Genomic DNA, 144,179 nt, shown 5'->3' with positions numbered 1-144,179 from the left:
AGAACTAGCTAGTACTCCAGATTAGCAGAACATTATATCATACATGGCAAACATTCTAATAACCTTTAAGAACTTTGGCAGCGTTAACCCAAATCCAAGGTTATAAATAACCACAAAACCTTGAATGAAGGCATCAGTGATTAAAAAAAAAAAAAAGCAGTAAGGAAAAAATGGGCCAGAGACAAGTGTTTCAGATAATGAGGGATGGTTGTTTGTTTCCTGTTCAAACCTTGACATTTTAATGATGTGTTTTCTATTCCTCTCTCTTCAGTCATGTTGCCTGTTGGTTGAATTTTAGCACTGTAAATATTTCTGCATGTTAATCGTCACGTGGGCAGATTAAGACAAGGAAGTTTTCAGAGTAGCAGCCATGTTAGTCTGTATCCACAAAAAGAAGAGGAGTACTTGTGGCACCTTAGAGACTAACAAATTTATTTGAGCGTAAGGAAGGTGGGGGATGCCATGTTGATTCAGGCTGGGAGTGAGATGCAGTCTGCCTCAGCTGGTGTTGAAGAAGGAAGTAATATGAAAAGAAAGTAAAAACCCCAATAAAGGAAACCCATAGAGATTTCAAGCCTTCGAAAACTAGCACAATCAGAAAAATCCCCATGTAAATCAAGTGGTCCATGATATTATGAGAGTGCTCTGTCTGTAGGGAAGGAGATAGCTATTAGATAAAGTGCCAGTAGATGGCACTCAATTATATATAGCATAGTGTCTGGGTTTTTGTAGGACATATAAAACTTCTGTGCTGTAAATTACTGCTTTTGTGAAGCTCTTAAAATGTGATGAGTCATTGTAGATAACTGCTAGGCTTTTCTAATGCAACAGAATAGGGGATGTAGCCAAGAACATCAGTGTGACTTCTAGCCTTTTCCTCTTATCCTCTTTAGCCATTCTCCTTGGAGCATCTCTCTCTGCCCCCAGGCTCAACCCTCTTGCCCACTATCCTTTCCCTAAGACTTCTTCCTTTCCTTCATTCTCTTTAGTCCACCTTCTTCCTACTTGTTTCATCTTGTTTCTCTCCCCTACCATCCCTCTCTGTTTCTTGCTATTGGTGCCTAGCGCGTGCATCAGAAAGATCTTCCCCGCTGTGTGTGCTTCAGACAGTTGTATGGGAGTGCAGACACCTACCCACCCTGATCAGTGTAAAGCCTCCTCAGAGGTGCTTTGCTCCTGTGTGGGGAGGTGGCTCTCATGTTTGGCCGTTGCCACCCTTGGCATCCTACTGGAGAGTGCAGCTACCAGAGCAGGTGTGTTCCTGGAAGGGATGGGGGAGCGTGACCAAGGACAGCACGGCTGGGCAGCGTGGATATCATAGGGAGCAGAGAATGCACATCCACAGCAGGATCACTGCCAGCTGGGGAGCTATAGAACAGGAGTGGAAGGGCATGGAGGACACCATGGCTGGAAGCCATTTCTGGGGAAGAGTGCCTAGTCACAGGCATGGTGGGGCAGCAAAGAGGCCCATTGACTGGTGGGGGGGCGGGGAAGAGGCAGTGTTGCTAGAAGAGACCTGAAAGGGAGAATGGGCTCGGAAGCTGGGAATCTCTGTACCCCCCCATCCCTCCCTTTCGTGTCTGAAGGATGTGCTGTCACTTTCCTCTTCTGTTCCACCTCTCTCACAGCCCAGTGGGGGCTGCCTTCGACTAAACACTGGAGGCTGGAGCAGGCACCAGGAGAGTCAGACCCACTCAAGCTTGTACTTCTTTACATCAGGCTTGGGGTGTGGTTTGCTCCTTCAGACATTACATACGTTTTACACTCCCCACCTCATTAATGTCCTTGGAACAGGCTCTGTGCGCCAGCCCCGGAAAGCCGCTGAGGTCAGCAAGAACCACCCCCCAGCTGCTGTGAGAATCAGCCCTTGACCTCTGTGGGGCTGCTGCTGCCGCATCAGCATGCAGGCGCGTTCCTTCCCTGAGCAAATCACAAATGAGTGCTGGCAGAGTGTGCGCAATAGTTTCTCTACAGTACGGGCCACAAGTGAGTCCCACGTGCGACGCTCAAGTAACCACCCTCTGCGAAGAGGCCCCACTCTCCCAAGCTGGAGGCAGGGCACAGGATAGTCATCTAGCCACTCCACAGTTGTTCTTACAGGCCATGAGCTGTAACAGCTTCTGCTCTTACAGGGAGACTCTGACTGCTGGATTCATTTAGCCTGTGGATTAAATAGGCCCACCCCCACACACACACCAGTCCCTTAGCGCATCTCTTCTCTGCCCTCATCCATACCTGCCCTGTGGGCCCAAGGAGAGGCACAGAGGTGGACTGAATTTGCTACCAAGCCTGGATCAGCCCATTTCTCCTGTGTTTGGGGTCTTGTGCACCCAGGGAGGGGCACGAGACATCATTTGGCCCAAAGCAAAGTAGGTTACAAAGATAGGTGCTGAGACAGGGACCCCTAAACAGACACCTTCTGAAACTCCCATTATGTCCCAAAGGCCTCTTTACTCTCATCTGTGAGTTCCCCAGGGCTGGGGCCGGTGGCTGCCTCTGTTGGCAGAGAGCCAAGGACCTGGCTGGCACTCAGTGAAGAATACCAATAGTGAGAGTCAACAACCCATCTCCACAAGGCCTGGGTGGGACCTGCGTGCTTCATGGGGCTTCGCACCAACCACTGCCCCTGCCTCAGTTGGTTGACCTGGCCTCCCTTGTCAAATCAGCGAGGCACCTTCTATTGCCCTCTAGTGGTAGGTTGTGACAGCAGCCCAGCAAAACCATGAGAACCACGCACTGGCTCTCGCCCCTGCGATGATTTAGTGCTGTTTTACTCACTTACCAGAAAAAAAAGACTCAGGTAAGTATAACATTTTCCAGACTGCATTAAAATGGGCTTAAAAAAAGTTTGTTTTAATTTAGAAGCAGCTGGCAAGGTTTTTGCCTGACAGCTTGGCCTCACATTGCAACTTCAGATCGTTGGGGGAGACGATGCTGGATAATTTTTCCTTAACCTTTATCCACTTCCCACTACCTCAAGCAGCCTCAGTTGACCTGGGCCGTGGAGGGTGACCTGCTAGAACAGGGATGGGCAAACTTTTTGGGCCAAGGGCTACATCTGGGTGGGGAAATTGTATGCAGGACCAGGGCAGGGGATTGGGGTGCGGGAAGGGGCATGGGGGGGTGCAGAGTGCAGTAGGGGCTCAGGGCAAGGGATTGGGGCAGAGGAGGGGTGTGAGGTATATGAGGGGGCTCAGGAAAGGGGGTTGGGGTGCAGGAGGGGTGCAGGGTGTAGGAAGGGGCTCAGGGCAGGGAGATGAGGTGCAGGAGGTGTGTGAGTTGCAGGCAGGGGGCTCAGGGCAGGGAGTTGAGGGGGTTGAGGCAGGCGGGGTTCAGGCTCCAGCCCGGCACTGCTTACCTAAAGCAGCTCCGGGGTGGCAGCGGCAGGCACCGGGGCCAGGGCAGGCTCCCTGCATACCTGCCCTGTCCCCAGCCCCACGCTGCTCTAGGAAGTGCTGTGGCCCCTGAGGAAGGGTGAGCAGAGGGCTCCGTATTCGCTGCCTTTGCCGCGCCTGCAGATACCTCCCTCTAAGCTCCCATTGGCTGCGGTTCCCCATTCCTGGCCTATAGGAGCTGCGGGGGGCGGTGCCTGGAGACAAGGGCAACGCACAGAGCCCTCTGCTCCCCCGCCCGGGGGCTGTAGGGACGTGGTGCCGGCTGCTTCTGAGAGCAGCGCGGGACCCATGGCGCCAGAGGGGGCAATCCCGCAGGCCAGATTCAAAGCCCTGAGGGGCCACATCTGGCCCACGGGCCGTAGTTTGCCAACCCCTGTGCTAGAAGCAGCGGTATGTGAAGTGGTTTACTCTCAATTTTGCTCTGTGACTCGACCATATTCCAACTTTCCTGAAGAAGGGGAGTGTGCTCCTGGCTCGCATCATTACAACAGCAGCACTAAAGGACAATCCGTTTCAAGAGCTAAAACTCTTTTTAGGGGCTGATTTCCTTAAAGGCCCATAAAAATGTAATCACATGAATACTGACCGAGTGTTCTTCTGTTTTCGTGTAGTAGCTCTTGGAACATTTCCCAGAAACTCTTTAAACCTGTTCCTTACAGATGTGTGTTAAAATAAAAGAACCATGTTTCTTTGCTTTGAGAGATTACTGCAGAATTGATAGATTTCTAACTTTTTAACTGAATCTCTGCAAAGACCTCCATTGCCTTAGTGAAATCGTTTTCCAGCAAGGTGTTCATTGCTGTGTCCGTGCAGAGGTCTGCAAACTCAATTATTTATACACTAGGGAGAGAGACAGGTGTTGACGGTAACTGTTCAGTGTGGTGTTCTGCCCGGATATTTGTATAGATCCCTGCTTCATATGACTGTTTGTTGTTTTTTTTAACCCTCTTTGAAATGTAACCAATCTGATTTTCTCAGCAATGAAATCGGACTCTTCTCTGTTTTCTGAAATAAACCGTGTGGATAATTTTTTAAACCAAAATTAGCCTTTCGCAAACATGGCTTTATTTGCCTAAATACCAGTGATTCAGCTAGTGTTTTCTGCAATAAAATACACATACAGGAATTAACATACCTAATTACTACCAAACTTGTTTTAACATTACACCGAGAACATGTTTACACAGCAAGCATAGATCTTAACGTGTGTCATCTTTTGATATCTAGATGTGCAGGAAGGTCTTCCTATTAGCCTTGAGCACCTCGTTACAGGTGCTGAGCACCCTCAACCAGACAATGAGAGCAGAGGGTGCTTGGCAGCTTGCAGAACTGGACCCTAGACCCATATAGAGGGGAACTTTTAGGGCCTAATCCAAAGCCAGTTTAGTTAATGGGAGTGTTTCCATTGACTTCAGGGGACGTTCGACCAGATCCTCACTGTCTTCAGGATTTGGCCCTGTGGAAGCGAGGGACTTGAATAAGGCATTTGCAAGACAAGTGCTGGACAAGTTTCCCTAGGCTGGTCTGCCAGCATAGCCACCGCATTCCTGACATGCTGTTTCACCCAATTTATTTGCACTTGTTATCTCAGGTGAGCTAGAACCCGAACTCAAGTTTCCAGAGGTGAATGATTCAGGCAGCTGTCTGCCTGCTGTGCCACATTAGCCTTCTGTACAATATTTCCCAGCTGGACTTTATGAATAAAGCCGATTCCTTATATAGGTGAAGCACCGTGTGTGAGCGGCAACCCTCAGATTGCAATGACACAGAGCAGCTGTCATTTTGCTACACCTGCCACGTCCAAAGAAGCTGATTGCAGCTGTCATGTGAATGGGGCAAGTACCCTGCCAAACCCCTCGTGGTCCTAGCTTAGAGCTCCCACTGACGTACACTTTGGGGGGTTCTTTCTAAAGAGCCAAACTGTCCGATTACAAACCACCCACAAGAAGTATTGTTTGAAGATATGGCCCCGAGAGCTTCCAAACAAACTGATGTGCCTTTGTGGCACAAAGGAGAGCGATAGCGCCACAGCTGATGTCCATGGGCGTAGTTCCATTAGTGTCACTGGAGCTAGGACAGCTGCCACCCGCTGAGGATCTGCCCCAGTGAATTTAGACCCCACAGGATCAGCTGGTCAGAGTGCTACATTCTAGCATTTATGACAGACCATTTTTGAAAACCTAGCCCTTAAAATATAGGGCTAAATCATGACTTTGCTACTAGCCCTGAGCACATGGCAGTGTGTTCTTGCACTGTCCTAGAACTGGGAAGCCTATTCTAACTCTGAGTCACCATATACTTTCTAGTTTCACCCTTGCTGCAGCAGAGAAGTTCCTGAACCAAGTCTATACCCGATGCGATGTATGTTCCTCCAGCACAGCTATGCTGGCTGGTATATTGGAGGGGGTGGGGAAAGAGAGCCCCTTCTCCTGCTTCCTACTCCCGTCTACTCCCATTCAGATAGCTACTCTGTGGAGGTCACATCTCCCTCTGCATTGCTACCTTGGCTTGGGTAGCCCACACTTTGCCTTATTTCCTGCTGCTCCCCTGCACAGCTTTGAAAGCCAGACCAACCTCCCTCCTCCTAAAATATAACCTGCTGAGTAGTCCCAAACTATCACCATTGCTAAAGATTACCTCCCTTCTCATGCACAAGAAGAGGGAAGGAGTCCAGTTCAGCTTTAAAAGCTTATCCTGCTTGGTGCTTGGAACTCCCACAGAAGGCTGAGGAAATCTGAGGATCTTGTCCTTGGAAGACATCGCATAAAGCTACTGCTTCCTCCACAACATTACCTCCTCGTTCACCGAAAGAGAGTCTCACTGGTGAATTTCAGAAGTGATTTCCCTCTTTTTAGACCTCAGTTCAGCACGTGACTAGTTCCATTGATTGAGACACTGATGTCAATGAGACCTCTCTCATGCTTAAAGTTAGGCACCTGCTTTAGTATCATGATGAATCAGGATCTTAAATATTTATTGGCTAATGTGTACCACCCCGTTCTGTTACAGCAGTGGTCTAGTCCAGTGGTTTTCAACCTGTGATCCACAGACCCCTGGGGGTCTACAGTCAATGTCTAAGATTTCCAAAGGAGTCTGCACCTCCGTTTGAAATATTTTAGGGGTCCACAAATGAAAAAGATTGAAACTCCTGCTTTAGTGCATATGGAAATATTTACCTAAGAGGTAGGTTGCCAGTAGATGGCGCTCAAGACTATGTTGCATAGCTTCTGGGTTTGAATGTCCAATTATCACTTGGGGTTATGCACTGCAAATGGCTTCTTTTGCTCAGCTCTTTCCATTCTGCCTGTGTGGCAGTTTAACAAGGGTGGCCACTGACACATTCCTGGAACACCAGACTTTCCGGCACTCCTGGGAATGACATGGGCCTGCCCCAGCCGACGTGACTCCATCCCCACCACCAGGTCAGTCACATGGGAGGCACCATTTTGAAGACCACGTTGTGTGGCTTCAAGCCCACCAGAGTGCAAGGTCAGAGCAGTGGAGAGGTACGCTCTTCAAAATGGTGTTCCCTGTTTGATACCGGACAAAGACTTTCTCTGAGTATCAGACAGGGACAAACCCTAGGAAAGCAGGACTGTCTGGTTTAATACTGAACGAGTGGCCAGGCTAATTTTAACAGTTGGGGGCTGGGGTTATATTTTATATTTTCTGATGTCTTTAACTCATGTTGTCCTGCTGTGGTCTGTGCAGTGGCCTAGGTGGGGTATTAGATGTTATTGTTTGCTGCTTGTATTCCAGCCCAAATGGAGCTCCCAAATGAGAGTGGGCCCAAGTTGCTAGCTGCCACTAGACACACAGAAAGCGACAGTCCTTGCTCCAAATTCTTACAATTTAGGGCCCCGATTGACAAGGTACATAAGTGCCTGATATTACACTCTTGAATAGTCCCACTGAAGTCCAAGCACGCATTTAAGTAACTTATGAATGAGGGCTTAATTAGCCAAAGGAAGTATTATCATCCACAGTTTAGAGATGGTGAACAAAGGCACAGGTAGATTAAATGATTTACCCAAGGGGACACAGAGCTAGTAATTGAAAGTGCAACTCAATGTGAGTAAGGGTCACTGCTCTGGCTTTTAGGTAATAGCAAATAGAATTGTATCGTGTCAGATGTTCACACTTCACTGTCATGAGAACAGTAATGTGATAGCTTTGGGGGATGGGGTGGGATCTCTAGAGAACCATGAGATTTCCGATTGTTTGGGGGTTTGCAGCCACAGGGCCCCCTTCAACTGCTGAACATTAGAGAGAGAACTTGAATACCACATTATCATTATTTTTAATCTTAAATTGTGTATTTTATTTAAGATCTGTTCATCAGTTAAACTGAAAACCAGGTTTAACATAGTGGCTATTGTAATGACAAAGAGTTTGTTTGCCAACAGGTATTTTTATTTTCTTTTGAAAGAAAATATAATTGAAATGGAATTTTTACGAAAGGATTTAAAGACCCCATTAAGACGAAGAGCCTTTTTAAAATAAGACATTACGCACATGACTTCATATGACTTTATTCTTTAATATGGAAATATATTTCTTTTGTGCTTATGTGTTTGACACTCAGCAAGGTTTCCTGGCTCCTTTGTCCTCTGTAGTTTTTCCCCAAGTAATTTTCTTTGGATGAATTAGGCAGTTTGGAGTATTTTGGGGACGAGCCAAGGATTAGAATGGGGGGTGGGCAAGGATCAGCACATTTCATTGCCACCTGGAAGATTCAAGTTCAGCTTCTGGGCTACGTTCTTCATTCTTCGAGCTACCGGATCTGGGAGTCCTCCCAAAACAGCATGTTCAGCTTCTGCAGGGGGAGATCCTCTGTAGCTGATGTTGGAAGATGCCATCGATGGGTTTTGAAGAGAGACACAAACAATCCTTCTTCGGAGGGACTTAGGCCATGAGCCTGAAAATGCTTACTCACCCACTTAAGCATATGCACATGAATAGATCCATTGACTCTGATGCAGGTGTAAAAGTTCGCAGGGCTGGGGCCATGGATCCCTGAGACAGGAAATGAAAGAGGGAGAAAGAGGAGTATGAAAGAATCCCTCATGGATCAACTCCTACAGAAGACAGGTGCCCCATTCACTGCCATGGAGGCGACATGGGTTTCATTCCTGTAAATGGGCCTCTTGTCTATCTAAATTGTCTATGGCCCCCATCTGAGCATCTCAGTCTTCAGTGTATTTACACTCACAACACCTCAGTCCAGTAGGGATGTGTTTTCATTCCCATTACAGCTAGAATAAGGAGAGGTTAAGTGATGTAAGAAGTCCATGGCAGAACAGGGAAGTGAACGCAGGCTCCTGAGCCCTAGGCTACTGCCCCAGCCACTGAGCGATCTTTCCTCTTGTTCCCTAGAAGAACAAGCCTTGCCCAAAACATCAAGGGAGGGAGATCTGCTGTTTTGCCTTATTGATAAATTCTACAGTAACTTTTAATAGGGATGAAATTGACAGGGCTCTATAGAAATATACTAGCATGCTATACACGTTCTTAAAGCTCGTTGGAAAACTGGGAAACAATTTTGCAAGCAAAATTCAAAATTTCCATGTTGGTTTTTGTTTTGCTGGGTTCAGATATGGCCCATTTCCCCCACTAAATTTTCTGCCGTATTTTTTACCAAAATTTCACTGAAAACTTTTTTCAATTTTTTTTTGTTTGTTTAACATGTTTGTTTGTTCACTACATTAATAATTTTGATTTCAGAAATGATTTTGGGGAAACATTGTGGTCCAATCGATCACAAAAGCATTGCCAAAATAGATAATTTTCAATAATGTTGAAAATTTTGGGCAAAAAGTTTCATTTTTTGAAAACAGGCCATTTTTCCATGAAAAATCTTCTTGAATGAAACATTTTGACCAGCTCCAATAATTACCTGCAGAACTTAGTAGAGAATGAGCTGAGTGCTACAGGGTTGTTTGAACCATCCAATAGAATTGGTGAACGGTAATAAAATTGTCTATTAAATTCTATAGGATGACCCAAGAAATCAGTAGAAAAATTATCATTTTCTATTAAATTCTACAGGAACTTCCAAAAAAGGGTTATTTTGAGACCATCTCTTCTCATATCTCTCATGAATTATTCTATTGCTATTTGGTCCTTTGAAAATGTTTGTAAATACTGTTGTTCTGCCAAAAATATTCAAGAAGCAATGTCCGGAGGTTTACTGTGCAGATCATTTGGTTGCACAGTAATAAGGAGTGCATGCTGTGCTTCAGAGTGAAAAAGAACAAGGTGCAAGCATCGAAGAACATTAGTAAATTAAATTACCTGACTTGGAAATCTGGCATTACACCACTAAAAATAGCTCATCTCACAAGAAGGTGGCACTGTTGGAGAAAAACTGTAGCCAAGACATTCAAAAGAGTCTAGTGACTTTGGGCGTCCAACAGAAGACATTTAAGATTTTTTTTGGAGGATGAATAGTCAACGTTTTCTGAAAATTAGGCCTCTTTTTGTATGTTTCATGTTGGGCATTCACAATCACTATTCATTTAGGCCTCTAGTTTTGTGTGTGCTAACAACTTCGAGTGCAGCATGATTGACACAAACCAGTGTTTGTACTTGATCTAACTGGTAGTTGGATACTGATCTGCCCTTTGATGGGCACTCAAAGGAGGGGTTTTATATGTGCAGTTTTACACTCAATGTTTATCCTTCTCCTTTAATTATAAACTCAGATTAGAATCCTCTAATGTTTCATTCAGTGGGGGATATCCTTCCTCTCCTCCTTAACTATAAACTCATACTTGAACTTTTTATTTTGCTTCTGCATTTCTGCACTCATGAATTAGTTAGAAACAATCTGCATAACATTTAAAATAAAACAAAGCTTGCACCCATGCTGAACAAATAAATAATATAAAATTTGTGAAAAGCCAAACCTTGCGCAACCACCACAAGTGCTTTGCTAGCCAGGGATGGACTTAGTGCTTGGCAGAATTGAGACCTATATGACTTGCTTGAGGCCACATGGCCAGTGGCAGAGCTGGCCTTAGAATTTAGCAGATCCTGGTCTCCAGTCATCTGATAATCTAGTAAATACACCATGTTGTCACTCAAAGTGAAAAATCAAATGGATGAATTCACCAGTATTAAAATATTGTTGACTACAGCACTGCGAAGGTATCGGTCGTGAGGTACCAGAGGACGGTGCTATAGAAACAGATGATAATATCAGTGTCTGGAAATTGAACTGAAACATACCACAGTGCCTATTAGAAAGAAAGGCATAATAAACTCTACCTTTGTTGAATGTAATCAAATATGATGTGCAGCAGATTTGCTTCCCATCAAGTTTATTTCTCTTTTCCTTACCAGTAAATTGATGGGAATGTTTCTGTCTTCCCTAAGCAATAAGGAAATTGGCAAGGAGATCATTTAAAAAGTGAAACCTGGAGCAATATAATGTCCATTAAAAGTTACGGCTGTGCATGCTCTTTATTTCTGCACGTCACAAGATCTAACTGGCCATCTGAAAGCACTTTTGCCAGAGCGATGTTTGGAAAGTTTAGAAATCTGTGTTGTATAAAACAAACAAATAAAAAAAAAGTTCCCTAAAGTAATGCAAAGAGACACCCTGCAACTTTTTCAGTAAGGTCCATATAATTGGTATGGTTCTTGTAAGTCATGATGAGAAATAATGTGTTATAAAACCTTCCTTTTCAGAGAACATTGTTGGGGTCTGAGAATATCTCCCCCACAAAATAATTAAAACTGCATTTATTTATTTATTAGACCTTCATCTATGCAAATTCAGCCATTCCAAATCTAACCCACACTGGGGCTAAGAGGCTTCTTCCGCATGGGAATGAAGGGTTAACAAGAGTCTGAGAGCTCAGTTAGCCCACCTGGCTGCACCTGGAGTGCTTGTCAAGCTTGATTTGTTATGAGACCCAGCTGGGGAGGATCTGGGTCATCTTCATAAAGGACGGAAGGGAAAGCTATAGGGAGAGCTTTAGGAGAAGGCCCTGGAATGGAGTGCCTTGCTCTGGGAAAGGAGCCAGTCACTGAAAAGTTATAGAAGTGTTAGCTATGTAGGTGGGCCCTGGGAAAGGAGCAAGGTTCCAGGGAAGCTGTCCAGGGAGAGGAGTGTTCCACACAGGGTGATCAGATAGCAAGAGTGAAAAATCAGGACAGAGGATGGGGGGTAATAGGCACCTATATAAGACAAAGCCCCAAATATTGGGACTGTCCCTATAAAATTAGGATATCTGGTCACCCTAGTTCCACAACAGGAACAGGGAGCTGGGGAGAGCCCAGCAGGAATAAAAGCTCACCCCTTGGAGCAGAGGTTGGTTTCTTCTGGAGTCTTCTGCGTTGTGTTGAGAGATGCCGGGGGAAGCTACTCCAAGCATAGGGGACTGCAGATGAGCCCGGGGTGGGCAGACTATGCTGGGTTGATTAGAACTGGGTGAGCCTTGTTTGTGCGGGACATTCACCACCTTGCAGGGGGTCAGACTTTAAAGTGACCTTGCCAGAGGGCTGAGGCAGGAGAAGAGGCAGTCCACCACAGGCTGAAGCAGCTGTCAGCAGGGAAGCAATAGAAGAGGAGATCCTGCGATGCCCCACCACAACAGGGTGCACCAACAGTGAGTCTCCTCTTCTATACTAGTCTTATTTGAAAAATAGCTTGTCCTAGAAACTTCAAGTAAGACTTGTTTGAAAGCTCTTAGTGAGATCCAGTGCATAGGACCAGCTCTGTGATGAGGCGAGGTGTATTTTGCAATTTATTCTCTAGCATGTCAAATTTACAGCGAATTTCTATACTTATAAAAAATCCTAAATATCTCTAGGTTTCACCTTCACTGCATTCCCATGGCTTCCAAGGTTGTGTTTTGAAAACTGCAACATCCTTGCAAGTTGTTGGCTTTAGGGGGAAAGGGTGGAGGAGGTTTAACCTTAATTGTATCAATGCTCAACCTTAGTGATGGTTATTGTTTGGGATACCGCTCTCCTACTGCCAGCATGATCCTGGCATAGCTGGCTTCCTACCATTCTGAGAAAACTTCAGGGCAGCATAAAGATCACTTTATGCCACTCTGGTGTAGCAAAGAGACCTCTCAGTGGACCAAGAGCAGGCCCAGAATGTGGAGTTTGAATAAAAAAATGCAGTTCATGTCTTAGGTGCTTTAGAAACCTCCCCCTCCTAATGTTCTTACTGGGTAGCTGAAATCAGCTGGGGGTTCAAATGGACAGATCCTAGATTTGGACAGCTAAGGGCTGGAGGCAGAGGGCTAGCAGCTGAAGGTCCTAAACTCCTTTCCTCCCACTTAATCTGATTGTCAGAATATTTTTTGCTTTCAGTGCATGTTGCCAAGCAAATATTTACTGAGTGGATGGAGGAGAGTTCTTATGGTTCTGTCGACATTATGTCAATACAGATTGATGTGTTTAAATGTTTAGTGGACACGATCGGTGCACTATATACACCCTGTAAAGTAAAAATAAATATGTTCAGCAGAACAGAAAAGTTCCACTGAACTCCTTATAGTGTACTCAGTAAAGGGTGGAATTCACCACTGTGCCAAGGGCTAGCACAAGATCTGTGCATCGCTTAACCCCTAGATGTCCTCAAAATAGAGCTGAGGGGAGATTTGAGTGGTGCACAGATCTCCTGCTGAGCCTTTAGACTTCGGGTGAATTTCAACCTAAAATGAATACAGTACAAATGAGAGAAACCAAGTGGGTTAGTCAATATCTTTTATTGGACCAGCTAATATCCTGGGACCAACACAGCTACAGCACTTCCCACTACAGTGCAAATGAACAGGTAGGCAGCAAATCAGACCGGAGGACCGAATGGTTCCTTCTGGCCTTACAATTTATGAGCCTATGAATGTAACATAAGAATGCCCATAGTGGGTCAGACCAAAGGTCCATCTAGCCCAGTATTCTGTCCTCCAACAGTGGCCAGTGCCAGGTGCTTCAGAGGCAATGACCAGAACAGATAATCCTCACATGATCCATCCTCTGTTGCCCATTCCCAGCTTTTGGCAAACAGAGACTAGAGACACTTCAGAGAATGGTTTTGCATCCCTGCCCCCACTTGCTAGTAGCCATTGATGGGCCTATCCTCCATGATGGAACTTATCCAGTTCTTTTCTTTTTGAACCCTGTTATAGTCTTGGCTTTCACAACATCCTCTAGCAAGGAGTTCCACAGGTTGACTGTGCATTGTATGAAGAAATACTTCCTTTTGTTTGTTTTTAAACCTGCTGCCTATTAATTTCATTGGGTGACCCCTAATTCTTGTGTTATGAGAAGGAGTAAGTAACACTTCCTTCGTTACTTTCTCCACACCAATCATGATTTTAAAGACCTCTGTCATATTCCCCCTTAGTCCTCTCTTTTCTAAGCTGAAAAGCCCCAGTCTTATTAATCTCTCCTCATATGAAAGCTGTTCCATACCCTTAATCATTTTTGTTGCCTTTTTCTGTGACTTTTCCATTTCTAAGACATCTTTTTTTGAGATTGGGTGACCAAATCTGCACACACTATTCAAGATGCGGGCATACCATGGATTTATATAGCGGCAATATGATATTTTCTGTCTTATTATCTATCCCTTTAATGTAGTGCAGAGCCCTGCTTGAAGAGCATTTCAGGTGCCCAATCAGACACCATTTTTCAGTTTTATTACCTTAACCAATGTTTATCAAAATTCCCCAAATGAACAAGATATTCTGAATATATTTTTAAAGCCCTTCCAGGCTGTGCACTTTCCTGCCAGCTGAGTTGTAAATCTCCACTTCAGGGGGTTTAATAATAGGAGTCCTGAGATAACCTTCGGTAGAGAAGCACAGATGGCAACCATATGAGAAGGCTACTGTGCCTGGGATGCCATCTGCATTCTAATCACCCCAGTAAAAGGGCCTCATTCAAACACTGGTATGTCATCCTGTGACATCTCCTAAGTGATGGTGATTCCCTGCCCTCCCCACTGGTGTGCATTGGGCCTGGACTTAGAAACCGAAATCCAGGCCCTGTTACACATTCCAATCCTGCAAACACGTGCGTTGCTTTAGGCAGATGAGTAAGGAGTTCCGTTGGCTTGAATGGAATTACTGGTGTGACCAAAGCAAAGTATGTGTGTGTTTGCAGGACCTGGGCCATAATATGGGGCAAGCATCTCATCTGGTGAATGTCTGTGCCCAAAGCTCCTACACAATGAAATCAGTATGTCTATCCTGCAGCCGGGAGCAAGATTTTTGCTGGTGGGGCTCATGCTCGGGCACTAAAAATAGCTGTGAGGACACTGCTGGACCGGTGGAGGCTTGGGCTAGCTATGGAAGCTCAAGCTCACCCTATTCCTTGGGTTCCAGCCCTGCCAGTGCCGCAATGTCCACACAGCGCTAGCTCAAGGCTGCCTACCTAGGCTGGGAGGCTTGCTTCCAGCTGCAGTGTAGATCTGCACTATTCTAATGTCCAAAACGCTCATCTCTACCCTGGGTGCCTTAATTGTCATATCATCTGTAATTAAAGAATGTCATCGTCTCTACTTCATGTGCTGTAGCAAGAGCTTTTGCCGCCTCTCAAATGGCTGAAGAGTCTCTTTTTTCACAAGGTGGATAGAAATATGCACAGTATTTGCTAGTTGCATTTGATTATGTAGTACCCTCTTCTCCTGCTGTGCATTGACTAATGGGTCTTGCTAGAAATCTTTCTACATCTGATGTAACCCCAAACTGATTTGTTGGCAGTAACCACACATTCTTTGTTACAGCTCTCACAATGCATCCTCTTTCTCTGGATATGTTCGTATGTCTCCCTTCATCTGCCTCATGACATTCTGTGCCTAGTGAAAGTTCATTTCTTTTTGGGAGGGGGACATATCTCTGGTATCCCGTGTGTTTTCATGACAATGACTTTATCATTGGCAAGATGCTAAAATTAGGTGGATTTCTGTACAAGTAATAGTTATAATTTGTTGGTGCATTTTTGGATAATCTAGTGTGGATTGGAATATTACAGCTTCGGAGAGCCAAGTTCTTCATTGTAATAAAGAAAGATGACTTTAAATGTTTATAATCCTATATCCTGTGCTGTACATAGGTCAAAAAGAGTGAAATGTTTCCAAATGATTTTAATCTTAGTGATGGTTTAAGGCTGTTAGCTGTAGAGTTGGTGAGGGGAGAGAATTTTCCCATTCTGTGAGAAGTTTTGAGATTCAAAGAATGGTCCTGTCCAACGAGGACAAAGTCAAAAATCTAAAACTTTTGCAAACTGAATTTTTTATTTAAAAAAAAAAAAGGCGTAGGTCAATCAACACTTCATTTTGACTGTGACCATTTTTTTTAACCACAATTTCATTTAAATTTCAAAGCAAAAAGTCTCTCGAAATCAGAAAACTAGATATTTTCATTTACAAGTTGAAATGAGACATGTCAACATCTTTGAAACTTTAAAAAAAAAAAGTCAAGAATTTGTCAAAACCAACCTTTTCCCATGAAAAGTTTTGGTTTTTGATGAGTTAACATTTTCCAACACAATATTTAATCAAATTTGTGATTAGGTCTAGTCAGTAGTTTACTTTACTGATTCTATTACCCTAGTTCCATTCAGTCTTCATCTTCCTTTCTTTCAAGGGACAATGGTTGTCATTAACTACTGCTTGCTGAGAATGTTCAAGGAGGCAGATGTATTTTGTAACCAAGCTTGGGTTTCCACATTCTCCAATTTTAACTTTCCTATCCAAAACGGCTTGCAAATTAGACCCAACAGTGCCAATCAAATTTCATCTGAAGTCAATGGAAGAGCTCCCAGTGATATCAGTGGGAGTTGGGTCAGGCCCTAATGCCCCAGTTAAAGAACTTAAGCGCATGCTTAACTTTAAGCAGTCCTGGACTTTTCACCTGCTTAAGTATTTTGTTGAATCAGAGCCTAAGAGGTTCTGTCTTGTCATAATACACAATGTCTTAATCTCGTCACTGTTTCCTGGCAATACTTAGTTTAGAATCTATACTGTGATCTAACTTCTGATCTTTCTCACCCATTGTTTGCTGTAGGACCATCAGCTGCCAAAATTTACATTTAGTTCCATACCACAAGAAATACTTAGAGTAGAGGATGATGTGAAAACAAGTCAACCTTCGTGATAGGAAATCCAGAAGACAAACCATTGACTCTCTCCCCAGTGTTAGGTGCCTGCACCATTTGTGAATAGTTTGTGTTCGACACTTGCTGTCTCATGCTGGTTGAATAGTGCCCACGAACCAGCTGGTATTCTTGTCCACAAATTGCTAAAACTATATTCAGGTACACTTTTGCTTAAAGTGTCTGGTTCTTTTCCTTTGAAAGATTTTCTTAATTTTACAACAGGATTCACCCTACAGCTCCTGTCCCTCCAGTGTCTGAGGAAACACTTTTAAAGCAGTCACACAGGTATTAGATACCTGAAATCCTTAGGAATAAATTCTTCCTTTGTTTACCCCCTCATTAGCCTGAATGAGGGGTTACAGGAGGAACTGAAAGCAGTGTGTGGCTGGATGTAGATAGGTCATGATCCCATTTCTGCAGAACCTCTGCTGAAGTCCAGTGCAATGATACTGAAAGTCAGAATGATACCCTAAACTGTCAGTTCCCCTCTCAAGTATTAGTCATGAGAAAGGATGGTTTTCACTTCTAGGTCACCGATTCCAATCCATCTCCCTAGCAGTGGTTCTATCCTCCAAGAAGGTCGGGGTGGGAGGCAGGTAGGGTCGGGGGTAACCTGTTATGTACATAAACGGAGGACTTTGGTGGGGCACAGCATAGGTGCTTAGGGTTGTCAGTGCAGCAGCTTTCTTTACATTTGTGCTAACAGTTCCTTGCATTCTTAATTACTTTAAAGACTGATCAGTATTATTGCCGAATAACCAGCTTCCATCAGACCTCACTGAGAGTCTGAGTGCAACTGGCCCAGAATGAACCTTCTGATAACCACCTTTACTCCAGGAAAAAACAGACCTCTGCCTGCCTTCCTTATTCCAGAACACCTCCCCTGGCCAGTCTGCAGAGAACACCATGGGGAACTGCATCAGTGATTCAGTTTTTGTGACAAGTTCAAACATTGCTGATTAGATCTCATGTTTTCCAGCAGGAGCTCTAAAACACTTGAGGTTACAAGCCACCCTTCATGTTCCTGTCTAGCATAAAAAGATTTTGTGGGCAGAATCGAGTGCATGATGACCACATCTCATCTAGCTCTTCCTAGCCAGACCCGCTATTTGGCTCTGAGAGGTTAAGTAAGAGGTGACGTTGCAGTCTGAGTTGGAGGTGGTTTTACTGTTACGTGGTGCTCAGAAAGTAGGTTACTGGGTCAGGAACAGTAAGTTCTGACTGTTTGCCAGCTAGTGCTTCTTCCCCCCCCCCCATGTTTATACTGCTGTGACCTGCCATGCTAAAATGAGTCTAAAATGAATGCGGGCAGTGCTTCGAAATGGTAAGATGTCTGATTGAACTTGTCCTTCTGTACTTGTGTCAGATTATCCGTTTGCAGCATGTTTGCGCTATGCTGGCTTCCTTTCTAGAAAGGAAAAGTTAAGCTCAGTGGAATCCTATTGCCATAAAAGGTACTGCTTTTTTTTTTTTTAACTACTAGCTTGAAGTCCATTTTAAAAAAGAAAGAAGGTGGGGAGCTAGTGTTTGAATCAATCCTTTTGATTCAGAGAGATGGGTTCAATCAGAATTCAAACCTGGATTTCCAGCACTCCTAAATCTGGGGGTGCTTTTGATCTAGGGCCTTTGTTAAGCATGTTGCAAGTGCCTCCAACCTTTACAAAGTTTAGATCCATACCTTGGTCTGGATTTTGAACTTCTTCAGAACTGTGGGGTTTGGAATAAGGAGGGTTTGAGTCAAACCCATTTCTATATGACACAAACATCAGTTGCCTATGTTGCTCAGAGTCCTGATTTGGAAGAAAGGAATAGAGGTTTTCCCTATCATAGGTGCACTGAGATGTAAAAATCCCTACAGCAATGACTGCTGGCTTTGTCCCGTCACGCGTGCAGCTCCCAACAGGATCAGATTTCCTAACGAGAGCCAAGTTTGGTGTGGAAAATCAAAGGGGAGCAATCATACAAACTTTTGAGCAAAAGAGAATGCTCACTTTGGCAATGCTTCTATTCAATTTTAAGGGTGAAGTTCACTCATGCTGCAGAGGGTTTTGTACCAGCCCATGGTCAGGCAACAAAGGACAAATTCCTATCCCTGCATCTTGCAATAGGGAGCAACATTCTGCTATTAAACAAGCTGGGTATAATTGAGAGAGGCTGGAAAAAAACAATGGGGCCATAGGCCTAACAAAGGGGAGATGGCGTGACAGCAGCCATTCTTCCTTCCTTTGGACTGGAGTCAGATCTTATAGGGATAATCCCGGTATTTGGGACTTTTTCTTATATAGGCTTCTGTGACACTCCCCCCCCACACAACCCGGTTTTTCACATTTGCTGTCTGGTCACCCACCTGCCTAGAGATGCAACCAGGCTGTCTGTGAGTTGGGAGGGTGAATTCTAGCACCCGATCCAACCCCTGTTGTTGTCAATGGGAGACTTTCCACTGATTTCAATGGAAGATGAAGCCATTTACTCAGACTCTGTGCAGGGAGGGGAACTTCACCCAAAATGAAATTCACAATTAGATCTTGGCAGCAAATCAAATCCAGCCCCGGGCATTGATCAGTGCCTTTCCTGCATGGTTTTGGGGGGGTGCGCCCAGCCCCACGCCGCAACTGCTTTAAATGCAGGGTTTGGGGCTCGCAAGAAATGCAGGATTGTTATAAATAGGCATGAATAATATAATCAATAAAATATTCTTTAAAATCCACTTCTAGTAATAGGTCCAGTGGCACTCTGCCAAAGATGAATGTAGGGGAAAGCATGTGGACCATTGGGCCAGATGAGTCGTCCAATTTTCTGTGCTTAAGAAAATGTGTCTAAATAAAACTTTATTAGCTCCCCTCTCCTGAAACCTTTCCCTTCAATCAAACATTCAGAGAGCTTTCTGAGATCAAGCCGGACATGTCAAGAAAGAGGACAGGCCGGTGTCAATTACCTGTCTTTGCTGAGCTCCGGTGCCATCTAATCACAATTCATCAGCACCGCATCGTGTCAATGCTCTGTGTGGCATATGATCTCAGCATTCTTTACATGCCTCTTCACATTTCCTGCTCTGGACCTGAAAATGTCTTGCTTTCAGTAACTAGGTTTTTTTTTTCATAATGTACCTGCCTTGCCCAAAGATGGGTGGGGTGAATAATTTGCTAGGAAAACATATGACTCTGTTTCAAAAGGCTGATCTAGCTTATGCCCTTTCACTTTTCTTTAAATAGTGTATCAAATTGCATCATCTATCAGAAGCAATGCTGTTAATGAAAGACTATCAAGTTGTCCCAGTAGCAAAGTTTCCCTGATGTCCGTGGCTCAGCAGGTACTGGTTATCCCTACTGACTTGGTTACCCCACTGCTGACAATCAGTACAGATACTGAGAGAGAATATGTCAAGTCTGACTCTACGGGCCTCATACTGCTGAGGTGCTGAGTATATTGGGCAAAGGACTGGATTGCAATAGGCAGTGAAGAAGCAAGCAACCGACAGGACCGGACCCCAGTTCATTATATTGGTTATAATGGTGGGCCACATCCTCAGCTGGTGCAAACTGGCATAGCTCCATTGAAGGCAGCAGAGCTCCACTGATTTATACAAGCAAAGGATCTGGCCCAACGTAGGCTTGGTCTACGCTGGGGGCGGGGTGTCGATCTAAGTTATGCAACTTCAGCTCTGTGAATAACGTAGCTGAAGTTGACGCACTTAGATGACACTGCTGATGAATAGTGGTTTTTAAATGGAAGTAAAGAATGGAAATAATCTCCAGTGTTTAGAGCAAAGGACTTAGTGTCAGGAGAATTGGATTCTCCACTGGCTTGTTAGTTCCTACCTGCTCTGTACCTTGATTTCCCTATCTGTGAAATGGAGGCAATAGTATATAGCCACTTCCACAAAGTATTTTTTAAATGGAAATCAATATACAAGAGCAGAGAATTATCATTGCTATTCATCCCTAGAACACTTAATCCTCTCTAGTGAGGGATTCTCAACATATCAATTTTAAAGGAAAAATATCAAACCCCAGTAGAAGCATGCTACCTGGGAACTCACAAAATATTATGATATGCAAACATCCTTTATTTTATTCTTTCTCCAGTCAAAGGAAAAATATATAGGAAAAGTATATAGGATTCTGTACCAAAAATTTGGCTACACTCTTAAGATGTAACCGTTGCTCGGGGGATTGATAATAGCATGTAGTCTTATCTCAGTCACTCACTGAAACCCAGACCAGTTCACTAGCAATCAAAAGATGTTACCAGCTGCTATCTCTTCAGTAGCCTATGCAAAATGAGTCTCAGTCCAGTAACCAATGGACAAGTGTTTATATCCCAAAGTCCTACCCCCATAATCAGCACTCCTTAGCAGTCTCTTTGGAGAGCTCAGGCAAGGAATTAGATGTGCGTAAAATCTGCATGAGAGTCTTCCCCCCAGAAGCTTCCCTCCAGATCAAGGTTGAAGCATATTAGTGGGGCAGTTGGTAGGGTTGCCAGCACCATCACTACTTTAGTTGTACCTATTTAGCAGCAAAATAGAAGACTTTGCGCTCCTGGGCTGATAATGCAGCATCTCCGAATAATATTAGGTAGTTCTTAGATGCATGACATAGGTGTGTGCACAGGTGCTCCGTCTCTCTCTCTCTCACACACACACAATATAAAATCATCAACTTCAAAAATTATGGGCGAGGACAAGAAATTGTTTAGTGCCATAATCTCATCCAGAGGCTACCGTGGTTTTTATTCAATTAATTATGCTTGATGTTTTATTTGCCATTTACTTTTAATGAAATCATCCCTCCCACCTCAATGACATAACTGCCAAGTCCTGTAGCCACCATCCACTCACTCAAAACCTGGATGGAAAGGGATTTTTTTTCCCCTATAGCTTAGGCCAGGCTTAGGTGATTAGGCCACATGGAGGCTTGGGTCCAAGACAGTTTAGCAGAGGCAATGACTGTTCCATCAGTGTTGGACTTCACCATGGGGGCAAGAGCCAATCTGCCCTGGAGTAGAGCAGTATTTAGATCCAGGCTCTTGTCTGAGGCCATCTCTAGTTTTCATTTTACCAGTTTTGCTTATTCATGCTGCTCGGCACCGTGAAAACACCAAGTGCCATAAAATAAAACTAGCCGGTTTCACAGCGTTCTGAGACCTACTGCCACTAAAAGGGGGGTGGGTGTTAATTCATGTCTATTATAGGGTGACCAGATGTCTCGATTTTATAGGGATGGTCCCGATTTTGGGGTCTTTTTCTTATATAGGCTCCTATTACCCTCCACCCCCGTCTCGATTTTCAGACTTGCTGTCCGGTCACTCTAGTCTATTAGTGTAGCAAGGGTTTAGCCTTTCTGCCTTCCCAGCCACCTGCTGATAGCCTACCACTGACCACCCGATATCCTCTGCTCTTTGGCACTGCTCTTCCAAACGGTCTCCCACTGGAGGAAACACTCACTGGTGTCCCCTTCATGGGCTCCTCTTGAAAGCATTTAAATGAGGGGGAAGCAAAATCATTACTTGAACTGGAAACCAAACAGAGGACACAGAATGCAAAGAGCTTGGGATCTGGGGTAAAGAGAAGCTGGAGAGGTTGTCAATCTCTCAAGCCTTTAGGGCAAGTTCCAGAATTCCTGAAAACCAGAGTAGAACTTAAGGGCTATTCTATTGAATTTATTTTATGCTTAAATCTAAATGGAATGAAAACACACTCTGTATGGCTCTAGAGTCTGAGTTATAAATGATGGGCCTGTTTTTTTATGGAAATGTTGCAATAGAGGAGGGTTGTCTCTTCCTTCCAGATGAATGGGGGGGAGGAAGGTTGCTGGATTCTTTTTCTTTAAAGAAGGCCCTACAGCTATAAGCAGGAGTTCTCTTGCGCTGTGCTAAATAAGTCCTACAAAGCTCGTGAGTTGCCGAAGGGCACACTGGAATAGTCCTGACTCCATTTGGATACTAGGAGTTCCTTGAGGGGACAGAAGCTTTTACAATTGGGGTGAACAAGAGTGAGGGGAAGGACTGTGGGCAAAGTAAAGTCTGTAGCCAATGCCAGGAAAATACGAAATAGAATTAAAGGGCCAGATCCTCAGCTGATGTAAATCATTGTAGCTCCAACATCAGTAGAGCTATGTAGATTTATATCAGTTGGCCCTTGGCATGTGTTTTAATGCACCGGTGTTGCAGGTAATATCTTTTATTAGATCAATTTCTGTTGGTGAAAGACAAGCTTCTGAGCTCCACAACGCTGGTCCAACAAAAGATATTACCTCACCCACTTTGTCTCTCTAACACGCAGTGACATTCAAAAACCTGGATAAGTAGCTTCTTTCTGTCTTTGTGGTTCTGAGAGAGACTCTCCTATAATAAAATGAGAAAGTAATACCTAACACAGAAGCTCCAGGTAGAAGGCAGCTTGTGGCAATGAGCTCTCTGATAGCTAGCTGAAGAACTGACTCCCCTCTGTCTTCCATGAATATTTTTGTTACAAAAAATGTGCTGGTTTTGTCCAAAATATTTTTGGCTGAGCTTTTCTGCTCTGCTCTAGAGCCTTCACTTTTGCAGTTCCTTGAGAAGCAAGGTCAAACACGTGTGAAGACTAATGCTCATATTCCTCACCAAAAGGTGAGGCTTCCTGTATGGCCCAGAAAGCTCTCTCCACTCTGAATAATGGCTGAGCATAAAACCCCTAGAGCGGAAACGCTGCAGGCTGCTTAATACAAGCAGTACGAGCCTCACTCACCAAAGGCCGGGAGGTTAGGAGCATGGAGCTCCATCCTTCCAAAGCCTAGAGAAAAGGACTTGGGTCTTCTGCGTCTTTCAGGCTCTGCATGTGTGTGAATGTGCTCACAAGCACTGCGATCTCTGTTTAGAATGGGACTATCAGCAAGGGCTTCTGAGTTTTCATGCTGAAGCCAATGGACAATTCTCCTGTTAACTGAGTGGGAACAAGAGTAGTCCCTCTGTCAGCTACTCATTGTGTGAGCCTGGGCAAGATGCTTAAACCCTCTAGGGAGGATTCATCTGTGTACCAGTGTAGAACCACTGTCCTTTCAGACGCAGGTGATGGCCTGTTTGGACCCTAGTACTGGTTATTGCAGCCCTGAGGGCTACCTTCAATTGCCATGCCCCCTATTAGCCTTGTCATCTCCTGCCACTACCCCTCACTGGAACACTCCTTGCATGCCCTTTATGCCAGGAGGGCAGTGCTGTCATGGGGCAGGTGGTCCCTTGCACCAGGGATAGTTTCGGGGGTGGGGGACAGGACTTGCAGCTCCTTTGTGCCTACATGTCTCACTGCCCCATCCGTGTATGTGGGATAACAAGTCTTCCTTGACTCTCAGGGGGTGTGAGGCTTCATTAATGTACCCGTAGAGCAGTGTGCGATCTATGGATAGAAGTAAATGTGTGGTTATTTATCAGTGGAGACCACAGGAGTTGTGCTAGTAATGAATGACAGCCCTGGTGCCACTAGTCCTCTGTCAATTATTCACAGCAAAGCAGCAGGAGGTCGCAAGGAGTCATGTCTTACTCCCGTGTTAGGTTAAAGAGCAGTGCTTATGCCAGATTTGCAGCCTGCTGCAGTACGTTTGGGGAGCCCTGTGTTACACTTATGAATAGCTTATGTATGATTGTTCTGCTCCATGGGTGAAGGTTACCAACTTACCACTGCTCCAAGAAGTATTTAAAAAAACAGGGTGGCGGAGTGATTGCCTCTCAGAGGTTCCACCTTGGGGCTGGCTTGCATATACTGGTTCAGGCTGGGTTTTCCAGAGAGCAGGGAACAAAGAAATGCCTCTTGGTGTAAAAGGATGAGCTTGATCTGATACATGATTTGATTCAACAAACTGACAGGATCTTGGGTCCAAGGGAGATCCCAACCCTTTCTGACGGGTTGGAAAGGGCTGACTCCTACCCGTGGTGGAGTTGGGGGTAACCTCTGGTAAGCTTTGAGTATGTGTGTAGGAACTCCTATTGGGGGGGTAGGGCAGGTCCTCCCTGTAGTGGCTTTTTAAAAAAAAAAATAGTTTAAGAGTAAATGTACTCTGCTGAGAGAGATCTGTATGGTCACTGGTAAAAACGCTCATGTGAGCTCAGTGTGAAAGCACACCCAGGTGCTGGCCTCTGGGCAGACAGGCTTGCTGGAGCTATCACCATTTATGGTAGCAGGTTAGGGGACTGGTGACCCAGCTTCCTGCCCAGAGACAGGCGGTGACTGGAGACCTGACTGGGGCCCGAGCCATAGAGGGGAAATATGGGTTCTTGAAACTGACAGGGTCCATTTAACAGTACTTTGTAAATGCTTATTAGTAATAAGCAAGATGGCACAGCTGAGGCCTGGTACATTTCCTCTGATTCCAAGATTGAGGGAAACCTGATCAAGTGAGGCAGTATGACTGAAAGGTCAGCTCTCCTAATAAATCACAGATGTGTGGCGAGCGGGGAAACAGCCCTAGTTACAAGAGAAGAGCTGTGCACCTGTTCAGATTCAAAGTAAACAGACTTATTTACAGATATGGGAATAAACCTGGCTTCCCCCAGCTCCTCAGGAGCATCAAAGCCCACAATGTCACTGCTGGTAAACTGCTGCCTGAGACAGGGCCTGTGATTCTGCTGCTTGTGTGTCGCTGCTTCAACAAAGCCACACTAATTGGATTAATATAGATGTGAGTCCGTCACTGCTCTTACCTGATTCTTTGCAGGTTCTATTGATCTGAAGCTCTGTTAGGGCCTGTTTTTTAAAGGACTGCATTGTAACTAGGGCTGGGTTTTCTCAAAGGAGCTTAAGAGTTTTGGGCACCCAAATCCCATTGACTTTTGTTACAAACCTAATTCCCTTGGGCTCACCAATGTCAAACACACATCCTGGGATTCGCCTGGAGTTCAATCTGAATGAAACCAATAGCTCTGCCACCCCTACTAAGCTTCACATGGCTTTGTCTGATGAGAATCCTGACCAGGTTAGCATGAGACTGGGCCCAGATTTATCCTGGAGGTTCAAGGTCCTTTGCAAGCTTCTCAGTGGACTTGGTCAGACTTCAAGTTTGTAACACAACTGAAGTTGACAGTTTTTTTTCCCCTATGGTTTTGGCCTCTGATGTGAACAGTTTTGAAGCTCTTGGTTAAACCCCAATTTAAATAGGAGGATGCTACTGGCAGGTGTTAGCCAGGAAGACTACTTGACTGTGATATGTGCTTTCTTTGGTCATTAGAATGCAGATAGGTGAGCTACATGCCCAGAACATATCTTCCCCCAGTTGTCTGAAGTGGGGATGAGTTGACAGATGGAATAGCTGGATATGTTGGTTCATTTTGAGGAGGCTCACAAGGAAATTCGGTTTTAATATGCTCATGATCAGAGTTGTTGACTGAATTATATCTACTTTGCCTTTTGAAAAGTGCCAGGGGAACGAGACTGAACTATACATTCTGAGTAAATTGTTGTACTGCTATCTCTTCTCATGTGCTCTACTTGCCCATCCATGTCAGACGCACCGCGAGTTGCTCCACTTCAACTCATTTTTTGTTTAATGGACTAATCTGGGCTAGTCAGATGGGCAGAGATGCCACAGGGTTAAGGAAACCATTGAAGGGCCGCATGCATTCACTTTGGAGAGCCTTGATAGAATGCTCTGCTCTGAGAGAGACTCTCAAAAGATAATGATGGAAGTGATCAGAATATTGGCAGCACCCAGAGAGGCCTCCTCTGAGCAACTCCCTCTGCACAGTTCTGTCTTTAGACTAGACCGTTAGCTGCTGCATCATATTAATTGCACCAAGGTATCCTCATTTGCCTGTTCCTTAGGTCTTCCAACCAACAGGAATAGAGCAACTCACATGAATTCCACACTCACCCCTAAGATTGTGCTGTGGGATCATTAACCCTTTAATTACCAGATTAGCACAGTCTGCCAAGTCCATTTCGGACAATCCCAGTGTTCGGATGGCTACAGCTGAAGCTCACCTGAATTTTTCGTTAAATCTGCAGTGCTAGTTGGAAATCTTGCCAGCCAGCCTTTCTGGGCATATTTGAGCACTCCGTTATGCTCCCTCTAGACTGGAATCATTGAGGGCCCAGCCTTGCAAGGTGAGGCGCCAATGGCAGGCACACAGCACCACATAGCATCCAACCCTGCAAGGTGCCAAAGTGCAGAGGGGTGTGGGAAATACTTAATGCTTGGGTAACTCCTTCCCCTTTATCTAACCTTAATAAAAGGTCAGGTTGAGATCTGAAGACTTGAGTCCTCTTTTTACATTGTCCAAAGAGGTTCGCCGATCTCTGGTTGGAATCGAGTCCAATGGACCTTCACTACAAGCACGTCTCAAGGAGCATGTGTAATAGCTTGATGAACATGGAGTGAGCTTTCAACATGCACATATTTGGGAGGGAGGATGCATGTGTAATGACTGCATGCCTGAATCTAGGGAGGTGTTTTCGCACATCCAGCTCATATGCATGAATTGGGGGATTTGCATATCTAAATCAGGCATGCACACCTTTGTGTAAGCCCCCATCTAAATATATGGACCTCAGCATCCTCTTCCATGAAAGGGTTACTCGGCATCATGCTTTATTGCTACTGATTTCATTGTACAGCCCATCCCTACAGTATATGAGATTCTTACTATGTGGTGATTCTAACAAGTAAGACATGAGAACCATTTTTATATGCCGGTAAATCTGTTTAGCCTAGAAGAGGCTTTGATAGCAGCGTATGGCATTTGCAGAATGTGTTTAACTGTGGCATTGTATATCATGTGAAATGTGCTAACTGGATTGGCAGTTTATTTATCAGGGTTATGATGACTTTTAAAGGTAGCAATTTCTTTTCTAATGAATCAAATCTAAGCCAAAAATTTGAGATTTTGTAAGATAAATACTAGACAGGACAGTCTGAGTTCCCCTCTTTTTCGCTAGGGTGTGAGTAGGTGTCAGCTTTGGGGGTTTAGTCCTCTGTGTCTAAGGCAACTCTTCATAGAAGGGCTAGCAATTCTCCAGCTTTCCAGCAGATCTTTACAAATTGGTCTGCATGCCTGTGCTCTCCTAGTTCGATGAGCAAGGCATTCAGGGGTTTATTATGATGAGGACACCTCAGAAGTGGCTGAAAAGCTCAGCAGCACCAGGTCTAGAAGAGAATTGGCAAGTGGTAGCTTTACCATGAGGACCAATCTTAATGACAGGGGAACTTAAGGAGCAGATGGTGATGCTCCTGCGGTTATGGGGGTGGGGAGCCTATTCAGATGGTGGATCTGAGAGGGTCCTTCTGCAGTACTGATGTCTCCTAAAACAGCAATTGGCTAGACCAGCTAACCCTGCTGGAGACAGATGGGTGGAGGATGACTTGTTTCTAGTGTTCTGATGGTGTTACTGCTGTGTATCTAGATGGGTTTTACTGGAACATTTGACTATCCTCTCTGCTAATTAGTTGCTGGAGGATTCTGAACTGAAGGGAACTTGTTACATCAATGAAATGTCTGCTTTCAAAAGGAATAAATGGGGAAATAAAAACACTTAATCTCCATTCCAGAACATCCACTAAGTTGAAAAGTGTGCGTATGCTACATCTTAAAACCTGTGGCAGAGTCTCAGAGCCCAGGTGGACAGAGCTTGAGATCTGAAGCCCAGGGGTTTCCAGAGCCTGAATTCCTGCCAAAACCCCCATGTCAACGCAGCATTTTATAGCACTGTGGCATGGGCCTGTGCATGTAGACCCAGGCTGTGCCATGGGTTTTCAAACACAGCATAAACATCCCTCCAGGGAGCAGTCACCAAGTTCTACTGCCGTCCCAGAGCCCTGCATCCGTGCACAGCTTCTTGCAGGGTCTGCACTCTTCACCAGATGCCATAAACCAATGTTATCAGACCATAGACTTGCAATGTACTGTAACTATTTAGGAGTCCAATCCAGCTCTCCCTGAAGTCCAATAAGAGTCTTTCCAGGGACTTGAGTGGGCATTGAGTCAGGCCCTTTCATTGCAACAATGATGTGGTAAGAACTGGCTTCATCCTATGGTACTAGAGGGAAGAGAGAGCAAGAGGTGTTTCTTGTGGGTTCCTCTCAAGCTAAGCAGGGGTGAACTGAGGTCTGTTCTTGGATGGGAAAACTTTCAAGGAACGCTTAGATGCTTTGGAAAATGGTGCTTGTGAACAACTTCTGAGTCATTACTGAACCAATTTCATGGTGTGGTGCAAGGCAGCTCTGTGGTGCTGGAAGTGCTCCCTTTTGAGCTGAGATGTAGAGTCACTTGCAGGATTTTATTTTTTTTTTGGCAGGACTAAGGGCATTAACAGGGTTTCATGGCCAAATCCCAATTTCAGTAACATTGCACTGCCTTCCTAAATATCCCTCTTCAATTTTAATTGGATCTTGTATTCATTTCCTGTCCTGAATTGTTGGGGCAATGTTGCTCTTAACTGAACTCACACCTTTCACCCCAGAGTTGGCTGCATTTTGTTCACAAATGAAGCCTTCTCTGTGTATGTGGGTTTATGTTTGCTTTGCCCTTTGGGTTCTTTGTGTTGAAAGGCACTATTTGAATGTATTTCTTACATTACTTTCTCCTTTGTGGCTTGGGGTTTCCAATAAGCATGACACTTGCTATCACTTCCCCAGCACAAGCAGCCAGTGGTTATTTAACTGCCCACATCTCTCTAAAAATAGAAATCTATGGCTCCAAAGTACTTACACGTTTTCATTACCATATGAACTGTCTTCTCCTGGTTACCCCATCCTATTAATATCCTCTCAAGCCTCTGGTTTCTCTAACTGTTTAGCAAAAGTCACTTTTTCCAGACCATGGCTGTTGATATTTCTGTACTCTGAGATCAGAGCTCCTATCCCATCCACCCAATAGACACAGGGAGTTGATCAGATACACACATACATCTTTCTATGGAAACTTATGGTCTGCTGTGGTTTGTGGGGTATGACTGATGAGGGAGGGATAGCTCAGTGGTTTGAGCATTGGCCTGCTAAACCCAGGGTTGTGAGTTCAATTCTTGAGGAGGCCATCCAGGGCAAAAATCTATCTGGGGATTGGTCCTGCTTTGAGCAGGGGGTTGGACTAGATGGCCTCCTGAGGTCCCTTCCAACCCTGAGATTCTATGATATGCTATTCCTTGGTTTGGATTGTTATAGATCCCTTGAGAAAAGACACTCAAGCAGAATCTGAAAGTTCAGGAAGATAGTGGGCTGGCTGAAGTATAGGAAACGGCAAAATAGATTAGAAGAGGCAAAGAGACTTTCTTTTCATCCAAAAGGAATTGGATCAAGAGTTGGCTTTCAGAAAACACAATACCCTCCTGCAAAGTAAGAATTCCAGTTATGAAACTCTTTGAAGATTTTGAGGTCAGAGCTTCTTCTGGCATGAGGAAAGAGGTAGTGGAGCAGTGATGCTCTTTGAAAATCACTTTTATTGCCAGGTGTGGGCTGTTGAATTAGAAATCCACTAACTAGATTGTATCTAATCTTGTACACAAGGAGTCTGTAGGCCTAAAAGTTGGGCATTGGAGATTGGATAATAGTTACCCTGCATTTTATCTAGAGAGGGACAGATCCTCAGCTGGTATAAGGCAGCATAGCCCCCTTTGTGTAGCCCAGTCACTGTACCTGGGGTGATGCTAGTCTTGCCACTGCAATTTGGCTGGGCCCTGGTGCCAAGGATTTTTGCTTTCACTCCATTTCCCCACCATGTTCTAGTGCAGTGGTTCTCAGCTGGGGTCTGGGGCCCAGGGCCACCAAGAGTGGGTTTGGGCCCTAGTGAAAAAAAATGTTGGGGCTCCCCAGCAAGGGTGGACCAGCTAAACAGGGCCAATGAAGCCGATGAAGCTGGGCCCCCTTCCAGACCACTGGGCCATGGTAATTTGTACTGGCTGCCCCCTCCCCCTGTCGGCCCTGCTGGGGACCCTTGAGGGAGAAACCATGAGCAGAGTTCAGGAGCCAGCATTAGACTTGCTGGGGCCCAGGACAGAAAGCCGAAGCCCCACTGCATGGGGCTGAAGCGCAGGCCCTGGAGCCCCACCACCCTGGGCTGAAGCCAAAGCCTGACCAGTGTAGCTTTGTTGGGCCCCCTATGGCATGGGGTCCTGTGCAGTTGCCCTGTTTGCTACCCCATAATGCCAGCCCTGGCAGTGAAGTTTTTATAACATGTTTTGGGGGACGGGGGTTAGAAAGAAAAAGGTTGAGAACCCCCATTCTAGTGCACCTTCCGCAGGGCATGCCACAGCATGGGCCCTATCGGTAGGAAATAAAACATTTCCTCATGAAATGTCTTGTCTCCTCTTGGGTCCCAGCTAGGAGAAGGAAGGGGTGGGCTGCCACAAAGGTTGGTTTCCTAATGAACTGTTAAAAGATGCTGTGTCCATTTGTGCTGGAATTACAATTCATACCGTGCTCTGGCTACGTGCACTCTTTCTATTTACATTTTTATGTACAGTATGTTTTTCTTTCCATTTCCACACATTAATCTCTTTGTTAAGATTCTCACCCACTCTGAACAGGCAGGAAGCACAGATGGCTAGATGCAGATTTTTATTTTTTTCATTGTTTAATTTCCACAGTCCATTGAATGTCAGCAACATTTAAGTTACATAAACCTTAAATGTCTTATTTAAAATAGAGATCAGTTGCTGAGCCTAACTTCCGCTAATCACCTTGCATTGAGAATGTTTCAACATTTGGCTCTGATGTGGAGGAGACTGTACAGTGCTATAGAAACACATAAGGTTTGGCTGAAGTAGTAAAGGCTATTTGGCCTGGCAAGACTATTCTAGGAGGACATTTAGGAATTCTGCATTAGACAGAGGATCATGGGAGTACATTAAAATCCAGAGGTAACCTTCCCATACTATGTACGTGTAAGTAGGGGTTGTCAGACTACAGACAATGTAAGAAGCCACTCAATCTTTGGTGCCTGAATACGCTGAACCCCACAAGAACTTTTTTCTGAGGTCCAGCACTTAAGTTTGGAGTTTGTTTTGCTACAATGGGAAAAAAAAACAACACCATACCTTCTTACAACTTGTAATCAGCAGTATGTTTCCTCAATCCTGTGAGCAGAATTCAGCTCTGGTTGAAGTAACTTAAACTCTAGTGATGTGAGTGGAATTCCATTGACACCACATCTGAGATTGGCCCCATTATTTCATTAAAGCAGAGTTCTCAACCAGGGGTGCGCGTGTAATGCTGAGAGACCCCGGTCATTGGGATTGAACCTTGGACTTCTGGCGCTTAGTGCATGAGCCTCTGCCGCATGAGCTAAAAACCAACTGGCTGTTTAGCTAAGGCTATAGAACAGACTCATTAATTGCTCTCTAAGTGGTCTCTGTCCCACTAGATGGGACAGAGCACCACACCCAGGAGCTGTATGAGTTACACACGTACTTCTGAGGGAGGATGCTGAGGTCTTCCAGGGCGTACATCAACTCATCTGGACTGGTATTTCTCAACCTGGAGATTGACACCCCCCCAGGGGGAGCACGGGATGAATTTAGGGGTGTCACAAGTGCAGGCCAGGTGTTAAGTGGTGAAAGCAGGGCAGCTGCCTCGGGCCCCGTGCCACAAGGGGCCCTGTGAAGCTAAGTTACATGCTTCACCCCCAGATGATGGGGCTTAGGCTTGGCTGCAGATTCCTGAAGTGGGTACAGTAGTCTGAAAAGGTTAAGAACCACTGCACTAGAGTAGGTGCCAGTGAAGAGATAGGAGGGTTACATCCAGTACATTATAGGGCTGGGTTTAGGTTTGTGCTTAACAATTTCTCCTCCAGGGAAGGAATTATGAACTAACTTACCTCCTTGTCCAGTGAGATTACACGTGTCATGGAGCCTTGGAACAACAGGCCAGTGGTATGCACTGTCGAGTCTGCCATAATGTAGCATGTCAGGGAATAAAGGTTAATGTGCACTGAAAAAGGACAGTCGCTCGTATTCAGTGTCCTGTCCCATCAGAGACATTTCCACTTGGAGGCTAGGTTACCATGATCTAAAACTGAGCAACCGAAGTCCAAATTAATACCTATTTACCTGCCTATTGCTGCTTTGATACCAAGAGGAGTTGTCACTTTAAACACAAATATTTGCCCAGCTAGACCCACCTACATCCAGTTTAGCCAATTTTCATTTATCAGCTCACTGTATCTAACTAAATGTGCCTGCATGCTTTATTGTTTGCCTGATTACAGGTTTTTCTTTGAGCGACTGTCTCAGCATTCAGGTCAGCCACATTAGACAGTGACATTATTAGGAAGGGAGAGAGCCTTGATTGACCTTTCTTTTAAAGTTGTTGTTCTTTAATATCCATTTATGTTAGACTGTATGTAGGAACTGGGACCAATCCACTGTATTTTAAAGGGCTGATTCATAAATACAGAGCTGTCAACCTCCATCTTCAGTTACTAAACTTCTTAACTGAGTGTTTTGACTTTTTGTCATAGGTTTATTGCGTTTGGCAGTTCCGTTAGTGTTCCCTACTGGGACTGATTTACTTCCAGTTCAAAAGAACAATTTACATTTGCAAGTGGCAAACCAAGAAGGTGAGGAGTTAAACTCTGCCAGCTAGACTGTCCTTGCTTGCCTTCTTGAAATTCAGACACATTTGTTCATGACTATTTACTAGAGCTTGCAATAACATGGAGTAGTGACTGTCCTAGTACCAGCTGATGAAGGCACTTAGGCTAGCTCTGAAATACAGATCACTTCAGAAAATGGAATTAGTAGTTGACCGTCCATATTTTCAGAGTTTGTATTTGTATTAAAGGAACAACCGGCTAAGTTACGTAGGGAAAAATTGAAAACATCTCCACTGATGTCAAAACTACTCCAAATTTACACCCTTGTAAATTAAATCAGATTCTCTCAAAATGTCTTTACAGAAAGCTGGCATGAGTTCCTTGTTTGTAGATTATTTTTCTGTTCTTTCAAAATTAAAAAAAACAGATTTGGAGAAGTGGAGTTATTATTTATAGTAGCACCTAGGGGCCAGAATTGAGAACAGGGCCCCACCGTGCTAAGAGCTATCCAAACATAGGTGAGGGACTGTCTGTTCCAAAGAGCTTACACCTAAATAGACAGGACAGACAGTGGGTGGGAGAGGAGATAACAGTATAGAGGAGTCAAGAGGCTTGCCCAAGGTCTCTCAAGAGATCAGTAGCAGAGCAGGGAATAGAACCCAGATCTCCTAGTGTCCCAGTTTAATTAGCATATTCACTGGAGCAGACTGTGGCTCTGAAAGATAGCAGGAAAAGAAGGGTTCAGGATCAGTGTCTGGTCAGGTCAGTGTTTTCTTGCTCACAAATGCAATAGCCATTTATTCTGCAGCAGAGTGATAGTAAGTACAGTAAGTGCCATTGCTTTGGAAAGCATGGTCATTTCTTGAGGACAAAACTGTTAGTCCAAGTCTACGAAGAAGTCCTGCTAACCTGGTTGTTTGCTGTTCATACCTGACTGTATTTACTATGCATGAGTCCCTGTTATAGCCTAAAAAAAGAACAAGGAGTACTTGTGGCACCTTAGAGACTAACAAACGTATTTGAGCATAAGCTTTCGTGGGGGGATCGCAACCTCCAGGTTGAGAAACACCAATCTAGATGAGTTGATGTACCCCCTGGAAGACCTCAGCATCCTCCCTCAGAAGAACGTGTGTAACCCACACATCTCCTGGGTGTGGTGCTCTGTCCCATCGAGTGACCAGGGAGATTGAAGTGTTCTTTGCGGTCATTCAGTTACAGACCTAAAAATCACAATATTACAACAAAAAAACTTCAAAAACAGACTCCAAGGAGAGACTGCTGAATTGGAATTAATTTGCAAAATGGATACCATTAAATTAGGCTTGGATAAAGACTGGGAGTGGATGGATCATTACACAAAGTAAAACTGTTTCCCCATGTTTATTTCCCCCCTCCACACACACACACACTATTCCTCACACCTTCTTGTAACTGCTGCAAATGGACCATTTTGATTACCACTACAAAAAGTTTTTTTCTCTCCTGCTGGTAATAGCTCACCTTAACTGACCGCTCTCATTAACGTGTGTATGGTAACACCCATTGTATCATGTTCTGTGTGTATGTATATATCTTCCTACTGTATTTTCCACTGCATGCATCCGATGAAGCATCTGATGAAGTGGGCTGTAGCCCATGAAAGCTTACGCTCAAATAAATTTGTTAGTCTCTAAGGTGCCACAAGTACTCCTGTTCTTTTTGCAGATACAGACTAACACTGCTGCTACTCTGAAACCTGTTATAGCCTAGTGAACATAATTCACTACTTTGAATGTCTGTCACAGCCTTTGAGTTCCCTGTTCTTGCATTTGGCCTAGATCAATTATCAAAGGGCCAACATCAGACCATGTGCTCTATGGGACTCACTTACCAGACAGAAATCCACCCATACACCTTGTGTGCCAGAGCCAGAGTTCCAGAGAAATAGATCCGGTTTGTGGTTTGTTGGTTTAACTCCCCAGTCATCTTACCAACATTCTTCTATTAGCAGCATTTAAAACTAGAACTTCTTTAAATACTAAGGGACAAATTCCATCCATCTCTTTGCATATACATAAAATGAGACAGCAAAGAAGGCAGTAATAGCTGTGCTTCTTTTTGGGCCTCTACTAAAACCCAGAAGTTAACTCTCCTACAGGTCCTCCGCAGCTGGAAAGTGGCACGGTTGGTGTGTTATAATGCAAATAGTATCTGATCCAGCTACCTCACAGAGAATGCAAATTACTTCTGACACTAGCAGCAGGAATCTACATGGGGCTTCTGAGAGTTGAATGGAGGGGGCGGTGCTCAGTCAGAATATAGATCTTTTTCCTCATTAATGCTCACCATCTGTGCCATAAAATTTGATTAGAGCTCAAATTTGGCCTGAAGATGTATTGTTTGTTTGAAGTGGAGCCACACCCGCTAGAACCTGAGTCCCTACTCTGGCAGGGATTAAATGCCTGCTCAGATTCATTGGCTGCTGCCAGCTCTCTGCCCATTTAGCATACCTCCAGCTGTACAAGCATTTCCGTGGCTATTATCATCAGCGCCTGGTGCTACTGTCCGCCATGGGATTGCCTGGACACGGGGCACTTGCTGGTAGCGTTTCCTTGTTGCATACATTGTGATACCCCAGGTGACCTCTCTCAGCTGTTGTGATACAGTTTTCATGGCAGCCAGAAGCACCTCTGAACTCTGCCGATTCCTTTCCTCCTCCGAATTCAGATATTCCTCTTTTAGCACACCAGCCAAAATCGCTTCAATCGAGGGTGAACAGACTTATGGTCCCGATGTGCAGTACTGTCGAAGAGGAGAAACTCCCAGCAGACGAAATGACCTTGCCATGGCCTGCAGGCTCGCCTTTATGGGAGGGTTCAACTACCCCTCAAAATGGGTGCTTGTGGCATCTGTACAGATCAACTGAGAAATCCCACATGATCAATTTCCTGCCCTTCCCAACTTCTAACTGACAGTTGGATCAGCCCTCCCTCTGCTCCTGATCTACAGAAGATCTGAGTCTCCACAGGGTTGATCCCTTTTGGCTCATGCTTTTAACTCTGGAGGCTCTGTCTCAGTCCCAGCTCACAACCAAGATGCTGGCCATCCCACTTCAGGCCATGTTCTTCTTCCCGTCTCCAGGAACAGATGCTGTTCAAACTAGCAGAAATCCAGCCAGAGGGCACAGAAGGGGAGTGCTGGCTTTTCCCTCTTTTTTCCCCCCCAGGCACCTGGCCAAAACCCCTCTGTGTGAGAGCTTGGGGATGGGATGCAGGTGGGATCAGAAAACAGGCCATCCCCTTGTGGTATCAGACAGCTGCTGGGAATCAGGCAATGGCAGCACCGCTCCTAAAGGAGGGACAAGGCCTTGTGAGAGGGATCTACTTGCATCTTAGGAGGCTGAAGTCCAAGTGCAAGGGGGAACTCCTGGGGTTTACTCCCCCATACATAGGGGATAATATGGCCCTCAGCCTTTCTGGCAGCTCCTGCTGCCTGCAGGGGGAGGGCTAAGGACTGCAGGATTGGGCTCTACATCAGCTGGTAGCTAATGCGAAAAGACATGGATGAAATATGTGTTTAGGCCACGCTTTCCCAAGCGGCTAGCCAGAGTTTTGCCACCCACTCTTCTGGGAGAGTGACATCACTAATCCGGCTCTGAGCTGGATTAAACTTTCAAAAATAATAACAAAAAAGGTTTTCACGGCTGCATTTGGGAAACTCCTATGTGTGTTGATGGGGCTGTGCGCTAGCTAGAATGGCGAGCTGGTCCTGGGAAGCTTCCACTCCTATTTGTGGCGCCGTGGGCTAATTGCTTGCAGTGAGCTCCCCATAATCCCCACTTTCACCTCTACAGTCAAAGGGCTCTCTGCTTCTAAGCACTTCGTATTGCCTCCAGCTTTTTGGTGTTCTCTCTTCAGCTCCTTTCCAACTAGTTTAGTCCACTAGTAACTTGACTGCAAAATTATCCTCTGAGAATCCATTTAGAAGGTTTTTTTAAAGGAGAATTATAATGTAACAAGAGTCCCTGTTTATTCTACAACAGTAAATGTATTAAGGGGCCTCATTGTCCAAGCTATGTGTGTGCATATAGCAAAGTTTTCTTTCCCAGAAGAGCTAAGAATCTAAAGCAACAAGGATTGGAGAGAAGTCCTCATTGTGCCCATTTGACAGATGGGAAATTGAGGCCCAGGGAAATTAAAGGACAGAGTCTCAAATGAGATCTGTTTGTTCATTCGGGTGGCAAAGAAAGGCCTGATTCTGGCCACAAATGGTCAGTGTGGAATCTTCTTTGCAAGAGAGCTTAAGGGGGGGCGGGAGGAAGAGACTCAGAACATCTCCAGTCTTTATTATTTATGTTCATAGTATATTAGAAACAACTTTATTCCTAAAAATAAACCACAATTTGTGTTTAAAATAAACACTGAATGTGAAATAACAAAAACAAGTTGTAATAAATGGGAAAATGTACTTTAGGACAAATCCTACAGCTTCTTTCTAGCCTTGCAAAATTCCCTTGGAAATATTGGAACATAGGACTGGAGGGGATCTCCCAGATCATCAACTCCAGTCTTCTGCTATCAGACAACCCCAAATATAGTCCCATTCATAAATTTATCCAATTCCATCCTAAAACTACTTGGTTGTTTGCCGTGCTACTCCTCATGGGAGGCTGTTCCAGACCATTGCTCTTCTAATGGTTAAAACCCTTCTTCTGACTTCCAGACTCAGGGTATTCAAATGGGGATAAACTAGTCCTATTCTTGGGCCAGCATTATACTTTAGCTTAAATAGTTCTTCTCTCTCTCTGGGGTTTACCCCTTGGATGTGTTCATAGAGAGCATCCCCCTCCCCTCTCAGCCTTCAGTTTGCTGGTGTAAACAAGTCAAGCTCCTTCAGTTTCCTCTAATAAGATCAGCCCTCCTTTCCCTCTGACCATGCTGGTAGCCCTTCCCTGCAGTTTTCCCAGTTTAGATTAATCTTGAACCTGTGTGACCAGAACTGTATACAATATTCCCGATGAACTCTTACCCAGTGCCTTGGGACAATGTCATTAATCCTTCTCTATCTCTCCTGCAAATACCTCACCTGGTGCATCCTAGGATTGCAATTCCTTTATATTTATATATCTTTTTTAAATGACTGGATCACATTGGTGGCTCATGATCATCCTGTGATCCACTAATACATCACCGAGGGCCGGTTTTAGGAAGCGTGGGGCTCAGTTCAAACAGTTTCAGCAGGGCCCCGGCAGGGATGATTTAAAAAAAAAAATGTAAAAATACACGTGGCCCTTATATTCACTGGGTGGTGCTCCGAGTTTTCAGCAGCACTTAGGCAGCGGGTCCTTCACTCGCTCCAGGTCTTCGGCAGCGCTGAAGGACCCGCCACCGAAGTGCCGCCGAAGACCCAGAGCAAGTGAAAGACCCGCCGCTGAAGACCCGGAGCACCGCCAGGTGAGTAAAAATTAAAAAGGCGCCTCTAGCCAGGGAAGGGATTCTCACTGGGCGCGGGGCCGTCTTAGGCACGGGGCCCAATTTGGGGGAATTGGTGGAATAGGCCTAAAGCCGGCCCTAACATCACCCTGCTTATGTTCTCTGTCATTTCCAGCTGCTGAGCCCCCAACTCACAGCAAAAGTCTTGTTGTGGGTGTGTGTATATATGTATGTATATTATATAATTTTAAAATTTATTATTGGGGTGCACCATGGGACAGACACAATATAATTCAACTAATTTTCAGTATAAAATACATCTTCAAATGAATAGCAATATACTGCCTAGGTACAAGGACTGTGCAGATAATTAACTAAATAAACCCCGCTAGCAATTGTCCTTTTGCTGAAAATGCTAGTACATTTTTAAGCTACTCCCAAGCCTGTTAAATAACTGGCCATCTTTTAAGCTCAGGCACTCAGGAGCGTAGGAGGTGAATGATTCCCAGAAGGGATTTAACAGTTATGTAAAATAATCTAAAGCCATCCCAGTCGCTCCAGAAAGATTATAATTAAGCAGTTTTTAAATGTCTGCTATCATCGGCTGACTTTTCTTTTGTAACAAAAATCGCTCATGTTCCCATTTGTTCTAGAGGTAGTCTCTCTTCCACCCCATCTGTTATTAAGGGGGAGAGATGGATAACCTGCTATTAGGATGGACGGGTAGAGTACATTCATGGCAGAGCACTACTTTTTAACAGTCCCTTTTAATATTTTATTATTCTGCTCTGGCTAAAGTTTAAATGATGCTGGGATATTTACAAAAGGGGTTGTTTTGATTGTGACTTGTAACAGGAATAAAAATGATGGTTGCTGACGACAAGTAAAATTCAACATGTCTGTTTCAAACAGGGTTGTTGTTTAAATCAACACTTGCATGTAGAGCTTTTTTCAGTGTTCCTACTGTTACTTTTCAACCTGGCCAATTAACCACACACACAAAATTACTGTGCCACAAAACTCGGTTACCCTATTCTACAATAGGAGAGAGTACGCCCTGGCATTTGTTGAAAAGAAGTCTATCAGCACATATGCTTGCTGTTCCGTGTACTATACATATGGATTTAGCTTTCCATGAGATTTCATTAATTGACATCCTTGTGTTTGAATCTACTGACATCAGAACTAAACCCTCAGCTCATGTTTAAGCTCCTAAATAAGGCAGCTAAGCCATTGCATGGCTGACAGTCTCACGCATTCACAGAGTTCAATGGAAGTGATATTAGTGGAATGGAATGCAATGGAACATATCAACTGGTACCCAATTCTGTTATGAAGAGGGTGATGTTTATCATGCCTGAATATGTTGCACTGGCTTTTGATTACATTGTAGCTAAGACAGAAGTCTCCAAGAGCCTCTTGACTATTCCTGCGCTGTGCCAGGATAGGGTGGTTTAATGCCTTACAATATCGTCACATTTTCTAACTGATAATTGAAAAGAGAAGCAGGAAGGGTCAGCATGATTCTTGCTCTGCATGTCTTTGTGTCCATGGTCTATATTCCTGAACAGCTGATTCTCTGTATTTAGTTGTCCTTATCCAACCAGTCCCCTCCTAATTAAAAGAATTCCAGAGCCTAACCATCAGCTTGATTAGTAAATATTCCAGGTTAGTGAAGATAAGAGGCTTTAGTTTGGGAGTGCGGGGGGAGTGAGGCGGGGAATTGCTGGTTCTTCTTTTCAAAAGAGGTCAGTGTGACTTGAGTAAAAGTGGTGTGTGTCCTGAAACCGGAGAGCAAGGAAGGAAATGAGCCAGCAATAGCGCAGCAAATGTTACTTACATAATTATAGAAAAAACAAGTAGGACAACAAATGGAACCAATCGGTTTTATGTAGGAGAGCTTGCTCTGTCACTCACTGGGAATTCCTGTGCCCGTTTCTGTCAGTGAAAAACAGGTGAAACGAGTCTAATTTTGCTAATCTGCTTAATTGATATGTGATCCATATTACTTCCTAACAATGGACTGAATTAACTAACTGCACATTTAAATAGATGAAACATGCCACTTGCTTTTCTTGAACTGGCCATTTATTTTCTGAGTGTTTCTCACTTCGAATGAGCTTTCACGCAGTCAGTGTTTGACTATGTAAATAGATCAAGGATTTTGTAAGTATATTTCAATCTTAAAAAAAACCAACCAAACAAAAAAACCTCTCCTTACCCAGTCACAGGCAGCCAAATACTTTCTAATCTAATATGCAACTTTGAAAATGTGTTTAAGTGACTCAGGAACCTGAGTTTCAGTTCTTTAAGTGACCTAAGTATTTAGGAGCTTGTTTCCCTGAAAGCTATTGGGACTTAGGACCCTGTCATTTAGGCACTTTTGAAAGCTGTAACCATAGTTACAGGGTTTAGAACATTTTATTTGTTTATTTACTCCCTTTCTTCCTGCTAATGGAGATTAAAATAGCTGCTTATAAATGCCAATGGCATAACAATAAAAATAAAGCCACACTGCTGAGGCAACAGAAATTAAGATGAACATATAACCCTAAACTTGAACAATATATCCATGCATTTACATTAGTAGTAGCAGTTGTCTGGGGTCCCCCGTAAGGAATTAGGGCCCCATTGCACTAGGCACTGTACAAAAACAGAACATAAAGACAGCCGGGGCCCCAAAGATCTTTCATTCTGTAAAACAACAGGAGGATATAACAACCAGCATGGGGAAGTACAAGGAAACAATTATGTTTATGACCCACGTAGTCACAGCATTACCAGCTACCGACCGTATAACTCATGATGCAGCAGCAATTTAAAAATCACCTCTGAAAGATGCTGCATCCTGATAAGACGACGAGGAAAATGAATAAGATGGAAAACAAGCACAGTGATAAAGCAACACGTGGAAATCTTGATGGACGTCGTTGTTTTTTAATGTGCCTCTTGCTCCTGCTTGCTTCATTTTGTTCGTTGGTCTTCGTTATTTTGTTCGTTTGGGGTTTTTTTGTTGTTGTTGTTGTTTTCACCCTCACCTCAAATTTTGTGAATTTTCCTATGCGTACCTTTTTAATGAGCCTTCCCTGACATTTGAGGACTGTTTCCATTTCCTTCTATAAATTCCAAATCCTGGCATATTTATAGCTCCTATGGCACACATAACCATTGGGCATACAGTAATTTCTCTTTGAATACTTTCCATGTCTCTTGTGTGCCTTTCTTCCCACATATGTTCCATCATCTTCTCCCACAGGAAGGCTTCCTTCTTCTCCACTTTCTCAATTGTTTTTCATGCTTCTCAGGTTTTCGCACCTCTCACACCACAGAAATTCCCCTTAAACTATTTCTTTGGGCTGAATCCTGCTCTCCTTCTCATACAGAGTTAAATCACTGTGTGGAGGAACACTGAAACCCCATTTAAGTCCTATTCTTAAGGCTTAAACGGTGCATATGCCTCATGCAGGAGTTAATTTTCCCCACTGGCTATGGCCCCACTGCCTTGCTGTTGTCTTCAATGTTGCAGTTGTGCCTGATTCTTTTGCTCCTTGTGCTCCTCCTCAAACAGTGCATCTGTGTAAAGGGCAAATCTGTCCCTAAAGCAAGAACAGAAATGTTGGCGACTTGGAACTAAAATTTCTCCTGAAAAAATTCCACACTGCCCTCCCTCTGAAGCTACACAGCAATCACAGGCTGTAGTTTTCTCCTAGCTTTTCAACACAGATATTTACAGTGGATAAGCGCAGTGAGCTGTTGTCTGAGTTTTATTAGTTTGGAATGCAGTGGCCACATAAGATAGTAAACAGTGTGGGCAGGGACCGTCCTCTTGTTCTGTTTGTACAGAACCTTGGTCATAGACCAGGGCCCCAAGGTGCTGCCACAACATGAATAGGACTGGTTTCCACTTCATTAAAAACAAAGGCTAAAATCTTCAAGTTTCTCCAGGGGAAAAAACACCAAGGTCAGTAGGGAAAGAATTGACTTCCCTCCCTCCCACCGCATCCCCCCCAAAAAACAAAACCCGTTGAGCTCCAACAATAGAAAATCAAAGTAGGAAAACCAAATACTACTGGCAATTAGAGCTGGCTGATATTTTTTAATTTCAATAGCTTGACAGTCATTGAAACTTGAAATTTTGATTGGGGAAAAAATGGGATGGAAAACTGCCATGATTCTTATTAAAAAACCAAAACCAAATTGGATTCTATTTTCTCATCCAAGAAGATTTCTTGAAAATGTTCAAATTTCTAGCATGTAAAATTGGCCAGTTTCAATGTAAAAATGAGACTTTTTACAGATATTTTTGCAGTTTTCACCTGTTTTTCAGCCAGCTCCAGTAGTACTAGACTGGACAAACAGTGACCTGATTTTTCAAAGGTATTTAAAACCCACTGGGAGCTGAGATTTGCTCAGTATTTCTGAAAACCAGCCATAACTAAGCCTTGCGAAACACCCCTGTGTGGTTGGTAAGCAATATTCCAGGGCTGAATTTTAGAGAGGGGGGTGGGGAAGAGAAACGGGTTATGTGATGTGCCCAAGGCTACCCAGTTGGTCAGTGGCAGGATTAGAACTCAGAAATTCTGTGCTCCGATCACTAGGCCACACACGCATCCCCTTCTATAAATTAGGGATCTAAACTATTTTGTAATAGTAACTGGTAGCCAAACGCTATGGAAAGAGAACACTGTCAATACATTTTTAAGGTCTAACAGCTTATTCACGGTTTAGGTGAGCCAGGCAGGAGCACATCCTGCCTTTAATTACACTGGAGAGAGCTTGGGGATTCGCTGCCCTACATCGGCATTAGGGAACACATGCACTGAATTACTATAAATCAGGAGCTTTGCAGCACTCACTAGCCCAGTAGGAACCTGACTTTCTCAAAGAGCTTAATTAAAGAGTGCTTATTGTTAACTCACCCTTGTAGGCCATTAGAGCACTGCAGAGCCTTCTGTTCTCCAGCATCCTTGCTAAAACTGGGACAGTCCTTGCTTCTAATGCTAAGGAAGCACTACATTCAAGTCCATAATCACTTGCTTACATGTCAGTAGTGTACGTCTGACTTTATATTAATGTTTGCAATTCGCTGTGGATAACTCTTCACAGTACAAATCTAGCACTAGCTTATCCACTTATAGTCAGCCAGATTATTAAATATAATAGGTGCACTTATTCCTCAGCTATAGATTGCAAAGTGCTTTACAATGGTAAATGGATTACTAGGTTACATTTGCAAAAGTGTCTAGTCACTTAAGCGCCTAAATCACTTTTGAAAATGGGACTTAGGAGCCTCGTTCTTACTCAAAGTCAACAGGACTTAGATTCCCAAGTCACTGAAGTGCTTTTGAAAGCGTCCTCTATTATGTGCCTCTTGCAGACGGGGAAAATGAGGCACAGTGAGGTTAAGTGAATTATTTAAACTGTAAACCTACAAGGGAGGTGTTGTCTTTGTTTGCTGGTTGTACAAAGCCCAACACAGTGGGGCTGGATCCTGAGTGGGGCCTCTAGGTACCAGTGAAACACAAATAAACCCCCCATGATCAGAGTTCAGGCAATGGATCAATGGCAGAGGCAGGACTATTACTGTCTGGGCTGGATTCTCCACTGCTTTGCACTTTGATGTGATTTACACCTGTGCAAAGGGAAGGAAATGTTCCTATGGTGATTGGATATCATGTTACACCTGCTTCTCTCACTTTACACAGTGACTGTACAATGTGCAAGGCAGCAGAGAATCAGGCCCCTGTTCTCTTGATTCCCAGCTCTGTGCCAAGTCCACTTGACCCTGGTTGCCCCTTAGTGCTCTGAGCTGCCGAAAAATGGTACCTGAAGGGGCTACAGTTTGCTCATTCCTGGAACTCTTCAGTGAGTAAAAGTCACATGGAAATGGTTACTCAGTGGCATAGGGGACTGGTCTGCTTGGGTATGGAACCTATCACAGATTCTAGTCCAACCTAGGTTGGTGATGACTGAGTTGTTACCACCTGGTGGTTGTTTGAAGGCTTGGGTGATGGTATCTGGGTCTAATTCCAAATGGACCTTTGTTCACATTGCAAAAGGGCAACTGGCCATCTCCACCCAAGATAGGCTTGGCAGATATTGCAGCCTGGAACCACTTTGCAGGGCTCTGCTGGAAAGCTTGCACAATTCCTAGCTCTTGCTGACCTTTGTCAGGATTAATGTGTGACATTATTGACATGAACTGTTACCGTATAGATCATTGTTGCAACCAAGGTCATATAGCTCCATCAAATCTTGTACAAAGGAGGTCAAGTAAGGTGTCTATAGAAAGGTTGTAATTTGCTAGTGATAATTATGCTGTCTGCATGTATGCATCATTTTTGTATTTGAAGTTATGAATATTGGCTATTTACTTAGGATCAAACATGTTGAGATACAAGTAGACTCAGTGAAGCATTTGGTCAGCTTCTTGAGAATGGGCACTTACTGAGAATAGTCCTATCAAGACACACTGAACTGACAATGGACTTTGGGAGATGCCAATCCACATCTGAGTTTTCCTGGGAACATTCAAACTAACATGTAAACAATGGCATCTGCCTGCAAAAAGCTGAATCATTCATGGACACATGACTTGTCCAGGTGGCTACAAATTCCATCTTGTTGCTGTGATTTTGCACAGAAGAACAAAGGGGTTTCACCCACAAGAGAGAATATAAAAGGCCCTGGAAACCTCTCCATTTTATCTTCAGCTAGCTCAAGAGATGGCCTCTCCACCCCAAAGAGATGCCTGAAAGAAACTGGAACAAAGAACAGTAGCTATGGGGGTGTGAGTGATTGCTGGAGCCAGGCTATAAACTACAACGTTGGTCTGAAAAGGATTGCTCCCAGATTAGGAAGGAGTCCAGTCTGTGAAATAAGCTTATTGGAACATCTCTGAGGGTGAGATTTCATCTGTAATCAGTTTCCTACTGTATTAGGCTTAGACTTGCATATTTGGTTTTATTTCGCTTGGTAACTTACTTTGTTCTGTCTGTTTATTACTTGGAACCACTTAAATCCTACTTGTAATACTTAATAAAATCACTTTTGTTTATTAATTAACCAGTAAGTAAGTAAGTAATTCATACCTGGGGGAGCAAACAGCTGTGCATATCTCTCTATCAGTGTTATAGAGATTGGACAATTTGAATTTATCCTGTATAAGTTTTATACAGAGTAAAATGGATTCATTTGGGGTTTGGATCCCATTGGGAACTGGGTATCTGGCTGCTGGAGACAGGAGTGTCTGCTAAGTGGTTTTCAGTTAACGCCTGCAGCTTTGGGGGACGTGGTTTGCAGCAGGGTCTGTGTTTGAAGCAGGCTTGTGAGTCTGGTTCAACAAGGCAGGGTTCTGAAGTCCCAAGCTGGCAGGGAAAACGGGCTCAGAGGTAGTCTCAGCACATCAGATGGCAGTCCCAAGGGGGGCTCTGTGACCGAACCCATCACATAATGATTTTATATCTGTAAACTTCTACATTTTATTACTCAGTGTGATTATCAACCCATCCTATTTCAGAACACCAGTCTCAGGATGGGAGAACTCAGATATTCTGGGGATTCACAATACATTTTGGGACAAACACACACACCTACAGTGGCCTGGGGAGAAATCCCACAGACCTGCATGTTGTCCTTCTTTTGCATCCCTCTCTGTCCTCCCACGACCTTATTCTGGTCCAAAGATTCCAGACTTTATAGTGGATGGAAGCCCGGAGGCATCCAACCACCTCCAAATCACCTAAAACTTTGGGCAACTGAATGCTCTGGACCATAGTGAAGAAGAAATTCCAACCACCTATAATGCCCATCAGATTCCATCTACAGCCATCTAAGAGTTGGGGCAGAGGAACTTTGGGGTGATATAGCAAAAGATGCTGAAATCAAATGTGGCCTTATTCCGCGCTCTTCTATCCCTCCCATGTGGGTGCCGTATGCCACATTTCTTCTTAGAGATCATCACTGCCCTGGCAACTGCTGCCAGCTCTCTCCCCAGCTTGCTCCTGATATGCAGGAGCAGATTATTGCAGGATCCTTGAGCAGTGCCCAGCTGGGCTGTCTTGTTTGGGATGAAGGGCCATGAGAAGAAGATGAGAGTCTCTGCAGAGAGACGACAAGGGCTGGCAAAAGATGGTTTTACAAGCGTGTGATTTACTCTAGTATTTATGCAAAATGTGATTCCATTTTGTAGGTTCTTAGGCAAAGGCATTCTACTGTTCTCCGAGAAAGAACTCAACAAGGACAGGAAGTGGAGAGGGTGAATTTCTTGACTTCTGTAGAGAAGCAGCCTCTTATATTGACACTTAATTACTACGTGGAAGTGGCTTCTTCAAAATGCATCTAACAGTAGGAGTTTATTAAAATATGTTTGTCAGCTCATTTGGTTATAATAATGTAACTGGGCAAACAGCCAACCAAACCAGAATACCCTTTTTTTTTAAATAAGACCAAGCTCCCCATCTTCTGTGGAAGGTGCAATTTTTGCTCCTTTTTTTAATTGGAAGGATGACTTCTCTTGTGCCTAGAACAGTTCCCTACTATGTAAGTGCCCTGGCAGGCTTCATCTTGATTTTGCCATAACATGGCCTCCTGTTGTTACCATATCTCAGTGGGTTTTTACTTGGTTTGAAAGTGGCAGCAGGCTGTATCATTTGTATCTCCCTTAAGCTGCTGAGGCCAAAATATGGGATGCAATGTATGACTAAGACCCATAATGGTTGAACCACAACTATTAATGCAAGAAACCTATAAGATTTTTCCCCTCAAATATATCCCCCTCCCACTTTATAGCTTCATGATTCTTTATTTGATATAACTTTAAATAATGAAACTGAAGAGACACCAAATTTATGTGGAATGTAGGTACGTTTGGGACTAAAATGAGTTTAATCTCAAAGGGACACTTGAGACGTAACTAGTACATTGGCTGCATTGGATACTTATAGTTTTCAAGAAACATAGAAGTCTTTTGGATGAGACTAAGCAAATAGGAATGAAAATCTAGACTATTCTGGTATCTGAACTGCGCCTATCCTTTGATCTGCATTTTCCCAAGGTTAGTGGTGGGTGGTTGTTGTGTTTTCTTTTTTAAGGGGAGGAGACGAGGGGGAGTTGTTTGTTTTTGGTTTTTGGTTTTTTTTCCCTTCTCATTGTAGCACCTGTAGTATCAGAAACTGATCCTTCCTTGACAGGACCCCTTTTTTGCAAGTAGAGGGCTACATTTCATAGCTCCTGAAATACAGAGGTAATGTAAGTCAGTGTTGCGTGCGTAATTGCCTTCTTGACCTACATATTTTGTGAATGTTGTTGAGTGTTAGTCATCGGCATAACAGATGCATCCCAGTGTTTATCAGAACAAGAAGTGTACTTGTGTGTCACTGGGTTATATGAAACAGAGGCTGAGATACAAAGGCAATAATAACATTTCTAGTTTGAAATCTGTATGAAACACACATTTAGAACTACGTGTAAAAGCTGCTGATACTGGATTGAGCTCAAGGATGTTTCTGTTATCAAACTTCCATCTCAAAACCAACTAATAAAATGAATGTGCATAACTGTTCATCCACTATGAAAAGAACTGACTAAAGCATTAGTTTAGCACAAATTGTTTAAAATATTATTAATGAAAGCCTCTAGCCAGTGGAGGGGTTTTAAATAGAACATTCTTATTGTCCATCAGCCCTCAGATATAGATATAGATCTCTCTCTCTCTCTCTCTCACACACACACACACACGTAAAAGTGACCGAGAAAGTCCCCCTTGAGTTTGGCATAAGTAGTATGGAAGCCCATCCACAACCACATCTCTCTTCTGTGGAAGTTAGGCTAAGTCTAAACGCAGTTTGATCTGCCAGAGCAACGTCTGCGAAGGGTGTGGAAAAAACTGCACAGCCCAGCAACATCGCTATGCTGACAAATCCCCCAGTGTAGACTCAACTGTGCCAACAGAAGAGTGTTTCTGTAAGCGTAGCTAATGTTGTCTGGGGAGGTAGTGCAGGAACACCAACAAAATGTTGACAAAAGGAGAGTATACACTAAAGGTGGGCAAACTACGGCCCATGGGCCATATCTGGCCCCGGGACCATCCTGCCCAGTCCCTGAGCTCCTGGCCAGGGAGGCTCGCCCCTGGCCCTTTCCCCTCTGTCTCCCCTGCCCCGCAGCCATACCACCGTGGGGGCAGTGGGGCTGCGAGCTCCTGCTACTTTGAGTGGCATGGTAAGGGGAAGGCAGCAGCAGGGGAACTGGGTAGGGGGTCCTGGGGGGCAGTCAGGGGACAAGGAGCCTTTGGATGGGGTGGAGGTTCTGGGGTGGTCAGGGAACGGGGGTGGGAGTCGATAGGGCGTGGGAGTCCCAGGTGCCCTGTTTGGGGATGGAGGGTGGATAGGGGCCGGGGGTCAGTCAAGGGACAGGGAGCCGGGAGGGTTGGATACGGGGTGGGATCGGGGGGGGGCAGTCAGAGGACAAGGAGCAGGGTGGGTTGGATGGGTTGGAGGTTCTGAGAGGAGGATAGGGGACTGGCTGTTTGGGGGGCACAGCCTTCCCTACTGTTTCGCACCCCAATGTGGCCCTCAGGCCAAAAAGTTTGCCCACCCCTGGCATACACGGTCTCTTCACTGGGGAGGCTATGTCAGCATAGGCTCTATAGTGTAAATGTAGCCCTACTCAGCTGTCTCCATGAGAGAAGAGACAATGTAGTTTCTAATAATACTAGGTCAATGCCTGAAGTCTTTATTTCCTTGTCCTACGGGGACATACTACTTCATAGAAAATTCCAGACTAGGCCCAATGATCATTCTAAGCATGTAGTTAGTTAGTTCCATCTTCCAAGTGCTTTATCAATGTTAATGAATTGCTCTTCACAACTCCCATGGAAGGGTAGGTAGGTAATTATTATTACAACAATGGTAGTGATGGGTAGAGAGAGATGAATTGCAAAACAAGATTGATTCATGAGTACTTTCACAAATAAGCACTGTTTGGCTTGCTATGATTGACATCACTAGGTTATTTTCCTAGTTATAGACTTCTGATTTATTACAGGGTAAATACAATAGGCTGAATCTGATCTAATAAATGCATGTTTCTCTCCAGGCAAAAACAGTGTGTGATATTTATCATTCTACAATCCCTGCTGTACTTGATACCAACACAAAATATTATTCTGCTGCATCCTCTTACAGGAAGGATAATGACAGACTATTCAAGACTTTTATTGTTAGACTTATGAATGGAGGTGCTCTTTGTGTCCTGTACTGAATATTATTGATGAGTTTTTGACAATGCTCAGAATGCTCATCCATTACCAAAGCATTACATACTTTTCAAACATCTCATGCAGTGACAAGCTCTGACGTACATAAGAACAGCCACAGTGGGTCCTACCAATGGTCCATCTAGCCCAGTATCCTTTCTCTGACAGTGGCCTGTGCCAGATGATTCAGACAGAATGAACAGAACAGGCAACCATCCAGTGATCAAACCCTTGTCATCCACTCCCAGTTTCTGGCAATCAGAGGCTAGGGTCACTTAGATTGAGTAGAATCCCTGCCCGTCTTGGTTAATAGCCATTGATGGACCTATTCTCCATGAACTTACCTAGTTGTTTGTTTGTTTTGGGGGGGGGGTTACCCTCATTTGGCCTTCACAACATCCCCTGGCAACAAGTTCCACAGGTTGACTGTGTTGTGTGAAGAAGTACTTCCTTCTATTTATTTTAGGGTACGTCTATACTATCCGCCAGATCGACGGGTAGTAATCGGTTTATCGGGGATCGATTTATCGCATCTCATCTAGATGCGATAAATCGATCCCCAAATCAATGTCTGTACTCCAACTCGGCAGGAGGAGTAAGCGGAGTCGATGGGGGAGCCGCGGCGGTCGACTTGCCGCCGTGAGGATGGCCAGGTAAGCCAAACTAAGATACTTCGACTTCAGCTATGCAAATAGCGTAGCTGAAGTTGTGCATCTCAGATTGATTTCCCCCCACCCCAGTGTAGACCAGCCCTTAAACCAACTGCCTATTAATTTCATTGTAGGACCCGTAGTTCTTGTGTTCTTCACATTTGCTTATTCCTTATTCACTTTCTCAACATCATTCATGAGTTCTTTAAGGATAAGTGTGTTTTCTTCCATGGAACAAAAAGCAATTGGCATGTAAAAAGTAAACAAAATGGTGGGATGATAAATTGTGCATGACACTGATTTGTATGCATAAACATGGCAGCATTAAAGTTATCTAGAGCAAAGCAGATATCTTAATGCCTGATCCAAGGGCCCTCAGGGGAGTCTTTTTTTTATTTCAATAAGCTGTGGCTCAGACCTCAATTGAAATTAACCTCAGAAGTCTTGTTTTCTTAAGCCTTCCTAACCTCTCCTTGTGTCTCATTTTCTTTCCACCAACTGAATGAAACAATCCTGTGAGGCTCTTTATATTATCTCCCATCGAAAAACTGGCAAATTCCCACTGGGCAAACTGACTTGACAAGTTTAAAACATGTCAGCCTCGCCTCCTCCCTTCAGAATTCCCTAGAGGTGAATGAGTAGTTTGTTCATCAAAAGTCAATCAACTTTCTTGCCCACAAATCTTAACCTTAAACACAAATATCCTAGAAGCTTTCACTAATACTATTTATATATACCCAAACCTATTCATCACCTACGCTCGGCAGGGTTTTTCTATGGCATTTTCCTTTCATTTCTAAAACGTTAGTAAGAATTACATTTTTGCACAATCACTTACCATGCAAAAACCACACTTCCAGGCTAAAAATATTCTTCTAAAAACCACAGGCTGGACATCAGCTCTAGCGTTGTGCTCTCTCTGCATGCATGTACAATTGTCTGCCACTGACACCAGTGCATGAGGAAGGCAGAGGTGAGAAGAGAATTACGCCCTCAGATTTCTATTGTAACTATGCTCCGCCACAGGTTATGTTTCGCTAATTTATCCCATTTGTAAATTGTTACACTATTAGGCACAAAATTAAAGCCATACTCTTGCCTTGAAGCCATAATTGTACCTTCTGAGTACAAGTGCCTTTTGAGCAAGCCCTGCAGCCCCCAAACTTGTACTCAGTGTTTCTACATACAAAGTAGAAACACGCTTAGCACATATTTATCACCCTTGAACTTCTTAGAAAAGAGAACTTGTAGTCAGGAGGATTCATCTCTCTAACTTTGTCCATTAAACCTTTGTTCTATATTTTAGGAGGGAATGGGAGCAAATCTCACTCTTTGGTCTTTTTCAATTGTTTGTTACCATAAAACTGCTTGTTTTGTGGTACCTAGAACTGGATGTCAACCTCATAAAAAAGAGCAGTGAAGTTTGTCATGGGTCACTTCAGTGTGTCTGGAACTACTGAAAGAGCAGCACATAACAGTTACAGGGCAACAACATACAATATTCCAAAAACCTGTGCAAAAAAATTCTCATACAAGAACTCCTTGTTTAATCTTAATGGAAATGTTAAGTTAACCAGCATTGCATATTTGGCATGCACTGACCAATTGATTTTTGCCTTGTCAAATTTATGGCTTTGTTTTTAACATTGCATTCAGGTTATCTGTTACATCAATCGGCATTTTAATTTGTTTATATTCCTCATGTAGGGAGAGGTCCCTGACAGAAATCCATTATGTCCTTCTGTATCTGCAAACAACAAAAGGTCCACATAAAAGGCAAATGCCTCTTTCAAAATACTGTTGTACAACAGTTAGTTAGATAAGCTTCATTTGAGAGTCCACAGATCCAGCAACTCGACATCAATGCTGAGACTGTTCTGTGACGACCCCAATCTAGTATGCAGTTCCTAAGGGTGCGAACATTTCTGCCTCTCATCTTGTATCATGCAGTGATCCTCCCAAACGCATCATGTCTGAAAACATGCAGGCCTGTGTTTCAAAACTTTTAGCTTGATTAGCTCAAAGAGAAGCTGTCGTTTGCATGCATGCAGTCACCAGAGCATAGCTATGGGTCCTTGACGTTTCAGTTTCAAATTGGTTATGGAGACTACAAACTTCAACAAGCAATGTCAGATTAAATAACCAATAAGGGAATTCAAGCCTAAGGCTCCATCTTCCCAGGCCCACTTAGCAAACCTAAACTCTGATATACACAATTTAAAAAGAGTGTGAGTGTGTGGGGGTGGGGGGGCTCTGTATCCTGCAGTTACATCACTGGACCTTGCAGAGACCAGAAGGTCAACACGTTTGGGCTTTGGTGAACTTATGCGGATAAGTATGTTCCAGAGTCAAGGACCTACTTCCTGATTAAACCAAGAGCTGTTAGCATTAGCACCTTAATTGATCTCAGCTCTGGTGGTTTCTTATGAGAGGAACAATACAGGTAACCAGCACCCAAACAATTTGAAGCTATATCGATTAATATTTTAAATGGCCCCTAGAAATGAACTAGAAGCCAGCGAAGATCCTAGAGCTCAGGTGGAATTTTTTCCTCAGTGAGAAATAGCCTAAAATGAATAGCAGCTGCATCCCCTCTCAGCTAAGGGGATCACGAGGAGTACACGATCCATACAGAATGCACCCCAATATTCCATTCTTGGGGTGGTAAAGGGGGACATTGGTGTGGCAAGGTCTGCATTGGAAAGAAGTAGTTTCAGCCTTCTGGGCTAGAGTTGTTGATCATAAAGCATTTTTGGCTGCTACTCCCTCCTGGATGCGCAGAACCCAATCCACCCAGGTGCCCTTAATGAAAAGCTGATCAACAAAAAGCAAACTCCTATGTGGGGAAGATGTTGAAACTTCACCGACTCACCCAGACTTCCCTAACCTACCAGCATAACCTTAGTCTTACTTGGATTTAGTGGCAGTCAGCCTGCCCTGATCCTGGCAAGGTAGTAGATCAACCACACTAGTTAGCTCTGATGAAATAACATTCAGCTGTGCATTTCTAGCTACATATTGGAGGATCGCCAGCTCCTTCCCTGTGGGGAGAAGGGGAATTCATTAAAAAATGACTCCATGCATTCCTGCCACAGTCCACAGCTGTGTGAATGCACCTCTTGGTCAGTGGTATCAAAAGTGGCTGATATGCCTAAAAGAGTTATCACTGATGTGCTATTTTCCCTGCTGTATGCAGGATATCATCAACCAGCTAAGTCTATGCAGTCCCCCAGAGCCTAACTGGACCTAGAACAAGACTGACCATGGTCAAGGAAGATGGAGAATTCCTGGTACTGCCAGAACCTTCCCAAAATAGGTTTCAAAGAGGTACTGTGCAATAATGAGCAAGATTATCCATGTCAAGATATGCTTTCTTGAGCGAGAGCCTAACAATTGCTTCTTAAAGTGCAGCCAATACCCAGACCTTCTTTGTGAGGGTACTGACAGCGATCCTTTGACCCACTGATTCTCTGAAAGATTTTGCCCGTAAGAAGGGATACTGGTCCCGCTTGCATGCAGTAGTTTGAAGCTGCCCCAGCCCCTCCAGAAGCTCAGTGAATGCCAGCTGAAACTCAAGCAGAGCAGACTTCCTGGCTTTCTGTCTCCTTTTCTTCTGCATAAACAACTTGGTTCTGTTTCTTTGTTTTATGCAGTGTTCTACCTGTGTTGGTCTTAGGATATTAGAAAGACATGGTGTAATATCTTTGATGGGACCAACAGCAGCTGGCCAGAGAGAGAGAGAAGGCTTTCGAGTCTACACAGAGCTCTTCTTCATCCCTTTGACTTTTAGTTCCTATTTTAAAACTGGATACTCCAAGGAAATTAAGTTCCTGCCCTATCGAATTGAAAAATGTGGAGATGGCATGCTTGAGGAGCAACCACAGATATTGAGGTTAGACTGCTGTCTTATTAGAATCGTTAGGCAGGCAGGCTGCCTCAAGTCAGATGCACAGAGTAGCCCAATGAAAGATCACATCATTCATTTGTAATGGCTTTTAACACAGTCATCCCTGGGCTGAAGGCCTGATCCGATGGCCACTGAAGTCAATGGAAAGACTTGCATTGACATCAATGGGCTTTAGATTAGTCTCAGAATTCATTGACTTTCTTGCACAATATAGCACCTTTTGTGGCTCCTGGGGGTTAAAGCTGCCTTTATAAAATTGTCATGAAAATGTACCCACTCCAGTGGGAAAATCTTATGTGACTGGGTTTTTTTTTATTTTGCCCATCAAAAAATTTTCAGTTGTAGTAGTAGCTGAGTGGAATTTTGTAAGAGTCTGTTAAGGGCTGTGTTTGCTCCTTGGAAAGCATAGTGGATCATATAGCATCAGAAATGGCAGATAGTGAAAAAAAGAAATTACCTTTTTTTGATTTTTTTCTCCCCATCCCTTCTTATCGTCAGATGTGTATGGGACACAATTTTGTTTGTGAAATAAAGATTTGCCATTCAGCACTGCCAAGATGGCAAATAAATTAACCAAAATTTAAAATGAAAGTTAAGTTTTATCTCTAGACATAATTATTTTTGTTCTGAACAGTAACAATTATGAAAAATCTCCAGAAAACTGTATCATTGAAGTAAACAGTATTTGCAAGAGTCACATGTAATTGACAGCTGCATACATTAAACAATGGGGAAAAAAGCTGTCAATATTTTCCTAGTAGGAAAACAGATGCAAAGCTAAAAGAAACAACTTCTATGAGGTAATGTAAAGAGCCTGGTCACCTTCAGACTAAACTTTACCACAAAAACGTCACATACAATGCATTTGATAATGTTTGTCAACAGGAAGAGGTAAATAGCTGAGGTAAACCTGAGCTGTGCTGATAATGGTTTTCCTACACCTTTAATATCAGCACACTCTTTATGTTTGAGGTCATTGTTAAATCTTGATCCCAAGCCACTCTCTTTAACTTACCCGTTTCAAGAACAGAAATCATGTGGGGAACTTCCAGAGTTCATTAACTGCCAGTGCTGAACAGGGCTCCTGTAAACTCAAACACATTTACAGTTGCATCTTCTAACTGTGCAGTGGGTCACTTGCACTAAGGGTTGGAATCTGTAACTGCAGAGGAAAAGCAAGGCCCTTTAACCTAGCAAGAGAGACTGTGTGTAGGGCAGGGTGTGCTCCAGTACAATGAAGTCCATCTGTCAAAGTGAAATAGGGTTTGCAATGTGCTCAAAGCTGTATATTGCATTATTTACTCTGGTCAATAATTTCATATGCTTTATTTGTCATGAACCAAATTCTGCTATGCATGCAATCCTAATGGATTTTAATGGGCTAGGCTGTGTCATTACATCCAGTTCTGAGTTCGGGGAGGTGCGTAGCTTTGATTCCCTGGTAGCAGCCCCTCAAAAGAATTGCTACAGGGTTATGTAATCTGCTACTGCCTTTACCAGCAAATTACTATTCTCCTCCCATTGAAGGGGGTTGGCTGTGCCAGCCAGCAGAGCACTATCTACTCTCTACACATCTATGTGGGAAGGAGGGTAGTGCTCCCATGGAGCCAGCTGTTCCCCACCCCACCCCTGGCTGAAGGGATGCATAGAGCAAATCACAATTTAAACAGGTGTTGTCCCTAGGAGAGTGAGCAGAATTAGCCCCTCACAGCTCTTGTCTTCATCCTATTGATTTCTCTGAACTACACACCAGAAACAACAAGTGTTGGAACAGAGAAGACCTGATAAATTACATGTTGCCCCTGCAAGCGTTGCTGCCATTTCAGTTTCCAAGGCACAACAGCTAGGCAATATTGCACTTTAAATCCTGGAAGAATTACCACTGGTTACAAACAACTCTCTGAAAAGAGAATGGAATAAATGGATGTAACAGGTGCCCGTTTTTGCCGCACATCTGAGTGAGAATGTTTCTTTAGGACGGGAGATAGACTGTAAACCACATACTGCTGCAGTTGTCATGGCAAGTATTCATATTTCCCATAGCAACAGAAGCAGTAAATAGTTATAGAATAGCTGCATAAGTGCCCAGAATATAAGCAAACTCTCCCAGGGGCATCCTTAACTTGTGCATTTTTCTTTGAAAGAAACATCTGTCTTCAAAGCAGTCTGCCAACTTGCAGCATGTTCCTTCTTCACAGCTGTAGTACGAGTAATGCAGTGGTATTTATACTACCTGGGTAATCTGTGTCGTACCTGTATGGTGTCTGAACAAACAAAGGATGACAGATGACCAGGACTGCAGTGCCCGTACTGAGTGCTGTTCTTAGAGCGCTCAGACAACTCTTTGTGCCGTTGTGGTCTCCCATGCAGATCAACTCGTATATTACGAGGGGAAAGACTGCAGGCCCATAGGAAGTACTGTGCATCATCTGAAATTACCCTTGGCCTCTATTTTAGCACCAACACAAGCACTAAGGACAGGGAATGGAATTCAACAGAAACAAAGGAAATACCCAGTACACAACAAACCGTTCTTTATTAGCGAGGCTTAACTAGTACTGCTGTTTTTTGAACACCACTCCAAAGAATTACTGTGGCTTTTCACTGGCAGTAAAGGCAATATAACATGCCTGCCTGCCCCCAGGTACAGTATTCGTCCAGGGAACTCCTTAGGGATTTGCCAGAGTGGTTTGCAGGAGGTTGCTTGCTTGTTTGTTCTCCATGCTAGATGACCTCCACATTTGTGGCAGAAGGTGGACTGGGTTTCTGTCTGTGGTGGAACTCAGAGGAAAGAGATCAGTCCTGGCCCTGATTCATGCAAAGGTGAGGAAAAACTAGGATATCTGCAGTCACCACCACCACAGGAGACATGGGCATTTCAAAGAAAATGTATTCTCTTCTTAAGGGAAAACAGTCTTTTCCTGCTGGTCAGCCTAGTGCACACCGTGCACGCAGATTATAAGAGCAAGTCATTGTCACCATGTAAATTCAGCTGCTCTTATTTCAACTCCAACCCTTCCCTAATAAACTCTGATCAAAATAGCTTATCCTGAAATTCCTGTTTAGGTGGAGAAATTCTAAATAAAAAACTTTTCTCGGAAATCCCCTTCTACATAGAAACAAAAGCCACATTTATCAAAATGTAAGCAGTTACTTATAGTGAATGGGCTTTGTATAATACACTTTTAGCAGTGTTTTTGTGTGTTTTGTTTCTACTAACTTATACTGAACCTGTAATGTTGTTAGGAGAAGAGACAACAGGAATAGCATTCTACTCCGTTTACGAATGCCTTTCAACACCTGCTCTGAGCACAGAGGAATGGTATGCATTTCTGTGCTTGTGACTGCTGTAACATCCCACGCACTTCTGCATATTCCCAGACACCGGGCACATGTAAATATTCTTGAGGTGGTTAAACAAAACAGGTTTGGGCTCCCTGACAAGGTTAGTAGGCCTGACCTGCTTTTTATCCACTTATCTGAGCATAATAGCAGTAGAGCATGGTTAGCTCTGCCCATAAGGCCATCAGCAAGGCATGGCAATCAGCCTCTTTAAATTCAATCCTATTCTCAGTTATGCCCATGGGAAAATTCCAACTGACTTCTGTTGAAGCAAGATCAGGCCCTTCATTTTCCTACTAATGCATAGATTTAAACTCTTCTGTATGTCTTATTTTAAAATGGAAAAAAGCCCTGGAAGCACCCCAGAAATTATAGGGCCCACTCAAGTAGTGGAAAGACTTCCGTTGACTTTAATGTGATTTGGAAGAAGGCCACAGTTGTTTCTCGGTGTATTTTAAATTAATGTTAAAAAGATGGAGTTTGGAGAACTTGTCCCACAATCTGTGCTCTGGACCCATGTCCTTCCTGACTGGCACTAATATAAATACTAGTGTCTCCCTTGTGGAGGGTGGGCTGTTGAGTATGTCTTGTGTTCCAGAGACCCCAGGCATCTCTCAGAAACTATCAACCTGTGCCTTTTGTGAGTGGCCAAGATTATTCAACAGTTTATGGTGGAAAAGTTCTCACAGTATCCGATTTCCTTCCCTGGGTGTGGTAGAGACTGTGTTTGGTCAATGATCTGACAATGGATGCAGATCAAGTATCCATGTTGTTATTATTAAGTCTCTCAGCTGCCTTCAGTATTGTTGATCACAAAGTGTTCTTGGCTCATCTTTGGCCCTAATGGGGAGTAGACATTTTCCCTCAGAGTAATTCCAGAGAGCAACATTGAGCAATTGCTTCTCTTCTCTAAGAACAGTGTTGTGTGGTGGTGCTGCTGCAGGAGTTGATCTCATCCTCGGTCCTGCTCAACATGTCTGAGGCTCCATGGAGGATTAGCTAGGAAGTACGAGTTGCAGAGTTTGCAACAGATGAGACCCATCTTTATTCCTCTATCATTTCCAGCTGCCCCAGTGTTTGGATGAGATCAAGCATAGATAAGAGCAAGCTGGCTGTAGATCAATCCTGATAAAACACCAGCAATAGATGCTAACAGCTTGGAGGAAGGCAATGGGAAGGTATGGAGATTATTATAAGTGCTTTTTGGCTGGGAGGGTGTCTGTCTGCCACTATTTTTTCATGTTTGCAACATGGGAGTCTGATCAAATTCCCAGTAATTGTAGAAAGATCAGATTTCTGCAATAGCCAAGGAAGCTCTCTCTCATTTGTGTCTGGCCTATAGTGTTGCTTTTTTTTTTTTTCCCCCCTTGTTTGCAGATTTTGCTATTCTGATTCATGTCTTTGCCACTGAAAAAAATCCTCTGAAACCTTTTAACTTCTTGTTTGGCTTGGTTAGTGATTGGCCACTTAAAGCATTAACCAAATATAAATAATGCAATGACCGACTGAGCTGTAGAACTCATAACACATTTCTATGAATAAGAATAGCCTCAGCAGAAACATTAGGTAGTTAAAAAATGACAAGGCTTCTCATTCTGGTTTCAGGTCATAAAACTAGTAAATAAGATCTAATGGCCTAGTAAGTCACGCCCATTCAGACTTTGGCCAATAATTGTGCATCATCATGGACACACCGCCATCACCCTGTTCACTTCCTCTGTGTTTCCACCAGGATGCTGTGCTCCACATTGTGTCGAAGATTATTATAATCTCCAGACACAGTCTCTCTAGGCCTTATGTCTTGCCGTTCAGTGGAGTAACCCTGGTTCCTTTGCATGTTTTGGCTTCTCACAGACTTTCTGTTCACCGGAGGTTACAGTCCCTTAACAGACTTCATTACTAGATCACTTATTCAGAGCTCTGTTTGTAAAGCTCCTCTGTGGCTAATTGAGAATAATCAGAGATGATTGTGGCCTCTGGCTATTCATGCCCACTTACCCCATATTTAAATACAGCAGTGTGAATCTGAGCTAATATCTGTGTTTAAATCAGCTGGAGACTGTGCTGAACCCAAAGTGAATGTAAGCCTGCACACGCACACATCCCTCACCCTAGAGTGCTCTGCTATTTGCTCAGACTAAAAAGACTGAGAATCAAGTGTTCACTGTCAATGGGAGCTCCTGCACAAGTAAGGAGAGAAGTATTTGGCACCATTTTTGCTTGGGTGCACACAGGTCACTTCTTGGCCTCACTTTATTGAGAGTTAGGCTATTGGCTTGATCTGCATCACAAGAATGCTTATCAGAGAATATTTTATTACTCGAGCGTGCCAACTCCTTCGTTGCAAATAAGATTAGCCACCTCAAAAGAGAGAGAGAGAGAGAGTGTGTGTGTGTGTGTGTGTGAGAGAGAGAGAGCGCGCCAGAATCCGGAGTAGCTTTTTGCAGTTCACAGCTCTTAGTCCAGGAGGCATTCAGCCGTTCCATGCATGATTGCAACCATGCCACTTGTTCTCATGCGGTGCCACCATTGCATTTCTTTCCCTACTCTTACCCCTCATGCAGCAAAAGGCAAGGTTCTCCATGCCCAGAGAGACTGGCCACAGCCATGGCCCCTAAGACATCTTAAACTGAGTTCCACATGCCTAGAGATATCAGATGATCAGAACTGAAATGTTTCTGAGGGATCTGAGAGGCAAACTTTGCCCTAAGTGGTGACTTAGTCCTTTAAATTCCCACTAATTCTGAGCAGTCATTCAAAGATTCTCATCAAATGGATGTACAAAGATAGTACATACATGGAACGAGGGCAGAGGCAGCCTTGTCTCCCTCCCACAAAGTAGAAATGTAGGACTATAACCAGGGGTGAAATCATGGCCCTACTGAAGTCAATGGAAGTCTTGCTGTTGATCTCAATGGGGCCAGAATTTCACACCAAGCATTCAAAAAATCAGTGAGCTGAGGACATCGTTACTGGCCTGGCGCACCATTGCCTGAAGGGTTTGTGGTCAGGCCCTTTGTCCCCAGGTTCATATTCCAGCTCTAGATGGTAGTGGGTTCACATGCTACAGTGTTAAAGTGTACCCTGCCAAAGTCCTTTCCACCCTGGCCCTGCCATGCAAACCTGTCCTGCACGAGCATGACCTAATACTCTATTTCCTCTCCCCCTTTATGAAACTTTGGGTTGTAGATAAGTAAGGGCAGGCTTTTGCCCAGTTTCTCACATCTTAGCATGTATGAACAAGTTAACCTCACACTTTGGTTTAAAAGAAAAATGAATGTGATCTGATCAGAAAGCCCTAGAGCAGAGAATCCCTCTTCCAAATTTAGGGAGATTGTAATAATTGTAGGCTGTTGCTAAAAGAGTAGATCTCAGTTTTGGACAAACTGTCCTGGTAGTGTGGCAGAAATGTAAAAATGTCCTACTGCCTGTTTGTAAATAAAATCAATTGATCTTAACAGATTACATTGTATTTCTCACTCAATGAATTTCCCTTGTTGCCTGTGTAAAGAAATCTCTTGGAGGAGAAAATCCAGTATTAATTCTGCGACTTGACATGATGTTTTGGAATTTCCAGATGCCGTCTGTACCTTAGCTCTTAGTCAAGCACTTTCAGGATAGATAAAAAATGTTTGGACTATCGTGGAAGTCTCTCAAAGTTATATGTTCCATATAGTCAAACTCTGAGTGTGTAACTAGTGAAACTGACTAGAAAATTCCAGAAACGTCAATATTACCCATAATTTAGAGGCAAGAATTAAACCTACGGGAAAGTTTGTCTTTGGAGAATTTCAAAGTGAATTTCCCCATTTACGTTGTCTACATATATCTATATTCCCTGATCCTGCAAAGACATTGTCTAGAGTTCAATACATGCCTTTTACTTTAATGGGTCAGCTTAATAGTGTATAAAGTTAAGCACATGCCTAAATCTCTGCAGGATCAGGGCCCATGATTTTGCATAGATTTCAGACCTTGAAAACTGAGATGAAAATATGAGTTGATTACAAAAAGTCAGCTAAGATATCACTGCACTAAAATACAAATATATCTGTTCCCTCAAATCAACTAACATTCAAATACAAGATATGAAATGTTGATGGAGAGATGTGAAAGGTAATGGTGTGCAATAGATTCTAGAACACTGATACGTCCCTGTTCATCAAACACTTTAGGATAAATGCAGGGAGCACAGGGCACTACCGTAACAAGGATGACTTAAAATCTTTACATGACATGCTGTCAACGCAATAATGGTTTGCAATAATAGTGCCAACCGCAGTTAACTCCATGCAGCCGTTGTGCTTCCCTAGATCTTCTACTAGCATCACCATTATGCGTATCATTGAATGAGCTCATCCTCTTGAACTCTACAGTAGCAATCGTGTCCAGGGCTTAGTGACGAATGCACAAAACTGAGGGCAGGTCGACATGGAGACTTAGTGTGAATCTAGGGTGCACTAGCATGCTGCATGCTAGCTGGCCTTGTGGTCCCTACTACCAAGCACAAGTTGAAAGCATACTATGCAGCTTTTAGTGTGTGGTAGCTAGGTCCGGACCACACGTCCAGTTAGTGCATGGCTTGCTAGTGCACAGCAGGTTCACATCTTGCTTTGCCACCCACTAAGTCAACATGTAAACAAGCCCCAACTTTTTAGATGGAGTCAAAGATACTTTTTCTCCTGTTTCTTATTCTCACTTCCTCTTTTGGTTTGTTATCCCTACTCACACAACCAATATTCCTTAAGACGCCGGATTCCACAGTGAACTCACTACAGGCATCGAGTATCATTGTCCTTCCCCAGTATCCCCATGAGGAACTGTCTAAGCTGTTAATGTTTCAGGCTGCAATAAATCCTGACCAGAGGAGTTCCAGGGTCTGAGTGTCATAGGAGAATTCCTGGCAGTACATCTCTGAAGTGAGGGGGAAGAAGGTGATCAGGCTATGATTTACTGTTAAATACCAGAAGCTATGGTCCCAACTGACATTAACAGGGCTGTGCAGGGATCCACCCATGTGGTTTCATTGCAATCAATAGGCCCCCTAGGTCTGGCAAAGGCCTATGTCAAATTAAGATTCCATAAATCACAGAAATTCACAAAATGCAAAAATCCTCTTGAATATATTTCATACTCAGACATTTGATATCAACAGTAATATAGCTACTAGGTACTTCAGGAGTATCTACATAGGAAGATTTTTTGCACTGCCTGACCTTGTGTGTGTGTGCTTATAATTTAAGAGTTAGTTTGAACAACCTCTTACTCGTGAGTAAGTACTTGCTATCTAGTTGCACAATTTAGCCCCAACAGCCTCTTTATTTCCTTGTTTACAAAAGAAATTCCCCATGCTTAATTACATTAGCCCTTACTTATCCAAGTAAAGCTGTGAAGCTCATGCGCCTTTGCAGCAAATGGGGGGAGGATGGGTGTGTGGTTGGGTTTTTTTCTGTTTGGCCAGAGATATTTTTGTATTGGTTGCTGTTTGTCACAGATGCATCTTTGCAACATGGCAACTTTTTAAAAGACTAAAATATAGAATATGCCAAATACTGTAAAATTCAGCAACAACTGCCCAAGATCTGCAACACTGACAAGCATGGGATTTCCGTCTTCCTCTTCCCTCCTGCTCCCCCTCCAGCCCCAGCTGATATTTGTTGCAGGATTTAAAATGGAAGGATTCTGCTGCTGTTTTAAATTGAGCTACTTACAGACACCCTTGTGGAAACAGTCCCTGACTCTATCCAGCTTAAGGATAGCAGTTGCCCCTCTTCCTGTCCTGCCAGGTTCTGTAGTAGGGCTAGTCAAAAAATTTTTGAGTGAAAAATTTTCTGGTTGGAAAATAAAGCTTTGCTGAAATTTACATTTTCTATGGGAAAAGACTGATTTCTGATTAATTTTCCATGGAAATTGAAATGAACACGCATTGTGGGTTTACACAAATCTGTTTGCGGCGTTGTTGTAGCCATGTTGGTTCCAGGATGTGACACACACAAGGTGGGTGAGGTGATATCCTTTTTTTTGGGACCACCTTCTGGAAGAGACAGAGCTCTCTTCATTTCTGGGAAAAGTAATCAGTGTGTGTCAGCTTAGCTGCATACAAGGTGTGACAAATTTAAGCATAAGGGGTTAACACAGCTCACCTGGTATGCAGTCGTGATGCTCAGATTACTTTTTTCCTAGACCTGAAGAAGAGCTCTGTGTAACTCAAAATGTTTCTTCCATCAAAAGATATGGGTCCAATAAAAGATATTACCTCACCCACCTTGTGTCTCTCATATCTTATGAATCTGACCACCAGAGCCACAGCAGTGACTCATGGGAGTTGTAGTTTTGCATCCTCTCCATAGGCTATGCTCTCCTGGCAGGACTAGATTTCTGATGATGCCAGTGGGCTGAGCCACCAACTTGCTTGCTTCATAAGAATCCCAAGTAAACGTACAGGGGAATACGCCATGCCAGTATAAAGCACCAGTGTAACTAGGCAGTTGCACCAATTTATATACTGTTACACTGATGCAGAGTGGTACAAAAACTATGTTGACATGCCTGGCCTAACCTCTCTTCAGTGACACCAATAAGGGTGCTACAGGAGTAAGGCTAGCAGAATTTGGCCTGCATATTTTAACCCATCTTTTTGGGGTTAAACAACTGTTTGTACAGGCTTTGAAAATGAAAAGCTTATAAGGTAGATACTAGGGGTCAGGAAGATAGGATAGGTCCATTTCCCCCTGTCCTCCTCTTGTTCAGCTTGATTAAATTCACTTTTTAGATTCAGTGGTTCAATCTTACCAACTCGGATCTTATTCCTTCTGGTACCCTATAATTATTGTCCTTTGAGCCTATCATAAAGTCTATTGTTTTGCAGTCTCTTCTCAGTCCCATAGCAAATAAGTAGTTATCCTCAAAACCAGGGATACGTGTTCATAGCTGCAAAAATAGAACCCACTTATACAATCTTTTCGGCATCAGATGCCTGCCTTGCTGAAAGGTGTCTATGGGGGGAGGGGGAACATTTGCAATGGATATCTCTCCAAATGACTGCATCTGGAATATGATTTTTCTTTTCTTTGAAGTGAATACTGACTACAAGTGGCACTTCAGTCTGAGCAAACTCACTGCAAGCAAAGTGAAAGCAAAAGGAGATGAACTCCTCATTCAATAGCTGTTTGTACACTGAGTGAAAGAAAAACAGAAGTTATTCTGGAATGAAATAGAAAGAGGCACCCTAGTTTTGCTTGGTAAAGTATTAGTGCAGACCAGACCTGATAGGATCCACTCTTACAGAAGTGAGAACCTGCTTTGCCAGTTTGTGCAATGAGGATCCCCACGCTGTATTTTTAATCTCTAACCAGGTTTTTTATAAGACATTTTTACATTTGAGAAATTGAAGAAAATGCTGGGATACATCTTTTGTTTCTCTATAAGAGAGATTAGCTGACGTGGGAGGATCTCTTTCTCTAGTGTGCAGTAATAACGATCAGTATCGCTCAGGATTCTTTATCAGAGTAGTAACTTCACTTTTTTCTTTAGGGCCAATAGATTTTTCTTTTCTTAAGCATACTCAGTTATAAAACATCCTGTCTTGTCACTTCCGAGGTCTGATTTTTTTTAAATTCATTAGTCTGCAGCACAGCCTGTATGTTTTTTCTTGGCACATATACAGGTAACAGTACTAATTGACTAGTCACCTACATAATTACTTGCTGGATACAACATCTGTGAATGTATCTAGGTCAGTGAGGGTTATTCACATCTTTAGAACAACTCCCTATAATTTTACCTTACCACCCAAAAGAAGGGAATGACTCTGACACCAATAGGGTTACAGTAGAGTAAAGCTGGTGTGAGATCAGATTCACGTTCCTAGGGTCCACCCCTCATTCTCACAAGTGATGTCTGAAAACTATTTTTGCACCACTGTAATTCCATTACTTTTAAACAGAGATGTTTATGCTTTACATAAGTAGAAATGAAAAAAGAATCCAGCCCCTTGACTTCACCGGGACAACTAATGCAGTGGTTCTCAAACTTTTGTACTGGTGACCCCTTTCACATAGCAAGCCTCTGAGTGCGACCCCCCCTCCTTATAAATTAAAAACACTTTTTAATATTTTTAGCACCATTATAAATGCTGGAGGCAAAGCTGGGTTTGGGGTGGAGGCTGACAGCTCACAACCCCCATGTAATTACCTCACGACTCCCTGAGGGGTCCCGACCCCCAGTTTGAGAACCCCTGCACTAAAGGGAGTAAGAATCACTCACAGGGGTAACTGTTTGCATGACTGGCCTTTAGCTCATACAACAGCAAGTTACCCAAAGCCCAATCCACTGAAGTTAAAGGGGTTGTTGCCTCAGTACTGATGCCAAGATTTGGGTCAATGTTATGAAATTTGCCTCAGACCAGTACTTTATTCTGAGGTGAGGGCAATATAAATGGCCATACCTGCACCCTCAAAAACAGTCCTTTCTTATCAGTATTTTCTATGGCAGTTTTTTCTGCCTCCCTGCTCTTCAGAGTGTGTCTCTAATAAGATAGTATTTGATCATGACAGCCAAAGAGTTAGCTCTAATAAAACCACTCTGAGCTGGTACTATCCTTATTTTCTGTTTACTTTGCATAACAATTTGGCAGTTCTTTTAGTTACTCACCGTTCTTATCACCCACTCCAGTGGCTAATATGTACTCTTCCCTAAGTGGCCATAATATGACTTTCTCCTGTGATAGTCCCTAATAGTGATAGTTTAAGGACCACTCTTACAAGCACAGACATGATTAACCTTTAAGTACATTGAATGAGGGGCCTTAACATGCATTGGTGACCTACTGCCTAACTTGTCTTTTCAGTTGATATTCTCAGTCGTCATCCTACCCCATTTCCTAACCGTTTGTTTATTCCTTGTTGCTGGTTCTTGTCATAATCCTGGATTATGAAGGGTGTCTTTTTCTGCTTGTTTGTATAGTGCCTGGCACAATGGGCCCCTAATGTGCTTTTAAGTGCTATTGTTCTATTATAATAAAGGCATAAAAACATTTTCAAAGGGTTCCTTCTACTTCTCCATTGCAGAGGGGAAGATGGAGGCACTCCCTTCCCTCTGACATTTTGGGAAGGGTGAGGAGTAAAATAGAAAATGTTGTTGCCAAAGCTTTTGGGACAGAGCGCTTCCAGAAATGAGAGGTAACAGAAGCAGGGGTAAGCAGCCCCCCCACCGAACAGGTAGAAAAGTAGCCCTGCCTATGGATCTCCTAACACCCTTACCTGGCTTGGGAGAGCCCTTGGTTTTTCCTGAATCTTTTCCTAAATGTGGAGCCCAGTTGTTGTGAAAGTGGGAAAATGTCAGCTTGGGGGGTGGGGGGCTCCTAGGAGGAAGGCACCAGCACAAGTTAAAGCACTGACTCATCCCCTGCTGTGACTCATCACCGCCTAGAACAGCTTGTTTCAGGGCTGGAATATGTCTTGTCAGGGGAGCAGAAAGGTTAGGTGAATTAGCAAAGGCGTTGGGGGGGGGGGTTTACCTCCTTAGATCCGCAGCCCTCTCTCCCGCCCGGGGGTGCACAGCTCTCTGCGGCCAGGCCAGTGCTCCCCCCGCGAGGTCACCTAGGGACAAAGGGCCCTTGGAGCTGCTGATGGACGCCCAGGCCCCGGTTTTGCTGCCGGGGGGCCGCAGGCCAGTGTGGGGGGAGGATGGACACGCCTCACCTTGCAGCTTGACTTGATTCGGAGTGACTGGGTCCCCCCGCCGAGCAGCCCCCACAGGAGAGGCTCCAGGAGCGGGCATGGTGGGATCCCGGCATCCCCAGCCGCTCCCACCCGCCCTGTCCGGGATCCAGGCACCTGCCCCTGCCCCCACCGGCCCTGCCCGGGATCCCTGCACCTGCCCCTGCCCCCGCCCCCACGGGCCCTGCCCGGGATCCCTGCACCTGCCCCTGCCCCCGCCCCCACGGGCCCTGCCCGGGATCCCTGCACCTGCCCCTGCCGGCCCTGCCCGGGATCCCTGCGCCCCCAGCTGCACCCGCTCTGCCCTGAGCGGTCCAGGCACCAGAACTGCTGCCCATCGAGGCTGGCTGTCTCCCTGGAGCCAGGGTCCGCGCAAACCCAGCCCCTGCGCCCTGCTGCCTCCCGCCCGGGGCCCCGATCCTGCGGGCACTGCACTCAAGGAGCAAGTCCGGACCTGAATCCGTGCCCGGGCCGAGCGCGCTCCCGGGAGCACAGCCCCAGTCTCCTGGCGCACTCCCGCCATTCCCTCAAGGCGCGCTCCCGACACCCTACTCCCAGCAGGCGCGCTCCCGCGGTGCGGCGCGCTCCCTGCAGCCAGCTCCCGGTGTCCGCGAGCCCCGCTCCCCGGCTGAGCTCGGCGGCGAGCTCCCGGGAGGCGCGCGCTCTGGCTCCGTGGCCTGCAGGCGCGCTCCCTGCTCCGCAGGCGCGCTCCCCGGTGCCAGGGCCAGCGGGAGGGGTGGAGGGAGCGCGCCTGTGTAATGCCAGGAGGACGGGCTAAGCCCGCCGCCGAGTTACACAACCAGTCAGGGCAGATCGCGCTGCAAATGTGACTTTCCCCAAGTCAGCCGAGCTCTGGGCAGCCCGCATCGCCCCTGCCCCTGCCCTGCTCCGGATGCTTCGCTGCAGCCGTGGCTGGAAGAGACTCGCATGACATGTCTCCTCCGGGCAGTGGCACCGGGTGGCTTGTGGTGACCCCTGAGGCTGGGAGAGCACCGCCCGGGAGCTCCTCTGCCGGTGGCGACGCATCCTCCTCCTAGACGGGGTAGGTACGGGGCGAGCTGGGGGGGCTCCCCACCTGGGCTGCTGGCGGGTGGGTCCTGGAACTGCGGAGCGCAGGGCTGGGTTTCCTCTGCAGAGGTAGCCGGAGAGCGAGGGAGATGCTGTTGCCAGACATTCATCCCTTCCCTCTATGCGTGTCACAGGAGTTTTTGCAGGATGGAGGGAATTAGCTCAGCCTGGCTGCCGGATTCCTGCTACCTTATTCCCTTCGCTCCGCTCCTCAAACATCTCCAAGGCACCCCAAGAAAATAATTCCCTTCGAATCAGGACTTTTCTGAGGACCAAACCAGGTTTTCAACTCCTGCTTCAGCGTGGAACCTTCCATCAGCCCCACAATTCGCTTTCAAATATGTACGTTTCAACCATACATTAAATTCTTTAAAAATTACAAAGCCACAGAATGAACATGAGAGAACAACACTAGGCATGGAGTCGAATTTTTGTGAATCAGAGAATATATTTTTAAAGTCATTCTGGTAGTTTTAAGCTGAAATTTGGCAGACATGGAAGCAGCATCTCAACCAGAGGAGATTCAGAACTTACCTGTGGCTGTTTTGGGGTGAAAATGAGTGACAGTGTGAGTTCCAAATGCCCTGCATAGTTGGGATTATTACAATGTGTCATGGTACTGTGAAATCATTGGAGGGAAATAAAAAAAGAGCAAGGGTTATGTTGTGTTTTGTTTGTTTTAGTGAAAGGAACATTGATCTGCTCTAGGGTTTCTTTCCATTTTGAATTTCGATAATTCTGTGAATCTGGTCATGCTAAAATACAGCAGGAAGAAAAATTAAAAGCCAAGTCATGTTCCTATATATAGAATCTAAAATCCAGGTTAAAAAGTTATTCCTGCCAACATAGATATTGTGCCTTTTGGTTTTGCAAACTGTTTACATTAAAAGCAGGGGAATGTGAAGACTTCTGAAGAGCCAAGTGTGTTTCAGATATATATTTGTAAATGATAATTCCTAGACGTATTGTTTCTAAAAAGTGAAATTGTAAAGAGATTGCTCTGGGTGGTTCATATCTGAAACACATTTTGAAGCTGAGGTTATGTGACTCAGATGGTGTCATACCTATTTTATAGAACATTTGCCCTTTGTAAAATTCCACAATCCTCTGTAGAATTGGAGCCACCGTATTTCCAGCTTTGCCAGTCATCTGAATGGTCTTCAAAGTAGATCCCTCAGAAGTAGATTTAAGAGCAATCACGTAGTCTGATATGAGGGCAGAACTGACGCTTAAATTCAAGAAGGGTTTATTCTGATGGAAGTTATATTCCTGAGCTGGGGCGTAACCCCAGAAATTATATGGCTGAAGTTGAAGCCATTAACAATTTACTATCCTTTATCAACGTACCAGGGTGTGGTATAAGCAGGGAAGGGTTATTTATTACCCTGAATTTATTTTGTCTTGTGCAGTGAAAGCAGAGGTATTGATCTAATTAATGAGATGAGATGTTCTATTTGTGTAGGTGGTGAAATGTCAAGAGACACTTCATTTCTTAAACAAAAAACACTGTCATCTGTGCTCTCCTCCCCTAATTTCACTGGATTGTACCTACTGGTACCTGGAACTTTGGTATAGCAACGTGCTTTACATCAGAGACTGTTAATGATATGTAGGACTCGTTCTTTGTAGAGTCATAGCAGTGTGCAAACACTAATACTCTGATGGGAAATCCACATTTCTAGTATATACTACAAAGACTGTTTCAAATGCTGAAGGGCCTGAAATGGATTTTTTGTGTGTGGATTATTGTAAATTGTATGTTCTTTTTTTTTAAGAACACAAACTACAGATCAGAGTACTTTGCAGTAGTTACTGGATCAATAGAATCAGTTTGGGCTCTATGTACTGTACGTGAGAAGAAGAGGCATTTTGTAGGAACACAGCACTCTGGACTAATATGCAGTAATAATGAAAACACTATGGGTTTCTTAGGAGACCAGGCTCTGACAAATATAGTAAGCAGTAAAGAGGAGAAAAGAATTCATCACCAATAAAAGAGAAGTAATCCTAATGGTTATTAAAGAAAAACCAGTTAATGTAAAAATGAGCCTCCATTAGAACAATATTGATGTGATGCTTTCACATCTCTCTGGTTAACTCTGTTTACAACTGAAGCTCTGAAAACTGCTCGGAGTTGAAACCATGGAAAATATATAAAGGATCAGAAGAATTTGTTGGTTGTTCTGTTTTTTTACTTATCAAAAGATATCAGTTTGATTGATTTTAGTTGGTATAAAGTTAATATGGCTTTTGAGTCTAAAGGGAGTTAGTGTAAGTGAGTAAAGCTAGGTGAGACATTTTGTAAATAATTGAAATTTCACTGAAAAATGTTTAAAAAATGTATGCAGGATTCTTTTCCCATTTTCCAAGCAGCTCTGTATATGACTGTGTAAAATGGTTTTACCAGTTTAAGACTCATGTTGAGTGTCCACATATTCAAAAGCAGCTCAGGATTAAAGATAACTTTTGGCACGTGAGTAGTCCATAATGAAAATTGCATGGTATTGGTAGCAAAATCAAGCAGCAGAGATATTGTTATTAAATCCAGCTTCTGCTCAAAAGTGGCAACAAGAATTTGGTAGCAATGCTTTCCTATTCAGACTTCAAGCTTGTCTACATGCACACAAGTTGTACTGCTTTAACCAAACTGGTATAGTTAAAGCACCTCATCCTCCTTAGTGTGGACTCACTTAGACCAGTATAAAAATACTTATACCCATATAGCTTATTCCTATATGGAGGGCCCTACCAAATACACGGCCCTGAAAAACACATCACAGACCATGAAATATGTTGTCCCCCCATGAAAATTGGTCTTTTGTGTGCTTTTACCATGTACTATACAGATTTCACGGGAGAGACGAGCATTTCTCAAATTGGGGGTCCTGACCCCAAAAGGAGTTGTAGGTGGGTCACAAGGTTATTTTGGGGGTTGTTGCCACCCTTACTTCTGCACTGCCTTCAGAGCTGGGTGGCTGGAGAGTGGCAGCTGTTGGCCAGGCGCCCAGCTCTGAAGGCGGTGTCCCGCCAGCAGCAGCAGTGCAGAAGTAAGGGTGGCAATACCATACCATGGCCTCCTTACTTCTGTGCTGCTGCTGGCAGCAGCTCTGCCTTCAGAGCTGGGTTCCCAGCCAGCAGCCATCGCTCTCCAGCTGCCCAGCTCTGAAGGCAGTGCCACTGCCAGCAGCAACACAGAAGTAAGGGTAGCAGTACCACAACCCCCCAATAACCTTGTGACCCCCCCCCCCAAAAACCCGCCTTTTTGGGTCAAGACCCCTACAATTACAACACGGTGAAATTTCAGATTTAAATAGCTGAAATCATGAAATTTACAATTCTTAACATCCTATGACCATGAAATTGACCAATATGGTCCATGAATTTGGTAGGGCCCTATCTATATGGGATGAGGAATAAGCTATACCTTTTAAGGCACCTTTATCCGGCAAAGAGTTGTACTGGTATGACTCTTTCAGTAAAATAAAATTATCCCATAGCCAAAATAGCTCTACCAATACAAAACTGCGTAAACCAGGCTTTCGTAGTGTGGCGTGTTATTAAAATGATATACCACTAGATCATTCTGGTTCCAACCATCTGGTAAGTCAGTAATGCAGAGAATCACTGACATTTATTCTCTATAACCTGATAAGACCATTCCTACATCCCTGTTCATCTGACACACATTAGGTTAAATCCTGCTGTTTTACATATGCAGCCTCACTGAAGTACCATTGGACCAAATTCTGCTCTCATTTTCATTGCAGTAATCTCAGTGACTTCAACTAGATTGCGATGTATAAATGAGAGCAAAATTTGATCCAGGGAATCAGTTGTGCCTTTAAGGCCCAAGTCTGTGTCACTGATGGTGCAGAGATACACCTCCCGAAGGAGAGGGCTGGAAGGTACATGCCTCAGAGAGGCGCAGTGTTACCCAGTATACCCCAGCTGGCCTTCTGCACAGATATGGGTTCACTTGTCATGCACCCAGACAGCCCACTCCACAGAACTACGTGGAATTTGACCTACTTTATTTTTCATTCCAGAGCTTCAGCCTTGTCTACGCAAAGAAGTTGCACCAGTTCAACTTCAGTCAGTTTTTTAAACTGACGTAATTTAACTGGTGCAACTCTTATTTGCATTTAACAGTGGCTTATTTTGTGTTAGTTTAAACTTGTTCCTAAGTGGCTTAAATTAAACCAGAATAACCCACTGTTACACTGAAATAAAAATTTGCACTTGTTAAAAAAATTGGTTTAAAAATCACACCTATGTTATAATGATGCAACTTTGTCACATAGACAAGTCCTTCTGCAGAGCCTGAAATAAGGTGTGGATTACAAGCAAAATGTAGTGTTAAAAAAATACAGTGTAACTCAGGAGACTGAAAGTCATTCATAGTACAGTGCAAATCTGGTAAATCGTGACACTAGATTTAAAGTTACCCCTGCTCCAGTTCAGATCCACACATGTTAGCAGAACTCTGAGGATTGTATGTAAGGACCTACAGAAGTATTAGACGATTGCCAGCTACAAATTATAAATTAACGTTCTTCACAGGAACAGTTTTGTCATAGGAATATTGAATGCATAACCTAAGTCATCTTCCACTAGAAAAAAGAAAGCAGCTTGAGTGAGCCTGAAGCAGAGATTGCAAACTTGATACATTCTTTATTCGTAGAGATTCAAATACGGGAAAATGGCAGTGCAGATGAGGATAATTCTGAGATAGTAAAAGAGGAAGTATGTTAACCAAACCCCATTGAGTTGTTGAAGTGCAATTCTGCCAACACAATTTTATTTAATTTTATAGGCATGTCTCTGGTGCACATCACTGCAGTAACTGAATGTCTCATTAATATTGTGATATAAAACACTGCCAAACATATGTTTCCTTTGCGGGGGCTTGCAGGATTGGTAATGACAGTAGATTACTGGTTTGAATCCAGCCACAGTTGCTAGCGGTCCAAAGTCAGTGCTATAGGATGTCTGTTTGGTGAAGTGTATGTAATGAATCCAGTTCCTAGTGAACAGGTGTCACCAGCGTATAAACTGCCCTTAAAAATAGTACTCGTTGGTCATCTCTGCACACAGGGCAAAAACTGAACAGCCTTTGAGTGTGCTCTCTCCACTGGAGGTCTAAATACTTCAAAACCATCACTAACTGACTTTTCACAAGCTTTAAATTCACCTGCCTAAAGCTTCAGATTGTAAGTAATACCTGTATTTGTATTTATAGTCTGCATCTGACTTTCCTCTGTCTCTAGTTAGGCACCAGACTGGGATTTAGGAGATCTGTTTCCAGCTCTGGTACAGATTTCTTGTATGACCTTAGGCAAGTCACTTAAATTCTCTGTGCCTCAGTTCCCCATCTGTAAAATGGGAATAGTAATCCTTCCCCCTTATCATAAAGGTGTTGCAAAGATACATTCATTAATGTACGTGAGGTGCTCTGATGAATGATGTATGTGTGTATGTAATTTTGTTTACAAACAATCTGAGCTCAGTCAAGGTTTCAAGTATGTAGCAATGTAAGGAATCATATCCACAAAAATGCTGATCTCCTCCCTTGTTGCACCTGCTCTGCCTGTAACACACATACACACTTAAAATAAATGAATGAGGTTTTGTTTGTGCTGAACATTTTCTGGGACCTGCCCACTGTAATCTCACTTTAAATCATGGCAGTATGTTGCCCATTGCTTTGGGATAATAAAGTTTCAACCATAAATAATACCTTAAAGTATAAACCATTAAAAAAAAAGTAGATAGTAGCACATACTGCCTTTAAATGTTCTGTGGGTGTGTGAGAGAGAGCGTGATAAATACAGAATGGATTTTAAAATTAATTCAGATTAACTAGAGTGAAGGAGAGGGATGCAATCCTGACCCCATAGAAGTCAATAGGAAAACTCTCATTGACTTAATTCGGGCCAAGATTTCACCCAGTGTTAAAGACAGATACTGGAATCATCTGAACTAGTAACAGCTTCACTAAAAAGTCCTGTTGAAGCATCTCTTAGCTTTAGTCTCTTGAATAATGTAGAGCAAACCCATTGCAAGTCAGTGTTTATTATGGGGGCAGGGTGTTGTGTGATTGGTCCAGTGTTTGCTCGCCACAGCAAACATAGTAATTAAGGTTTCAGAGTGGCAGCCGTGTTAGTCTGTATCAGCAAAAAGAACAGGAGTACTTGTGGCACCTTAGAGACTAACACATTTATTTGAACATAAGCTTTCATGGGCTAAAACCCACTTCATTGGATATGAAGAGAGTTTTAGCCCACAAAAGCTTAGTGGGTTTTAGCCCACGAAAGCTTATGCTCAAATAAATTTGTTAGTCTCTAATGTGCCACAAGTACTCTTCGTTCTTTTAATAGTAATTAAAGAGGTCATAATAATTAAGGAGGATCACACCCCACGTTTAGGAAGTATAGGGCTAAACCAGTTTAACCCGTCTCTGATTCTAATATATATTAATGTGATTTACAGTAGATTAAAAATTCACTCTGATCAAGCTGTTTTGAATCAAATCGTACACAGTTAGGGGCTTCAGCATAAAACAAAAGAAGGCTTCAGCCCTCTTTTTTGCTTTTTCTGTATACATTTAAATTTTAATACGCCTGGTATATTTGTGGTTGCAACTGAAGAACTGGAATCAGGACTATTTTTTCGTTCCCCTTGTAACATAAGGCGGATAGTAAGTGGTGTTAGTGAAACAAACCAAAATGGGATTTCTGCTATCCCTAAACAGATACATTTCATATTTAATCTTAGTTATTGCAGAGGGTTGAGCTTTATTAATAGAGAAGACACTGAGTCAACGTAACCAGTGACTTCTTTTTATTGTCTGTCAGTCATAGCGATAACCTTTGGCAATGGCCTCCCAGCATCATTAGACTTTATGTTTGTACAGGGAGCTCATCCACCTTTGGGAGTCACTCCTGGGACGGACAGTTAATGTTGTCATTGATGCTTCTGTGGCCAAGTGCCTTGCCCCATTAGGGCTGTCTCAACTACATTGCCAGCAGTGCCCCTCTGCCATGTACATTGGCCAAACCAGACAGTCTCTACACAAAAAATAAATGGACACAGATCAGACATCAAGAATTATAACATTCAAAAACCAGTAGGAGAACACTTCAGTCTCCCTGGACACTGTATTACAGACCTAAATGTTGCAATTCTTCAACAAAAAACCTTCAAAAACAGACTCCAACGAGAAACTGCGGAACTGGAATTAATTTTCAAACTGGACACCATTAAATTAGGCTTGAATAAAGACTGGGAATGGATGGTTCATTACACAAACTAAAAACTATTTCCCCATGCTAATTTTTCCCCTACTGTTACTCACACCTTCTTGTCAACAGTTTGAAATGTGTCATCCTGATTATCACTACAAATGTTTTTTTTCTCCTGCTGATAATAGCCTCCTTACTTCATTTGTCTCGTTAGAGTTGATATGGCAACCCCCATCTCTTCAAGTTCTCTGTATATATACTGTATTTTCCACTCCATGCATCTGATGAAGTGGGTTTTAGCCCACGAAAACTTATGCCCAAATAAATTTGTTAGTCTCTAAGGTGCCACAAGTACTCCTTGTTCTTTTTGCTGATACAGACTAACACGGCTGCCACTCTGAAACCTGTCAACTACTCTTGGAACTTGGGTTATCAGAAGCAAGATCTTCTGAATTCTTCCTCTGGGTCCCATTAGGTTTGAGCTAAAACCTTCAGCTGAGGGACCCCATTGCTTGGGGCAATTTGCAGATTTCAGTGTCAGCTCCTCCTTTCCTTGGTTAAAACATAGGATAAACCTCTTGCATGGGAAGAATCTCAAAAACCAACAATTTCAGGATGGGACAGGGAGCATGATCTTGCAAGAACCTGAGCAAAGGCCTTCAACTTGGTGGCAGAGCTCTCTTGGGCTTCACTGGGAGCAGAATCAGGTCCCAGGTATAATGAAGTAACATTGTTTAATTTTACCACTAAGCCATTTAGAAATTAGTAGCGGGTCTGATCCAGAACTCTGTATATCAGAGACCCCACACTTTGCGGGAGTTCATATTCACATCCAGTCTGGATCCAGCTTCCCCTGTATGGGCCCATTCGCCATGGAAAATGCAGTTAGAGTTTAAAACGATCTACAGTAGTGAGTTTGTTGTTTGTTTTTGTAGCAGTCTCTTGTGAATAGGAACGTAGAATGGAAGACTAGCACAAAGGGGTCAGCCTTTCTGGTATGATTCTTTTGAATGGAAAGATTTGAATCTATGTGAGATCCATCTGGAACAGTGTCTGAGCTGAAAGCTGTCCTCCGATGCAGCCTATAATATGCTCATGTACTTGAGCCCACAATAAGTGAAATTTTATAAGTATAAAACGTCTTTTTATTTCAAAACCTGTAGTGTTTGTGGAAACTGCTATGGGATTTTCTAATATAGTCCTGTTTGATTTATTTAACTGAAGAGTTATCAGCAAGTAGAGCAGATAATTAATTTTGCATAGAAGGCAAGAATCTGATGATGCTGTATTATGATGTATTGAAACCCCTAAGAGACATGAATTTTTCAGTTAATCTCTCTTGGATTATAGCTGGAGTCTCCCCTTTTGTTCAACTGTGCTGTCCATTTCAGTGCTTACCATTCAAACATTTTAAGATAGATTTTCTTTATTCTAATGTGATTTACAGATTCACAAGGAACTTTGTAACAAATGTTTGTTTCATGTTATATACTAATGTATGCAGATGTTTGTACTTGATTCTTTGACCTTGAAGTAAATATTACACTGGTCAGACATATTTTCAAATGGCCGTTGCCAAAAGACTTCTTTTAAATTATCTGATAGTGTCAAAACTTTCAAAACATTGTATTGTATTAGATGTACAGTAGTAGTAAAAGCCGTAAGGCAAATATTTTGTTTTTGTCTTTCGCATCTTTGGCACAATGTTTAGAAACTTTAGGGATGAAATTCTGACCCTACTAAAATCAATGGGAGCTTTGCCGTTACAAGGATTTCATGGCTCTGTGTAGTAATGTGTAATGTGGAGCTTGGAATAATTAGTGCAATAATTACCCTTTTACAAAAAGAAAAAAGTATGTTTTATTTGTATATTCTTGCAATATATTTACTGTGGAAAAGAGGATTTGGAGGAATTAAATCAGCTTAGCTAAATGTTAGATTTATCTTTAAAATTTCCAACAGGTCACTGAAATTGAACATTTGATCATAAAATAGTTGTTTTTGAGCAAAAACATGGAATTTATTTTTATGCATTTCCTGACATCAGTTTCAGATTTTCTTAGGCATCATCTCAGTTGGTATTAATGCCTGATTCTGCTCCTAGCCTGGAAAATTCCTAGTGGCTTAGATAGAATAGCATTAAGCCCCTGATTTGGGAATTTTGTTGGCACATAGTCCCACTAAGAGAAAAGATGGCACCACATGCTTGGCTCTAGATTAGGGGTTCTTAAACTGTGGGTCGAGACCCCTAAGTGGGTCGTGACTCCATTTTAATGAGGTGGCCAGGACTGGCATTAGACTTCCTGGGCCGAAGCTGAAGCCTGAGCCCCACCGCCTGGGAACAAAGCCAAAGCCCGAGGCTTCAGCCCTGGGCAGCAGGGCTCAGGTTACAAGCCAGCTTCCTGGGACTGAAGCCCTTGGGCTTGGGCTTTCGCTCCCCCGCCTGGGTCAGTGGGGCTTGGGCTTTGGGCCTCCCAACCCAGGGCAGCAAGCTCAGGCTTCGATCCCCATTCCTGGGGTCGTGTAGTAATTTGTGTTGTCAGAAAGGGGTAGCGATGCAATGAAGTTTGAGAACCGCTGCTCTAGAAGAAAAGTTGTTATTCTACATAAAGGAAGCAAACATCTGCAAGATATTTAAAACCTTTGACATTGACAGAAAAGGAATTCTCAACTTGTGGGCCAAATTCTGCTTTATGTTCCCTAGCTTGTAAGGTTAAAGAAATTAATTGACTTATTGTATTATATTTAACATGGCTATGCAGTACACTCAAATTGCAGCCCATGATATCATCACCAGAAATTGATATTCTCTCATTGCCTTGCTATTAAGAATGACTGCTCCTAAACCATATTAACATTCCTGTCCTGACTGGATATGGATCAGAGTATGCTTAAATCATTTTCAGAATGGTTGTGAAATATTTAATCAGTTATTTCCTAAGGGAAATGTGTTTGATTGCATGAATAACTGTAAATATTCCATTCAGCAATTCAGCTACTACAGTAAAGATAAACAATCCACTGAGACTGAAGGAGCCAGTTACTTGTTCTATGCATGATTTCATATTCACTTTAATGTGAGTGTTGAAATAAGGAGTTTTGATGCTTTTTGGTTTTCTCCTTTTGTGACTGCACTAATTGTAACTAAGGGGCCCACTTTAAATAAACATTAACACAGTTAATGCTGATGAAAGTTGCCAGATTGAGAGTGTTTTAAGCTGCAACCCTCTGTTTATCCATAGAGAAGGTACAGCATGGGATAGAGTAGTGCCAATGTCCCTACTTTGCCCAGTATTTCTTAGCCTTAACCTGGGGCTTCAGACTGTTTCTAACTGGGAGACAAACCCATCCATTCCTTGGCCTCTCTGCTGAGATTGCCTATATGGATGCCAGGCTTTTGGGACATGGACATCCGTCCACTAAAAACTGGACCTGCACTCATTTCAGACAGGCCATCAAATAGTTGGCATGGGGTAACTCCATTCTTTCTTTTTAAGACATGAGCTGTATATGAACAATAATAGATGAGGACCCTGTTTTACTTTTGTGTTTGCTTTGATCTATTCAGCTGTTCATGTAATTTAAAAACCAAAAAAAGTGTAATGTTACTTTCTTGTTAAATCCGGCAGGATGAAATCCTGGCCCTGCTGAAGGCAATGAGAGTTTTGACTTCAGTGGGGTCACCATTTCACCTGTCCTAATTCAACATTCTCCTCCCAGAATGTGGTCCACATCCTCAGAAAACAACCTTTAACATTTCCTTGCAATTTATGAGAGACATGCTCAAAAACCTTCCAGAAAACGGGAAGAGGGAGGAAGAGGTTATAAGTACAAGTTACTTTCTTCTCTCCAATACTGTGTGAAATCTTGAAGAAACTGGGACTATTAGTTAAAGGTCACAGAGATTTTTAACTACTACTGCTGGCTTCATGTTACCATGCAGATTATTGTCAGAGATCTCATTGACCTTGACAGTATTATGGGGTCACATTTTCACAGAAATGAACTCTTTTTGAACCTTTTTTGAAGTGCATTCCTAGCCAACCGGGTTCTCCTCAACAGCTGGTTGCAATGTAGATCTCCTCTACTGGCCTAGTTTTATTGCGTTCTTCAGTGCGCTCAGTTTACACTGTATCAGGACAAAACCTGGTTCCACACAGTTGCCTTTCGGTTGGAAACTCTCCTTTAAGTGAAAACCATTGGTTGTTCATGTCCACCCCAGCTGTGAGTGTGGGACTCCTGCACCTTCAAAGGTGGGATTTGGCTGTAAAAATAAAGTGTCATGCAGTCAGTTAGGCCCTTGCTAGCATTAGCGATCTTCTTGGGGGGAAGGATTTATTTCAATTTTTGTACACAATGGGGCCCTGATTCTGACTGAGGCTCATTAGCACTATGGTAATAGAGATATTAAATAATAGAAATAATAACTTTTTAAAAATGTGCCTATCCAGAGCTCTAGGTTCATGTGCAATTATGATAAAAGCTATAGACGGCTCTTAAAACCAGTGTCCCCAAAAACAATAGTCTCCTCAAACTTACCAAATTTCTCCCACGCACACCAGTAAAGCTCTCCCACCGCTTGCTGAGCTTTACTCATCCCTTCGTCTCATCCCCTGACAAATCCCCAAATATCATGCAGATATTTAGCGGGTGCCCTTTTTTTTCACTTTGTAAGCAAATGCATTGGCAGAAACAAGAGTTGTTAGGACATGACACTTGACAGTGAAAGCATTAGGAACAATACCGCGCCTACTTTCTTATTTTCCTGTGCATACTTGCTGGTGGGAACTGCCTCTTTGTGGCCACAGTAGTGGAGGAAAGTATGTGTGTCACATTCAGGCAGAGCAACATCCAGCAGCTCTCATTCCTTGAGCACTAAGACCCCAAGTTCAGTGGGAAGGGGGTGTTTGCCATTATAGGAGTGATCTGGGAAGCAGAGAGCTTTCCGGCCCCTCCATGCACATTGTAGAGCTAAGCTCTGTAGCATCCATTTCCAGAGACGAGCATTAGGGGTTTTCTGGCCTGGCGAGGGGAATAGCAGGGGAGATGGCCAGTAACTCTTCAGGGTCAAAACTCTGCACCAGAGAGATGCATTGGGCTACACTCATTTATAGCACATTGCTGGGCTGGTACCCAATGCTCAGGGTCTAACTAATCACCATATTTGGGGTCAGGAAGGAATTTTCCCCTGAGTCAGATTGGCTGAGACACGGGTTCTTTTTTGCCTTCCTCTGCTGCATGGGACACGGGTCACTTGCAGGTTTAAACTAATGTAAGTGGTGGATTCTCTGTAGCTTAATTTGAGGACTTCAGTAATTCAGCCAGAGGTTAGTGGCCTATGACAGGAGTGGGTAGGTGAGGTTCTGTGGCCTGCAATGAACAAGAAGTCAGACTAGCTGATAATGATGGTCCCTTCTGAGCTTAAAGTCTATGTATATACCAGCCGTGTCACCAGGGTAGTGGGGAATAATTCCCCTCTCTCTTAGCCCCCAGGTAGTTTTCTATCCCAAGCCTTTTTTTTTACTTAGGCTTTGTATAGGTGGGGCACATATTTTCCAGCCTTATACAGTTAAAAAAAAAATCAGAATCCCAATCGTGAAACTGACATTCCATGTGTGCTGAGTCATATATTTTGGTTATTTGAGATAATTATCCATCTAGCCATTGCAAATGACTGCGGGGGGTGGGAGGGAGATGTGTGTGCATAACTTAAACATGGCAGATTAAGACCTTGGGTATTTGTATGTAATATTTGCAACAATAGTGACCTCCTACGAAAGAGCTACACTGCGTGGACGTGTCACTAGCTTCAACACAACAAAGCTGCAGAGATATTAAGACATAGAAATGTTGATCTTTATCTTCACTTTTCCACCTTCTGAAAGAAAGTTTGGCTTTATCCCTTGCCTTCTAACAAATCTGCACCGTATCTCCAGTGTAGACTTGTGTTATTTTGTAGAGTGCTGCAAGTTATTGCATTAACTGTTTGAAAATTCGAAGGTTTTGAACACAAATGACTGTCTCTGTAAAGATTAGTTGTAAACTGGCATGTTTAAACAAAGACAGAATTCTTCAATGCAATGGTGCAAAAAAAAAGTGCATCAGAAGTTAGGGTACTTTTTTTAGAAAGAAACCCATCAACAACATTAGCAGTTCCAAGTATATAAGTAGCAGCATTTCATCTTGCAGAATTTTGTAAGCTTCATTGGGTCAAATCTGTTCCTGAGGTAACTTCAGTGGACTTACATCAGGGATGGGTTTGGGCCGACATCTCTTTCGGTTCTTGAGTCTTCTAGAATTATGTGACCCACATATTACAGACGAGTATTATTTTGTCCAAGATGTATTCACTTACTATATTTATCATATGTCTTATTCATAGTAAACAAGAGAAGACATCTGTGGAGAAGGTCTGGTAGCCACAGAAAAATATTTTTCATCATATTCACTAACTTGTGTCATTGTTAACTGTTTTGGGCTCAGAGTGCTGTTCTCTAAGGAGGCTGAATACACAGGCATATATTTTGTCCTTGGGACTCCTTGCAATCATACAATATATTTATAATGCAGTAGAAGTAAAAAATCTGTTTCATGTGGCTTTGGATGGAAAATTGCCACTTCATGACAACTGCAGGCAATTATGGAAATTCTGAGTAATGGGGATGAGTTTTCTTACAATAATGCTCCAGTCCAATGCTTACTCATACATTTCAAACAAGTGGGCTTGGAATTTATGAAAAATGTTTACTTATTCAGATGTAAGGCACAGGCCAAGAAATAACTTTATCGGGTTAGTCAAGTTTGAATAGAAGCAGCAGTAAATAGAATCAAGTGAATAAGAACTACTGTACCAGAAACGCATCTTCCGCTTGCAGTTGTGGTGCTCAATCCTGTGAGATGCTAACGTCCTCAGCTCCCCTTGTGTGAGGGGACTCAGCACTTTGCAGCATCAGGACCACAATTTCCATAACTCAACTTAGGTTCCATCTTAAATTCTCTTCTCTTGCAACAGAAAAGTTTAATTTTTTTTATATCTCTTCCTCCTTGAGAGGATCTTCACATGTACAGGGAAACGTTGAGGTTTTTTCTTAGCTTTAAGATTGCAGAGATGGCAGCACTAAGGTCAGTGGGGCGTGAACATGAGCTTTGCAGAACAAATGTGAACAGATTATTTGAGGATTGCAGCAGTAGCTCCCAGAGCCAAATGAGGATAAGGCAAATTTTGAAATGTCAAAGCTTTATTTAAATTCTTTTTTGATTCATATGCATATTATACCTGGAATGGAGATGTAATGCTCCAGAGTCAAACATACCAAGGAGATAGAGACGTTGCTTATACTTGAAGTAGGGAGCATAAAGCCAAATCTATAGAATGAGGTCAGTTAGCTTAGCTGCTTTGAGTCTTTGATATTCATTTAATGGCTAAGTAGATAAAATTCAGAGTCTCACATGCAAGTGTACTTAGAATTTTAACTACCAAAGCTCTTTATAATTCTCCCACAGCTCTTTCTCCTAGGGCAGTTGAACAGTTCTGCAGGACCCAGTGCCATTCCACCTGGGTTGCACATGCATCCTGAACCTCATTTCTCATTTACTGCAGCTATGAACCAGAGATTCTGGTTTTCATTCTGTTTAGAGAGAGGGTTGAGCTGTGGAGTGCTAAATATGAGATCCCCAAAATTCAGGTGGATTTGGATTTGTGATTCAGGCTTAAGTCAAGAAGTTTAGATCTGAATCAGGAGCTGAACTTCCTTCAGGTTCCGAGAGGGTTTCATCAATCATGTGTCTGGTTTCGGCCCATCTCTGATCCTGTTGTGATGATGATGCCTTTTTAGAATAGCTTTCCTGATGTTGCTCTGAGTTTCAGAAAGTCCAGTTTGGTGACACACTGAGTGAGCACTCAGAATCAGGCCACTTCTAAAAAATTTCAGCAATTACTCTCTACACTGAGTTTCCTTCTCAGTTAAAATCAGTTATTTACAGGGATATGTGTTTAAGGAACATTTATGTCTATGATATACTATCTGAAGAAGCTTGTTTTAGGAGAGGCAGGATTATCCAAGAATGTGGGTTCAACCTTTAACACAGAAACCGACTTGCTGTGTGACCCTGGGCAAGTAACTTAGGTCACACTTAGTGTTCACCAATTTTGGTTGCTGTGAGTGCACAGCATGTCTGAAAAATCAGCTCAGGTTCTGTGTGCTTGGGCAACCATAAACAGAAGCAGGCTTTTAATGTCTCAAACTCAGCTTCCAAAATTAGCAGGATAGCAAGAAGTGGACAGTTTTGAAACTATTGGCCTCAGTTTCCTCACCTCATAGGGATAATCTTATCTCCTTATTGCCTGGGGGTGGGGGAGGATGATTTGTAGTCTTAGCTGGTGTCTATAAAGTACTCTGATGCCCTCTGATGGAAAGCAGTGTGGAAGTGAAAATTATTATTTCAACAGTTTATAGTGAGCCTATCACAAAGTGTGTAAGCATTGTATAACAGAAACTAAAGTACAGGGTGTCACATCATGGAACAAAACTCCAGGAGCTCCAATACCTAGGCTCGCAAAGCAAAGGAATCTGGTGCAGCAGGAAGCAGAATGGGACCCCAAGACTCAATGTCCAGACTAATCCAAAATAATAGTCTAAGGGAATATAAGGGTGCAAAGCAAGGAAGGAGCCTAGAGTAGGTCAGGAATAGATCGGCTGAAAAACAGGCACTGTTCTGAATGCAGCCGTCTAGGAACTCGGCAAACTTCCTTCAGGAAGGAATTCTACTGTCACAGAACCTCTTCTGACTTGCACCTTTGCAATGGCCGCCTGGCTGGGGAATCGATTGGCTATGGTGGTTCACATGTAGCCTTTACAGAGGGCTCAGGCACATTCTTGGGGTAGTGTGGAGGAGCAGGGGGGTAAGTTGCACAAGCACTGCCTGTGCCATACCTGTTCTGTGGATAAATGGAAGACATGGCATTTCAGACTGGCAATCTACTACTCTATGAAAATCAGTTCGGCCCTGATCCTGCAAGCTGCTAGGTGTGACCAGATCTTGTGCCCACACAGAAATCTCTTTCAAGATGATGCAGGTGGCAGAGCAGTTTGTAGGACTGGAGCCTACATTTTCTTAGGTCTTGGTCCTGCATGCTTTGCTCACTCATAGCCCCCTTGTTTTGGTGTGCAAGGCATGGATTGTGTTATTTTTTTAATAATAAGTTCACATCAGCTCTGTTATTGGAAACCTCAAGCACAATGCAGCAAACACAAAGCATGTTTGCTCATATCATCAGCAATGTCATCCTCCAATGTCTGAAATATATTTTATGCCCACAGTAAAGAAAAAAAAGAAAGAAATTGTACAAGTAAAACATACTTTTTAATAGGCGTAGCATATAAAGAAAGAGGGCCTGCCAATGCCCATGTTGCATTTTTAGATTGATGGAGTAATTAAAACATGAAATAAAAATATATGCAAAATATATTTGCCATCTCATGTCATGCACCTTATCCCTTTGAAAAACTGCCCCTATATTTAGCATAGATAAATAGGTCTGTCTGTGTCCTGTGTGTTACAAGAAGGAAACTACACATCTGATCAGGAATCTGTTATAACAGCCGGGTTAGGATCCATTAAATAACAATTCCCAAAATGTAACAAAAATCTGATTATACAGGAAATAAAGAGGCTTTGAGGATTTTATGTATTTATATCTGATTTGTTTAGAAGTGTCTCTTCGGTTGTAGACTGAGTGCAGCTCGTGTTGCTGATAACTTGTTCTCTGGCCTTTAGCCTTACACAATGGGTATGTCGGCGTCTGGTGTGATTACATTTCTAATTGCGCTTTATTGTTGAATGGTGAAGAACAGCACAAGATCTAAAAATAGGGTCTGCGTGGGACTTGAGTGGTGCATAGATATTGTGCTGGGTCTCTGCACAAGGCTGAATTCCACCTGTAGTCAATTAAATAAGGGCGAGTTACAAGAAATGTCATTCAGTACATCAGGACAGCACCTCAGAAGGGGAACCTTGCCGTGTAGACAGAAGTATTGATGAGGCTTAAAGACAACCCAACCCAAGAGACTGGCACAAAAAAAAGATTTATTGAAGACAAGCCATCTCTCTCGTTTTAATGGGAATAATATGCAGTATCTGCACAGTCTGTTTCATAAATGAGTTTTCCAGCTGCCTCCAGCACCTTTAAGAGGTTACAACCAGTGAGCCCTAAAAAGAGAGCACATTGTGTCAGAGGGCAGAGAGGAGTATCTGACAGTGCTGCAAGCCTGACTTAGGAGGAGATAACACCACTGACTTAGTTGTGAAAGGTGGTTTCCTTTAGAAATGAACACAGCTCCCAGCTGCTTTGTTATTCCAGCATGTTAAGAGTAGTCTGAGCTAGGAAACTGGGAGAGAGAGACTTTAAAAATATAGATATACATATTACATTCTTGGGTCGCAATAAACAACATCCGGGTTGTGTTCTGCCATGAAAAACCGAGGGTTGGAATCAGTGGGAATATATCCTGAAATTTCATCAAGATAATTATAAGCATAATTTGGCCTAGTGCATCAATATCTTTGTCTTTATTCAGTTTAGTTGAGCCGCTTTTCACTGCTAATTATTTGCTGTGTTAACTCTTTGCTTCTGTTAGTTATGTGTTGTGCCAGCTCAGCTAATGTGATAGTGGAGTGCTCCAACGCACAACAGAAAGCCACATTTTTATCATATTCACGTAGAACTAATGGTTATTGGATTTGTGCGGTCAGTAGGTCAGCCGTGTAGGAGTCCTCCTTGAACATCACCAGCACTGCGGCTGGTAGAAATTGTGCTGAATATTTCTCTTTCCAAATTGCCCTGCATTAAAAAAATCTAGTTTTGCACAATGGGGTCACCGTTGAAACAAATCCAAATTGTTACAAACAGTAGATATTTTGTGGGACATTTTGTAGAACATCCTATTTAAGCAGAATTCTGCTCATTACATTTTCTATGTTGTTTTTCCTTTTTTCTTATATACCGTTGGAAACATTTGTATGAAAACCCACATGCCCCAGCTCACTGTAAAGGATATAAAGAATTTCCTATACCTCATAGAAAATTCTGTGAACCATTCCATGTAAGGAAGAAAGCTGTTTGTATACTGCTTATTTTCTGAGGACATTTGTATGACAGACACCTGTTTCTGCTTTCACTTTAATGGAGTTACTTTCTGGTTTACACCAGTGTAAATCAGAAGAGAATCAGGTCCAACTTCTTTATTGCATAATAGTTTATTTATTCTTGATGCTAGTTTTCAGCTTGGTTTTGTAATGCTCCATTACTGATATCATTGTATGCTACAGAGGAAATAATTGTGTCACTATTATAATATCTGTTGGGAAATAGGCCTCAAGAGTAGGTGCACTCTGAGGCAACCAAGATTTCGTTTCATACAGAACGTCCTCTGAAAAGATATAAGCAGATTTATTTCTTACGTGTTCCCGACTGAGGGTGGGGAGCGGGGAACGTTTGTGTTATTAATCTTATGAAGAGATTAATAAAATGATCCGGCTCTACTAGTGTTATCTTGAGGCCAGAGTTGCCTCTTCCTGCCTGAGAGGATGGGCCAGGTTCTCTGCTGAGAGAATTATAGCAGCAGGGAATTTGGTCTATGTGTCATGTGGGTCAAGATAAGTATAATTAGTAGAACTCTGTGGAATGCATCCAACCAGCAGGCACCACAGGGGTCATGTTTGGCAAAAGCATGAGAGCAAAGGTAGGTTGCAGAGGCAGCATTGCCTAGTGGATAGAACAGTGAACTGGCACTCAGAAGACCTGGACGCCATTCCCAGATTTGCCACTGGATTGTTGAGTAACCTTGGGCAAGTCACTTCCCCTCTCAGTGCCCCAGTTTCCCCCCATATCGCTGAGGAGGCACTGAAACACACTGAAACACTCTGAAAGTTTCTAGAACCGTTCAGCATCCTGCCTGATTGCAAGAATGCAGCAAAGAGATGGAACAGCTTGTCATCAGTCCAAACTATTTGTTATTTTTCCCCATCCAAGCTCAGGCTTTGGTTAGGGATCTGGAACTTGGCTGTCAGTACCCATCCAAGAATCAAGATGTGGAGACTCAACTTCCTGTTGAAGTGCTGCCTTTGGAGAAGCGGATGTTTGTTAATGGTGCCAGTGCCATTATCTTCTGATAGTGCAACACAGATATATCATCTCACTGTCAGTCAGAGTGGCCTCCAGTGAACTGAGGAGCTCATCTAAGAGGTGGGGGTGGGGGTATAGTTTGCACACGCATTTCCATCCTGTGACAGTATGTGCCAGTGGAATTCAGTATGGTTTTGTGCTATTCTAGGAGTTGGAATCAGCAGTTTTTCCCTCTGACACATTTTCAGAATTTTAGGAAGGTACTAGACAAATTGATAGAACTGAAAAATAAATACCAGAAACCCTGGAAATACTTGAAATGATTGCTCCACTATTGTAGCTCTACCAAGGCTTAGTAAATTAGTGAAGCAAAACAAGGTTGCCCAGTTGTTTTCCCCAGGATCTAAAGTCCCCCAGAACTCAATGCTTGTCTAATCTTTTCTTTTCAAGTGTGTCTATTAGTATTTCTAGTCTCTTTTTATTGTCAGACAAGAGCATATACTGGGGGGAAAAATCACGGTTGTATGTCTCCCTATCTTTCATTTCAATTCTGTTTTGAAACACTGTGTTCCAAAACAGCCTTTGATTGTTTTGTCTGATCCATTTTCTTTGGTCACCTCTTAGAAGCCACTTCAGAGTGTTATTGTCATAATGAATGTAGCCAGAAAGCTGTCACAGGTAACAAGTTAAATTTAAATCCTGATCAACCAGGGAAGAGGAGCAACAGTTCCAATTACCCCAGTTACAGGAAACTGATGACAGTACAGAATCAGAACTCTTATTTGTTTTTCTTGCAATGTGAATTTTGCATAGGTGTTCGTTCCCCTGCCCAATACAGTCCTACTCATACTATTTCTGACTGAAATATCTCCATTGATGACATACCACTGAATACTGACGCCACAGGTTAGATCAGTGTTAGACCCCACAGAACAGAGTGAGCAGGACATCAGCTGCTTTTTAGTGGGGTATCTATCTCAGTCACCCTGGAATGGAGCTAGATGAAGAAGGCAGATACCCAGGAAAAGGAGGAGAGGAGAACAAACAGAAAAAGAGTGAACCAAGAAGGAAGTGGGAGAGACCACTGGAGGGAGGAGGGCAGGCGAGAGACAAGAGCTAATGGGAACAGGGAGAGAATGCCATATAGGAAGGGGTAGTACTGTGGAATTTGCTAATAAAAATGGTTTTACAAAATGTCAATAAGAGGAAAGAAGAGAGATGGAGGACAGGAATAGTGGAGAAAACAATAGATGGAAATGAAAGGAAAGATACAGGGAAGCTGAAGGAGAGAATGAAATAATGATTAAAAAAGAAAGTTGGTGCCTCTGTGCTCCATTTCATTTGGATTAGTGGCGTTCATTTTAATCCTACATTTTTTTTGCCTTGCATTTCAATGTATCTCTCTGGAAAGCATCCCACAGTTCTGCTGGGGCCAGGAGGAGAGGCACTGGGGTAATGTTTCTGAGGAGACTTGTGTCAAATTGCTGCTTGCTGTTGGTTGTGGTGCTAGGTTAGTGGGCCATGTGCTTTTTGGAATTGTGTGTCTCAGTGATGGGTGAATGTCTTTCGGAATGCCAGCCCTCATAGTGAAAAGAGAGAGAGAGAGCCTCCTGTCCCTGCTGCTGCCCCATGTAGGGAGATCTCCACTTTGGCCAGCCCTAGAAGTCTTCTGAGATTGGTAAGAGGCTGGTTACAGCTGCAGGAATCTGCAAATGGCAGGCAGACCATTTTAAGGCTCCGACATGTAAACTCTGTAGTGATGACTACTTTTTGTGCTAAACAACCGTAGAGATGATGAAGCACTGTTTGGTTTTCAGATGTCGTTGACATTCACACGGCATAATTGAATCTGTAACATTTGACTGAAAAAGTTAAATTCAGCCTTTTAAAAATTAAATCAGTTGTTTAGCTGTCAACCACAGTCATTCCCTCCTGTTGCCTCAAAAAGAATGAAACATATAAAACCTATTGCTGGAGAATGCCATCAACTCTCTTATTTATTGTAGCACCGCACTGTGCTAGAAAGCTCTGCACCCGGAATTTGAGGGCAAGCTCACAAAATGCATTATTTACATGTTTGCTGTGTTGTAGCTGTGTTGGTCCCAGGATATTAGAGAGACGAGGTGGGTGAGGACCTGAAGAACTGCTCTGAGTAAGCTCAAAAGTTTGTCTCTTTCACCAACAGAATTTGTCCAATACCCGATATTACCTTGCCCACCTTGTCCTTCTATTATTCACATGGGCTCATTGTAATAAATGAAATCTCTTCCTCCAGTGTATATTTGAGAATGCTAATGCTTCTCTAACCTGCCAAATATTACCTAAGGTCCTGATCCTGCAAAGTCTTACATAGGAGCTTAGCCTTACACACTGTGACTGGTGCCATTGAAGTCAAGGAACTACTCACAATGCAGACGGTTAATTTTTGCAGGGTTGGGCCCTAAGGTAGACTTTATCATGAGTTCAGTGAAACTATCTCAAGTCTGTTCCAATGTTGGACTCTGGGGCCATCAAGCCCTTGCAGCACACAGGAACAGACCAAATGGCCAATGATTGCTACGGCCGACCGTTCAGCTAAGCATTGAAGAAGAATAGAACTAATCAAGTGCTTAAAATTAAGCACATGCATAAGCATTTGGAGGCTCAGGGTGTAAAATTCCAGCCAGAAGATGTTTGTAGGGACATCCTTATTTGACCTAGTGTTCCATTAACAGGAAACAGTAATTTTCAAGTTGATATTATACTTTGCCCTTGTGCGTTATATTAATTGCTGATTTGCAGTAGACAAGTACATATACAGTTCTGCAGTCAAAGGCCCACAGATCCAGATGTCTCCTGAATTCAGACATGCAGAGATGTTTTTTTACTGCTGCAATGCAAAGGGATGTTCTTCATTTTGGGGGCAAGGTTCGGAGGATTTTGCCAGAATATTGCCAGTAGCATGAAACAGCATTTCAACTTTTCATTGAGTTACTGAGTCCCTTTATCCTATTAAGACTGTCATACCCCATATCCCTTTTTGTAACCCTTGACATTACTTTAAACACTCTGAAGACTGATGGGTCTGAAATGCAATTTACCCTTAAAAATGCTATGTCTGTTTTTTAAACTCTCCTGCTGATATTGAGGAGAGACGACTCGGGCAGGGTGACCTTCCTCCCCTCTGAGGACTGCAAGACTGATCAAATCCACATTTCTCTGCTGGTTAATTTACCAGCACATACCTTGGATGGGGAAAAATAACAGATAGTTGGGACTGATGTGAAGCTGTTCCATCTCTTTGCTGCATTCTTGCAATCAGGCAGGATGCTGAATGGTTCTAGAAACTTTCAGAGTGTTTCAGGAGAGGCTATTCAGTTGGCCATCAACAAATCTTGATTCCTCTGATTATTAATACAGTTAAAGTAAAAGATTTTAGAGTGTTAGTCTGTATCAGCAAAACCAATGAGGAGTCCTTGTGACACCTTAGAGTCTAACACATTTATTTGGGCAGAAGCTTTCATGGGCTAGAACCCACTTCATCTGATGCATGAAATGAAAAATACAGGAGCAGGTATAAATACATGAAAGGATGGGAGTTGCCTTACCAAGTGGGAGCTCAGTCTAATGAGACAATTCACTTAACAGCAGGATACCAAGGGAGGAAAGCTAACTTTTGAAGTGGTAATGAGAGTGGTCCATTTCAGAGAGTTGACAAGAAGGTGTGAGTAACAGTAAGGAAAAATTAGTATTGGGGAAAATAGGTTTAGGTTTTGTAATGACCCCACCACTCTCAGTCTTTATTCAGGCCTAATCTGATGGTGTCCAGTTTGCAAATTAATTCCAGTTCTGCAGTTTCACGTTGGAGTCTGTTTTTGAAGTTTTTTGGTTGAAGAATTGCCACTTTTAGGTCTGTTACTGAGTGACCAGAGAGACTGAGGTGTTCTCCGACTGGTTTTTGAATGTTATGATTCCTGATGTCAGATTTGTGTCCATTTATTCTTTTGCGTAGAGACTGTCTGGTTTGTTGTTCTATCTGTAACTATTTAAAACACACATATGCAAACCTACTGCTGCCAGTCTTCCGCCATTAAGAGTGTCCACAACCCCTATGACCACTGTTCTTAAGTATTCTGAGTACTATATTTAGCTCCATCTTACAACAAGACAAAGAGCACTTAGGACTAAATGTGGCTCTGAAGTGCTTAATCCAGTTAAGAATATTTTGTCTTTAAGTGTATCCTTTATGGTAGGTCTTTTTACAGCTCACCATTCTGCTGCATCATGCAAAAAGCTTTTGTGTGTGTCAGTTAACATTCATGCTTCCATAGCCTTTACTGTTAAGACATTTGTATTGATTTTTAGACTCTTATTTTCTTTCGCCGTTTGCTGTCCAAGTCTCTTGTTGATTCAAACGATCTCTCACCATCGTTGACTGTATCCCATAAGGATAGGCACATGGATCCTAACTCTGCAGACCCTTCGCACTTGTATTGTCATTTATGCGTGTGCAAGGTGATGTACAAATCTAACTTGATAGATTTGTCACCTCCACTTTGGACTGGTATAGATCGGAGTGCACGATTCCTAATTCAGGCTTGATAGGTGTTAACAGACAGTTACATAAAGTATCTGTAGGTAGAGCACTGCACTTGGACCGGGAATGCTGGGAATGGGGGATGGGATGGATCACTTGATCATTACCTGTTCTGTTCATTCCCTCTGGGGCACCTGGCAGTGGCCACTGTCAGAAGGCAGGATACTGGGCTAGATGGACCTTTTGGTCCGATCTGGTACAGTGATGCTTATGTTCTTATGACTCAGGAGAAGTGGGGTCTATTCTCTGCCACTGGCCTGCTGGATGACCTTGGGCAAGTAATCTCTCGCCCTGTGCCTCAGTTTCTCCATCTGTAACCTGGGGATAATGATACTCATCTCCTTTTTAACGTGCATTGAGATCTACTGATAAAAAGTGTGGTCTCAGCCCAAAGTTACATTTTTTGGAAATTTTGAGTAAAATCCACCACCACCCTGTTCCGACTCCGGTTTTTTGTCCCCCAAAGTTATTCAAAGGGAATAAAAACTTTTCTCGCTATTAAAAATAATATTCACGTATAGCTCCAAAATGCTTGAACTTGAGAATTTCTGGGTGGCTCAGATTTCCGGAGGACTAGGCTGTAAGCCAGTTTGCAAAATTAAAATGAATGGCGATATAAGCAATTTCCACTCAGAGTAGAAGTAGAGTGCTATTTATAGATCAGCGGGAGAACGTAAATACATCGTGGCCTCATTCTCCTCTCATGCCAGGATAAATCAGGAATAATTCCGTTGACGTAAAAGCAGTTACATCAGTGTAAAGATGATGTAAGCAAAGATAAGGAGTGTCAGACCCATAGTACTGATGCTTATTATGTGGGTGGTGCTTTCAGCTGCAGTTTCTCTGTCGTTTCATCATAAACATATGAGATGGATAAAGTTTTGTCCGTGTAAATCCGGAAGTACGTGTTCCCAACTGGAAATAGGAGTGAAACTAGCCTTCATAAAATTATTAAAGCACTTCATACTGAAAGAACACCACATAAGCCTTGAATGGTTTTTCTCGTGATTTCCTGTTCTTCAGGAGGTCTTTGAGTCCTCTGGAGACATATCCACAATATTACAAGTTCACTGAGCTAAATTCAAGTGCAAACCTAGTGACATAAGTGAATTTGGCACTAATGAACTGGAACTTGGCCTATTGCCTCAATTTACTCATAGACATCCCCCCCCCCTTCAATGCATGCCCACAATATCTTAATATCATTGGCTTTCTGTCTGTGTCACTCATGGTATTCAGCAGCGGCCCCATATTTTCAATCCCCAAATCTTTCTCGTCTGCTTTTCTCAAGGTACTTGCTTTACACCCACCTAGAGCACCAGCCCATATCAGCACTCGGACCAGCCTCATAGTTGTGTCTCCTTGTCAAAATGCTTTTAATTAATACGAACCAGGAACAAACTGTTCGTTTTTTCACATACCCAACATATAGGCGTCGTCATTCATTCACCTTCCTTTTTTGCCAATTTTTACTGAATTGGTAATGTCAGGAGCTTGTTACTGCATCTCAAATCAGTTCTCCGGGCTCAGTGATAATAAGAACAACAGTAACAACCATGAAGCTATTGCACAGAGCTGTCAATTTGAACAGCATGGCTGGATTAAATGTTCTTTACATTTGGTAAGCCAGCAAATGATCAGTGTTGTTGATGATGACCCTGAAATTATCGAGAGTTCAGCTGTACTCATAGGTGGTTTTTTTCATGAGAACACATGTCCTTTGAAACAAGAAAAGTCTCAGCCCCTAGTACTCCAGAGATATTAGTGCTCCCATTGTGGGGGTGATCAGTGCGCTCCCAGAAAGAAGAGAGAATATGACAAAATTGGGTAATTGAGAAATGATGTGCCTTGCAGATGGACAATGAGATGATGTGGAGAAAAGAAAAGGGTCTTGGAGAATTAAAGTAATTAAAATCTTTGACTTAAAAGGGAGCCCAAAGAGCGCATTAGCATTTATCTCAAAAGCAATTGGAAAGGTGATAATATAATGTAAAAGGAATAGAAAGCAATACTGGAGGGGTCCAATTCCATCTTTGGATGATTATTTATCACTCTCATTGACTTCAGTGGAAGATGAACATAGAGATCTGAGAGCAGAGTTTTGGCTGGAAGAATGAGTATAGCAGATATAAAATATACTCAGAGTCGTGACTCTGTCACAAGAACACACCATAAACTATCTTGAACTTCACTGTTTTGGTGCAACTTTTTCCCATCCTGTGGTCAGACAGTTTAGCTGAAAACCAGTCCAAACAGATTCCTGAGGAACCCTGGCCCATGACCTCTGGGGAGCACCTTTTCAGTCCCTCTCCTTCCCACCTCCCACATCTTCCTATACAGTTACAAATACAGATGTATCTCTGGCCAGTAAGAGAAGAAGAAATCCTCTTTTGGGGCCTGTGTTTATGCTGTTTTACTGGTCAACAGCTAGGAAACAACTGTCCCCTTTTTACATGTCCAAACTCTCCTGGAACCCACATGGGAGCCGGTGAAGAACCAAGAGCTCCTGTGCTGCTTCCAGCTCACCTTTGCAATAATTTACCTGAGCTGTAGTCATATTGCCTCAGTAGAAAAGAGAGATTGATCAGAAGCACTAACTTCCATAAAAAATCTATTGAAACATAGAAAGAAAAGAAAAAGATTAATGAGGCCAAATATTGATTGATTTACATGAAAGGATTCATTGTGTAACCCACACAATTCCTGGGTGTGGTGTCCTGTCCCATCAAGACCATTTAGAGAGAGAGATTAATGAGTCTGCTCTACAGCCTTTGCTAACAGCCATGTGGCTTTTAACTCATGCAGTCAGGTCTCAGGTTCAAGCCTTCCTAACAACAACCAGAGTCTGTTGGTGTTACAAGTGGGCATTGTAATGCCACCGGCAGGAGCACCGCCAGCTTGTTTGGTGCCCTAGGCAGCAGAAGGTCCCAGCCCTGAAATGGTGCCCCTAGCAGAGGCGGTGGCAGGTTCCGCCCCCGAAATACTGCTGAGGACCGGGGTGGCCAAAGATCCAGCTGCTGCAGTCACCATCCCCCAAATGTTAGCGCCCTAGGTGACCACCTAAGTCACCTAATGGATTGCGCCAGCCTTGGCCACCAGACCCCAGTTGTCAACAGGAAGGATTGAATTTGATACCTCTGAAGCTTAGTGCATGAGTCTCGTCTGCATGAGCTAAAGCCAACTGACTGTTTAGCTAAGGTTGCAGAGCAGACTCATTAATCTCTCTCTAAGTGGTCTCGGTGCCACTACATGGGACAGAGCACCACACCCATGAGGTGTGTGGGTTACAATTGCATATAAGTTAATGGTTGAAAGAAAATGACATAGTAATACTATGACACAATCAGGAAACAGAAAAAATGCACAAATTAAAAACTTAAAGCGTGTCTGTGTGTGCGTGTGTGTGTTCATGCGTATGCTAATGCAAGTGTAATTCCATTAAAAATAGAGGGCAAAAGGAAGATCAGTGGTGTCCAAATCCAAGAAATGCTATTGCAAGAGATGTAGCTGGATGTAAAGATAAAAGTATATTGTAATGTAGCATGGTGCTAAACTCTGCAGTGCTTTACTTCCCTTCAAGCCTGATCCAAAGCCCTTTGGCGCCCATGGAATGACTCTAAATAGCCCAAAGTGAGTGTTTCATGAGCCCAAGTGGCCCATGAGGTTGTATGGAACAAACAGGCCAAGTTCCGCACTGCCTTCCACTCAGGGTAACAGGTCTTAGTGGAGTTGCATGTGGTGTAAATCAGCCCAGAATATGGGCCAAAATCTTAAGCTCCTTGAGGCTTTGCTGAGCTTTGACAGGTTAACAGAGAGCATATTCTTAAGTGTAATAGAGTTTTTTCAGCTTTTAGTAGCTGTTGCTTGCTAGTCTGAGTACAGTTGTGGGTCAATTAAAATTTGTTCTCCTTGTAAGGATTAATTTTGCCTATCTCTATTTACACGGTGATAAGAAGTGCTTACCTTCCCCCGTCAGTCTGCACTGACGAATCTGAGGAATAGAGCAGGTCATTTCGGATTCGGTTATGTGCGCTCAGATCTGGAACCTCGCCCTTCCTTTGATGCGCCCTCACCTTTTGGGAAGAAATGAATCCTTCAGTTCATTTCCTGTGCCCAGTTTGCCCCTTGCGGTGAGAGGTATTCTTGGTCAGGAGAGAGGAGGCTAAGCAGAGTTGGAAAACCTCCGATTTGCCTTTAATTTAGGCATCATCTTTTGAAAAACTAGCCTTGCACTTTTCCTGGCAGCTGTGGACAGCTCTACTTCATGTAACTTTTATAGCTATTAAGTCATTTGGGGTTGAAGCTGGCATGCAGCAGCTGGGGAAAATATTTGGATCTGTCCAATCAAGAATGTTCCTGGGGCACTGGTTGTGTTGCCAGAGGCTTGCCAGTGAAAGTGCTCGTTAGCACCGTGGACTCTGATTGGCTGCTAAAGTTAATGACAGGCATAGATTCCAGTCAATTTGTGGACTGGTTTTGGAGCTGTGTTAGGCAGGCTGTGACCTGGCAAGGCTGGCTCTGGGAGATTAAGGGTATGGAATGACTGTGGCTGGGTTGTCTGCCTCTGCCCGTTTGACAGATCTGGAACGTGACTGGATCCGGACTGGCCAATCTGAGTCACAGAAAGCAAATTGCCAGTTAAGAAGTTACCCTTGTTGTGTTAAATTTTCCATCACTTTGTTGGAATCAAGAGCAGAGTGCTCTTGAGGGGAGTTGTCATTCACTGTTGCCCTTACTTGTGCAGTGAAAGAACTTCAAATAAAATAAAGACTGCAGCTGGTGCAGAGAGGTACCAGTTTCACTTCCCTGCACTCCTGGAGGCTGCTGAGGTGATATACAAGGAGCCTGATCCTAAGCACATTGAAATCAGTGCAAGTGTTTGCATTTACTCAATGGCCTTTGAATCCTTTGGCAGGCTTCATCATGTCCTATTGTTGCCTACTGCCACTCCCTTCATGGACAGCACTGGCTCCATATTCCCCTCGCCCATCCTTCCACTGCAAGGGAGGTTTCCACCACTGCAGTTCCATCCTGGTGGATTTACCAGCAACAGGAATTTGTGCTTGCACGGACTGACATGGACCCTATGCTGAAACTGGCTCTCATTTTTTAAGTTTGCAAAATATAAGTTTATTGATTTGCCCCCAGGTGCCTTGCACTCAGATAAACATGCAAGTCACTGGGCAGAATTTTCCCTATAGCGTGTTTTATCATTTTTCCATTGCACGAAAGTATTACTGTATATTTTGAGTTGATATCCAAACACCGCTTCTAAATGCTGAATATACAGTGTAAAAAGAAAAGCACCCTAAAGTAAGAGAGAGTGGGGAAAGGGAAGAGAGAAACTAAATGAATATTCTGGATTTTAATTGTTTTGAGTATTAGAGTCAAGGATTCTGACTTGTCAGCATCAGTGTAATTGGACAGTGTTTCCCGCGTGTTAAAGGAGGTAAACCCTGCTTTTTCCTTCCAGAACCCTGTGTTGTGTAAACGAGCTGATGGATGAAGATGAGAAGGACAGGGCAAAGAGGTATGGATGGACGTACTGAGCACTGGAAGGGGTGTGCGTTAAATCTCTCTCGTATGTGGAAACGTAATAAGATTTGCTTGCATTGTGACTGGAGTGCTTTCTGGGGCCCCAGTTAGCTACTGGGTTTCAAAGGCAAAAATCCCATTGAGTTCACTGGAGCAAGATTGCATTCTTTATATGTCAGAGTTGGTGCAGGGACAAATACGCAGCCGTTTTCATCACCCAGTGGTGCAGCTGACGCCCAAGAAAAGGCTAATCAGCTCTCAGGGATTGCTAGGTTACATTGTCTTGCCCTCGGGATCATTGATCATCCGGTCCCTGTTTGTTATGATGATTCTGTGCTCCTGGTTGGGTTTTCACTGGTTGGGTTTAAGTATCTTGTTGGAGGATGATTTCTCTGTGAAGTTTAGAGGAGATTCCAGTTTAATCCTAGGTGTGAATTCATCTCTCTTAATAAAACTATTACCTTTCTAATTGGTCTTTGGACTTTCACTCCAAATACAAATGGACCCGAATGAAAACACAGGGTCTGAGATACACACAACCCCCCAAATCTGGTGTGGGGAGTTTGCTTTCAAATCTGAACCTAGATGGGATTTTTATAAAATACCCATTCCAGATCCCACGAGCAGGAGCACTTGTTGACACGAATGAACTTGTCAAAGATTTTAATTGCAACTAGTGCTGTCAGTGTCTGCCTGCTGCAAAGTAGGGTCATTTGTGATACTAGCATGGAAAGGAACTTTATGGAAGAAATTGCACATGGACATGCTTCCTGCTTTACTATTGATTTAAGAAAGGGGAACACTTTATTGAAACCTTCTTAACCATTATTAAGGCAGGTTGGGAGTTGGTGTGTGGTTTCTTTGAGCATGGTGTTCCTACTCAGTTCGGATTTTCAAACTATTGCGTGGCCTCAATTTTGTGCAGTTTTTTCACAGCCAAGTTTTTCTGGGCACAAAACTTGTGTACGCATGTTATACTTGTATGCAGAAAGCAGGAAATAGGTATCTCACCCATTTGGGCACACACAATGCAAAAAAACAGTCCTGAAGAAACTACTCAGAAAACGATGAGCATACACAGTCGTGACTCCAATTTCAGAGGCCAGGTGAAGAGCCCTTTGAAAATAATGCATCTATTGGAACTGAGTGACATTTTTCACATGAAAGTTTTTTGTCAGTGAAAAATACAGATTGGTGACATCAAAATGTTTTGCAAATTCATGTCAATTTCATGGAATTGTTTCAGTCAAAAATTTGGAGAAAGTGAAACATTTCAATTTTTCAGTTTGAAATTACTTTTCAAAATTTCCTTTGATTTTATTGTAAAAAAAAATTAATTTTTATTTTTATGTTAAAAAGGTCAAAATTGAAATGACACATTTTGATTTTGTCACGACAAAAATGTTACTTTTTTCCAACTTTTCGATTTGCTGAAAAATTGAAACAATTGTTGGTTTAAACCAAAGCAATATTTAAAATATCATTTAAATTGGCAGCAAACCAAAAACAAAACAAAACCCCACAGCTCGAGCATATATCAAATGACCACTTCTTTTCAAAAAACTCCACACAAAACCAACCAACCAAAACCCTGCCGAAGTAGATAAACATATTCACTCCAAAGAATATCAGTGGTTTTTCTAACCTCCAGATGTTCCTTGTTCACTGTGAGCTTAATCCTGCTGTGAGATGCTGAGCACTCTGGCCCCCGTCCGGCAAAGTTCTCAAGCACATGCTTAGCTTTAAGCATAGGAGTAGACCAACTGAAGCCGATAAGACTGTTCACGTACTTTAAGTTAAGCGTGTGCTGTCGTGCTTTGCTGGGCCGAAGCCTCTTAGGAGCTTGCGGGATCGAGACAATCACCCCTTGCTTTCCTCAATGGTGTTTGTGTTTTGATCAACCAGGGCATCACGCAACAAATCTGAAAAGAAAAGGCGAGACCAGTTCAATGTCCTCATCAAAGAGCTCTGCACGATGCTGCAGGGTCATGGCCACCCTCTCAAGATGGACAAGTCCACAATATTGCAGAGGACCATTGACTTCTTACAGAAACAGAAAGGTATGGGATCGTGGTCGGCCCTCTCTTCCCGCCCTTCAAGGAGTGGGTGAGATTTGCTAAGGGAGTCAGAGAGCAGCTGGCCAGTGCTTTATTTCTGAGGAGAACAGGGACACCGAGCTGCAAAACAGCACAGTGGTGGGAGTGGTGCGCAGAGCAAGGGGTAATAGCCAGAGTCAGCTTCCAGAGGAGGTTGAATTATCTGATGCAGGGTTAAACCACAAAGCACTTGAAAAGGGGCGTGGTTGTAATGTGCAGCTCTAGGCCAGAGCCTAGCAGTGTGTCTAACTACAGAGCTCTAGTCCACTCCTGCCCTCCGTACTCTCTGGCATCCCTTGATTTGCTCTCCCTATCCCTTGCTCCCCACTCTACATTATCTAATTCCTTGCTGCTCTGCCTTCAGTCCTCTTTTCTCTTCCTCATCTCTCCCTCGCTGCTCTGCCAGGTTCTGCATCCCAGTTCTCCATCTCTCCCATTTCCCAGATGCCCCGGCCCTTGCTGTGTGATCTGTTGCCCAGGCTCTCCCCACAACCAGGCTCCCTTTGCGCCCGTATCTCTTCCTCCCCATGGCCCCTTTGCTGTTTGCTTTCTCCTGACTCCCAGACCTTTCCTGCATTCTCCTGCTTACCCACAAACCCCCAAGTCTTATTTTTCCTGAATCTGCCTCCCTGTGTTAATAGGGGAGGGGCACCAGATGACTCGCTTCAGGGCTGTCTCCTGGCTCCTTCACACAGTGCAAGACATGCCCCCAAACAAAGCAGAGTTGGCCAATGGCTACCAGGCCAGGGCAGCAGATGAGCCTTGGGTAGCGTGGGGGAAAGGTATTTCGTATTCTCTTTCTTGGAGCTTCATGGAGCATGTCAAACATTCATATGAACAAGGGACAGCTGACATCTGGTAATGCAAGTGCTAAGGGATGCCCCAGGTGGCCGCCTATGTTGCATATAGCACCATGAATTGAGTAATACCCCCTCCTGTGGTCAGATATTGCTGTCTGTGATGCCACTGTTAATCTGGAGTAACTCCATGGGCTCTGAGGGGATTACTTTGAGTTTACACTGACTTAACTGACCGCAGAATTTGGGCCCCAATCTTCTTTTTAAAATTATTCTCACACCTCCTTTTCCACCTCCTTATGTCTTCCCCTTTTCTTGATCTTCCCAATGACATTCGCACGATGATGGAGCTGAGACTTCCATGTAAGAGGAGATTATTCCTTGAAAACTCTAGCACTACCTCAAAAATGAAAAACAATCCAGCTGACGTGGGTCCTGTTGCTTTTCTGATATTTTCTCTTTAAGAAATCACAGCGCAGACCGAGGCCTGTGAGATTAGACAAGACTGGAAGCCTTCGTTTCTTAGCAATGAGGAGTTCACCCAGTTGATGTTAGAGGTAAGAAGAAATGAAAGATTTCTGAGGGTGGGGGAGTGGTGGGCTCAGAGGTACAGGGCCTTTCATCTCTCGGTCATTGCATCCGCTAGCAAGTACCGAGACTACACAGCTCGTTCCTGGAGAGCATTGACTGCCGTTAGATTATTACTGTTACTGTTATTGTTTGTGTTATGGTCTGGAAGCCTCCGTCCTGGGGCAGGTCCCCATTGTACAACCCAGAATAATAAGATGGTCCCTGCCCCAGACAGAGTTTACAGATGATAAACAGCTTTCTGTTACTATCCACCTGGTCTGGCTTTGAACAGGTGGCAAATCCAGTGTGGGGGAGAAAAGGGTAGGGACCCCCCGCACAGAACAGCCAGCAGAGCTGACAGAGGACAAAAGGTGAATGGACCTGGAGATTGAGCAACTCGCTCCCTCCCAGGTCTAGCCTGAAGCCTGTTGGCAGGGCAGGGTGGGAAAGCCCGCACTGCTGTTGCATGCCTTGTGCTGTACCTCTTTTGTGCCTAAACAGAGAACAGTGAATCCCACCCCGTTTGCCAGCAATGCCTTCGCATGAAACGGGTAGAGGAGAAAGGCCCTGGTTCTCGCTTACAAAAGTTCTTAGCGGGTGGAGACACATCCTGCAGAAGAGCTGAGATTTCTGCCAGCCTTTCTCAGAGAAGGCAGCTTCTGATTCCATGTCGCATGCTGCTGTGGCTGTGAGTTCTCCCATCCTTTGAAGTCAGTGGCACCAGAATAAGGCTGTATGCTGGGCAGCATTGCAGTGTCTTGGTTATTTCTTTTCGTCAGGATGTCATGAGTGACCTCCTTGGAAAAGTCTGTTCATTCTTTCCGGGAGTTGCTCTCACCAATCAAGTTAGTTCATTCGGGTTTAATCAAAACAGACACCAGCCTGAGAGATGGCAGGGGGAGGGGAGTTTGTAATAGCTCTCACTCTGTGTGGCCCTATCACACTGTGTACTTGTTTGTTTTTTAGTCACAAAGCTAATCTGTGCTGAGACAGTTTGAGACTTATATTTTCAAGTCTCTGTTGCTCTTCATGCTTGAGCCAGGGCAGAGTGAGTGAGGAGGAGAAGTGACTGGAGAAGGGGGAATGGAGGATACTTGTACCACCTATCTCTGCTGCCTGTGAATTAAACTACAGATCATCATTAGCGTTGGCATTGGAAGAGATTGCTTTGTCTGTTGTGCTGACCGGAGATAAAACATTCCCGACCTTGGTAGCTGTCCTGGAAGAATAGAGGCCTGGGCTAGTAATACAGGAAGGAAACACACTGACTCAGAATGAAGGGAAAGAGAACTTCAGCACCAGTGCTGAGTTCCCCATCATGTAAGCTCAAATGCTTCGGGGCCCTGGTAACTCAATAGAGTTTACACATGCTATTTATACATCAGAGATACAGTCATCCAGCAAGGGAGAAGTAGAGGCAGCCATTGTAGATGAGAAAAGAGAAACCAAACTAAAGTAAAAAACCAATCATTTCTGTAATTGGCTATACAGGTGTAAGCAAAATAAATAACTTTTTAAATCTCATTGGCTTCAGCTATAAATTGATAAATCTGTGTCTATCTGTCCTGTGCTCACCATGATGGTGTTTGGCATCTGTTAGTCAGTAGGTTAACGATTGCGTGACTTGCTACATATAATTGGAGTCACTGAAGTCAGCAAGATAGTATGGGCGGCGAATGAGGAATTTGACATCCTATATCTTGCTTCATGTTAAATCAAGATTCCGTGGATGCAAAATACAAGTTAAATTAATGCTAATGAGAAAGTAATTAGTTAGAAGGACTCTGAATGAGGCACCATGTTTAATAATTACTTTTAGTCTTTCTATGCTGAACCACTATGGATTTATGTTGGTTGCAGAGTGTTAGAGGCATCACTTTTGAAAACAATGACTTCTATATTGTATTTGAAGTACAGGTACATTCTTATTTTTCTTCCTGCCTTTTATCATTAGGCATTAGATGGATTCCTCATTGCACTTACCACTGACGGGATTATTATTTATGTATCTGATAGTGTCTCCTCTCTTCTTGGACATTTACCGGTAAGTTCTAACAACATAACGCTTGGACGTCTGGTTTTTAATTTAGAATGTCCAGATAGTTGCACACCTGAGGCTCAACAAGAACATCCCATGGCTGGTGCAGTGTGCATACTCCCGCAGCAAGCTCTGGGATTGTGCACACAGAGCCCTCACAGAGCTTCTTCTGGGGCTGTGTGATATAGCTGTTCCATCGGCCAGGTGGCCTTGTGCCTACCATGCACAGTCTGACCCTAAGATTGTCATAGAGGAACAAATTCTGCCTCCCCCACTGAAATCAACAGCAAGATTTCCATTGACTTCAGTGGGGTCAGAATTTGGCCCTGTGCAAGAAATAGCTTTCTGACGAAGCATAAGAAGGATATACATTGTGACTGATATTTGCCCTCATTTCTCAAATGAGGTAAGGAATGGAGTCCATAACCTCTGTTTTTCAGAGGGTGGGATGGATGGCAGGAGAGAGATCACTTGATCATTACCTGTTAGGTTCACTCCCTCTGGGGCACCTGGCATTGGCCATTGTCAGTAGACAGGTTACTGGGCTGGATAGACCTTTGGTCTGACCCGGTACGGCTGTTCTTATGTTCTTGTGCTCTAAATCATATCTTCCATTCTGGCTAGTAATACTATATACCTGACTAATATCCACTGCCACGTTGCATACTGGAAGTTGCAGCATTCCCCACTTGGAGCCTGCTGGGCTGTGAGATGCTTCAGATGGAGAAGCACTGTATGACTTCACTTTTACTGAGAAACCCGTCATGTGCTGCAATCTACTCACACAGCTGGTGTAGTCAATTGCCATTCAGTTGTGCTTTGTCATACACAATATTAGCCAGATTGTATCTGTCATGGAGGAGAGAACTAACTGGATGAACGCAATGCCTTCCTTGGCTTATGAATCCAACAGTCCTTAGGGAGTATCCCAAATTGCACTGAAATCCCTAAGTAATAGATTTTGCATTAGGATCTCTGACTTAGCTTTAAAAAATGCAGAATCATGGTAGCCACAGCTTTCTTTCTGTACATCTGAGGCCACTTATGTGTGTTGTTTATTCCACCAAGTGTCTGGAAAATATTGTGGCCATGGAATGTGCTCTTGATAATACTATTTTCAAACAACGTACAGATGGTGTGAGGGCTAAATCGCCCCACTTTTGATCAAAAGCACATGGGCATCAGATGTGTCTGAGGCCTGAGGTTTCTGGGAAGAATGTGTTGCACTGGTAAGCAACAATCTGGTACAGAAGTTGTTTCTATTCCCTCAAAAGTGTAGTTAGTTCTACTCTTTGGTGCCAAGCATGTGCATATAGGATAGTTTGTCTACCTCTGATTGCCATATGATTGTAAATGCTAGTGTAGAGAGGGCAAAAACGTGTGTTGCCTTGTTAGTACAGCAGGTCAGAGAAGCTTCAATGAAACCATATTCCATTGGCCTATGCGGACCCGTTCACCTCGAAATGCTTTGTGAAATCGGGTTGATTTCACTGGAATTCTGTATCAGAAAAAACCACGGGAAAACTTTCTGATGATGTTGAAATGATGATTCAACACTGTTGCATCAAAACATTTTGGTTCCAAATGTCCTTTTTGTTTCTATTTTTAAACGTTGTTGTTATGCTGCATTATGTTATACAAAATATATTTACCAGTTGAAATTGAAACAAAACATTTCAATTGACCTGCAAGCATTTTTTTTTTTTTTTTGAATTTTCCTTCATGGAGAATTTTGAAATGTTCAGGGTTTTTCTTCCAATTTTTGGAATGAAGCCAAATTTTGAAATCTTGAAATCCTTTGTGAAACAGAACTTCCTTTCTCCGCACTGCTCTGGTTGCTATTACAAAACTATCAACAAATGCTTGTTTCCTGGAACAAATATGTCTGTAGTGTCAACACTAGAAATTACAATCCCCTTGGTTAATTCAAGAAACTGAAAGCCCTGTGTAGATTCTGGAGTTGACACCTAGCTATGATGTGAAGGGATTTGACTTCAGAAATTCACTCACAAACACTGTTAACTTTGAGTTACTGGATAGCTGAATGTGAACTAACTATGAGGGTTGTGCCAACTCACAGTGTGTCTGTTGCTTGATAGAATGCTCAGGTGCTACCCCATTCCTAGTGTAAGCATCTTCCAAACCTCCTCCTTGGTACGCTTTTCCGCAGCTCTGGTGTCAGGTTTATTGGGGCTTCCCTGGCTTTAATCCTCTGAATGATGGGCAGATCCAGGGGTGCTTAAGTTTCATAGAAGTCTCTCCTCTGGAGTAGCACGAGGTTCCCCATGTAATTGTTTAGCTCAGCCTCATTTTACTACAGATGTTATGATGTGGATAAACCTTCATTTTTTTTCCATATTGACCACTGATTTTTACACAGACTCCCCCATTTATTTTCGTGGGGAGTATCATGTGCAGACTCATGTCAGGATATGGCCACTTCACCTTGACTGATCCCTTAGAATATGTGCTAACTACTTAGGCTAAACTATCTGCTCGTCCTTGTATTTATCTGTGACCGTCTGAGTACCTTTCCCTGACCTGAAGAAGAGCTCTGTGCAGCTCCAAAGCTTGTCTCTCACCACCAGAAGTTGGTCCAATAAGAGATATTACCTCACCCAGCTTGTCTCTCTAATATCCTGGGACTGACACAGCTACAACAACACTGCCTGCTTTCTATTTATGTCAGACAAGCAGAGAGTAAGATGAATTTTCCCTGTACAGAAGAAAACACAGGATTAATGTTTCTGCTTATCTAGGTTTAGATTGTAAATTTACTTCCCTCTCTGATTAGGGGTGTTGTGAGGATAAATACATTAAACGATTGGGAAGTGCTTTGACATCAACTCATGAATAGCAGTATATAAGAAATAGATATTATTATTATAATTATTACAATCTGTCTTGAGGAAGAGGCGGTGCCTCAAGAACAGCAGAGAGAATGAGACTCACAGCTCCTCTGTCTGTCTTCTATTTAACATTGTCTAATGTAACTTCCTTGTGTTAAGTTGTCCTGTTAAAATGACTGCATCTGCCCACCGTTCTACCCATTAATCGAAGTGTTTGTGCCTCTGGACGGGTTAACGCTGTACTGCTGAACATGACAAAGCATTCTTTTGTATCAGTCAGATTTGGTGGACCAAAATATATTAAACTTTCTGCCTGAGCGGGAACAGAGTGAAGTGTACAAGCTCCTTTCTCCACATGTGCTCATGACAGATCCTATTGCAGCTGATTTTCTAAACAGTAAGCATATCTCAAGACTATATTTAAGGGGGAGATTCTAACCGGCAGACGGCTCCCAGGGAGAGTAACGATGCTGGCTTTTCTGTTACATAGTGCCAGTTCTCTTTCACAGGTTTCTAAAACTTCAGCACATCATTAAATTTGGTATTTGCCCTTGGATGTGTCACGTAATCTTTGTTGTTGTTTATTTCTAATCCCAATAGAAAAAGCCCTTTCAAGTCAATAGAAAGTTTCCCAGGGCCTTCAGCCAGCTTCACTGGGGCTAGTGTATCGGGTGCGGCAGTGTGCATACAGGGAGGGCAGTGATTTCTAAAGCGCATAATGTGTTGCATGCTAATCGGTCTGTGTAGCCCCTGCTCGTGTGCACTAAAAGTTCCCTAGTGCCCTTTAACAGGGTGCTCTTTGAGAGTGGTTGTACGTTAAAGGGCACCAGGAAACTTTTAGTGGGCACCAGCAGGGTCATGGATCAATTGGTGTGCAACAAATTAGTGGGCTTTAGAAATCACAAACCTGCCACTCCGCGTAGCCAAGCCCTACGGGACCTTGAGTGCAATCCTGGCCCCACTGATGTCAATGGCAAAAGTCACTTTGACTTCCGTGGGCCCAGACTTTCAGCCCTAGTATAGCACTATAAATAGGAGGCTGTAGAGACTGGGGTGGGGGGTACTTTTTCTTAACCTAGCAGACAGATGCGTTTCAGTAGTTGCTGTTTATTTACTTTGGAATATCGGGAACATCCCAACAGAATGTGCGCAGATACCACAGTGACGGGGTCTGTATAAAAACCTAGATAAATTAGATAGATGGACAGTGTGAAAGTGCAGACATAGGAACTGTTAAAAATGTTCTTTTCTTTCTCTCTTTTCAGCTGAAAAGCAAATAGAGTTTTGCTGCCATTTAGCAAGAGGAAGCTTAGATCCAAATGAGCCCCTAACATATGAATATGTGAAATTTGTAGTGGATTTTAAATATTTTACTCATGGTAAGTTATTGCTTCAGTCCATGCTGTCTTTCTGCCTCTCTCATTTATCCTCTGTCTTTGACCAGAGCCACCTTAAATGCCTTGTTGCACTTTAAAATGACATGTAAGCAGCAGAATGGACTGTGCTACTGGTGTGCGAAGAGTAATTTTTCACGTGACAGAGCTGGGGTCATCATTGGCTGTAAGGGTGGTGGTGGAATCCTCTGATTGTTTTAGCTGATTTCAAAGAGACACTAGCAAATAGTTCAGACGCTACATTTGGCCTGGTGGTGCTACACATTTTTGAAAACAGTCCAGTTCATTCAAAAACAACGTAAAATGCTCCGGTTCGCTCAAAATGACACTTGGAAATGTTATTTGTACCCTCAGTTTGTATAGGATATCTGCAAAACCTTGAATCTTCCAGGATGGTGGATACAAAAATGGCCATTTCTTGGAAATAAAATAAAATGAAGGGAGAGAGAGGGTTCAGAAATGGCATCAGTCGTTCTTTTTTTCTCCCACTTCCCTTCTGTTCTTCACCTGATAATTTTAATAGCAGTCATACTTTTTGAAAGCCTGTCATAGCATGTTCTTTTCTTGCTGCCAGATTCCAAAAGGACCCCTGTTATGAACCACTCTACATCAACAACCTTGAAACAACCCCTCCTGTCAATTATTTAGAGATATAGGATTTCTGTGCTGTCTTTAAATGAATGGTGGTGTGTGTGTGTTTGCTCTGGCACTGGTTGCATAAGATGTATGAGAAGTTTAGTTCACCATCTTTCCCATGATAAGCAGCTCAGGAAAGCAAGTGCTGTTTGGTTTACCACTCTCTATAGGGCCAGGCCACATGCATTATTTCTAATTACCAGCATTAGGGCAAAATTCTCCTCACTAAGCCACGCTACATGTCTCCATTGCATAGTCTGCATCCATTCCTGCTAGTGAACTTCCTCACATGTCCACGTGGTTTTTCTGCATGGAACAAATGCAGAATATGATCCTCTGGATCAGTGTTTCCCAGACTTGGAATGCCACTTGTGCAGGGAAAGCTCCGGCGAGCCGGGCTGGTTTGTGTACCTGCTCCGTCTGCAGGTTTGTCCAATCGCAACTCCCAGTGGCCGCTGTTCGCTGCTCCAGGCCAATGGGAGCTGCTGGAAGCGGCACAGGCCGAGGGACATACTGCACAAGCAGTGGAACAAGTTTGGGAACCACTGGTCTGGATCAATATCATACATGCAGTGCAGCTAGGAGAAGAGAATTTGGCTAATCCGCTAGTGAATTGTTTGCAAGTAAACAAAGGTTCATGTTTTCTGCTGTTTTGCTCTGACATGGTAATTAGAGTGAGATCTACAATGAACAAAGATCATTTTCCCTAGTAGGATTGCTAAAGAGATTTTCCACCTCAGGTAGATAGTTGAAAAAAACATAAACAAAACGCAACGAAAGTAACAAACAAGAAACCAGCAGCTGAATTTCACTGTCTTTGTTTTAATGAACTTTACAGTGCATCTTGCCAGATACTTGACACCATGCAAGGCACTGCATTTAGCCATATGGAGTGGAAATCCATCAACCTCATGCATATATATACCTGCCCCTGGAAATTTCCACTACATGTGTCTGACGAAGTGGATATTCACCCACGAAAGCTCATGCTCCAAAACGTCTGTTAGTCTATAAGGTGCCACAGGATTCTCTGCTGCTCTTGCCTTCTTAAGGTGCTTCCGGCTGGCAGGCTTAGGTTCATACACTTCAGTTGAGCCGAAGCTCTTACAAACAGGTTTTCTGCAAAGCTGAGGATTCGTAGTTGCACCTGTGTAACCTTTCCCATGATTGAGCCAAGAGAGTCTAGATAGAGACAAAGAATCCACCAAATAAGTCTTAAATGATCATCATTTGAACAAGTTTTAGGGGGGCATGACTTTGATTGGCTTTGAGCTGTGCATAGAAGGAGCTAAATTGTTCAGATTTGTTGATTACTGTATCTCCCTTAACATTTGCTTCTTAAAATGCTGATTGGCTTGTGTTTTGATGTTTCTCTAGTGCCTACACCCTCCTGCAATGGCTTTGAATCAGCTATTGCAAGAGCATTCAGGTCAGCCACAGAAGAACAGATTTGCCTCGTAGCAACTGTTCGTCTTGTTACGCCGCAGTTTTTAAAGGTGAGAGCCCTCGGGTCGTGTTTCCCTTTTTACACCAGGGATCTACAGTCGATTTTAAAAAAAGATGCTTTCACCACAAGCGGAGTTAATGGATGTTCAGGTCTGATCGTTCTGAAAGGAGAAATCTTGCAAAGGGGCCTTTAGTCCTGCACTTTGAGAGCTGGGCAGTGAACTATTCAGAGCAGAGGACCTGCGGATGAGTGATGGTGCTGTTTCATTTTGGGATGCAAGTTAGCGTCTAAAGTTTGCTTAAGAATAGTGAAGAACAAAACAGGCTCTCTGAGCATTATTGATTGCATTGCCCAGAAAGTGCAGAACTGCGTTTGAGAAGAACCATTGATGATAGCATGAGAGGAGCCTCCTTGAGCTGTATGTTCAAGAAATTATGTGGAAACATGGTTTCCAGCCAAACCCCTGGAAAAGCTGTATCTCAGAAAGAAACTTGCCAAATTCACTGACTGTGTAAGAATACTGCCTGCTCTTTTCTCACCGTGGGAGCCAGACTTTTATAACCTACTGTTTATCCACAGAAGGGCACTATGCACATAATAATGATAATAAAATTCAGTTGTGGCCCATTCACTGCCAGAGTGTTAGTTGGCAGAGAAATCACCTGCACCATTGGTTTATTATTGTTTATTTATTTGTATTAAAATAGCACTTAGGAGTGAATCAGGACCCCATTGTGCAAGGTGCTGTCAAACACAGAACAAGCAGACGGTCCCTGCCCCAAGGAGCTTACAATCTGCTAGACCTTGGCATTGACGTCCTTACTCAGAGAACTCTCATCTAAAGGCTGGTGTATGCTGCAATGTTAGATTGACCTGGCTGTGTCACTCAGGGGTGTGAAAAATGCATTCCCTGAGAGACGTAGCTAGACTGACCGAAGCCCTGGAGTAGACACCGCTAGGTCAGCGGAAGAATACGTCAGTTTATTCTCCAAAGAGTCCTTGTATGTGTTATCAAGCTGTTTTGTCCCACAAGCCATTTTCCTTAGAGTTTAATACTAAAATGCGCCCACTGTTCTGCAGGAGCTGTGCAACATTGAAGAGTCATGTGAAGAATTCACATCGAGACACAGTTTGGAGTGGAAGTTTTTATTCTTGGACCACAGGTGAGAGGGTTGTTTTTCAGATATAAATACAACATGTGGTGATTGAAGAATACACAAACCATGGTTTAGAAAAGGAAAACTGTCCAGTAAATGGGTCTGAGCCCCCAAGCAGAATATTTCACAATAAATTAGAACACTAAGGTGACACGGATCAAAGCCTTCACTTCACGCCTCCTTAAAAGCTTTGCTCTCTTTCATATTTAAGGGCAGTAAGAATCTTTGTTCGCCTTCCATTAATGTGAGCTGGATATACAGCACATCTAAAAATGTCCAGGCTCATTGTGGTACTAAATAAGTTATTAATATAGAACCATGTGGGCCATATTCTCATCTAGTGTAAATTGACAGAACTCCATTGATTTCAGTTGGCAACAGCTGAGAATCTGACTCTGTTCTTTGCCCTGTTGATTTCCATCTTGATATAGAATTAAAGGTTTTTTTTTTAAAAAAAAGAAACAAATTAAAAGACTAGATAGTTGTAATGATTGACTTATTTTGACTAAATGGAGATAAGATACTACGTGGGAGTGAAATAGACTGGAGATCACTTGGTAAAACTTTTTTAATTATAAAAGGGCAGGTGTCCTTCAAAAAAAAGCATAGAGCCTTTGTACTCTTGCATATTTGTGTGTGTGCATGAATACCTAACAGTATTACACACGTTCCCTTCTTTCGTAATGCACAGTAGTACTATCTCCGGAGAGCACAAACTCTAGCCATGTACTTACCACTGCAAAGACCAGGCTGAGAAATCAAATTCCTTTGCTGAATGCTTATTTTCTGAAGAAACCCAAATATCACCCTGTCCATTCAGAGAGAGAGAGAGAGAAGATATTGCAAGAAATGAAAATGAAATTAATATATTAATCAGAATAACTGCACTGGAAATCTGGTTAATGTAACTTTATCTGAATTGAAATCAGTATATGCAGTAGCCTAAATTTTTAAAAGTGGATGTCTAAGGTTAGGCTAAGCCAATATTGAGATATTGAAAGCAGTGACCTAGTTTTCAAGGGGCCAAGCACCCAGCAACTTCTGTGAGGAAAGATCCCAGGAGCCGGCTAGGAGCTTTATTGAAATATATCCAAATGCCTTGTGATGAATCTGGAATGTGACTCGGAGAGGAATTCTTCTGCTTCAGTCCTGGTGATATTCCCTGTGAGGAAACCATTGTTCCTGAGCGTAAATTAAGCTAACAGAGTCGTTTAGCTGGAGTGTACTGCAGTGCCTGATGTAAACAGTAAACATGGAGCTAGGAGCATACTTTCACTCATTCAATCATTTGTTCAATGCACAATTTAGTAGAATAGTAGGGGCACCCTGAATCTTTCATAGAATGTTTTCAGCTATTTCTCGATGATCATTTTCCACGTTTGCGGGCTGATCCTGAAAAGTGCTGAGAACCTAGGAGTAGCTGGTGCTGAGCTCTACTCAGAATCAGGGCATCATTCACTCAGACCTAGGGACTACGATGGAGCGCAGAAGCAGGTTAGGACAGTTCTACTGAGCTACATAAACATCGACCAACTAGAGACACCTGGAGCCTGAAACTACATATAGATGTCGTTTAAGGGAAAAAACAAACGGGATGCTTTTATATTGGTCTGTTTCTGTTCCATATTCTACTTTTCCTCCATTGTTCATTGCTCAATTACAGTATTGCTATGGTATCTTCCCCTGCAATCTCTGCACTTCAGTGATAACTTGAAGTCCATCTCTTCACACTGCACACAGTCATTGATCTCCTACTCAGAAAACTTGAACAGTTCCTTTAGCACAGGGAATTGCAGTGACTAAGCTAGCTAAAAACTTCAGATTGCTCCTTCCCCAATCCCAGGTTAGAAGCATTTTGTGGTTACATTCTCAGCTGAAGAATCAGTTCCTCTAAATTATGATGACATATCTGAAAGCACTGCACTTTCCTGAGCCGCTTAAAATGTTTGTCTGGCATTCATCTGAAAGACATTATTGTCATGAAGATAAGTGTGTTATTACAGACCCAAAAGATATTGCCTTGGTTGCATAGACGGACAGAAATAAAAGCCAGTTTAATAAATACACGTTCTGCCACATTTAACAGAAATCTGGATCAGATTAAAAAAAGGAGCACAGTGCTCTGTAAAAGATATTTTGGGTAAATATGACTGTGCTGTTTGTGTTATGGTAGGGTCCACTAGGCACTTTCCCCAGCTGTCCCAAAGAACCCACGATCAGAGAACGCTGACATTTGCTTCTCACAGATAATTAATGATGTAGGAGCAGGTTTCCAGAAGTGCTGAGCTCCCAACTGAGAGCTTGTGCTGCCTCCTTGTGGCCACAAGAGACTATTATGGCATCCTGGTGTAAGGGTCCTTGGCCACCCCTCTTTTACCCCAACCAACCTCCTTTTGCAGGTGCAAGGAGTGTGTAAGTTGTGACAGACCTGGGTGATCCACCCATGGCTGGCTATGCTGTACTTAGAACCAGTTGGTGTTGATGGAGTAGTGCAAATTGTCCCTAAAACGGAGGAGAATCTAGCTCTACTATAGCTTTTTCTTTACTTGTGTCACGTCGATGTGCATTTGGTGTGCTACTCTGTCTCCCTCTAGTGGTGGCTAGGTTGAATCTAGTGGTTGATGACATTTAGCTCAGGCAGTAGAGCAGGGGTCGGCATCCTTTCAGCAGTGCTGTGCCGAGTCTTCATTTATTCACTCTAATTTAAGGTTTCACATGCCAGTCATACATTTTAATGTTTTTAGAAGGTCTCTTTCTAGAAGTCTATAATATATAACTAAACTATTGTTGTATGTAAAGTAAATAAGGTTTTTAAAATGTTTAAGAAGCTTTATTTAAAAATAAATTAAAATGCAGAGCCCCCCAGACCAGTGGCCAGGACCCAGGCAGTGGGAGCGACACTGAAAATCAGTTTGTGTGCTGCCTTTGACACGTGTGCCATAGGTTGCCTACCCCTGCAGTAGAGGCTCATGCATTAAGATCCAGAGATACCAGGTCCAGTTCCCACTCCTGACAGCCCCAGTGCTATGCTTCACCCCTGATCAGAAAGCTCCAACATTGCTTAAAGGTGGCAGCTGCATTTAGTTTGCTGTGTTGGCTCATCAGCAGATGCTATTTATCTCTTAGGGCCAAATCTATCCTCCCTTGTGCCAGTGCAACCGTTCATCGGGAGGAACTGAGAGAAAACTGTGACCCTTACTCGTTTTCTGTTTCATTTCATCTATTTCATTAACATATTAAAAATAACCCCAAACTTTAAAATCTGAAACTGTAAAATCCCAACTAGCGCCATAGTCTGCTTCTGCCTTGGGAGTGTCCCATATAATGGGCTACAACCCGCTGTCAAGATCAGTGTGAGGTTTGCCATTGATTTCAGTGTGAACAGGATTGGACCCATGAAGAATGTAGCTGTGCTGTGCTAGTGTGTGGCTTGCTCTGCTATCTACATGAGTGTTTGTATCGCTTCATGAATGTTCTAACTTAGAACCAAAGCAGATGATAAAGATCTGTGAAGTTATTCTGGCTATTGCATTTCCAGTACTGGTTTGCGTTCTATAGCACACGTCCTACTGATAGTCTCCTGTTAGCAGCAGCATCCTCAGATATTCGGCTCCTTCCTTGACATTTTTGTCTTTCGGATGTGGGCAGTTACCATGTCACGTGCCTACCTGGCAACCTCATCTTTTAATTGGCACTTAGCCAGCCTGCACCAATGTAGCGGTTGTAATCTTTTCTCATAAATCTTAGTTAAGTTTGTTTCTGTTCTCTGAACTCTTTCTAAATCTGTTTGACCATGTGGTGTCCAGAAATGAATGCAATATTGCACTGGAGCTGTATCATGCATCAACCAAGACTGGATCTTTTTCTAGAAGTTATGTTATAGCTCAAAGAGAAGTTTCGGGTTTGGTGCAGAAATTAGTGTACCATGGCCAGTGTTTTGCAGAAGGCCAGATTAGGTGGTCATACAGGTCCCATCTGACCTTAGAATGTCTGACTCCAGAGAGAGCCCAGTCCAATGCCACGAGAGTCAATGGGAATCTTTCAGTGGGCGTGAATCAGGCCCAGAGGTAGAGTTTCCTTCCTGGTTTCATGATGCTGGGCATACAGCCCAAATTCACACGTGCCTTTTTCATGTCCTGTTGCACTGCAAACTCCTATCGACAGGGTGCTGTCCAGGGCTGGCTCCAGCTTCTTTGCCGCCTCAAGCGGTGAAAAAAAAGAAAAGAAAAAAAAATGTTGAGCTCCCGCTGAAGTGCCACCGAAGAAGAAGAGATAGAGTGAAGGACCTGCCACAGAAGTGCTGCCGAAGAACCAGACTGGCCGCCCCAATACCAGACGGAGTGCTACCCTTTTCTTTTGGTCGCCCCAGGCACCTGCTTTCTTCGCTGGTGCCTGGAGCCGCCCCTGGTGTTGTTCACTGTTTCCCAGGATTCTCCCTCCTTTTAAATACAGAATCTCTGTTTTGGATTATTCCGCCTCCCCACCCCCAGCTGATTAGCTTGCATTTTCCTCAGCTGAATCCATTTTGTTATTCTGTGCCCATATTTCAAACCCCTCGTGGCACTGGCCTTCCACAAAATGGTATTAAGACACGCCAAGAGGAGAACGTGCCTGTGTTTTTATGCCTTCAGCCTGTTCCTGTGCAGTTTAATTTTAAAACATGAACTACACCGGGAATATATTGCCGCATTTACTCAAGAGGAGTGAACTGAAAATGCAGTAGGTAAACTGTGCCGTTCTTCGTAGTGTCATCACACCCAGCAGCCAAGTCAAATGGACAGTGAAGCAAAGAGAGGGGCAAGAAGCCAGATAAACACAATATGGCCAAATGTTGCCTTCCAGAGCAGATGTGGTGTTCCCACTGAAGTAACTCGGAGTTGCACATACGCAGCCGAGGGCAGAATTAGGCCTGTTCTTATGTGCAATAGGTGTAATAATTATATCTTTGGTCCCGACTCGCAGTGTTGTGTGATGCTAATTATTTCCCAGGTGTTACCATGACCTTGTTCTCGTGCGGTTTGTTTATCACTTCAGTATTGTAATTGCGCCTTTTTAAAAAGTTATCATTTTCAGCTCAAAAAGCTGTAACTTAGTATTGGATTTCTAAATGGTGACTTGGAATTGGAAGCTTGGCCCTTGTTTGGTTTCCTCCGTTCCCTGTTCATCTGCCATAGACATCAGAGACCTGGAGATCAGCTCGACATCTGTCTGAAGGAAAAGCTTTATTCAGTAGAATGCACCAAAATCATTTTGCTGGTTTCAGTTCCCCAAGCTGTGCCATGGGAATAGATTACTTCTCTTTTACCCAAGCATATCCCTACATCCACCAGAGAGTCCTGCTTAGGGCTTCTCTACATGAACACTTAGATTGTGGCAAGCTGGAGTGTGAATCTACCCCATGCTAGTCTGCTGCACACTAAGTGTCCATGCCGCTGGGCATTAAAAGTTCCCTAGTGCATTTAATCTGCACTCATTGCAAAGCAGGGTAGATCAAAGCACGCTATGGGACTTGGATTGCACGTCAGCAGGATCCACGCAGAGAGTTGATGCACGGCAAGCTGGTGCGGAGTAGATTTATGCCCCGGTTTGCCACATACTAAGTGTTCATGTAGGCAAGCCCTTACTATTTCTTCTACGGTTCCTCCCCAGATGACATTTGCACCCAGCCTACTGGATAATTTTACACAGTCTCCAGTGTATTATGCAGATGAACATCCATAGTATTTCTTAAGCTAACAACCATGATTAATGAATGAGTCACTTGCACACATACGTGCTTTTCCATACACCCATGTAATGAATAGACGAGGAAACAATAACAATACCTCCTCATTTACTCAGTTTTGAGATGCTTGTCTTTATTTCTCCCTCTGATACAAAAAAAACCCCGATATCACTCCCAGCTTTTTGGCAAGGAGATATTTGGTTTTTAGTTTGCTAAAGATCTGCCAAATGGTCATCACATTAGGTTTTGTATTTACGTCTTTCTCTTTCCTTTTATTCTAGGGCCCCACCTATTATAGGTTATTTACCCTTTGAGGTTCTGGGAACGTCAGGTTATGATTATTACCACGCTGATGACCTGGAGCTTCTCGCTAGGTGCCATGAACACTGTAAGTTCCTGACAACATGAACTTATGAGATCTTGTGCAAAAATGTATATGTTTATTAGGGAAATTCTTCCCTATTCCTGTAAAATATGGCTCAGTTCATGCCTAACGAGGGAAGATGAATCCCTAGGAATCCATTATTTTATCAAGGCGAGTTTTATCAGTGAGAATTTCCCCAACGGGCAGATCTCTGTTTTGTTTGGGCGCTGGAAGTGAGTTGCCCTAACATGCGGTTACACTGCAACACTGGGAGCCAGAGCGCTTGTCCTTCGTTCCTGACTCTGCTGTTGTGTTGCTGTGCGAACAACCCTGATTCTTGGCATGCATCCGATGAAGTGGGGTTTAGCCCATGAAAGCCTATGCCCAAATAAATGTGTTAGTCTCTAAGGTGCCACAAGGACTCCTCATTCTTTTTGCTGATACAGACTAACACGGCTACCACTCTGAAACTTGATTCTTGGGTTTTTGCTGATCATCACAGCTGCTGAGCACTCTCCATTCCCATTGTCCTCCATGGGACCAGGCGTATTTAGCACCTCTGGAAAACAGGCTATAATTAAGTTCTGAAGCAGGTTATAATTAAGTTCTTTGTGCCTAGATTACCCATCTGTAAAATAAGCATAAGAGCGCCACCTTATTAAGTTGTTGTGATACTTAATTACTTACTATTTGTCAAATGCTTCTGCCATACTCAGACCATTTCTCCAGATTCCCTGTGTACAGATTCCCTGTTGGCTCAAACGGGTAGTATCTGTCTGTCAGTCTGTCTCTCAAATCAATCCGAGAGGAAGGGGTAGTTTTATCAAAAGTGCACAATAACTAACTCCATAGGGCGGGGGTGGCCAAACTGCAGTTTGGGAGTCGCACGCGGCTCTTTTACTGCTAAAGTCTGGCTCCCATTGCTCCCCCATGTCCTCCCTTCTCCACCTACCAGATGGGGCCAGGAGGGAAGCTCAGGCTTCTGTCCTGCAGCAGAGTGGTGGGGTTAGGGGCTTCTGCCAGTTATGACTCTTGAAGGGAGGGGCACAACCGCCCCCCCCAACAGCTTGAGTCATGCCCCCCGAGGCACACTTCCCTTCAGCTGGTAGCTCCCCGTGGAGAACCAGCTGCAAACAGCTGGGAGCTGCAGGAAGGGGCTGCTGCTCCGCGCTGTTTGCTGCTGCCTCTCCCCATTGCCGCAGCTCCCAGCTTGCCTGCTCCAGCAGCTGCCGTGCAGGAGGGAGTCCCGGTGGCACCATGTGATCAAGCAGGGCCAGCAAATCCCTTGGCAAAAATCTCGGGGGGGGGGTGACCCCATGTTCCCTCCCTCCCTCCCTCCCCCCATGCATCCCTTCTGGCTCCTGCCCAGCGGGGTGGGGGGTTTGGGGGCTTCAGCCCCATGAGGCACGGCTGCCAGGGCTCAGGGCTTCAGCAGGAGTGGGGCTTAAGCTGTGAGCCCCAGCAGGTGCACCCCGGCTCTCGAACGTCTGAAGATCGTTGTACGTGGCTCCGACGGTCAGTAACTTTGGCCACCCGGCTCGGTATAGTTGTACAATAAGGAACTAACGCAGGTGTATGTGTAACCCCTGCCCTCTGCTGGATAGAATCAGAACTGTTCAATAGTGTGTCACAATCCTATATTGCTATAGGGCCAAACTGTCTTCATAGCAGAGGGCTGTCTGTCTTGGAAACATCCACGGGAGGGGTGGGTGGAGGAGTAAAACCTCCCTGAGTTTTCATCCTGGAGTTTTCCTGGGATTTTTGCAGGGACAGTTTTGTGGTTCCCTGACAGATTATGTGGATCCCAGGGGATCTGCAGCTGCCCATTGTCATCTGGGTGGAAGCTCTGTGCCTGCACTAACTCTGGAACCACTAGCCAGCTCCCAGGTGATATGGCTTCATTGGCAAAATATGGGCAGCTTCTGGCTGGATACCCTGTGGTGCTCATTCCCACCCAGCTTCAGATCTCTGACCCCACAGACGACTATCTGGGGTTGGAGATGAGAAGGTTGGTGCTGAATAGGCAGGGGCAGATGCTGCCCCACTCCATATCCTGCACAAGAAGGTTAACTTAGAAAGACTTCCTTGCACTGATAACTCTGGGGAACAATCAGGCCCAGTGTGTATGTGAATGTGCCACGTGTGAAGCCCATTTATTGGGGCAATAAGGTGACAAGAATCAAATGGAGCTCTGCGGTTGAGTTGCCATGGCTCCTGTGTCACACTTCAGGGCAACTGCACCTGTATTCCCCCTGTGTGGTCCAACAAAGGCACCCACATAGGCTTCTGGCTTCCCAGCTCTCACCTCTGATGAGCAGAGACATGCATCTGTCCCCCTCCCAACTGGGGTATTTCCAAGCTTTGTGAATTCCCCACCAAGTCCGACCACCTAAGGAGGCCTCCTTTGCCTTCTTCTCAGAGGCTGTAAACAGCATAATTGCTCACAGTTAAATTACCCAACAGCCCTTTGTAAGCAAGCACATTTATTCTTAAGGTAAAAGCAGTACAGAGAAAACATTAAAAACAATAAAAGAACCTACACGCATGCTAATAAGCTTACTAGAGATCATCCCAACTCTACCAAGGACTCTGACAGGGGGTCAGTCCTTCCATTACCACACAGATGGTTTTCTGTGTTTACACATTCATGATACCTTTTGCTCAGAATAAGAACACCCAGGAATCTGAGTCACTCCTTTATCCAGCCTTGGTCTTTCATCTGGGAATAAGTAATTCATAGACAATGGGTTTCTCCTCAGGGCATAGCTTCAAAAGGGTTGGGTCCAGAGCTGGAAATTTGCATTTCCCTCCTCTGAATTATTTCCTGGGAAACCCCAAGCAACTTTGTTTATCTCAAACTTTCCTTCTTGTCTGGCCCATTGTTTAAAAGAGTCCTCTGATGCTCAAGGATTTACATTAATCATGTCTCCACCCTGGAGATGTTCCTTGCAATCCCACAATAGTACATAAACATTTGCATTTTTATTGCAATGGACGCTACATAAACTGAATTCAGTAAGGTTTGTCCAGGATATTTCAGGAAATTCTCATGTATGTCACACACTGGTATTATTGGTTACATTTCGTGATCTGTAATAGGATGTGCTGAATGTTCTCATTAGCCGGATTAGGAAGAACACTCAACCTGCTGCTGTCTACTCCATGGTTTGCTTTTAAGTTCTTTAGGAACCATTCATACCATGCCTAACTTGCTCCATGCTGGTGTTACTACAGATCTCACTGAAGCTTGGACCTACTCTAAGGAGGGGCTGGGAGGTGGCATTAAGTAAATGTGGTTGTTTTACTACATAGTGTGGGATTGGAAAGCTTCTCTGGTATTGTTTTATGACCCCATATTTTTTTAATTTCATCTGAACCTGAAGCCTATAGGCACCTGAACCCCTAGAAACCAGCTCTCTTCTCCAACTGGGTTGTGCAGGTGGTGGGCACATGCTCAGCTACCCGTTGGAGCCAGCCAGCCAGGACGTGAATGCACGCTGTAGGTTTTAAGTTCCTTCTTAAGCACTCAGTTGCCCTTCTGCTCTCATCAAGACGGAGCATTATATGCAACACTTGTAGCTTCCATGGGGCTTATCCATGCATGACAGCCATGAGCCTCACACTGTAGTGTCCAAAAGGTGCATTTTTGACTTCTCTAGCATTAAAGGCTGTATACATAGGCACCAGCTTTCTCCAGGCCTGGGGGCGTGTTCAACCCCCTGCTCCACCCCGACCGTTTCCCCCACCTGACCCCTTCCGCCAAGCCTCCACCCCCATCCCTCCTCTTCCCACCCCTCCCCCGCCCCAGGCTCAGCCTCCATCGCATCCCTTCCCCCAAGCCTCCCCTCCACCTCTTTCTCATCCAGTCCCATCCCCTCCCTCCAGCGTGTCCCATCCCTTCCCCCCCAAAGCCTCCAGCACTCTGTGAAACAGCTGATAGTGGTGGGCAGTAGGAGCTGGGAGCCAAGGGGAGGTGCTGATCAGTGGGGAAGCAGGTGGGCAGGAGGCACTGGGGAGTGAGGGGGAAGCTGGCTGCCAGTGAGTGCTAAGCACCCACTCATTTTTTCTGTGGGTGCTCCAGCCCTGGAGCACCCATGGAGTTGGCACCTATGGCTATGTATGTAATACAATATTGGTGGGTGGGTGGGTGACACCTGCGAGTACTATAGACCCAAGACTGTAGATGCAGTTATAGACTTCGGAATCAAGTCAGCTTCAAATGGTGAGTTAAGAGTAGTTTCAGGTACTGCAGGTGTGTCTCACCCCCCGCCCCCCTGGTCTTATCTTGTGCTTTTACATCCAGTTTGTTCTTCCCTCTTGCTGTGCAAAAGACCCAAACCGACAACAGTGGCCCGAGTGCTTGGCTAAGTACACAGAGGAAACAGTGAAAATGACTACACACAAATTGTGTCAAACGCATGAAGGAAACGAACTGAAAGAACAGAGAGACTTGTTTGGTCCAATCTCTAGCAGCTGAAATAATCTTTGCTGCTATCTGGAACAGTAGTAGGTAGAAAAATCCCATTCAGACAGAGGTGTGGTTTTAAATTGACAACGTCCTTTTATTACTATGCGCTTGCAGTCAAGGGCTATGGCCTCCCACTTTTTACCAGCCATAAGGGCGAGTGACGGGTGGGGAGGGGGCCGAGAGGAGCGAATGGGGGGTCAGGGTCTTGGTGGGGAGAGGCAGTGCAGGAGCGGGGCCTCAGGGGAAGAGGCAGCGTGGGGGCAGGAACTCACAGGGAACGGGTGGCGTGAGGGCGGGGCCTTGTGGGGAACGGGTGGTGGGAAGTCAGGGGAGAAGGGGCGGGGCCTCAGGGAGAATAGGTGGTGTGGGGGCAGGGCCTCGGGGGTGGTGCAGGGAGGCAGGGCCGCAGTTTGGCCTATTTAGATACCTAACTCTACTGGATCTGTGGGTGGAATCTGTTACTCAGGCATCGAATGTACCTGCTTAGTTACTTATATTCCCCATCCTGATATTCTCCGATCACCTCACAAGCGCTAAGAAAGTTGTCTGCTCAGCTACCCCAGCCTGGACAGGAAGTGTTGTTATTCCCATTGGCACGTGGGCAATCTGAGGAACAGACAATTAAATGACTTGACCAAGATACTCAGGAAATCTGCGGCAGAGCTAGGAAGTGACTCCAGTGCCCTTGGCTCCCAATTCAGTCCATTAACCACAAAACCATCCATTCTGCTCTATGGGCCTCATCTAAAGCCCTTCAAAGTCAATCGGGTTATGGCCTCCCACTTTCCATGGAGTCTTTCCATTGAGCTCAGTGGGCTTTGGATCAGCTCCTGAAAGAGTTCAGTTGTGGACAAAGTGAATTGCTCGTGCGCAATTGTGCCTGTAGTTTGGGAAGCCCTTTTGAAAGCCTGGTCATTAATATTACATTTTATTACATTTTTTTAAACAACTGTTGTTAAATGGTATTTTAAAAGGGAGATGTAAGTAGTTAACTTTAGACATAACTGGCTCTCAAAGGAAGACTTGGTTCCACTCATATACAGTCTAATCTGTGGACATTTCAATTAGCAGTTAAACAGACTTCCACTTTCAGATCAGAGTTGTTCTATCATCAGCTTCCTGACTTTAAGCCAGCGATGTCTGAAATGCATGCAGCTAGACTGATAAAGTGCCAGTGTACCCTTTGGTTGATGTCATTTATATGTACTGTTTGCTGGCAAAGAGGCAGAATCTCTGCCTGTGCCAGCTATTACCATTTATAAAAATGAACCCCAAATATTGAAGCACTTTCTTTTTAAATTAATAACCACAAATCAGATTAAAACTCGGCACCTGGTTGAAAATGGAAGCAGTGTTGAGGAAGGATTGATAGCAATGTTAACAGTATTAGACAGGATAGAGCTATTCTTCTAATCTCAGTTACAATCAGACTATAACGGTTATTAACCAAATTGTTTCTTTTTGTTTAACAGTGATGCAATTTGGAAAAGGAAAGTCCTGTTACTACAGATTCTTGACCAAAGGCCAGCAATGGATATGGTTGCAAACGCATTATTACATCACGTACCACCAGTGGAACTCCAAACCTGAGTTCATTGTTTGTACACACCTTGTAGTTAGGTAGGAATATGTGCTTAACACTTTCTGTTAATCAGTGTGCTCATCCATTCCATTTTTCCATTCTTTTATGTGTTAGCCAAATATTTGCGGTGTGATTTGACTCACTATGATGATACATAGTTATATAAAATTATTATGGATGAGAACTTGGAAATTGTTTTTAATGTTTTGATTACTCACTTTTTGGCAACCAACTCAAAATGCCTGGAAGCAACATTTGGCTGGGTATATTGTGTTCCACTTTCGTCCTTAGCCATGACACAGATACATCAAAAACTTAAAGCTTCTCATAACCAGAATACTGTATGGATGTCAATGTATTCATACACTTTTATTTTTTAACACAGCTGTAGATATACCTTTCTTGTAGAGACAGAAGGGTCATTGAGTCCAGCCCTCTGCCTTCACTAGCAGGACCAAATACTGATTTTGCCCCAGATCTTCAAGTGGCCCCCTCAAGGGCTGAACTCACAACCTTGAGTTTAGCAGGCCAATGCTCAAACCACTGAGCTGTTTTGGAGATAACTGTTTATATTACCCCTATATGAACTGTAAAATTTAGCACGACACCCCCTAGTGCTTGTTCTATTGTACTGGTAGCATTAAATAATGTGCTATGAATCTTGTACAATCTTGTTCTAGTTTTGGAGGCTTGTGATACACAATTACTGTGTTGGAATCTGCTTCCATCTATGTCAGTGGTAAATTTCCATTGCCAGTTCAAACAAGACTGAGTGTATACTTAGAATGGATTTAGTGGAGAGTTTTAAAAAGAAAGTGACATAGCAGTTTGGTCAGCTAATGTTGGTAAAATGTGAATTTATCCTTGTCTTCCCTGTCTGAGACGATCAAATATTTTGAGAAAAGCCCATTAGTCATTCTGTTTAGATATTTTGAAACACAACCTTAAGAGCATCGTATCTAATAAGTAGGCATATGTGGTTAGAATTATATAAATAGTATAAACCACACACTGAGAGCTGTTTTAATTTGAATGCATTCATGATGGTACGTACACATCTCGAGACTTGTTGATTCTACCTTGTTTTGGGGAATTTTTAGATCTTTCCGTTACCTAAGGTTCCAGCTTTATGGAGTGTGAGCATATATTTCTGTCTCTTCCTCAGGTACATGCACATCCTAAATAAAGTCCTAGACACCCATCAGATAATTCAAGATGAACATACATTTTACTTAGTAAAAGAAAAATGAACAGAATCTTGGATCTGAAAGATGAAATAAAGGAAATTTGCAGCTAAGAAGCCAGATTCTGAAGTGGTGTAAATGAGCAACCCCCAATTGACTTCTTAATGGATCTGTGCCCATTAACCCCACCTTAGGATCTGATGCTTACCCCAACCCTAGTTACAGAATCACAGATATCAGGGTTAGAAGGGATCTCAGGAGGTCATCTAGTCCAACTCCCTGCTCAAGGTAGGACCAATCCCGAGACAAATTTTTGCCCCAGATCCCTAAATGGCCCCCTCAAAGATTGAGCTCACAACCCTGGGTTTAGTAGGCCAATGCTCAAACCACTGGCGGTGGGGGGTCCTTCCACTCTGGATCTTCAGTGGAAATTCAGTGGTGGGTCCTGGAGCAAGTGAAGGGCCCGTTGCTGAAGTGCCCCAAAGATGTGAAAGACCCCCCCGCTGCCAAATGCACAGAGGAGGAGCACTGCCACCTAGGGCGGCAAAAACCTTGGTGCTGCTTCTGGCTGCAGGTACAAAATAAGAGGTCCTCAGAGAACTGTATATCAGCTTTGCATCATTAAGGAAGCAGCCATTGTTTTTATTTCACAGCCTACTTTTCGTTTCCAGTAGGCAATAAGAATTTTGTTCTAAGTCTCTCTTTTTTTCCCCCAATGTAGTTATGCAGAGGTTCGAGCTGAAAGAAGGAGAGATCTTGGCCTTGAAGAGTCATCAATCGAATTGGCATCTTCTTCTTTGAAGGTAGTGCAAGCTGAAGGGAACGAATAAAAGGAACTCATTAATGGTAGAAAAACATATGGACTATGCCTTCCTTGTTTCACTTTACTCGCTTCAGCCTCCAAACCGCCTAGTTCTTTATCTTTCAAACCCACTAGGAGGATTTTAACACTGCATTGCACTAAAATAGCTTGTTTATGACAATGCATACTCAATAATTGCATCATTATTATACTGCTAGGTCAGATCCTCCCGCTCTCGCTGAGACCTTTACCCAAATTATATCTTTAGCCACCTCAGTTCAGTAGAAGAAAAGAAGCAGTTTTACAGAGAGCAGAATGAAGTTTGTTAGATAGTAAATGATGTACTAACTCTCAGTACCACCAACATACGAGACACTGACTATAGATCAGTACCACAGTGTCTGCCTCTTTTATGCTAACTCACCATGAGTAATCAGACAAGATAGGAAGTGAAGGGAAAAGAATGATTTATTGATTTTTTTTTTTCAGTTCTCAGCCATGTTTGCAAGGTTGGGCAGGATACAGAGAGAGGGCAGAGCTGTGATCATAGCAATAATTTCCGTTGTTTGGATCAATCAGGCATCGTCACTCATGCTCAGTTAACAGGGTCATTTCAGTTTCGTTTGAGTATATCCACCGAATAGCTTCAAAACAAGACATTGCAAAGTAATTGCAGGTGGCTCATTGGGTAATCGTTTGGGGTTATCAATCTGTTGGCTTTAAAGCTCTTCAGACATCACTTTAGAGAAGCCATTTCCAGGGAGGTGTAGCGGGGGCTGGTATATAATAATAAATCTTTAATACACTGTGGTCTCTACACAGCAGACTGCTTGGGCACAGTGGCTCTGATTGCTGAGTATGTGATTTAGATTTGTTACAGTCCATGGTGTATTCTGGATAGTTTACTGTCTTAAAGAGCTTTTGTTGCATTCAAGCGAACACTCAGTCTAGCAAACAGCTGTCACTGGCCTGCCGGGCACTGCTTTCCTGCATTTTCTTTCCCATGCCTGTTGATTGCCAAGACATTACTACCCAGACCTTGAACTGAACCTGGCCAGCCTCCAGTGGCAGGAGGGATGAAAAAAGGACACTCTCTCCCATTGGAGGGGGAGAATGAGGAGGAGGGGTGAGAGGTTAGCATGATTAGCTACCTGGATGGGTGTGGAAGGCTGGCAGACAGTGTGGAGAACGTGCCTGGCTTGGCCGTCCTGTTGCATGAGAGGAGGGCTGCTTTGCCCTCAATGTACATAAACAGTCTGCTGAGTAGCCTCTTAGTGCCCTGTTGGTGTAAGACCTCGGGCTCCTGTTGTGATTGTGTAGAGGGCAGGGATTAGGCCAGTCCCCTCTCCAAATATTTTGCCAGACCCCTTACTCACTCGAGTAGCTCCATTGGAGTCAGTGTGGCTACCCACATGGGTAAGGAGAGCAGGGATCTCAGCTTAAACAGACACTCGCCATCTGGCATTGGTTATACAAGCTAATCAAGCTGGAGCCAACATCCCCCAAAATTGGTCTGGTTTTCCTCCCAGCCCCCTCCCACCACATCTGCAACAAATGAAATCTTTCCCTTTTCCAGCCAGCCAGCTGCTCCTGCCACAGTCACTCACTCATTCCCCAGTCACTGCCCAGTGTGTCATAGCCAATGAGCTGGGACATCCCTGGAGAAACAGAGTGGAAGGAAGCTAATAATAAAAGCAGGCTGCTATTTATACACCAGTCTATTGGCAGTCAGCAGCGATGGGAGCAAGAGGGCAGCACCCTGTAATGCAGGAGGAGAGTGTGTCATAAAGAGGGTTGGGGTTGATGTGGTGTCCTTCCCATCCAGCCTCCTCCTTTCTGAGTCTCACAGGTATTGGCTTAGTGTATGAGGCACCATGGAGTATTATTAACTATCTATATTACAGGAATGTCCAGAGGCCTCATTGTGCTAGGCACTATGGATACAGCTAGGAAGAGACAGTCCCTGCCTCTAAGTGCTTAGAGTTTCAGTAGACCAGAGGGAGTGTTGTCTTTGGTTGACAACTGAGGTGGTGGGTGATACTGAGGTTACCCAGATGGTGTGCAATGGAGGTGGGAATTGAACTCAGATCTCCTAAGTTCCCAACCAGTATCTTGGCCACAAAGTCACCCTGTGCCTGCCCTCTCAGGTACACTGTATTATAGCAGATCTCCAGCCAGGGGGGTGAGGGGGAGCTGATGAGGAATTTCCCTCTGTGATGTGATGGCTTTGCCACACTGGAGGCTTAGCTGAGGGTGGGAGAATGTTGCCTTCCTTTGAGGCATCTTGCAAGGCTCAGAAGGATGGGTCCATGTGGTAGGAATCTGCATCATCCCAAAATCTGAGACAGGGGTCCTGGGAACTGTGAGTGCGCATGCAGCCGTTTTACCAGGTGCAGGCAGAAGGCATGCCCACCGAGGAGCTCAGCTCTTACTAGGGAAGGCGGCTAGGTGAGCACCTGAGGGTCACATCTACAAATGAGCACATTGTTGTGCTCACTGGCTTCCAGGGCTAGTGCTTAGGGCCACCAAGGGCATGTCTGCACTGCAGTCCAAGGCAGAATCGTAGCACAGTAGGCAGACCTGCGCAACCACAGCTAAAAATAACAATATAGATGCAGCAACACAGGCTTCAGCGCTGGCTGTACCAGCATGCCAGGGACCCTGGGTGTGCACTCTCCTTGCTGGCCCATGCTGAAGACTGGGCCACCACATCTGAGCTGCGATTTTCAACTGTGCTAGCGCAGGTAAAACTAGCACTGGCCCATCTACCCCAGCTGCAGTCCCACCGCTGGCTGCAGTGCAGACATACCCTAAGGAGCCGGCCTAAGGTTCTTTTGGGCAAGCTGCTGGTTATTTCCAATCACCCAAATTAATTCTGTAGCGGCAGCTGTGGCCCTGTAAGAACTAAACACCATTTTTGTCTGAGAAAGAGCCATGAGCAAGATTCAAGGAGGTTCAAGCTGCTGTTGCTTTTGTGCTGCTAAGGATGTTACTATCTGTGTTTTATTCACTGCAGAGTCACAATAGTTACCTAGACATCAGGCAATGTGGAAACAACCAAGACACCAGCAGGGAAAGAGTGTCTGTATCCTCACCTAGCTCCCGGCGATCTTCACACACCGCACTCTCCGACTCAGCATGTATGTACCCTAGTCAGCTTTGATAGATCCCAGCAAAGGCGAGGTACCATACTAACGTATTGGCAAAACGTATGGAACCGCTTAAAAAATCCCTACACCTCAAATCTCGGTTGGAAGTTTTAAACTATATCAAGAGACCTAAAAAACCGTGTGAGGAGACAGTCTGCCGATTGACTAGTTTATATCTGTCACAGCCATCTGAACCCAGAGTAGCCCCCTTTGACACTTTTGGGGTTCCCAGGGTACCAGGATGGGAGCACCTTTGGCCTCTGAATGCGCCGGCCTTTCCCAGCAACTGTACCATAGCGAAGCTCCCAGGGTTAGTGAAGGTAGCCACCAAGGCTGCGTCTTCACTGACAAAGAAATGGTGTGTTTTTATCATATGACAGCTACTGCGCGGTAGTCACCCGGCTGTGAAAGCAGAATGCAGACAAGGCATCTGCAGTTTTACCGCATGATAAACTAGACAAGGCCAATCCTGGACGGAAGTTTAGCATGGGCCTAGCCTCACTCGTTCACAGAGGTTCAGAGCCTCATCTCCGCTGGGATTTTGCAGTGGGTTCGCTAACATGCTTTGGTTATCTCACTGTAAAACCCCCTTTTTTAAGCTGTGAAGCCAAAGCCCAAGAGCCCAGTGCTTGTGAGAGGAGTTAATAGGCAGAGTTTTGGCCTTCTTGGTGGTCCGCCTTTCCCCTGTGAAGACGCCTAGATACTGCATCGGCGGTGGAAATATATGTCGTCCATGCAGCCAGACAGGTGGGGTTTGGGCTGTGATTGGGCATGGGGCAAGAGCCAGTGAGTGCAGAGATAGAGGAAGGTTGTGTGAGAAGAAGGCTCTGATACCAAGCGTCAGAGAAAGAGGTGACTATTAAATGAGCAGAGGGGGTGGGAGGGACCAGCCTACAATGTGTCTACACTAGGCATTTGCCCCTAAAATTCCCCACTGGTGCAGTTCCACTGGGTACCGTAGCAACTGCAGGCACTCGAGGGTGGTAGAGCAGTGTTGGCATTTTAACAGCTGTGTCATTTATTCTCTGCTCAGGGCAGGTGTAGGTCACACGGGTTAAAGCAGCCCCGCTGCTTCTGCTGCCCCAGGGGTGACAATGGGGGAAAGTTTGGGGGGGATGTGTAGCGTTCTAGCCTTCCTGCTGAGAATCACACTGGATAGTCAGTGAATCACACTGAAGCAACAAGATACTGGAATTTAATGTGACATGTCTGTGAATTCCCTTAAAAAATGCCTCCGCTTTATCCATTTCAGTAGAAACTGCCTGTCTGTCTGCCCAGCTCATCATTACTGTCTTAGTTTGAGGGCTAAGTACTGCAGAGGCCGCATGTGCAAATCTAACCTGGTCAGACATTTAAGAGTTGGTCCCTCACTTCCTGAATGGAGGAGAGTCAGTGCCCAGGAAGATCTGGGAGACTGGCCTCCTGACATGCAGAGCGACATGGCTGGGATCTCACCTTGTCACATTTGGGCTAAGGACGAGGACTCACAGAGATGTTACATGCATATAATGCACTGTGGTATTGAAAGCAAGCCTGGGGTCCCTATTCGTGCAGTGGTATATTCAGAGTGGGTTTCAGTGCAGAGATGGTCTGGCTCGATGCACATGTGGGGAAGCTTGTGTAGCTTTGTGGGGCTCATGTGGTCTGGCTCATCTGGAGAAACACCGTGGAGAGAATGTTGAAATGGAGCATTATCATCAAAAACAACCCACCCTTCCTAGAAGGAACAGGGGAGACGATGGGTAAGCAGGTCGGGGCAGCAGTTCAGCTTGATGTGACTCATGGACTGTGCATGGTCATTGACTGCAATCCTCTTGCTTTCTTTGCCACATTTAGGCAATTGCTAGAGCAGATATTTTTGTGAGATTCAGCAGTGTCTTGGGGCGCTGGGTAGCAGCTGGGCCTGCCACGCCTCCACTCCTCTCGGTTCTGTTAGAATAGGAGAGCACGTCTGATGGCCTCATACTGTTACTTCATCTAAAAGGAGCTTCTCTTTTGCAGCCACATCATCCATGCGGCACACGGAGGCCAGCACTCCCACCAGGCAATCAGTGCCAATGGGTCAACAGGAGAAGGCGTCTCTGAGGCTGGCCTCGAGCGGGAGCACACAGGTAGATAACCCTGCGAATGACAGCCTTTCCAGTGTGCGCTTGGCACTGCAAGGGGGAAACAGTGATTTTGGCAGTGGGTGTTGGGCTAGGGGCGGGGGAAGTGTTGGTGGCCTGTGATACACAGGAGAGCCAAGTAGCTGGGCTGGTGCTTCCTTCTGGCCTTATGAATCTATTAAGCTTCTTAGCAGGGGAGGGGTAGCTCAGTGGTTTGAGCATTAGTCTCCTAGATCCAGGGTTGTTAGTTCAATCCTTGAGGGGACTCCTTAGAGATCTGGGGCAAACTCAATACTTGGTCCTGCTAGTGAAGTCAGGGGCTGGACTCAGTGATCTTTCAGGCTCCCTCCCAGTTCTATGCAATAGGTATATCTGCATATATTATTTATTATTTTTCTCCCTGGTAAGGTGGGCTAGCTTACAGCCCTCACACAGTGCTTGAGATGACGCACAGCAGAGCAGCAACACGGGGTTGTGGAGCACAGCAGAGCAGTCTGCACTACAACTCTGCATAGGCAACAGCATCCGTGCTTGTGTTGCTCAAGTAGCTACAGTAGCCCAGGCCAGTGTGGTGGGGGAAACATGCCTGCTATCCCAGGCCATAGACTGGCTGAGTACCTGGAGGAGGTGGCACTGCAGGCTTACACGCTGGCCTCGTGGTGCCTGGGGTTGACTTTTGTTTGCCCAGACTCAGGCGAAGCCCAGTTTTCTCAGGGTTTGTGTGGGTAAGAGGGTTTCATCCAGAAAGAGAATTTTCAAACAAGGACTTGCAATTATCAGCGGTAAGTGGAAGAGGCCAGATTCATCCTTCCAGCTGTGCTGCCTCCTGTGGAATTACCGAGGGCTCGCTTTGTCCCCAAGGGAATGGTTGGCACCTGTTTCAATTGGTAAAACTGCCAGTCGGTCACTTATTCCAGCCCCACATGGAACCGTCTCTCCGATGGTAAATGTGTGGCACACTCAGGAAGTAAAAGGTCTCAGAAATGAGAAGAATTCAGCAAGATAGAATGGGCGTGTCTTCCCTTGTATTTGGCCGGCGCTGATGCTTGGACAGCGGGAGCCCCTCGGGGTAACACATTTGCCTTTGGTGTAGATCTGGCCCTCGGTAACTCTCTTGGCCCTTATGTCAGGTACACTGTGGTTGAAACCAAACCGTTGTTCTCTTCCCCAGGCAATAGTAACTCCTCAGGCATCCGCTGAACATCTCACTCAGCACCATGTGGCCCAGCCAACAATCTCCTCGCAGCAAGCTGTGATGGTACGTGGTTTGGTTTTGTTAAGATCACATTAGCCCTTGCATGGCCAGCAGATTGTAACATTATTGTAGCATGAGGAGCGATCTGAAATCATTGCCCAAGAGACTCAGCTAAGGTTTGAGTTAGCAGCGCTTTACCTCATTGCTGGATGAACCAGTTTTGTGAGCTGGAGACCTTTGTTGTGGTTCCAGCAACAGCATTCTCCCAGGTTATTTTAACTGTGTCTGTGCCATCGAGCGGCCCATCAGAGAAGCATATGCAGGCAGGCCGTGCCGGTGACAGTTCCTGAGCGCTCTGTGATATGAATGATACTAGTTTTAGCTTAGCAAGCTACTTGCTGTAGAGGGAGGAACGGCTCTTGACCGTGCACACAGGCTGCTGATGTGGGTACCTGCACAGAGGCATCAGGGGACACCTTACAGCCCCTTACTCCTTACATGTGTATAAGGTGGCTCATGACTGAGCTCTTACTTGAGGCTCAGTTTTTCCATTGACTTTTCCAGGAGCTGCATCGGGTCTATAGCCCATTCAGAATCATTTTTAGAGTGAAGCGCCTTCCACCGTAAGGCTAATAGCAAGCTCCTGCCATTTTGCCATTCTTTTCAGTACAAGTAAAGAAAAATAATTAAAATCTGATTCTCCACTGGGTTACTCTACATCTATGCTTGGTGGTGGAACACCGGCATGAGAGTCTAGTAACGCAGTGGTGCATCGACTTGCAAGTGTCCAATATGTAATTTTCCAATATAGTCTTTTCCATGGGGGCAGCTCCCCATATTTTGAGACGCAGTCTGTCCTGCATTCGCATTTCTGGAGTCAGCAGCAATATTAGTTCTTCCAGCTTAGGTGCGTTTTCTGTTCTCTGCAGCCAGTGTACCACTTCCCAGCCCAGTTAGGGATGATGCATCAACTGAAAGAACAGCTGGAGGAGAGGACTCGCATACTGCAAGCTGACATCAAGACACAGCAAGAAGAGCTCCATGTTATCAAAGAGCAGCTCCAACTAGTGCAAGATTCCAATCTGCAGGTATGTGAATCTGTTCCAGTGTCTCCCGCTCTCCATGTCTGATTCCCTGGGCCCAAAGTACCATTTGATTTTATCTTAACTGTCAGGAGGGTCCAGACTGGTGGGGCATTTTCTCTCCTGCCACAAGGAAAAAATGAGAAATGAGCACCACCGGCAATGCATTCCTAAGGTCTAGAACTGCTGAACTGTGATCATTCCTGAAAGAAGGGACGGTTTAGTGTTTGTAGCAGCAGGGCTGGAGGTTCTTGCTTCCCTGATGTTTAAATATCAAATTGGTGATTGTGCCAAGTCAAAAAATTCCCAAAGTTTATGTCTAATAAAAAGTCACCTACTCAGAACAGCTTGAAGTTTGAATGATCGGGTAAGACTGCAGAAGCTCAGTAGCAGATTTCCAGCTAAAACTGACTGGGTTAATAGGATTGGGGTGGTCATGGATTCCACCTAACTATTTGGGCACAAGCGAACATTTGATTTTCTGTTATTCACAGTTCACTCTCTTATTGTATTTTATGATTCTGCTGCAGCTGCTTTATGTATGTTGACTGTCACAGTGTATGAGTTGGAGACACTGTGGCCCAGCTAACACGGTACAATCGAGTCCTGAGCATTCTGAAAACACTCTCTCACTGGGTGTGATTGTTATATACCCTAACGTGAAATATACGGGGCCAGTTTGCCAGAAATTGGCATATAGGATTGCAGAGGGGAAGGAGTAGAAAGAAAGAAGGAAGGGAGAAGATTAAAGCAACAACCCACCCAGCCCAACACGCCCAGGGGAACAAGTGAGATTGTTGGAACGTTGTTGTTTAATGCTCCTTTCAACTGCTGTATGTCACTTAAGTACCAAAGAGACAGTGCATTTATGGCTAAAGATTAAGCACCATCTAGTGGCTATTTCAATAATTACTGTAGTTGGCACCAGTAGGTTCTAGCCATTACAAAGACTTCAGACAGGTTTCCTCTAGAAGAAATCATGTGCTGTTAAAGGTCAGCAAGTGACTAGCTTTATTCCAGTTAGAAGCTTTCACAGAGGAAACTCCATCACTGAGCTCTTCAAGTCAGGGATGGGGAATTTACAACCTTACTCCCAGAGTTACTTTTTCTTAATTCTTTATTTAATCTCTTAAACTGTCTGGAATAAAATTACCTCGTAGCTTCCCCTAGTGGCTCATTACAGTATGAAGAACTACAGTAGACGGTGATGCTATTATGGAAGATAACGTGCTTTGCTGTTTGAGAAAATACAGTATTTGTGTTCCATATTGACCACTGCATAAAATATCCACAATTTGCAATAAAAGTATCATTTGCACAGACTCATCCTGCAATAACTTGAATAAAGCAATTCACAGCATTGCACCATGCCCTGTATCCTTAACTGCCATACAATTCCATAAAACAACAGACTAGTTTTCAGCTTTGATGTGAGCATTTCTGGGTGAAATGAAAGAATTCTGTATCATACTATTCACTGGCTCTGAATGGTCACAGACTATTTGCAATATTTATTTGGGAAGCCAGGTAACAGGGTTTTATCGTGTTATGAGGTTCTCAAAGGTTGCTTTTCTGTTCTCTCTTAATGTTGTGTTTGAACACAATAGGTTTAGAAAGCAGGTCCAGATTCTTCCTAAGGAAATTAGAGGACATATATGGTTCATAGTATTACACAGGATATGTCCTGCTAGTGAGAGCCAGTGCATCATAATTGATGCCAATTTTTGGAAAAAAGCGTCCTCTAATTAAGGAGAGGTGGCTATTTGAATCAAATATGACACTAAGGAAGGCAATGATGACTCTTCACCTGTTATATTACACCATGAAAGAAATAATTAGATGTGACACTAAAATTAATGACAGCACAACATGAGAAAGAAAATGCTCTTCAGATATCCAGAGTTTGGTGACACTGGAATAACTGAGTAAGCTTTAATTCTGGAAATGGACTATTCTCCAGAAATGATTTACACGGGAAATTTTTTGATATCTACAGACTGTCCTGTGATCTCCTTTTTTTTTAAAAAAAAGAGCTAACTGCAAATCACCCCTGGTGTAAAGTTGTTTTGTGACATTAAAGCACACATGCAGCATAGATTATTTTGTGTTTAATCCATGCATTGGATTTGTCACTCATTTTAACAAACTGTGGTGCAGCTAGAACAATAGTGACTGCGTCCATTTCATCCTTTTATCCAAAAGTCGACAATGTACAAATATACTGAAAAATAATCCAGTTTTACAAACTGAGAGCTGAACTTTACTAATTATAATCTGATCAGATTTACTGTGCATGGTTGCCATCACTTTAATGTGCATGCACTTTTAATTTAGATGTTCACTAGTCTAAGTATCAAAGAGGCTGAACGAGAGAAAAGTACAGCTGGTCATTCTATAAGGGTATCATTCACCAATGAGTCAGTCAAATATGGAGAAGAGTCTGGTGGGCTGGTAAAAATTCAATCAAACTACAGTGCCAAAAATATAGGTTTGGGGAATAGCTGACAAAGAATTGACACAAATTAGATCTACTCCTTAACAAATATGTTAGGGGAAAAAATAAAAACCAGCTCTGTATATCAATCACTTCACTGCTGCAGAATTTACCAGATTCCACTGGCAAACATGGCCTTCTCCATTGTAATATTGGGTTTGTATACTGAAAATAGCCACATGCATGAAAGCCCATGTTGGTACACATGGGAAGATTGCATGAGTAAAGAATACAGGCTCAGCAACTAGAAATGGTGGTTTAGATAAGTATCCGTGTTCCTTTAGTCCTTCTTCTCTGTTGAGGCTGATCCCCCTGTGGTGAGTTTTGTGATATAGGCACCCACAGACCAACATCTGGACTGCAGGTTCCAGTTGTTTCGCAAAAGCCATCAGATTCCAGTGACTTTCAGTTTTGACTTGATAAGGCTTCATTAGAGCTAGTGAACTAGAAGGGAAACTGTCTGTAGCTCCATACCACGTTGCTAAGCCGTGGCAAAGGACCTGGTTTTACTGGGTATACAGAATCCAGCACAATTTATGTTAATGTATCGATTTAATAGATCTTCACTGTCTTTTGCACCCGCAATAGTGTACATTGCATGAGAACTTACTGTAGCATAGTCAGGAAGATGCATTAAAAAATTAAATGCATAAACTGCTGTACCAGCTCATGCATCTCTTTCTTACAGATGCTGATGCAACAACCTATGCCCTTAGTCTTTAACAACATACAGCAACAGAGCCCAAGAAGGCCATCCCAACCACAGCAGCCTGGGGCGACCAGACAGGCCACAGCCAAGAAGCCTCAGCAGCAAGGCCTTATGGGATCCAAACACTACAGTACCCCACACTTACCGTCACCACATCCATTCCTCAGGGAACCTTGTGTCACTTCCTCACAGGTTGCTAACTTCTTGGTTTTCTTCAATAGCAATTGAATGTTCTTTATAAATGGCTCTTGTAATTACTGCATGGCAGCTCGTTTAGGAACAGATCTGTCCCCAGGGCAACTCCACCTGACTTGGCTGGATGAGTGCTGATGGCCGGGCCCTGTGACTCCCTCCACTTTACCCCCACTCCATGAGCGCAATTCTCCTCGTGCCTCCTGAGTCTAGGTTTCATGCTGCAGTGAGTGGGACGTGCGTCACTAATCAGCTTTAAGATGTTACTTTGTTTCACATGATGAATGTAGGTGATCTCACTTTGCTGTAGTATCTAGAGATGTAATGGCCTAATGGTGTTAGACCTAAGGGAACCTCTGATTCCAGTTCTGCTCTTAGTTAGATCAGAGACTATCTGGAGTAGCTCAGGAGTAATCATTGGGACTTACACTGCTATAACTCAGGGAGAAGAAGGCATATTCATAGAGGAAGTACAAGTATCTGTTAGTGAGGGCTCCAGATTTTTCAGTCACCTTCTCCCGCTATAGGCGCCTTCCTTCCATCACATCTGTGCTGCGCGCCCCCTTCTGTTATAGTCTGATTTTGAAAAGACAACTTATTTTTATAGCAAAGTCTCTCAGCACCTGCACAATGGCCACTGAGGGAGCCCTACTGCAGACATGCTGTTTGCACTCACCAGATCTGCTGCCTGTCCCCTGTTGTATTCAGGGAGCAGAAAGTGCCATTGTCACACAGTCTTCTTCTAACTGCACGTTAAAGGTAGATGGTCTCTGCCATGGAGTTGACTCAGCTAACGGGGAAATTTTTTTATGTCTCAGATGCAGCAGCAGCAGCAGCACTTAATGAGAGGCAGCCAGGCACAGCAAACATGTCTGCCAGCGCAGACAAGCATTTCGATGCCCCTCTACAATAGCCCCATGGTGTTTTCCCAAACTCATCCCATCACTGTCTCTGCTCAGATGCCAACGGAAATGAGCGAAAGGCAACAACCGTCTGACTACAGCCAAGATAGGAGTCTAAGGTAGGAATGCAGTCAGTGCTGGCACCTGATGAGGTCTGAGTGGGAGGAACATATCACTGTGCACTAGACTGGGCAGCAGTGAAGTCTTGGCTTTCATTCTACAAGTCAGGAGCTATGTTTTACTAATGCTTTGCTAAAGCTTTACTAATGCCTCCATACATATGCCTCCCATATAACCTAACAGGTTTTTAGGCACGGGATGTACCTATATGTCTTGCTTCGGTCAGAGGGAGCTGAGCTTTTGGTTTCAGGGGAATAAAGAGGCAAAACTAGCGCTTTGCATAGTTTTCTCTTAGTTCCCAGGAACTCCAGAATATTCGTTCTCCTGCCAGGATGGATGCCCTGGAAATAGCCCTTTTCAGTGCAGTCCTGCTAGCCATCCACGTGCAGAACGCTCGTGAAGTCTTAGCAGATATTGGTTAGATAAAGGGCTCGCAGAATCAGGCCCTTTCAAAAGGTCTTACAGGATCAGGCCCTTTAAAAAACGTTGCCTGGAGGCCTTTCTGTCTTAAAGAGGCTTTAGATTATTAAACATGTTAAGGTCAAATTCCCATGTAATCCAGGATGGAATTTGGCCCGAATATTGTTGTGTGCTATACACTTTACAGCCCCAGCCCCATCACCACCCAACCCAGCTCCCGAAACTAGCATGCAAACACTGTTGGTATGTGTTGTGAGGCACCTGGAACTCTTCTGTGGGCAGATGCCGGCTAAACGTGTGTTCGTGTCCAAAGCAAATGAAAGAACTGGATGCTTAATTTGCACGCGGGTGGAACATCATAATTTTAACAAGCTCAGTTAAACATTTGTGATCTGAAAAGGCTTAGATGTTTCAACTCATAGCTGTTGTCTCTTTAGAGCAGATGATAAAATTGTGATCTTACATTATATGCACATAACCATTCAGGTCCATAATCTTGGATGGAATGAGTTAGTGAAGATTTGAGAGCTTTCACACAGCTTTTACTAGGGTACTAGAGATTGAGTGTGAAGAATCTGAACGTAGGAAAAAACAAATACCTTTTCTGACTGTGCCATATTTTCATTCTGCCGTAGGATGTTGTTAGATCAGCCGGTCCAAGCCTTGATGCCGAGTGCTAATGGCAGTAATCAGTCATCACAAAACAGTGCTGGCAGACAGCAAGCAAAGTAAGTCTTCCCTGTTCCTACTGTACACTATCTCAGCAGTGAGCTTTCTCTTCAGCGGCTTTGTCCACGTGCAAGATCTTATTGGGGGTCTTTTCGAGGTCATGAAAATGATCAAAAATCTTGGCTACCAAAAAAGAAAAAAAAATCAGTGGTAAAGAGGTAAGTAACTAGAGCTGGTTGAACCAAAAAAATTGATGTTGGATTTTTTTTTTTAATGAAAAACTTCCTTCAATGAAATAGAAAATTTTCCATGTAAATTTCAGTTCTCGTCCAGCTTTTTCAGGCTTTTATTGAAAACTAAAATCTGACATTTTGTGGGGGAGGGGTTGGCAACCATTTGCGGCGTTCAGTTTCAGAAAACCGACAATGTTCCAGTTCTGGTTTTTCACCATTCTTCTCAAAATTCAAAGTTTTTGACAGAAATGAAAAAATGTTTCTTGAGAAATGTTCACGGGAAATAAAATACGTTCCCTGTCCAGCTCTATACTGACTGTACTAGAGAAAGAGAAGCATTGTTACTGTACTGCTGCCCATTGGCATAGGTAAACTCTTTGCTGTGTTCGAACTTGTTCATCTTAACACAGCTGCACACCTTTCAAGGTTTTGCTGCCGCAGTTGTTTAGTCCTAATCACCTTATTTCTATTGTTGTTATTTCAGTAGCACCCAGAGATGCTACCCCTATTGCACTAGGCACTGTTCTAACATACTATGAAGTATTGGTCCCTGCCCCAGAGAGCTTTACATCTAAGTACGCCAATGGATGTGGTTGTTTCATTGAGCAAAGAGCTCCAGCTATTTAGCTTAACAAAGAAAAGGTTAAAGGGTGACTTGATTACAGTCTGTATGTATTTACATGGGGGAAAATATTTACTAATAGGCTCTTCAGTCTAGCGGAGACAGGCATAACACAATCCAATGGCTGGAAGTTGAATCTAGACAAATTCAGACTGAAAATATGTATAGATTTTTAATGGTGAGAGTAATTAACCATTGGAACAATTTACCAAGGATCCTGGTGGATTCTCCATCACTGACAATGTTAATATGATGATTGGATGTTTTCCTAATAGATCTGCTCTGGGGATTATGTTGGGCAGTTCTCTGACCTGTGCTATACGGGAGATCGGACTAGGTGATCACAATGGTCCTTCTGGCTTGGGATCCGTGAATTGACGAAACTCTTATTTAAACTGACCAAGTCACAAGACTCACGGTTTCGGTGGGGGTGCAACCATACAGCAGAACCATCAGCTTCTCCAAATCAGATACTCTTGTTCTCACATGTGGAGTTCCAGTATGAGTTCCACATCATTATACTGATAAAGGACGTGGAAGACATGGGCGGCCGGTGACCCAGCCATTATGGGAGGCTAGCCCCTGCCCCTCCACTTGTGCCTGAGGTCCCCCCACTTCCCCAGCTCCTGGTGATGCAGTCCGAGTGCTGGCTGGGCAGCCAGTGCCCAGTGCCAGCCACCCTCAGTCCCTGCAGCCTGGGCCATGGAAGAGAACTGAAGGAGAGGGCATGGGGGCAAAGCGTGAGCAGGACCATGTCAGGCTGTTTGGGGAGGCACAGGTTAGCTGTTGCCCTTGATGGGAGATTTTTGCGGCTAGTCTGGTACATTTTCTGGTTATTTTTCCAGACTGCATTTTGCTTTGTTTTAATCAGCGTCGTTCTCTGGCATTTATTCTCATGCTGATACATTGTTTACCTTCTATTAGTGTTTTATTTCCCTTCTATTTACAGATTTGTTCCAGAACAGCAGATGCTGCCTCCTCCATTACAGATGCAGCCAATTACGTGTAGCACAGTGAGAGCTCCTGCCCCTTCTCCTGTATTTACCCCTTCGGTCATGATTCCGCAGGCCAACTTCACTTCCCACCAGACGCAACCTCCGGTTCATCTCCACCAATGGCCACCCCAACAGCAGGTTCAGCAGCAGCATCTCTACCTGCAGGTAGTATACTTGGGCGGGGTTTGTAAATGTCAGTCAGACAGTTTAGAAGGAATGGCTCATACGTGACTTGAATCTGTCTGTCTTATCTTTCATGACTCCCATCTCCACTGTACCTAGACACACCTACAGCCTGCCCTGTATCACCAGAATTTCCAAAAATGGTCAGCACAGTTGAGACCATGTTTTCAGAAGAACTTTAACTCTCATTTAGGCACCAAATTTTTCAAATGCAGCTCAGCACCCAGTACATGGGGCTTTTTGGAAAATCTGGCCGGGAATGTTAAGCAGTGGGAGTTGCTGGGTCCAAAGCACTTTTGAAAATCTGGCCGCATGTGCCTGTAGTATCTGAGCAGACTGCAGGGTGACCAGATGTCCTGATTTTATAGAGACAGTCCTGATTTTGGGATCTTTTTCTTATATAGGCTCCTATTACCCCTTGTCCTGATTTTTCACATTTGCTGTCTGGTGACCCTAGCAGACTGTGGTGGTGTTTTTTTAAACCAGCCACACGCTGCTCTTTATTCAAAGAATTAATTGGGCCACCGAGCAAACCTTTCGCGAAGGCAGATTTGATTTTCAAGAGCAAGGATTGTGCCCAGCTGATAAAACAGTTCGTGGAAGGAATCACTGAGGCTAATTAATCATTGAAAACAGTTTTCATTCTCTCAAAAACTGAGTGGGTTTACAAAGCCGTAAGTGTAATGGGTCGTATGTATGGAGGTGTGTAGCAAAGTAATGGGAAGAGATCAGCTACAGGTGGAACTAGTTATGCTGCAGGGCTGGTTGAAAAAGAAGGGATTACATAGTAATCCCATCAAGATGTGGACTAAGACAAATTCAGCACAGGCACAGAGACAGTGTTTTACAAGGGATAACTCCTTAATTCATCCTCGTAGCACTTGTGGAAGGGTTGGTGCGTTCATGCCCATTTTGTGAAAAACAGCAAAACTGAGCTTGTGAGAAGTCAAGTGACATGTCCAAAGTCACAGTAAATCCACAGCTGCGTCACACTCAGACCGTTTGGCTGGGTTGCCGATCACCTTTATTTTCCATGCCCCATTCATGTGTCACGCTGCATGACTGGGTATTTCTTTGCAAAGATGAGAATTTCTGTCCACTGTGAGCTCAGACTTCAACCCCACCAGAAACATGCCATGGGCTGGCTATCCCGCAGAGGCTTACTGCGGCCAGGCACCATGGCCCCTCAGAACCCAGCTGAGTTGCCTTGTGCAGGGGGGATGGGAGCAGGCTCCTGGAGCTATCACTATGCAGATTTCCCAGCCATCACTCCTCGCAGGAGGAGGAGGGAGCCGGTCTTGCGAAGGCTTCTAGACTTCAGTAGTAGTTGTTGACAATTGCACTCACCCAGACTGGAGCCTTCCCGTAGGCTTCCCTGTGGGTTTGGCAATCGTAGCACTAGCTCCACGGGTTGGGTACTTGATTGTCTGTGGTTTAAGGAGTGCAAATAACTTTGGCATCCAAACTGAGTGCCCGGAAACTCGTGGTTATGTTGAAAATTTAGGCCCTCGGGGTAATTGAAACTTGAGGACCTGCATTTTTCACAAAATGGGGATGAACGCACCAACCCTTCCACAAGTGCTATGAGGATGAATTAAGGAGTTATCCCTTGTAAAACACTGTCTCTGTGCCTGTGCTGAATTTGTCTTAGTCCACATCTTGATGGGATTATTATATAATCCCTTCTTTTTGCTCCCAGACTCTGCACTGTATGTTCCTTTGATAGCCTCGTCCAGAATCAGCCCAACCCTTTCCAGGGCACTGCGTTGAACAGCCAGAAGAAGCTAGATCAGAGCACAAGGTGAATCTGCGTTTGCTGAGAAACCCGTCTGATTGTATCGCATTTTCTTTCTACAGATGCAAGCCCCCGAGTCGGTCCCAGGGAGTCAAAATCAGCGTATTTTCCAGCCATCTCATACACCGCAGCAGAATACTATGGGCTACTTCCTCCATCCACAGCAGCAAAGCCACCATCCGCAGGGTCAGTCCTGCAACTTACAGGACCTGCCTGAAATTCAGCTGCCCTGAAAGCCAGGGCATGAGGAGAAGGTGACGAGTCGCAAGCTGCTGTGTTGAGCAGGAGTCAGGGGAAGGACGGAAATTCGAGGAGAGTCGGCCCTCCTCATGTGCCAAAGGGGTGAGGGTTAGCCCAGAGAGAAACATGGCAGCATGGAGGAAGGTCCCAGCAGGAGAGCAGGATCAGCTATGGTACCTTGTTGATTACCATTTTTATGTATTCAGTCCTTGATGCTGCACAATGACAGTATCAAAGCAAAGTCTCTATTCATGAAGCCCCAGAACCGTTCGACTAAACACAGTTTCACTGTGAACAGCTAGAACGCCCGTTCACGTACGTCCTGTCAAGAGGGGCTACTAAATGCTAAAAGTATTTGGAGGCTAAAATCAGGATAGTAGGAACTGGTTGTGGTGCTCTTGCCTGCCAAAGCTAATCTGCAAAGGCGGTTAGAGACTTGTTGATCAAAAATGGTTGACTTAGGTAGGAAAATGATCTCTGAAGTCATATGTGGCTGATATTGGTCACTAAGCCATATGTCCTTAGACAGCACAGCAGGATAATTCCTTTGGACTGCAATATGGATTTCTAACTTCAGGCATGTTATTAATCAGATCAGTGCAAAGATTGCTTTGCAACTGAGAAAATATTTTCAATTCAGGACATGGATGCTCGTTTTAAATGTTGCTGAAAGTCACTGTGAATTTAAGACCAGTGTTTGGAACACGGAAAACTGTCAGAATCAGCAGGATCCCATTTAATTATCATGTACATAATTCACTATGTTGTAGTAAGTTCATTGTGGATTTTGTTTTCCTTTTTTCCTATACCTCAATCCCAGAATTGGTTTTTTTCAGATGATTGGATAATGCTGCTAATTTCTGTAACACCACTCTTGCCTAAATTTCGTACTGTTGTTATACCAACTGACAGCACCATTAATATGATACGTGTGCAGATAAATTTATATGTTTTTATTCCCTGTAGCCAAGTATTTTTCAGGGTGCACTGGCAAGGAGTCCTTACGTTTTTCCACTGGACCGTGTAGTGCATGTTTCTTTACACCTGAAAATCAGATGAAGGCAAACTTTGTGGTTTTGCTAGTTCGTGTTTCAATTTGGCAAAGCTGAAATTTATACTAACAATGACCCAAGTGATAGCCCAAGCCTATAGGGTTAGCAATAAATTGTATTTTTGTAAATTCTCACTTTTTAACTATATGTGTATATTTATGAACTGACAAAATGTCTATTCCTCAGTGGGTGTATAGTAAAGTGGCCCTACTGTTTGTGTCTTTCCAAAGGAAAATGACTATTTAATTTTTAGATTTTTTTTTTTCTTTAGGAACTGAGTGTTAGATTTGGGTCATGCTCGATCCCAAACGCTGAAGACAATTTATGCCATTAAGAGCAGCTTTCTGAGACAGTGCTTGGGTACTGCCTTAAAGCAATGGCAAAGTCCTAACATTGGGGTGGCACTTGGACTAGAGTTTAGGGTGAGGTTATTGTCTAACCTCGAGCTAATCTCATCAATCTGCTTTTTCTAGGCCCTTTTGGGACCCCTCCATCACCATGAGCTCGGGTGCCAGCCTCGAGTAGTTGAGCAGAAAGAGATGAGGCTGAAAGCATGGTGAGGGCCAGCTGGCTCATCGTGCACAGTGGAGCTGTGCTCAGCACTGCTTGGAAAAGGTGACTGTAGGTCACCGTTGGGCTGCCAAAGCTGGGTTCATGCAGGAATGCTTTATTTTAAGCCAGCTCCCACAGGCTGTTCAGGCACCATGGGCTCACTGGGCATAGGGCCCCACACTTCCCCCCACCCCCTGCACACCCCTAGGTCATACAGCAGCCCCAAGCCCCAGCAGGCTTTCCCGAGGCATCCTCAGTGAGGCAGCTCTGCTGCTTTTCAGCCACTTTGCCCTGGTGGCAGCTGCAGTCCAGCCAAGATTCTGGGTTATGATGTTTCTTTGGCCATTTTAAAAACCATTTCCAAAGAATGTAAAGGAGCATGTTCGTTTCCAGTCCTGCTTGGCTGTGTTTGGGCCACGCCCGCACGCGGCTAGTGAACACCTGCTTGCGAAACTGTACTCTGAACAGAGACGGGGTGGAGCACGTTTGAAGCAGGGTACCTGGCTTTGCCTAGGAAGGGCGTGGACCA

General features: G+C 43.9%; 1 protein-coding gene across 2 annotated transcripts; it reads left to right on the top strand.

Annotated features, from left to right (window-relative positions):
* Positions 1-68,101: 68,101 nt before the first annotated feature.
* On the top strand, positions 68,102-143,475 carry PASD1 (PAS domain containing repressor 1). 2 transcript variants are annotated; one of them, XM_032769455.2, is made up of 21 exons: positions 68,102-68,330; positions 97,771-97,827; positions 99,738-99,892; positions 101,191-101,282; positions 103,250-103,339; positions 106,459-106,579; positions 107,448-107,561; positions 109,590-109,708; positions 110,740-110,822; positions 116,823-116,929; positions 122,846-122,993; positions 124,861-124,942; positions 127,958-128,081; positions 130,092-130,201; positions 131,367-131,453; positions 132,320-132,478; positions 135,655-135,867; positions 136,686-136,888; positions 137,945-138,037; positions 139,783-139,993; positions 141,869-143,475. In XM_032769455.2, exons 2-21 carry the CDS (start codon positions 97,796-97,798, stop codon positions 142,037-142,039), a joined length of 2,514 nt encoding a protein of 837 aa, XP_032625346.1. In that variant the 5' UTR covers positions 68,102-68,330; positions 97,771-97,795; the 3' UTR covers positions 142,040-143,475. The 2 variants fall into 2 exon arrangements, with proteins under 2 accessions (XP_032625346.1, XP_032625347.1); XM_032769456.1 differs by lacking the exons at positions 68,102-68,330; positions 97,771-97,827; positions 99,738-99,892; positions 101,191-101,282 and having other exon boundaries at positions 103,268-103,339; positions 106,463-106,579.
* The last annotated feature ends 704 nt before the right edge of the window (positions 143,476-144,179 follow it).

This window comes from Chelonoidis abingdonii, chromosome 8, assembly GCF_003597395.2.
Source record: "Chelonoidis abingdonii isolate Lonesome George chromosome 8, CheloAbing_2.0, whole genome shotgun sequence".
NCBI lineage: Eukaryota > Metazoa > Chordata > Testudines > Testudinidae > Chelonoidis > Chelonoidis abingdonii.
Note: the sequence above shows the minus strand (reverse complement) of the source record. Positions and strands in the feature narration are given on the sequence as shown.

What these genes read in the sequence shown, in the direction of transcription:
- PASD1 (XM_032769455.2), top strand. Translation starts at nt 97,796, where the DNA reads ATGGATGAAGATGAGAAGGACAGGGCAAAGAG. An exon ending in CCTCGAGCGGGAGCACACAG is followed by an intron (nt 130,202 to 131,366) that starts GTAGATAACCCT and finishes TCTCTTCCCCAG; the next exon opens with GCAATAGTAACTCCTCAGGC. An exon ending in AGCCAAGATAGGAGTCTAAG is followed by an intron (nt 136,889 to 137,944) that starts GTAGGAATGCAG and finishes ATTCTGCCGTAG; the next exon opens with GATGTTGTTAGATCAGCCGG.